Source organism: Physcomitrium patens, chromosome 9 (genome assembly GCF_059467195.1).
Source record: "Physcomitrium patens ecotype Gransden chromosome 9, ASM5946719v1, whole genome shotgun sequence".
NCBI lineage: Eukaryota > Viridiplantae > Streptophyta > Bryopsida > Funariales > Funariaceae > Physcomitrium > Physcomitrium patens.
In genome coordinates this window covers 1,295,460-1,417,551 of record NC_143418.1, presented here as the reverse complement: position 1 = coordinate 1,417,551, position 122,092 = coordinate 1,295,460, and the positions used below count along the sequence as shown (strand labels likewise).

Genomic DNA, 122,092 nt, shown 5'->3' with positions numbered 1-122,092 from the left:
GCAACATTTTGAAAAGCATTGAATAAGATACAGTTCATCTAATAAGTCATCAAAAAATATAAAACCAGTGGCTCATTGTTGAATTAGGATAATGAAATCATCAAAACTTCTTAGACAAATCATGTCTAATCCATCATAAATTGTTGTGGGTATGTATGAACTGAATAAAATGTAACACAAAGTGTACAAGGACCTAACTTATTTGTGCAATAGTATTCTTACAATACTACATAATTAATTCTCTGTTTGTTTGTTTGAATAATTTAAAAATTAATCATAAATAATTGCCCCCAATATAATCTTACTTGTTGCATACCATGTTGTAAGTTATCAAAAACTGTAAAACTGGTGGCTCATTGTTGTTTTTCCTTAAACATGGCTCACAATACCAAATCAACAAAAAAGAACCTTAAAATGATATCTTTAAATGAGATTTGTGACACCTTGTATGAAAGTAACTCAAAACAATATAATTATAGTAAAGTGTCATATGTTTAGAAAGAAATAGTTTCCTTATAACTTTGTATAATTTAGCAAATAAATATTTCAATAGCTATTGAGCACATAGATGATAAGATACCTACTTAGTGTATTTCGAGTTTTGTAATTTAGTCCAATTAGGAAGCTACCACAATTTCCTTTCACTTGAACTTATTTTAATTTAATTCCAATTGTCTTCTCCAAAATCCACCCTACCAAGTTCTTTACATATTTTGCAATTATGTATATAGATCAAATTCACAAATTGAAAATTTAAAAGCATCTTTTCATTTTTGAAGGATTAGAAAGATTTTAATATGTTTGGCACTAAACATATATATATATATATATAGACTATTCATTTTAATAAAAAAATTAATTTATAAAATAAATGTATAATCAAAAAATATTTTGATTTTTATGAATTATGTATCATTGCAGTAAAAAACTATAATAATACAAACATAATAATATATATTATAGTTTTTGTCAAAATAAAATATTTATTATAAGTCAATATTCATGTTTATTTTTTTTGTTATTTTTATTTATATTTATTTTTTAATTTGTAGAACTTAAGAATACATCTTATCTACACATCTTTGCTAAACATGTATTTCTACCTATTCCAAATCTTATTTAGTGCCTTAATCTATGTTAAATCTTTTGTTTGCAAGTAACATAACTTAATAAAGATTTCAAGTATACACCAAACTAGGATCTAAATCTTTTTCTTTCATCATGCATTTAAAATAAAATAAAATAATTTAAAAACTCAATAACTATTTCAATATAAATTTTGTTCACTTAACGAATAAAAGAACAATTTTAAAGTTAATACCTTTATTAGTGATTTTAAACTTAACATAGTTTTTGTACAAAATACTCTATTAGCACATTTGTTGCCATAGAGGCCTTCATAATATTATGAATTCCTTAAAAACTTCTTAAATCCTATTTTGTTACATACAAAATGTGTAGCTTCTCTTTATACTTTTTAAATTATTTGTCACAATGTTTTAGACCAAGTAACATCAATGATACATTTGATGTTAGTATATAATTTTCATTATTTAAAATATCATATTTTATTTTTATTTTAAAATATATATATATATATATATATATATATATATAAAAATGCATGTATCAATTAAGTCTATTTTAATATTAATTCTAACATTTTGAGTTACTCCTCATTCTTTGAGTGATTTCTTAAGATAATGAAGTTATCTTCTTTAAAAAAAAGCAAAAAATTATAATTTATTAGTCGAGTTTGACAAAAAAGAGTATATTCTTATTTCTCTTAAAGACTTTATTAAAAAAATAGTTAATATATTACTATCATAACTTTTTTAGTATTTATATAAATTATTTATTACTCAAAATCAATAGGAAGATTGTAGTTTTTACTATTCAATATTCATTTAAAATATCAAATTATGAGAATATAGATAATTAACTATCTTGTCTTATATTTAAATTTTGATTATATTCTAAAGTTATTGTTTAAAGAAATACTTCAATTAGAAGAAAAATATTATTTAATGCATATAATTGTAAGTTTTACTGGTATATACAGTATCTTATTACCACTTGCTATAAATTACATATAATATAGTAGAATTAAATATGTTTATCCTAAAATGATTTATTGCAAGTGAAGAGATAATGTTTTTGTTAAAAAGACAAGCCATTAATTTTAAGATTTTTCATATATATATATATATATATATAAGATATTAATTTTAGTAAAATCTATTAATTAATGTATAGCTTCTTATGCAAATCTTTATAAAAGGTTTTTTTGTGCCAATTTAAATCTATTTTTATATAAATATTAAAACTCAATGTTGTATAAGAATATTTTTAAAATTTCTATATTTATATGTTTTATATAAAAGTCATCAAAGTTCTTTAATTTAAAAAATATGTATTATTTGCTCACAAAATATAGTGAATTTTTCATAATTTTAGATATAATTTATACAACTTATATTTAAGTCTTGTTAATTTTTAAAGATATTGTTTGTTGGTAGTCTATTAGTTGTTGTGGAATATGTCTTTGGAAATAATCAAATTTGAATCTATATACCTTGACATCTTAAAATTGTTTTTAGATATTTTCAATTATAACACTATGTTCAATTAGACTAGTTATTACTTTGATGTCTATGTTAAGCTTTAATATTCCATTTATTCATTCTTATTCTTTTAGAATTATTTTTATATTGATAATAATTATTTAATTATTGACTTTGTTTTTGAAGTGCTTCAAATTCAAAAACATGTTTTGAATTTGTAACACATGTAAGCAATAAGTACAATTTACATTTATTGTACTTATTGCTTACATGTGTTATTACCTTGTGTTATTACCAGGTAGCTGTATTTTAAAATTCCTTTGAAGTTTGATTCATTCCAATTTGGATTTATGGTTTGTATTATTTGATTTTTAAATCTTAATCATTTATTCTGTATTTTACATTAAAATAGTTTATTGATTGAAGCAAATATATGTATGTATGTATATATATATATATATATATATATAAATAAAATAAAAATATTTTTATAAGAAATAAATATTCATAATTTATATTTTGGTACTTATTTTCTTTATTTACAGGTATATATATACAAGATAGTGCTAATGCCACCACAATTTTTGCTACACCCACCACAATCCAAGTAATATTTTTGCTACTTCTATCACAAATAGTATCTAGCTATTTATCTATCTATCTATCTATCTATCTAATCAAAAATTATAATAATTAAAAATATTAAAAATCTAAAAAATATGTAGAATGGGTGGCAAGTTTTAATGGCAATAAGAAAAACCTAAGTGGCAGTAGAAATATCCTCTCTCTCTCTCTCTCTCTCTCTCTCTCTATATATATATATATATATATATATATAATAAAAATCACCAAAAACAATGGTGGCTATAAGCAATATGATTGCAATGTTTATTTCAATAAAAAATAAACATATTTAGAAAGGCACAAATATATTTTTAATATAATAAGAAACAAAGAAAATAATAATTATTGGTTTTAGAAAGAAATTATGAAGAATATATATATATATATATATATACAATTCTATAATTATATGAATAAATAAAATTAAAATTATTTTTTAATTTTTTTTACTAATAATATTTTTTAAAAAATTACAAAAAATATTAATATAAAAATATATATTTTTATTCTAAAGAGACCATAAAAACTTAGTTGGATAAATAAAGTTTAAATTTAAAAATAGATATTATAAATTCTAGAATATTTTAATGAATTAAAATGGTTCTTAATTACAAAATTATGTTATATAATATTTTTAGTAGTTTTAAATCATTTTATAAAATGATGACATAGTGATATAAAAAAATATAGGATTAGTTACAATTATAAAACATTAGGAGGTCATTTATGAAAGACAAAGATCCTTGCAAAAAAATATTAAAATTATTAAACCTTCAACAAAAATAGAATTTTTATTTTATTTTATAAGTAGATTAGCCACTTGCATTACACAAATGGATTTGCAAGAGAGATTTTTAATAAACCAAAATTATGTATTTTGATAGATATTAACTTTGTAACATCACATATGAAGGTTGGTAGTATTAATAAAATATAATGTTTTTTTTAATATGTATAGTAGCAAGTAAACTTTTAAAATAGATATGTTCCATATGTAAGTTATTAAATTACAAACAAGAAGCTGATTGTATTAAAAACATATATATATATATATATATATATATATATATATATAAGACTTTATATAAAATAAATTAAAATAATAATAAAGATTAATATGCCAAATACTTCTAAAAGTATTAAAAAAATCATAAAAATATTATAATTTATTTCTAAAAAAAACTTGTTTAATATGCAAAAATTTGATGAAGAAAAAAATATAAATTGCAATCACACATTTAAAAGGTCATTTACTTAAATAATAAATTAAATATATACACACAAATAAATAAATATATATATATATATAGGAGAATGTTAAATGGACCCATACTTTTACTAAATACACCTACCTTTAATAAAGAATATGGTAATTATTATGAATGTGGTAGTTATTATTGGTTACTAACCCAATAATAGAGAAATAAATGTAATAATCATTATTTATTAGATTTTTTAGACAAATTTTTATATCTAATTTGTAAATAAAAATTATCCAATAGATTGCAATTTGTAGAATTAATTCAATGATATAAAGTTAAGTCCTTTTCCTATTGCCTTTTTACAAAAAAATAAATTCTGCTTATTAATGTTAAACCATTACCTAAAAAGGATCCTTGTATAACAAAGGAAGTGCTTTGTAACGGAAAGGTCTTGGATTCAAATCTTGGTGTGGACAACAATTATTCATAACTTTTTATTACCACATTAAAGATTTAGAAATTTTACTTAAACAACTTCCTTGCTTCAATTTCTCTTATTATCTTTAGACTATAAGTTTTTAAATTCTGCAAGAAGGGAATTTATTTTTAAATTTTAATCTATCTAAATTTCTTATTCTGGTGAATATTAAATTTACATATTCATTATTTTTAATGTCCAAGATAGAAGTGAATTCTTAGAAGCTTTCTATTGTCTCTTCAATAATTCAATACTAATTTATAGAAGCTAAGAAACTACCTCATTTACATTATTATTTAGAAACACAAAAACATCAAACTTCCAAATCTTTAATTTAATCTATTCCAACAGTACCACCATCTAGTATTTTAAAATGTATGTATTCATTGATATTAGTTAAAATGACATGATATTATATAATATTAATGTTCAACATTGTGGTTCATATGCATATTGGAATTAAATCAATTCCACTAAGGATTTTCTACTTCACACACTAATGTTTTGGACATCATTCTCTATCTTCAACAACAAATCACACCATTCAATAATCATCTGCATACTGTCCAGAAAACGGCAAATTCAAGCACGCATGCTTATCCACACATTGTCCACCTAAACTTCAGCTATTTGTATACCACTAATATAACATTTCCATCCCAATCTGTGATCTCGCCAAACATGAGCAATGCCTATTAACGATGGAATACAACATCAAATTATTGTCTATTTAGTTTTAGTCTACGAACAGTGGAGTATCAAGTATACTATCATTCAACCTTAGAACATCCAGTCGTAGCATCCGTCTCCGGACACTGCAGAACCTGAAGATAAACTTGATAAAAATTCATGCAAGAGTCGACCCGGTTAGTTTATTAATTTATCCGGTGGTGGATAAGGGTATCAAAGTTGATGAATCTTCCACGGAGACGAGGATATTCTAGATATGCAAAACTGCAACTCACCTTGATCTACATGTGAGGCGGCCTGCATAATGTCGAAGGCCCGGCCAAACCAAAAGGAATAATTAGTCAAAGCACCGATGACGAGCATCCGAACAATCGCCGACGCACATCTGATCCATCCACCAACCTCGCATACGTATCGATCAGATCGATCGGGTTGATCGATCAGAACGTTATTTCCCAAACTTCGACCGTGGGGCTCTTTGAGTCTGTGCACGACGTTGTTTCTGGAGCTAGATGATTGAGTTGATTGCAGCGAGTTTTCTAGTGAATTGTGTGTGTGCGCGGTGTATTGGGAGGTGATCGGTTTTGGTTGCAGCGATGGTTCAGGGTCAGGACGATTATGAAGACTACGACGCCGTTCCGTACAAGGGAGGTTACGACCAGGAAGCGGCTTACGGCTCCTTGAGGACGGCCGATGAGGAGTGTGGGTACCAGAGGACGGAGTTCGGGGAAAGAGACGACGAGCGGGAGGGAGGATATGGCAATGAGAGATGTCCGTATGGGAAAGTGCCGGGACCATCTGTGTATGGAGGTGTTCCTACCCTTGGAGGTGTTTATGGTGGTGGGCGCGACCGCACTCGACCGAGCTCCGACGGAGCGCGGCCAGATGAAGGCATTCAGGCGAACTGTGGACCTTGGAGGCCTGCTTATGGTGAAGAGGAGGGATCGGGCCATACTAATCCATCTTACGATGAGCAGGAGGAGGAATACCGCAAGTCGAGGCCCAGTCACAGAAAAGAAGAGACGACTTACCAGCAGTCGGCATATCAGAGGTCATCTTACGGAGAGGAATCAGGTTACCGCAACCCAACACCAGTCTACTGGGAAGAGGGGTTGGGATATATGAGGTCAGGTTACGGGGAAGAAGAATTCGATTACCGCAAACCAAGGCCTGCCTATGGTGAAGAGGAGTCGGAGTACCGTCACTCGCAGTACAGGAAGGAAGAGGCGACCGCGGAGGTGGGCTATGGCGGATATGGCCGTCGCCAGCAGTATGGTGAGGAGAGCGGCCATGGTGGTCGTTACAGGTATGACGATGCTGGTGAGTCCGCCCGGTATGCCGGTGGCAGTCGCTACACGGAGCTGCAACCTGCTGAAGAGGACACCTCCAGGAGGTTTTGGTGGTGATTGCTGCTTGCGGGTGGTAAAGCGAGGGACTCGGCGCTGTCTCCGAATGTAGTTTTTACCATGTGGGGACGTTAAGATGGCACTGTGTGTTGGTCTGTCACCTCCATGATGAGGATGGGAAGGACTGGTCTAGTGCAATAAGCATGGAGTCATAGTGACATGACTGCGGTTAGGCTTTGTTTGGGTTTGTGAATTTTCGATAAATAGTGCTTTCCCTATGATCGAATTACGTACTCTTATCGCTGGACATAAATTTTGTCGAGCAGTTCCTGTCATGCAATCAATCTGTTTCACGACTTGGTTGTCTGGAGCTTAATGCAATCGCCATGTTTCGCTCGGGAAGAGTCTGCCTGACTGCGTGCAAGACCTTCAGTGAGGTCTGGTTATAGGTGCAAATTTTGAGAATGATCTTAGGTATGGACTTCAACTACGCCGTGGACATGGTGTCTGTTCTTTAGCAGCTATGCTCTGACTCGGTATGGCTTCGACATGAGTCGATTTTGGAACAATTTCGTTTTGCCCTTTCCATGACTGAATTGCAAGGATATGCTCCATCTCAACTTCTGAACCCACGTCCAGTCTCAATTGCCAGTATGCGAATCCAAATAATCTTAATTTAGGAAAATTCCTTTCGGAACGAGCTTTAGCTGAGCGAGAATGGTCAATGTTTCTTGACGACCACTCAGATTGGTATAAGAGCTGCACTTTATTCTCTACCGTTGTGCAGCTTTTTGACTGGTACACCGTTACTTGTCCTCTCTCGTGGATTCCGTGTAAGTGGACAAGGTTTCTTTAATGTCCTCAACTGTCTTCATTTAGCTGCTAATGTATTTGAATTAAGCTAATGTATGATCTGTCTTTCCTCCCAATGTAGCTTCTCGATTCACGTTTTCAACATGAATGGAAGACTCTGGCAGAATTCTATTGCCGGGCTTCGCTTCTAACCACATTCGAATTCATGTTGTGAACAAATTCTGGCTCTCAGTCGTTATAGCCAAGGAATATATTTTAAAAATAAATTCCTTAGTTGATCCCTCATTTAGTTTCTGCACTGTCGAAGTTGATACTGGTGAAACGCTTGAATTCGCAAGCTTTAAGCTGCTGCTCGTTGACAATGTGGCCAAAAACTGTGGGTCTTTTAAGGCTTCTCAACTGTGGACTACAATCCTTTTTACAAATTTTTGGCATCAAAATTAACCTGATGCAGACAATTCTGTGTAAAATAAATCTAGAATCAGAAGTGAAGGATAGAAATTTATTGAAAACTAGTATCTATCATATGTTTATATGTTTCTAAAAACTTGAGTTTGTTTTCTAAGATCACACAAATATTGTTTTGTAGAAGATTGCAAGTATTTGAGTGTTTATATTTTGATGTAATTGTACAAATATATGTATGTATATATATATACAAATGTATTTTTAATGATTACACATATATCTTATGTTTTCCAAATGTTATCATAACCAACACTATTCATAGTTATTACTAGGAGACAGCAGCAATGGGAGGAGATTGGTAAGAGGAAAGATTTGTAATAACTAAAGGATTCACAATCTTCATTGCAACCACTTTTGCAAAGCACAAGAAAGGAAAGCAATGTCAGGTGGAAGGAAACCCCCACCGACCATGTTGACCACACATTCCTTTGAAGTTTTGGTGAAACTTCAACGTCGGTAGATCTAAACTTGATTGTACAGCAATCAGACCAGCTATACCTTCCAGTAGAAATGTCGTCTCCTCAAAAAACTATATTTTTTTCATCTTGAAATTGAAGTCTATATTTATATACTCAAATCCGTGGTTCATAAACATGTCACAAAGTAAACAAACAGAGTAATTTTCGTTATTGAGAAATTAAACAGTTTCACATTAGTGATGAAACTAAGCGGTGATTGTAGAAACGGACATCATGGATCTGGCATGGATGAAGCAGCAGGGGAGAACGACACCAAACTTCCACAGCGTAGCTCACAGAGCGGATTTCGATGCAATAACAGTGTGGAAAGTGCCAGAAAAACACAGAACATGGGAAAAGCATAGGCCTCAGGATAGAGCTGTACATGCCTACCCAAAGTGCATGTGAATTGCTTTTACTACTCCGGATCAACAAAAAAGATACTAAGAATATTACCTTTAACTTGCAGGAGGTTACATTCCTCTCCATCCGAAACTAAGCCAGGACCTGGATTCAGAGACTTAGCTTGTCAACTAACAGTAGCTATGACTTCAAAACTCTCTGCGATGATCTTTGCTTCACTTTCTAGAAGATGATAACTATGCCTCTTACTAACTAACAGGTTATACTGAACACCCTGGGTTAATCTAAGATCCTCTATAAACGATAACATCTTACGAAGTTATTAAAACACCTGCAAAAGAGTAATACTCTCAAAAGAGCGGCAGCCGTTTCAATCTCTTCGCGGTTCTAGAGGATGGATTGAACTGGTTCACCTGTTTCCGATCAATGCAGTAGATTTCTGTGAAGAGTGTGTGGACCTTATGATCTAGACGATAGAGGGCGCTTGAGGGAATGGACACCCAATTATGCAGAAGCGCTCGGTCTTCGGCCTCCAGACTCTCGAACTTGTTTTTGTTGTGTTTGCACTCGTTCACGAAGAAGCGACCGAAATAGTTCGAGAGCTTGATGGCTGAGTCGGAGCGGACGATCTTCCACAGGGGGTTCCACTCCCAGGGAGCTTTCTCCGGGTGCCACTGGGTCGCGTACAATGGCAAGTCCTTGCCCTCCACAGTGGACACGAACGGTTTGCCGTTGCGGTCGAGGTCGACAGACAGCACCTTCATGTGCTTGCTGAGCTCCGTGTTGTTCACGAACGCGTCCGGGTGGATGCCCAGTTCATGGTTGTTGAATGCCAACCGCCCTAAGGGTGAGGCTACCTCCGTGAAAAGCTCGTCGCTCATGCTCCGGAACAGGCGACTACCCCAGGCGGGATCGGTGAAGCCCAAGTTGATGGCGTAGTTCTCTGCGTCGAATTTTTCCACGATAACCGACTTCTCGTCTCGCGCTATCAACTGCAGCAACCGCTCGAAGCCCAGACAGGTGCCCCATAGCGGGTAATAGTTTCTCTGACGATTCTCCCGCAAGACATACTTCAAAATGTACTCCGTCGTCTTTCTGCAAAAATAAATAAATTAAGAGATCCCATCATTAAACCTCGAATCTAAACCTCGATTCAGGAATGAGCATTGTCATCATGGCTTAACTATCTGCAAGTCTGCAAGGGAAACCGGTTCCAGTATCAGGCACTTGAGAGACTAACAAGTATCTGGAGCCGTTAGTTGATCCGGTGTGCGGATTGAAGTCGACATTTCCACCGGTCCAGAACACCCCGTTCACGCGGCTCAAGATGTAGTCGAGCTCCTCCGGACTGGAGTCGTAGAAGATGGGCACCACGCGAGCGCCACCAGCTTGCACCCAGCGCGCGTTGGAGGTGGCGATCACTTGGGTACCATACTGTAAGCACCTCGGTTCCGGCAAGGTCAGCACTCCGATCACAGGGTGGTACGTCTTCATATCCGGAGGTCTGTAATACGCTGATTCCACTTGCCAAGCACACAGTGCCAGCATTGACACCAATAACATGCTCATCGCCATCATGGTACCAATCCGTTGCTCCATCAGTTGCTGAAGTAGCGAAATCTCAAAAGCTTGAAGAATACTCGTCCGATCCCATTCAAAACCAAGTCACTACGTCAAAAACTATATCCTCTACCTGAGTTTTCCGCTCCTTTGAGTCGCTGGGTAGGTGTTGATTTGCGAAGGATGCAGATACACCCTCCTTTGGAATGACGAAGAAGAAATACATCTGCAGGCGAAATTGCAGCTGCATGAACTACTTGCTCTTCTTTGGGCAGTTCCGCTTCTTAATGCCCACTTCCGAGTTCTACCTGCGACGGTTCTCCCCTTCTCCTACATCGCAGGAAATTCCACGTCAACGCAAAGGGCACAAAAATATCTTGAAGAATAATCACTTTGCCAGGGTCCACCGGCAGAATGATGCAAAAGATGATGTGCAGGTTCTCAACTCTTCTCAGTAGTGTGCCGTGATTGAAGCCATTGTCTTATCCGAACACTTCGATGGTACTGTGCCAGCATTTTCGTTAGCCTTCCGAGTCATTCAACCGGCAAAATATTTGCACGGTTCACATTGTTTCCGAAGTGACGAGCTTCACAATATTGTTCTCGTGTGACGATTACCTGCACTCATGTGAGTGTAGCCAGGTTATTCTATTTTTATTTAATGTGTCGAACTGTTCTTCGAGTAGCGGTGAGTGTTTGAATTCTGATCGAAGGCTCAGACTCAAATTTATAATCAAATCTGATGAGTCACCAACTCTGGTAACTGATAAGGTGGAGTTGGCCACTTGGCAGTGGGTTTGATCGGGTTCCAGGTTTTGAGCTGGTTGATGGTGGAGAATGGCCGTGTTAAATACAAGTCCCAATGCCATGCGCAGCAAGTCCCAATTTTGTATTTAGACTGAGACCCGCTGAATCAAGGGTCTCAAATTGAAGCAGAGCGAGCACTGTATTTGGTCACAAGTTGACGCAGCTCCGTACCAACGGTGAATCTTCGGCCAGAGCACGTATTACAATGTTGGCCGAAGGCATGGGACACATTACTAAATTTACTGAAGGCGCGAAATATATTACTATGTTGACTGAAAGTTTATGGCAACCACAGCTCTATCTACCTTAATATTCATTTTGCAGTATTCAGTCTTGGTGGATTCATCGCAGAAGTTAAAAATACCAGCACCAGTAAACTGCAGTCGTTGCTGGACAATTCTCAAATGAGAACATTTAGATGTACAATTAGGGGAGATATTCGTGTAAGACCCAAAGCGTCATAAGAAATACTACTTTCAAATGCAATGTGTCTAATATTAGAAACCTGTTATGGCATATTTTGATGGGTTACTATGACTTCTTGTAACATCGGGCCCCAACTGATGCCCAGTAATATTCTCAACCTAGGAAAAGTGAGTGGGCAATAAGTGAATGAGCCCATATCTGGGTTGCTGCACTCTGACAACTGTCCTCATATTAAGATGGTCACTGTCACTGCAACTACACATCAGATTTGATTGAAGCATAACCCCCCATTCCAAGGCACCTCGGCCATGCAATCAGACACAATTACAACAATCCTTGCTTTCTTTGGTATCCCTACGGATAACTCATGAGCTGTTCCAACAGATGATGTATGTCTCTTTCCACAAGGTACAATCGAGTTTTCAATCCAAGGATTGAATATTTTGGGGAACATATGGGTTGAAGAACAAAACGATAATACGATAAACATATCTCTTTGATATTAAAAAACACTAATTATATAAACAATTTCAGAAACAATTTAAAAACCAGCAACAAGATAAGACCATTCTGTGAGAAGAAATGAAAAGGAAAATAAATAAACGAATAAATGCAAATAAAATAGACAATTATACGGTTTTTCTCATCCAAGTTAAAATTTCTTAGCACATGACTTCCTAACACAATCCACATGAACAAGATTTAACCTTCTCACCAACCATACTATTGCAGTTCTTTAAATATGTCTGTAATTACTTGTTCCATGTTAGGCAAGACGAGGTGTTAGTCCATCCATGCAAGTAATAATACTACTCTTTCCAGTATTAACCATTTTCAGAAGAAGCCTGTTGTAAAGAGCTACATTCTTTTAGTTTGAACATTAGGCAGCTAATCCCAAACTTTTCACACCATCTAATGACAAAATATTCAAAATCTGTTTCACAGTGGCGCACAGAGTAACGCGAGATGGATACTACAGGAACAATTCCTTTCACGTGAAGGACTACGAATACGGTTAATACTTACTACTCCCAGATTTATTCTCTGATATATTCTCTTCCCTGCCGATATATCTTCAAAGCACATTACGATTAAGTTGTGTATTCAGCATTAATTTTGACGTAGTCGTAGCTAAGATCACAACCCCATGCTTGGCTTTGTCCAGGGCCATGTCCTACAACATCCAATTGTGCAAACCTGTCAGTACATTATACACAAGAAAGTGGAGCTTAAGCACAAAGATGATCTAAAAAATAGGTAAAGCCTTACCAATACATATGTTGATGGAAACAGTTCCATGCACTTCTCCAGCTTTTTTTAGGTATGCGCTTGCTCCATTGCTGCAAAAGAAGCCATATGAGATTTCAAGGACAGCTTTGCGATAAACATTATATCAGCTGGATTAAAAATACAATCATCTCATCTATCTCGCAAAATCTTTTTCTCATCCATCGCACATGCGCAGTAGGACTTCAAGAGAGTGAACCAACCTGTCGAACTCTAATGGCTGGCCTTTCTCCATCAAATGAAAGTCCCCAAGATAGATTTGAAGGCAGAGAGGGTCGAATGGAACTCCAGCATACCCTGTGGCACAGGCTATGCGGCCCCAGTTGGGGTCTCGCCCATATATTGCAGCCTATACAGACCCCACAGTATGCTTATGTCAAAAAATCTCGTAAGAATAGTAAGTAGAAAGCTTGCACGGATGGATTAATATGAGCGTGACATAACCGTTGCAATTGACTAATCAATCAAAGAGAGGAAAGATTCTTCCATATTGTAAATTAATTACTCAGAAGTGGAAACCAAGCAGTCAATGTCAGTTACTATCTCTTCTTGACAACTCGCAACACAATAAATTAAAATTAAGTGCACAGCCTGAGGATTTTAAGCTTTTACCATACTCCTACATCAGGTTCAATTTCAATTATATCTTTGATGTAGGAGTATGGCAACAGATTCAATTTCAATTATAATTTATTTTAGTATCAAGTTTAAAGCGTAATCGTGTCCATGGTTATGTCTCGGATAATCAATCACGCTGCAGTTTGTAAAAGAGCGTAACCCACTGTGTTATGAACTCACCTTCGTTAAGGAGGAGGCGGCAACAGAGCGAGCCACCGTTGCGGCTGCAGCTTCATCCGATGCGCCTGTTACAGTCACCTGCGTTTATGACCACGTTTACACTTGATATTACAAAAAATTGTCGTAGGTAGAATTAGTCGTAAAATATTAACAGCTACAATATATAAGATTAATTGGAGATAGGTTTCTGATGGACAAATGTGAAGAAAATTATCATCACCATAAAAACCGCTGACGAGAGTCGTCTGAATACCGAGGAAGCCTCACCTCGACTAAACACGTCGCCCCCTCACCGTCAGAGGCAATTGACTTAGCTAGACCTTGCAAGACCTGCATGAAGGGGAAGAACCGATCAGGGGCCTTGTATTTGTCCTATTAAATCTCTGAGGAAGAGCTAACACTACGAAGAGTGGACGACCAACTTTGAAGAGATGTTAAATACTGCTGAAAACCAGTTGCAAGCTATGACCAGCTCCATATGTCCATGGTAGACTCACTGCATCAAGAGCTGCCTGCAGCTGACGAGCTTCTTCACTGTTGATATCTGAGATCTTGGGACCTCCAGCTGCACCACTTGCCAAGGCTAGTAAGGTATCATTTGTGCTACTATCACCATCAACCTGAAATAACTCTCACCACTGTCAGATTACCTGAGAAAAATTGTTTCTACTCAGTTCACACTGAATGATCAAGTCATAGTAGCAGCAGACCAGAACATCTCATAAAAGCTAACAGAAAAACGGTAAGCCAACTGAAAGCCGGATCTATGCAGATCTAGGAAACTCCTCTGAAGGTCTTAATCATGTAAAAACATACGATGACTAAATGCCAAGCTAACCACGCAGCACCCACTAATTAGAGTCTGAACTACAACACAGCCCTTCATGACATAATTTTAAAGAACTATAGTACCGTAATCTGGTTGAAGCTTCTATTTACTGCTGTAATAACCATTGGCCTCCATACCTCCGCCGTAACATCTACATCACAAGTCACAACCTGCTCACAGCCACAGCATTAGTGATAGTAGTGAACATTAAAACGAGAGTAGTAAATGAGAAGTATTGGAAACAGGCTGATAACACTGTATACATTCATAGAGTTAAGTCGTTGTCGGATGTACTCCGAGCATGGTCGCCATGTTTGGATGAATCATGCCAGATCCTTTCGCTATGCCACCTAGTCTCACTGTTGTTCCCCCTATCTTCAAACAATAACGATACATTTAATTATGGTTCAGCCCAACCCCAAAGATCAGTGTCCATAAGTCACTCTGGAAGTTCTTTTATAATAGCAAACCCAACCTGAACGGTAGCTCAAAGACTAGCCAGGCAACTACTTACAGGTGCTTTTGTGATTCTCATCTGTCTAATAATTATAATGCCCTGCGACAATGACTAATCGCTACCACAATGAGGAATACTTGAAATGAAAAAATCACAACAGATATACCTTCGTTTCAATTGCAACACTCTTGCTGACAAGATCAGTAGTTGTGATGGCTACGGCTGCGGCATCAGCCCTGCAAAGAAATTCCCATCAATATCCACATAGGCCATACATACATACCCAAGTGATTCTAGCGTCTGAAGAAACCACCATGACACAAGCCCATGTCCATCTTTGAAGGCTTGAATTTTCAATTTGTCATCCTCCAGCAGCTTTCGACCTCAGCACCATTGTCAGATATCTCAAAGATAGAGAAATTATAGTTATCCTCAAACTGATTGAGAAGAAGTGGCACGTCACAAACTATATACAACCTTGTTTAGGAAAGCGTATCAAGAACAGAAAATATCAACAACCAACTTTTCTTTAGCCAATAATGACAAAAGGGATTCTTCTGAACTCACGATGCAACACTTGCAGATAAAGACCCCACCAACTTCGGCACGGCTTCAATTAAAGCATCCTGTGTAAGAGTCATACGAAAAGGTATCAGAAATTATAAACTAGAGCAGGAAGCTGCCAAACATAGATTACGGACAGGTGCAAAAGTTCAAGTTTGCTACCAAAAAGATGACAATTTCCAACAACTCTCTTAGCTTATGTCCCAACCAGGACAATTGCACACCTTCTTTATGCGGCGACCGATGACTCCAGTTGATTCGATGAGAACGGCTCCTTCTGGCACGCCGCAATGCTGCACGCGCCACATTGATAAGGGTAAGTGAGCATGCCTCAGGTTGGTTTTGAGGGTAGAATTTCTCCATCTATAAAACAATAACTTGTGACAATCTGGGTAAGTCTTCAATCAAGAAGTCGAACAATCCAGTAATACAGAATCAAGGCCATGACCGGTAGTATACTACAACTTTCGCCCTGAATGTGGACAAGAACTTACTTTAGCAACAGCAGCGACACATTCCAATGTATCCTGATAACCAGCATCTCCCTGCATTGCTTCTCCCATCCATAAAATATTAATCCATTCCCAAATATCCATTCAATGAAAACATCATGCACCTGGCTTTAGAGCCACAAGAGGTGTGCATCACATATATGCAAAAGCGTTCTCACACTTATATTGTACAGAATAGGACTAGTGAAACATGGGGTAAAAAGAAAACCAAACTTCTCACCGTTGCAGCATTGGCTTGGCCTGCATTGATCAAAATCGCTCGGGCCTGTGGTTCACAACAAATTTACATATGTACGCATTAATTGCGAAGGGGATGGGTTGTACATGGAAGAGTAGTAACAACAACAAACCTCTTGGATTACGAGATGAATGGTTGTACACTTACTGTGGATGAATCTGCCAAAGTTTTTTTGCAGTAGATTACAGGCGCTGCAGCCACCACGTTCTTCGTAAAAGTTCCTGGAAACGCACGTCTAAATAAGTAGAATTCTGCATCACTAATCTTCTAAGTACACACCGAAGTAGCTTACTTGGAAATAAATACACCTAATAGTCTATAATACGATAAACTCAACCCAACAGACGCACAAAGATCCACACAAAAGACTCACCAGCGGAGACAGCATCCGTGTCGCAAACGATCAAAGCCAGGTCAGGTTTTTTCCCAGCCGCTCGTAACTGCGCATACATACCAGCTGCTCGAAAACCCTTTGCAGCTGTTACTCCTCCAGGGATCTAAGCAATCCAACATGTTCACAAAGGTCAACCAGACCTCATCTATGTATGGACATCATGCGGAGAACTGAAGAGTGAGATGGTTACATTCCATTTTATTCTCTGCAACAGGGAACACCCAGTGCCAGCACTTGTGCAGAAGAGAATCATACCTGTTCCCACGGACCCTTCGATAGAACAATAGGTGATGCAGGGATAAATTTCCCGGGCGCCACTGCGTCTGCGTCTACGTTTACATCTGTGTCTGTTGTAGTGGATGCTCGAACTGCAAAAACATTGCCCTCCTGTACGAAAGAAGGTTTTCTTACACGAATGATCAGAACCAGGAAAAGTAGAGGGCGGAACGGAAAACGCAATGGATAAAGAAACGAAACATCTTCTCCCTGAAAGAAAATGAATTGGGCCTAACTATTCAAAAGGAGAAGCAATCCTATCCACAACAAACGTAATAGAAACCGAACATCCTCGGAGTAATTACCTTCAACCTCTTCAGTCCATGTCCAGGTTGGAGACTCTTCAAGGCATTAGGAAGAACTTGAAGCTGCGGGCATATTATCTGCGTCCTTCGAGGAACAACACTACAGCTGCTTCTGGGCAGCGAGTTCGCTTGAGCTGCGGATTGCTCAATTGCTACAGATTACCAAAAGGTTCCGTTACACCGCATTGCACAATCGTACAACATTATTGACATCTCAACTATAGGCTAAAATGCACTTCACCCTAGGCAAATGTTCGACACATATTGCCAACCCCCACATTCACACACAACTGCACAGTCTTCCAACACCTCTCCAGCTCATAACACACAAACGCAATCTATACCCAAACCACTGACTCTTTATGTTCGAAATCAAGCTCCAAGCATCGACAGTGATACATGATGCTCATTTCACTCGAGCGGGGACCACCACTAGTGATCCAAGCTCGGCCAAGCACACAAGACAAACCATACAGAGAAACCAAACCCGGAATTCAGTACTCCGAAAGGTTGAATTTTGAAGGGGACCCAATAAACTGTACACATACCCAGATACAGGGAATCGGTCCGAAGACACAGACGACACGAGGATACCATCGCCATGGCGGATCCGCTGCTCGATAACCTGCTTCCCCTGATGGCTCTGCAACACACCGACTGAAAGCCACTTCAAGGGTTTAGGGCTTTGGCGAAAGGTCCTGTTCACACTCGGCCTCCTCGACGAAGTTCCACTGGGTTGCGGTGCGAATGTGGGACACGGTAGGAATTCTATTATACCACAAGTTGCTCACAAGTTGCGCTTAAGTCTTGTTATAAAATACTTTTGAAGAGGCAAAATTGATGTTTACATATGATTGGAAGGTGGGCTTGATGAAAAAATAAATCATCTAGATTTGTATTTGAATTACATAAATTTAAATCAATGAGAGTTTTTGGAATGGATGATTTAACACATGTGTTTATTAGTTTTTGCTATTTGGTGAATTGCAATATCTTTAAGTGTTTTTTTTTTTTTTTTTTTTTAATATGTGAGGTACACTCTCATCTCAAGTGAATATAAGCTACAAATTCTACATTAAATATCTTGCTGGATAGTTGATAAATATAACTTGTTGTTAGTAATTTGTAAACAAATAATACTACATAAATGATATATTACAATATAGCATACAAAACTTAGGAGAAAAAAAATTATAGAAGATTATATGGCATGAAAAAAATGTTTTAAGATATTTGATAAAATATTATTACTGCCTCTAATATATGAAGTATTAAATAGATTAAATAAACTTGTTTAAATAAAAAGAAATAACTTCAAATTATCTAATTCATGATAATATATAACATAAAATAAAATAAAATTTTAATTTGTTTCAACATGATTGAAAATTGTAAGCTAGTTAGATTTTTAAAATATAATCATAATTCATAAGATGTTACTAACTATGAAAAAAATAATAATCATGATCATTCAAAATTTTGTAGAAACTATTTTATTATAAAAATTATTTTAATATTTCAAAATAATTTTAGATTTTAGAAAACTAAAATAATAAAAATATTATTATATTATTAAAAAAGAATAATTTATTTTTAGTAAGACAATTAATTCTATGTAAAAAAAAACCATTGAGAAATAGTAGGAAAGACAAATTAAATTAAAACAAAATTCACTAGCCATTGCTTCAATCTATGTGAAGAAGAGATTGAAATTCATGAGGTACTACAAGGCTTAAGAAAAACATGAATAAGGTTTGGAGTGATTATTGTGGTACATTTATATTTAAGTAGAAAAAAGACTAAAAATGATTATTAAAATAAATAATAAATTCTCCACACAAGTTGATAAATTAACATTACATTACAAATTTTGTTACCAAATCTTATATAAGGTTTTTTGAAGTAAATATTTAATATCCTTAAAAGCATCAATAGACTTTAGAAAAATTCAACAAAATAGATTTGAAATTTTGAGATTAATTTTATATATAAATATGAGATTAAAACATATTTTTCTTGCATTATTGATTGTTTTAAAAATTTGGCTAGAATTTCATATTTTCTTATTATAACCATTACATAAATTAAATGTTAAATTTAATATATAAATAAATATACATGTATATATATATATATATTTATATATATATGTACATTGATAGAAATACATTATCTTTTAATTAAGTTTGTTTTAGAATTATATACATTATTACCAATAAATATATTATAAATAATTAATATTTTAACAATAAACATATCAATTGTTAATCAACTTTTTAGTTCTCAATATTTTATACTACTCTAAAAAATAAATTAACTCTTAAATATAAAATTTTAATTATAAAATTGATTTTCTCTTAAAAATATAAAAAAAACAAACAAATATAGTTAAAATTAAAATTGTGAGAAAATAAAGAGGAAGTATATTATTAAGATAGAAGTTCTATGAAGCAAATACAAAAGAGTTTTCTATCTTACTATCAAGAATTTAAGAGAACAAATGCTTAAAATGAACCTCTACTTTGACTCTTTATATAATACAAGTCTATGGTCTAACCATGTAGACTTTCTAGTGTAAACACATAAACAACTAGCTTACTCAACAATGTCGAATTAACATGTGGACACTTGTTTTGTTAGGGCATATGATGGTTTCATAGGCTAGTGCAGCTAAATGATATTACCATCAACAAATAGTAGCTACAACTTGTCAATCAACAAAGCAGTGCCAACAACCTATTCTACTTTATGTCTAATACGAGTTATACACTCTATTAACACTCCGACTTAATGACATATTAGGCTAATTCAATTTGATGATGCCTATCATCTCCTTAAATTTACAATATTTCTCACAAGTTAGACCTTTGATCAAAACATCCGCAACCATATCTTGAATCCCATAAAAAACTAAGTTGATGTTGTTATTGTCAATCTTCTCACAAACAAAGTGATGCTGAATTTCAACATATTTAGTACAAGCATGGAATGTAAGATTCCTTGAAAGAGAAATGCAACTTTGATTATCATTGAAAATACTCAAATAACCATCTTATGAAAATCCAATGTCTTTAAAAAAACCTTTGAAGGTAAATTGCCTCCTTTGTAGCATGAGTAGTTGCCATATACTTTACTTTGGTAGTAGATTATATGACTATTGGTTATTTCTTGCTATTCCAACTAATTGCACCACTAACCAATAAGAATGCATAACTAATGGTTGAACGCCATGTATCAATATCTCCTATATAGTCTACATGACAATAATCAACTACTTGCAAACTTAAAGATTATCATATTAAAGCACATGATCTGATGTGCATTGAAGATATCCCAAAATGTATTTCATTGCTATCCAATGTTGAGGGCCAAGATTTGTCATGTATTGCCTAATTACTCCCACTAAATATGAAATCTTGACTAGAGTGCCTATCATTGCATAAACTAAATTATCCATTGCATTTTGGTATAGAATTTCTTTCATTGCTTCAACTTCCTCATGAATCTAATGTTTCATGTCTCTTGACAATTTACTATTAGAATCCAAAGGTGTAGCTAAATTTTTACAATCGTTCATGCTAAACCTTTCAAGGATATTTTTCAAATATTTTTGCTAATTGATGTAGATTTTATAAATCTTTTGGTTCTTTATAATCTGCACACCCAAAATATAGTGGATTTCTTCCAAATCCTTCATTTCAAATCTCTCACCCAAGTTTTTCTTTATTTCTAAGAAAAGTTCCTTCTTATTAGACACAAGCATCAAGTCATCTACATAGAATGCAATGATGATGAAAAATCCATTCGTTGTCTATAACACATAAATGTTAGAATCAGCATGGTTTCTTTTCAAACTTTGTGAGGCAAAATAATCATCTATCTTTTTGTACCATGCTTTAGAAGATTATTTGAGTCCATAGAGAGTTTTAGAAAGTTTATATACCAATCATTCTTCACTCTCTAATATATAGCCTTTTAATTGATCCATATATATTTTCTCTTCAAGATTTTTATTCAAGAATATTGTCTTCACATCTATTTGATGAAATTCTAAATTTTAAATAGTAGCAAGTACAAGAAGTATATAAATTGAGGTCATTTTTGCCACTAGAGCAAAAGTTTCATTATAATCAATATCTTCTTTTTATACATAACCTTTTGCAATGAATCTTGTCTTGTAGAGCTCCATTGAACCATTTCCATTATATTTGATCTTGAAAAACTATTTGCAACGAATTTATTTTTTATTTTTTAATAATAGTATCAAAGACCAAGTTCTATTGTTAATGAGACTCCGATACTCTGAATCCATTGCTTTTTTTTACTTCCAAGTATTATCCCTTTTTATAGCCTTAGTAATAGTAGGTGGTTCTTTATTGCTCTTGTGAAAAGCATGTGCCATATATGCTAAAGATATGAATGACTTGGAAGGAATCCAAGCGAATATTGATTCATTAGTTACTTGTTGTGCCAAAAATCAAGCTCTTGCATATGTCATTACAGGTTAAGGTGGAGGTGGAGGTAGGATTGGAGGTGGGATTAGAGGTGGATTTAAAGCTGTATGTTGTTGTCCAAGTGCTCGGGCTTATATTTGAATATCTCAAATAGAAGATGAAGATTTAATAGTTGGTTGTTGGTGACCTTTACTAATGTCCAAATCTCCCATTGTATCTTCAATGTCACTTTTTAAATGTAATGAAGATTCCATAGGCTCAATTTTAATCCTTATTTCTTGATATTTATCAATAGAAACCTCCAAAGTCCCTTTTATTTTCTTAGAATCTTCACACTCAACAAACTTAACATGAAAATTCTTAATTATGGAGCTATTTTTAACATCATACAAATAATAGCACTTAGTATCTTCAACATAGCCTAGAAATATACATTTTGTACTTTTGGAGTCAAATTTTATGTGTTTTTCATCTAGAACATATGCATGGATATTACATCCAAAGATATGAAAGTATTGTATTAAAGATTTTATACTTGATTATGTATTTTTCCTTCCACAATTATAGTAGGAGCTCAATTAAGGACATATGTTGTAATATTAAGGGTTTCTATCCACCATGCATTTGAAAGTTGTTTATGTTATAACAGACACCTCACATTTTCAAATAATGTGTGATTCTTGTTTATAAAACTATTTGAAGGCCTTGGATGTATACTGTCTACCGTTCTTACTACGTAATTTTTGAATCTCCAAGTCCATTTGTTTCTCAACTAGAGCCTTAAAAATCCTAAAGTTATCCAAGACTTCAAACTTTTGTTTTATAAAATATACAAAAGTTTTTCATAAAAAATCATCAATAAACGTAACAAAATATTTTTCTCTTCCATGACATGTTCTCCTCATAGGACCATTTACGTCAAAATGTATCAATTCAAAGAGTTTTGTTGTATAAATACCACCTTATATTGGAAAAGCACCACAATGTTCTTTTCTATAAACTCATTCTTTACAAAATTCTAACTTTTTGTCTTTGCCAAATGAGTGTCCATATCACCTACTTGTAGTTTCTTGAAGCCCAAAATGCCAAGATGACTATTTTATTGATTCTAGAGAGTAGCCTTGTTCAAAGTCTGTTTTGTCTCAATAAAAAGAAAAATCTTTTTATTTTTGGCTAAAGACCGCAATAGCTTGTACAAGCTACTATGTCAAATACCTTTGGTGGTTGTATTGTCTCATTTCATGAAATATATATCAGCATTAAAATTGAATTTGTAACCTTGATCTATCAGTTTGCTAATAGGAAGCAAATTCTTAGTAAATCCTTTAACATGCAAGTTAACATGTACATCTTTGCAAACATTTTTTGAAAATTGGAAAGACATCTTACCCTTCTCTTTGATGGCAAGTGCAATATTATTGCCTAAATAGATTTTAGGACCTTATCGTAGGTTATTATAACTTGAAAATCAACTTTGATTTCCTATCATATGCTGAGAAGTACCAAAATTAATGTACCATTCTTTGTCACTCATAGTAACAAATAATGTAGCTACAAAGATATATTCACTATCTTTTCAATCTTTCTTGTCAAATATATTAGCCTACTCTTTTTAAAAAGTCTTTCTTAATTTCTAGTCCTTCTCTTTGATCAGACACTTTTTCTCATAGTGATCTTTATTGCCAAAATATCTACATTTGACATCCTTCTTATAATCATGTGAAGACCCTATATGAGTATGAGTATGAGAAGGGAATTTAGATTTTCTTTCTATAACCAATGTTGCCTCAGAGGTTGATTCCAAATTCTTGTTACAAGACTCTTGTTGTAATAATTGAGCTCTAACAATTTATAATGTTAGTTCTCTTAGAGGTTTTCTTTCTAGTGTCACCAATAATTTTCGATATGATTTTGGAAGGTTCTCCAATAATGCCATTAAAAAGTATCTATCAGAAACTTTTTCACCAATAGAAGAAAGTTGCTCAGTCATTTTCCATAGTTTGCCTATATGCATGACAATATTGTCACCTTCACTCATTTGTATGGTATAGAATTAGAAAATCAATTATAATAGGCTCAAAGTATTTTTTACCTCATATATTGCTTCCAGATCTTGCCATGCTGCTTGTGCACTTTTTATCTTATTTGTAGTCAAAAATTCTATACTTGTAAGACGTAAGCAAATTATAGATAATATACTTTAGTCTATATCCTTCCATTTTTCTAAATCTTCTAGATCTATGGATGATCCAATAGGTTTTTTGTATTTTCTATACACAACCTTCTAGAAATCCTTGTTAATGAAAACAAACTGGATTTTTTCCTTTCACAAGTGTCAATTGTTTCCATCAAATTTCTCTATAATACATTATTTCATTGCCATCTTATAAGAAATACATCCTAAATAAAAGAAATTGGAGAAATAGATATAAAAATAGAAAGTAAAAAGAAATATGATCTAAATAAGATTTTATACTTACTTATAGATTTATTGAATATTAATAAAAAATCTTAAAGAATTCCCAAAAAATTCTAAAATATTTTAAAAATATGTGAAATTATATCATTAGGATTTTAAAAACAATTCAACTCAAAATGCCAAAAATTGCAATTTCTAGAGCTTTTTATGTGAAACTATGTCCAAAAATTTGAAAAATAAATAAAAATCAAATCAAATCAAATCAAATTGACACTTGCTAGATTTCCTTAGACTGTGTTGGCTCTGCTCTTACTATTGAATTTTGTTGCTACTGTTGAGTGTTTTCACTACTAGTGGACTCCATTGTTGATCTAATCAGATTTGCAATTGCAAGCTCTAGCACCTATTGCTTGTAGCATTGAAATTTGAAAATGAACTTTCTCCTTCAAAATTAATGCTTCATTTCTTCAATTATGAGCTACTAAAAATATAAGTGGCTTGAATTCTAGGCTCACTAGAAATTCATCTCCTCTCAAACTAATGAAAAAAATAAAATCTCCTCACAATTGATCAAAAAATTAAGTCATGCAAAATATTCTCAATTGATTCAGTCAAATCCATCAAGGGATAAATTTAGAATATCAAAGCTCAGATACCATGTGAGAAAAGAAAGAAGTATATTGTCAATGTTAGGAACATAGTCCTTTGAACTTTCTAGAGACAAGTTTCTAAAACCTTCTAGAAGCAAGTCTCTAAAACCTTCTAGAAGCTTCCTAGTTGATGGAAGTTGCTTAAGAAGCTTCCTAGTTGATAGAAGATGTTAGGGACATAGTCCTTAGAACCTTCTAGAGACAAGTTTCTAAAACCTTCTAGAAGCAAGTCTCTGAGACCTTCTAGAAGCTTTCTAGTTGGTGGAAGTTACTTGAGAAGTTTTCTAAATAAGAGTATATATTGGAATCAAGGTTGAAGAGTTCTTCAGTCTCGACAACACATTTCTTGGAGCTCTAGCTCACCTCTCTGGTATTGTTCTTGTATTCATCTGATTAATCTAGTTCTTGCCAGTTCTTCTTGAACTTCTTGTTAGATCTCGAGCCTGTATTTTTGTGACAGTGATAACTTTTGTATCCGTTATCATGTTGTGGTTCGGCTACTATATGAAAATAATGTAATTATGTACTTAATATATAATTTATTAAGTAACATGGTGAGAGCCATGTTAGTAGATTTTAATTGGTTGTAGAATATAATTTGATTATTACTTTGAGAAGAAGTTATTTAAAAAGATTACTATAGAATTTGTATAACTTTAATTTCCTTTTGATAGTGGCTTTTAAGATTGGTTTTGGTTGATAGTAACTTCTAAATATTAAGAGTCACCTTTGTTAGACATTGGTGACATTTGAAAACTTATTTTGGTTTTTTTATTTGATGTTTAGAGCATAAATTATATAAATCTTATAAGAAAAAGGATTGAAGAAGGATTTTGGTAGCAAAGGGAGTAATTAGGGCACTAATATAGATGAATGGAGATGAAAAATAAAAATTTCCATTCCTATTGGTCAAAAATCATGACCAATGGGCTTTCGGGAGGCTGCTCCAATCCATATTAGGGATTAGGATTAGTTTCTCGACTCATTTGAACTTTGAAGGCTAGGCTCAAAAGGTTTAGGTTTTTGGTTAAGGTTTTGGTGCAAGATTTGTGTCATTTGGGGTTAATATGAAGAAGTTATAGGCGCTCAAAGTTAAGGTATTAGTTTTGGACCTACTGTCACTCTTTTGGGCATAACGCATGCGTATAGATGGTAATTGAAGATTGGTGACCGCGAATGGAGAGAACACTTTTGCAGCTATATTTTTCATATACTGCTTACTAGATCCTAAGTTGGAATGAAGGAGTTATTGGATTTTGAAGTCAACACATGCAATCTAAGGGTAGTAAGTAAACCGATTTACTAGTGTTTGTCTCTTGAGCTATATCTTGAGTAATTTGACAAGGTTTTGGCTCAAAATTTCAAAGAATGTATAATTTCATGTTAATAAACTTCGTGCATAAGCTTTATGATATTTGGAGTTCGGATTTTTGAGATATAAGGAAAATAGTTTTTCGGGCGCTTGTAAATTAGGGTTTGGAGTGTCTGATAGGATTTCTTAGATGCCAAAAGATCGGCAATGAATTTGTAGTCGGTTTTTTTTGTGATAAAAGTTAAGGATAAATTAAACCTATTTTGTAAATTTGAAACAAACTGAACAGTTAGATCAATAGTTATGATTTTTTCAAGTTCAAGGTGAGAATACCCTTCGCGGGAAAAATATGTTTTAAAGGGATTTTGTTATATTTGGAGTTTTATACAAAAATAAAGGAGTTTTGGAAGCTAAGAAAAGAATCATATAAAGGTTTAAGGTAAACTCTCTACAGCTAGATACCCAGTGTATTTCCAGATAGCAAATCATGCCATATAAAACCGTAATAGTTTGTCGAGACTGAACTCACCTCAGATATCAGAGCTAGTTTCTTCCTCGTTAGAGTGTGGATTATCCCTCTGCTTGAAGGTGTACTAGCATTTTAGAGGTTGTGGATTACCCTCCTCTAAACTGATACTTCTTTTGTTACAATATTGGAGTCTTATTCTTCTTGGAGAGAGTGGATTACTCCTTTTTTTGAAGCTCTTAAGGCGTTTTAGAGATTGCGGAGTACCCTCCTCTAAACCAATATTGTCTTCTTGTAGAGTCATTTCTATCCTTCTCTTAGAATGGCTGGAGGCCAAGACATTAGTATGACAGAAAGCTCAAACTCCAAGTTGGATGCTATCATGAATGTCCTCGCTATGTTATCGCAAAGAACTGCAAAGATTGAAGGAGCCGTGGCAAGGCTTCATAATGATGGAGTATCTGGGATGGCACAATCTAGGTTGCACCAGCCTCAAACTTCTGCACTTGGAGAAGCAACTTTGCCTCAAGTTCAACAAGCACCACTGGTTCTATAATATAAGGAGCCCTGAGTTAGCCTTTTGAACAAGTTTAATGGTACGCGTTCCAAGTTTCGAGGATTTGTCAATCAAATCAGGTTGATAACAGTTTTACAGCCCGAACGCTATCCAACGAAGGAATCACGTGTTGGGCTTATTCGACCCTTACTTACAAGGCAAGCTCTATCATAGTTTACTCTTTTGTTTGAGAAACAATCGTCCATACTAAACAACTTTGAAACCTTTTTAGAGGTGTTTGCGGAAGCATTTGGTGAACACGACAAGGTTCGATGGGCTACAACAAAGATCCAGTCTTTACGACAAGGGATGCGCTCTACATTAGTCTATGCATCGAATTTTAGGCAATTAGCATGCAACATCAATTGGGATGAAGAAGCATTGATGAATCAATTCTATTGGGATTTAAGGGACGATGTGAAGGATTTGTTCTTAACTCTTCCTGATCCGCGAATGCTCAACGAAGCTATTAGCCAAGCTATGAAGTGCGATAACTACCTATTCCAACGTCACTAAGACCAATGCTCAAGATAACATACGATTCGCCACTCCCCAACTATGTCGGCAAGCAGCATGAATTCACATTCAGAGGTAGAAGACATGTAAATTGATGTGGTACGTGTCAAATCTCTTACTCTAAAAGAAAAAAAGTGGCGTATGGAGGAAGGCCTATGCTTATATTGTGGTGAAGAAGGCCACAAACTTGGAAACTGCCCCAAGAAGCAAAATCAATGCATTGTCAGGACTAGGGGCATGTTTGTTCAGGAAAAGAAGGATGCCCAGCTATAATAGGAACCGTGCGGCTGGACATTGAAATATCGCAACAACAACTAGGTTCCTTTCTTTCTGCTCAACCTGTCCTTTGTTTTACAATCCTTTTGCTTATTGGCCCTCAAAAACTGAGATCCTTAGAATTATTAGATTTAGGAGCATCTGCTTGTTTCTCAGAGAAAGAATTTGCAAAATGGCATAAGATCCCTTTAGTACAAAAATCCAAACCTGTTCACATTGAGGTCATAGATAGACGACCTTTATTGTCTGGTAGTGCCACCCATGAATCAAAACCTATAGAAGTGATGTTTAAGGGCCATAGTAGTCATATTATTTTCAATATTATTAGAATCCCATCAAATCCTATTATTCTTGGTCTTTCTTGGTTGGAAAAGCATAACCCATCTATAGATTGGAGGTTGTAGAAGATGACCTTTTCTACAAAACCATCCAAGAGCAAGCCTAGTAGAAAATCTCGAATAGAGAAATCTTTATTCATTGGAGCAAGAGCATTTGTAAGATCGTCCAAGGAAGGTACACCGTTTGTCATTTATGCGGCTCCAACTACCGGAGAGAAGATCTCGACAACAAGTATACCTGAGCAATATAAGGATTTTAAAGACATGTTTCAAAAGAAGAATGTCGACATGCTACCAGAACATCAACCATATGATTGTGCCATAGACTTGCATGAAGGAGCACAACCGCCTTTTGGCCCAATCTACAATCTATCGGAGATGGAGTTGAGAGAGTTGCGAAAGTACATCGACAAGAATCTAGCCAAGAACTTCATCCATCATTCAAAATCGTCAGCTAGGGCACCCATCTTATTTGTGAAGAAGAAAGATGGCTCGTTGTGGATGTGCGTGGACTATCGAGGCGTCAACAAGATAACAAAGAAGAATCGTTACCCATTACTCTTGATTTCTGGTCTCTTAGAACAACTTGGACATGCAAGGAGCTTTACAAAAATTGATCTAAGGTGAACTTATAACCTCATACGAATCAAGGAAGGAGATGAGTGGAAGACAACGTTCCGTACAAGGTATGGCCATTTTGAATATAATGTCATGCTCTTTGGTCTTACCAATGCTCCAACGGTCTTCCAACATATGATGAATGACATTTTTTGGGAGCACCTTGATGATTTTGTTGTCATCTATTTGGATGATATTTTGATATTCTCAAAAAACGAGGAAGAGCATGAAAAGCACGTTCGTTTGGTCTTGAAAAAACTATACGAGCGAGGACTATATGCCAAATTGGAGAAGTGTTTATTTCACCAAATGGAGATGGAATTTTTGGGGTTCGTTGCGACTATGGAAGGCTTGAAGATGGACCCCAAGAAGGTGGAAGCAATCATGTCCTGGGAGGTTCCAAAGACAGTTAGAGACTAACAATGCTTTCTTGGTTTTGCTAACTTCTATTGGATCTTCATCAAGAATTACTCTCAAGTTGCTGCTCTTCTCACTAGCTTGACATGCAAGGATAAGCTAGAATAGGGACCTCTAGTGGAGAAGGCATTTTAAGACCTGAAAACGGCATTTACTACGGCTCCAATCTTAGTACATCCAGACTTTATAAAGGCCTTCTATGTAGAAACTGATGCTTCGGATTTTGCTTTGGTAGCTGTACTTTCACAAATGGGAGAAGACAAGAAGCTCCATCCGATTGCATTCTATTCTCGAAAGTTCTCTACTGTTGAAATCAATTATGAGATCCACGATAAGGAACTTCTTACTATAGTTGATTCTTTCCAAGAATGGCGTCACTTTCTTGAAGGAGTTGCACATCCAATGACCATATACATGAATCATAAGAATTTGGAGTATTTCATGTCGGCTCGAGTTCTAAATCGACGTTAAGCTTGGTGGAGTATGTTGCTATCTAGGTTCGATTTTGTTATCACTTATCGACCTGGAAAGCAACAAGGACTATTTGATGCCTTATCAAGGAGATCGTACCTTGTACCAAAGGCTACAGAAGCAGCATTTGATCAACAATGTACGACGTTGTTGAAGCTAGAGCAATTTCAGCTTTGCGTTACTATTGTGCTAATTGATACTGACTTCTTGAACCAGGTACGTGTCGTGACCATTGAAGATTTAGTAGCCACTGATATCAAGCAGCGTACCAATGACGACAAGTTCAAGGTGGAGGGAGATCTTTTATACTTTGAGGAGCAATTGTATATTCCAAAAGAACCAACACGACTCCGAGTTCTTCAATCTCGCCACAATTTTCCAACTGTGGGACATTTTGGATTCAACAAGACCTTGGAGCTTATTTCTCAAGATTTCTGGTGGCCCCAAATGTGGAAGGATGTGAAAGATTTTGTCCTCTCCTGCGACATTTGTTCAAGATCCAAGAATCCTTAGCATCGCCTTTATGGACTTCTACAGTCATTGTCGATTCCACGTCGACCATGGTCTTCAATTTCCATGGACTTTATCACGGACCTGCCATCATGAAACTCATTTGACAACATCTTTGTCGTGGTAGATCAGCTTACAAAGATGGTGCACTTTGTCTCTTATAAGTAGACATCGTCTGGTGAAGTCACAGCAAGGCTCTTTCTCGATAATGTGTATCGATATCATGGACTACCAGATGATATCGTATCAGATCGAGGAACCCAGTTCGTATCAAAGTTTTGGAGATCTCTCTTTGAGATACTGAAGGTGGATATGAAGCTTTCTTCGGCTTTTCATCCTCAAACTGATGGCCAAACGGAATGGGTGAACCAAATCTTGGAACAGTACTTATGATGCAGCATCAACTATCAATAAGACAATTGGATCGCATATCTAGTGCTAGCCAAGTTTGCATATAACAACACCCTCCATGCATAGACTCAATACACACCACTCTTTTTCAACTATGGATATCATCCGAAGCTTGATTTATTGAGTCCGTCAACATATAACAATCCAACAGCTGAAGGATTTGAGAAGCAACTATCAGAGCTTTAAACTACGTTGAAGCTTCAATTACAATCCGCTCAAGAATCCTACAAGGCATCTACAGATAGATTTCGGAATCAAGTACCTACTTTCAAAATTGGAGATAAAGCATGGCTTCTTCGATAGAATATCAAGACCAAGCGACCATGTGATAAGTTAGACTATCGAAGATTGAGACCATTTATCATCCAAAAGTAAATCAATCCAGTGGCGTACTGTCTGGAATTATTGACTTCTATGAAGGTACATCCAGTCTTTCATGTTTCTTTGTTGGAGCCTTATCAAGAGTCGTCTTTTCTTGGAAGAGTGCAATGTCCGCCATCTAATATTGAAATCGAGAACCACGAGGAATACGAGGTCGAAAAGGTGCTGGATTCATGGCGAAGGTGGGACAAGTTGGAGTATCTTGTTCATTGGTGCGACTACGAAATTAATGAGCGAATGTGGAAACCAGCTGAAAATTTCGCCAATGCGCCATAAAAGGTACATGATTTTCATCAACAACATCCTCATAAACCTAAGCCAGTTCGACAATAGCTTCTTTCTCAAGCTTGTTCACCCAAGAATATAAGAAAGGATAAGAGCACCACCAAAACTCGTAGTTGATGTAGTTATTTTCTCGAAGATAAAGTAGAATTTTTTCAATAGCCATAGTTTGGTCTTCTGCTATGGATAGTTAAGAGATAGATACTATGTCAGTCAGATTATCTCAATCGACTAGCTCATGAAGGCGACTCTAAGATGAAGAACCGCCTACACTATGACCACGATGGAGGATATCGAGTAACCGATCACTGGTGATTGTATTTGAGTTTGAGCCTACTTATGATGGTCAGCCAGAAGGCATGTTTGTAGGACAATTTCTTAATGAAGACACGAAGGTTCATGCTTGGTCACAAGTCGAAGGCATAGGCCACTATCGTTGGCTTCAAGGGCCGATGAACCACTTACCTCATGAACAACAGTTGGAATTCATAGCAGACGTTATGCGACAGATCTTCATTTTCTTGGGTTAGTACTGATTAACAACAACATTGCTTCTCAGAGACATCGAAACTAAAGGAGGGGGTGATGTTAGAGACATAGTCCTTAGAACCTTCTACTGACAAGTTTCTAGAACCTTCTAAAAGTAAGTGTCTAGAACCTTCTAGAAGCTTCTTAGTTGATGGAAGTTATTTGAGAAGCTTCCTAGTTGATAGAAGATATTAGGGACATAGTCCTTAGAACCTTCTAGAGATAAGTTTCTAAAACCTTCTAGAAGCAAGTCTCTGGAATCTTCTAGAAGCTTTCTAGTTGGTGGAAGTTACTTGAGAAGTTTTCTAAATAGGAGTATATATTGGAATCGAGGCTGAAGAGTTCTTCAGTCTCGACAACACATTTCTTGGAGCTCTAGCTTACCTCTCTGGTGTTGTTCATGTATTCATCTGATTAATCTAGTTCTTGTGAGTTTTTCTTGAACTTCTTGTTAGATCTCGAGCCTGTATTTCTATGACCGTCACAATTTCTGTGTCCGTGACAGTTAAGATATAAGTTCTATAAAGCAAATACAAGATACCTTACTATCAAAGATTCAAGAGAGCAAATGCTTAAAATAAACCTCTACTTCAATTCCTTGCATAATACAAGTCCATGGTCTAACCACATGGACTTTCTAGTGTGAACACACAAACAATTAGCTTAGTCAACAATGTCCAATTAACTTCTGGACACTCATCATGTTAGGTTGTATGATGACTTAATAGGCTATGATGGCTAAATGATATTATTACCAACAAATAGAAGCTACAACTTATCAATGGACAAAATAATGTCAACCACCCATTTTACTTTATTTCTATTAACAAAAATCAAGCACAAAATTTATTTAGAAGAAAAGAAAAAATCATTGTCTTACTTACTCTATCATTTGTGTTAATAAAATTAGGATATATTTATTCTTATTTCTTATTTATAACATATCAACTAGAACTTTTGCACTAACCAAAACATTTCATCTGATTAACATGTATTGCACTAACCAAAACATTTCATCTCATTAACATGTCTGTTTATTTTATGTGATCAATTTCAAAGCTGCCCCTACCAACTTGTTTCTCAAAAGTTTTATTCAAGTCTACCTACTTGAGAATGTTGAGAGTGAGTACGCATCTATTGTAATCGCACCTCCATGAGGTATTCAACACAAAAACGTCAAAAACAAAATTGTCAATCTCTTCCAAGATGACCTTAAAAACATCGTTCGCCATAATGTTTGGAAATAGGATATCTACTGGCGATAGGATTCAAGGCGAGTGACTGTTAGAATCTCACACATGCAAGGTCGATTGCACCCTCATAAACCCCAAGCCCTGTGAAACACCCTTGCGATGGGATTACCTCCCACCACTAAGCACACCAAAAAACCACCACTTCGCAAGCAGAACCAACGCCAACTCCGACCGATTATTAAAATGGGACACGCCCTTGCCCAACCTCTGACCAAAACGGCTGAATTCCAACCCGACTCCGCGAAAAATGAGCATCAAAACAGCCTCCACAAAGCGAAACAGCCTGACATCTCATATACACCCATGTCACCACTCCTGGGCACTGAAATACTCCAACAGTCCCCAGGCGACGATCAAGCGAGCGGGGGCTGAGCAGGATTGAGGCCCAGCAGAAAAACCACTACCTCCACCACAAGGGCAACAATGAACAGATGATGAAAACGCCAAATGTGAATTAAGGATGTAAGTGAAGGAAAAGAACAAAAGGCACCACCATCAGCCACATGAATTACAGGATACGAATACACAAGCGTCGGTCTGACTAGCGTAGTGATCAGCAATCCGAGGTGCAACAGAGAAGTCGTGCTGGTTAACTCCAATGTCAAGGAAATATACGCGCTGCACGCCTTTCTTCAGTTCCAGATTGGTTGCAATCCATACCCCACCCGGAGAATGATCCAACTTGTGCAACATCAGTGGCCTCGCTCACTCCCCCTCTCTCACGAATGATTCATCTCGATTTCTTTCATATACTTCACGAGCTTCTGACCAGTCTCCCACTCGCCCTCGTCGGGGTTAAATTGTAGGTCCCATCTCCAGAAACCCATCTCCCGAATCACATTACCTGCGTTTTGGATCGTAACCCATTTATTGAACTTTAACGATTTCGGGATTGGCTTGTGGGCCCGCGCTCGTCCGCGGACAAGAATGCCGCACGGTCTCTCTCTCACTGGCCATGTAAGATTTCTTCCTCCATTCACATGCAGATTCGGGTTTCGAGCTTCTCGTTTAATGCGCTGGAATTGGCCAATAATTTAACGCCACGTGTAGACCTACCAGGTGGCACACTTATTGCTGTGCCGCCGATTTAGTGAGGGCAATCCGTGTCTATATCCGCGACGATGTATCATGCCGCGGGTGGTCCTATCTCCGTGACGAATGTAGTTAATAACGTGTTAGATTTCCTTCGCTTCTTCATAAGAACTTTAAAGAACTTTAAAGTTGATTTCACTCAGTCGTGATGACATACGTTGATAGAACCCCACAATAATTAATTCAATTGTGGGTACTTGATACGTTTAATTTGAAAGGCTGTTAGTGTGGACACTTTCTTATTAGAAAGTCATATGGGTTTTCTATGGTGAATGAGTTGATTATATTAACTTCAAAATCTTCACCTTAACCAAAATATCTTTCTGATAACAATGACTAACATGAGCTTTATCATCTGATTTAGAATCATAAGATTTTGATGCATTTAAATAGGATTTTATACCATTCCATTTAAAAGAAAAAAAATATTTTTCTTTTCTTTTACTTCTTTTTGTATTGTAAAATAGTAATGATGTGATTTTAAAACCTATATTTAAATTTTGTATAGGTTGAAGAAGGTGGGGTGGTAAAGGAGAAAAGAGAATAATTAAGAATATTATGTTGTAAATTATATGACTTTACCACCTCTAGAAAGAATGAAAGCAACCAAAAACGAGCTAAAACAAGTTGAAGTTGCAAACAAGAGAAAATAAGCTTCAAATAAGTTTTCTTGTTGAACAAGAAAGTCATAATTTCTTGCAATTAAAACTAGAAGAATAGCATTCTGTAAATTATGAAATAAAACTACTAAATTTTATTTTTTTTAATTACAATTATTGACATTTTATTATGCAATACAAGTGTAGATGCAAATATGTAGATGCCAACTACTAAAAAAAGGTTGGGTAAAGAAACCAAGACTTAAAATTTTATGTATTCTACAAAAGATCAAATAAATGAAAATCAAATGAAATTTTTTGCATCAAAAATAATGAGCCAAATGGAATTAAAGATTACAAGATAATACAAGCAGATAAAAATATTATTTATAAGCAGTGAGTGGGAATTTCAATAAGATACTTGTATCAACTTCCAAATTCATAACTTTTCAGAGAAGTATTTGCAACATAAACAACTAAAGATCTATAAATATACGAGTTTGATGCTTTTATAAGAATTATTTTGAAAACACCTATATAATCTAATTTCTGAATATAGTAAATGATAAAAATAGTTGAAATATTTATTACATAGTTTTAAAATCTTAAAAAATATAAGATGCCAACATATCTCTAATTTTTTTGTTAGTAATAGATATATATATATATATATATATAGAGAGAGAGAGAGAGATACAAATTATTATTAGTTTGTGAAGTAAATTAATGTAACTTTATTGAATTATTTATATTTATATAAATAATAAGATTATTTTAGGAGTAAAATAATGGATGTACTATGGCTCACATATAGATTACTAACTTTAAAAGTAGATGTGCAAGAGATCCAAAAAAATACTTAATTATCATAAAAAAAAAAAAAAAAAAAAAAATGTGAAAGTTTTTTCATTTAAACCTAAACTGCAAAGAAGTGTTTTTATAAAGAATATGTTATATATGTAACTAAGAATATAAAGGTTGATATTTCATTTCTAGTACATATTGTAAGTCAACACATGTGAAGAACCTATCATATATGTTAAACAATGGTGATGAGAATCATTAGATATTCTACAGCATACTAGAATCTTAAACTTGCTTCAAAGGCAAAAACATAGGTATGCATAGATTTTATAATGCAAGTTGGATTTTGTCATGCAAATTATCAAAAACATACAATAAATTATGCAACTATGAATAAAATGACAATTGCAAATTTGTAAGGGAAAACTAATAAATATATATTTAATTAAAGATGTGGTGTATATTAATAATAATAATAATAGTAAATAAATTAATAAATAAAACCAGTGTACTATGGAAATTATTACGTAATATAGGATATTGGATACATTAAGTACAGATCCATTTCTTTTGCAAAATTCCAAAATATTACTTTAGAAGTAGTATGTTTATACTCAATATTATCTTATTTAGAAGAAGATTAAAGATAAAGTGAGACATATGTAAGTAATATATTATATTTTGTGTCTTTACAAAGACCAATGTAAAATAATGTATTGTATTCTAAGAAAAACTTTGCAATTGAAAGCCTTTTTTTAATTATAAAATAAAGACATAAAAATATAAAATGATAAATTAATTTGTAGCTTAATAACTACATAGAATTGTACTCAATTAGATTCATTGTTCCAAAGTATAGCTTAAATTTGTAATATCTAAAACCAATATTATAGTAGTAAGTTATATTATTATATTATGTTATCTGTATGGATAAGATACATCTAAAAACATATATAAATAAACTAAAAATTTAATTATATTGATAAGAAGTCAAATCCCACTTCAATTTTTTGTTATGCATTAAATTTCATAAAGTTTATCAATATTATATATTGTTTATATGTTTTTGCTTCAACATGGTCAATTTTACATGTCAAAATTATACATGTATATATAGCTTAATCAAATAAATTTAATGAGTTAATCTGTTTAATTATTCAATTAAAAACTAATAGTGATATTTGTGAGTAATCATGTGCTTTGAGATTTTTTGAAAAAATGAATATAACCCTTAAAGAGGTTTACTTGCAGAATAGAGCTTATCTCATGGCACATTAAGACTCAAACTAAATTTAAATCTCATAGTGAGCTTTTTCTTTGGATATTTTTTTTAATCTGGTTCCAAATCACCCATTTGAGATTTTGATGCAAGCAAATTCTTCACAACTCAATTGGAAAATAGAAACAAGGTAATACTGCACAGTCAAAGAATATTGCTAAACCTTGCAGAATCCACTTTGTGGTTTTTGAAGTATAGATGTCTCCATTTTTTTTAAACATGTTTATGAAAGACTAACTATTACCTTCTGTAGAAGAATACATTTTCTGTGAACCGAAATGCAAATATAGATATATTAAAACCATGTTTAGAGAAAAATGTAACAAAAGAAACCGATTATTCATGAGGTCCAAATCAGTTCCACAAACAGAAAAAGAGGATGGTGTGTATTATTTCAAAATTGCAAATCACAAAGTGGGTTTTTATTCTAGTTGAGTATTTTTTAAATGCATTAAGAATCCTAAGTATTACGTTATACTAAGTTGAACTGAAACAATGGTTTGGTTTTCGAATAGCTGGGAAAATGAATTTTGCTCAAGAAGTTGCTAACCAATTATAATTGAAAAGAGGCTTGGATGAAAGACAAAGTAAAAGATTCTTTTTCTACAATAAAATCTCAATAATGTTGAAGTAAGGCCAATGTTACTAAAATGTACAGAAAAGGTGCAAGAAGACTTATTCTTCCATTTGTTATTTATTTAAACTAAAATAATCAAAATTCGTAGAAATAACTTTGAGTAAAGGCACTTTCTTTGTCATGTCAATTCTATTGAGTTGCAAAAGTGCGAGCATAATCTTAAATTAAGGTGTGGATTGTGACACTTGCAAAACAAGGTTTTAAGCACTTACATGATGTAGCAGTCAATGTTCTATTCATAGATCTAGCACCTTTGAAAAATACTGTGGGAATTTAAAACAAAAAAAGAGTATTGACATCATGTTCAAGCTCGACAAAAATATTGACTCTTTGACTTGTTATGTGTATGAATTTTTCCTTGATAAAATTACTGTGCAGCAAAACAAGGGCTATGGACATGAAAACTTAGTTTTTCTACAGGAAAAATATATGTTTGAAATCATAATTCTAATCCATACTTTCTTATTTAACAACTGCTTCTTTTTCTTTCTTTCTTTTCATTTCAGACTGCTGTTATAGTAATGACAATTGTAGAATAAATTTATGTGTATTTAAACCCTTTCACAGTCTGCTAGAATTGTGCATTCAAGAATCATAGAGCAATAGGCCATGCAAATATAGTATGGAGATATAACATTGTTCATGCTACAATTAAATGTACAATGGGTTTTACTACACTTCTGAAGAGAAGTAAAATATCATCATCTGTGATGAGAAGTATCAAATTTGCAAAAATTTCAGTTGCTGAAATGAGATGCATTTCTTGAGTTTTAAGAGTTTTAAGTTATGGGAAAGAAAAGAAAAGAAAAGAAAACTTTGAAATAATTCAATTGAAATTTTCAAAAACACATATTCAAGTTTGAAACCACATGGAAAAATGAGCAAGGACTATGATGTTGTAGTGCAAGCAACCATAAGAGCTTACCATCAACCATTATTAGTGCAACTAAATGTCATAAATATTATTTTAAAAAAGAGCCAAAGTCTTCTTCTTCTTCTTCTTCTTTTAAAAAAATGTTTCATACTTGTTTTTTGAGATCATAAATCATAACAATAATGTTTTGAGAGTGTTCTTGAAAACAAATCTATATTATTTGTGGCTATTGTGTAAGTAAAGTTATGCGCTTATTGAGACACATTGATCTGATCAATTCACAAATATCATTGAATCATATTTACAAGCTGATGGCCAACTTTTAAATATTCATTTGTTACCAAAGACATTCATCACATTGCCAACGAGTTTATATTTTTTGGTAGAAATCACAGTTTACACAACGAGTTACTAAATTTAAACACTACCTTGACTTGCAAGTTTGCAAAAATATTCTAGATTTTCATGCAGATCTTTGCTGTAACCTATCAAAAATGAAAAAAATGAAAAAAAGATTAAATTAATTTAAATTAAATTGTGATAAGTTGAGTCATGGTGGACCATTATGCTCCCATCAAAGTCACATAGTTTTACATTTAGTCAAATCAAAAACATAACAATTGTGTGGTATTTTAAAATGGCATTGAGGTGATATAGGATGCATTGAGAAATCCAAATATATACATATTACATAAAGATTTATTTATGCTCCTCTAATAATGTTGTTAACATCAAATTTCATGCAATATATATATATATATATATATATATATAAATTCAGAATAAAATTATGTATTGCTTATAATTTTTTAAAATAAGTCAAAGATAACTTTTTGAGATGTACATAATAATAGAAAGGGATAATTATACTAAAGGAAGATTTTACCATTCAAATTATAAAAAGTCCCAATAACATGTATGCATGTGATAAGCAACATTTATTGCATGTTGCATTGTATAAATGTCATAAAGAAACCCTTATCTCCTTCAAGATATACAACAAAAATATCATGATTTTTATAAGCTAATTAATTAAAAAAAATTACAAATATTTAGAGGTTAATCTAATTTTTCTAAAACTAAAATATTATTGCAAAATCTTCAGTTTTTTTTCATCATTTATAAAAAACCTAAAGAAAAAATAAACATGCAATAACAATATTTATACACCTATGTTACTCAACAAGATACAAATAATTAAGATTTTTTTCCAACTTATATTAAAAAAAGAAATGTATATAAAATCAGTTATTTAAATACGATTAATATATTATATATTATTGCAAAAAACAATTCACCAATTATATATATGTATATATAGAAAGGGTAATATTGAATTAACTCAAATAAATCTTAAATTGACCCCTCTTTGCTCTTATCATCTTGTATTATGTCATATATTCATATATGATTCCTCAATTTTGCATCTTTGGAATTGTTTTCCTCATTCACAAATGTTGGCAATTAGTTGAGGGCTTTGTGGATATTTCAACTCATTTTGGGGGTAGAATATTACAACTCCAATGCTTTGATGTAAAGTTAGCTTCAAAACTTATTTAATAAACACTGAAAGTAATTTTATTACAATCTAAGGGTGATCTTCTTTGGATTGATGAGGAATATATGACATGGTCCATTATGATAAGAACGAAGGTAGGTCAATTTCAGACATATGTGGGTTGATTTAGTATTCTTCTATATGAATGTCATTGAAACACTTTTATTATAGATAATCATTAGATATGAAATTGCTATTTTCAATAATACCAAATCCAACACTAAATTTACTACAAGTTTTTCAAAAAGTAATTTTCAGAAAGCCATTTCATAAAGTAATATATCTTAAATTTTAAATGTTTCAAAGCTTGACTTAAACTTGATAATCTACAATTAATTGAGATGGTTGATGAATTTTGACAAACCCCCAAAAAACTTACAAGCTGAATTTTATCCTTATAAAATACAACTTTGAGACTGTGCATTTTGTTGGATCAGTTAATATGAGTATTAACAATTTTCTTCACACTGTAAAATAAAATCAATAAATTTCAATAGAAGCTAGACGGCCCATGGAACATAATAATAAAAGTAAAAATCTAGATTGTTAAGATGCATTGTTTAGTTTACATCAGTATTATAATATTTATGTTCTAATAAGCCGAAAAATTTCAAAAATATAATTTAATATGTCTTGGTCCACTTTCTATTGATTTTAAGTAAAGAATCTTTTTTTTTTGTAAGAATCATCTTAAGAAGTAAAACACACTCCTAATATACTATCAATACTTTTGTTGCATATATCTAAAATCAATTTTCTTTATAAAAATTTATAGTGTAAATTCAACTCTTTCTTATTCTTTTATTCACATTGTTAACAGGTAAATTTGGAACACAAATTCAAAATAAAACTTTCTTACTAAAATTATAATATTTTACTTGTATTTCATATTAAGATTAACTGAATATTAACTTAGTAATTAACATTTAACAAAATGGTTATTTGAACTCATAAGTTCATCTGCTTTTACTCATAACAATGAATGTGAAGAACATTGTTGCTAATTTTTATATATTGATATAAATAAAAATATATCAATTTATGAAAAAAAAAAAAAAAAAACTGCTTGAACTGTATATATATATATATATATATATCCATATTATTCTTTAAAAAGGCTTACACTGTTTTTTTTGGTTTTTTACTTACAAAAAATTAGTATTCACTTATTTGGCTGGAGGTTCATAAATTGAATAGAACAGCAAACAATTTGATTTGGAATGATTTTACAACACAATATATATATTTAGGGACAAATGTAAACATCAAACTTGGCTAAAATAATTCAGTAATCTGTGCTTTGGTTTTAGTAGACCATCTAACATCCATCAACTTTTAGATTTTTAAACACAATGTGAGAACTTTCATAATGTTATTGATATTTGTACCTTCTGGGACAATACAATAAAGTAATGTTGTTGTTTAAAAAACATTTTAGAACGTTTGTACCCTTTCTAGAAAATAAATTGGTTGTTTGATGTGACATAAATTTGAATTGTTCTATTAAACATACAAAATGTCTCATGTGATTTTATATTTATAATATGGTATTAATTGTCGAAATTAATAAATTAATACATCAATCAATCCGTGTTATTATTAAAGAAAAGTAGCATCTTCTCTATGAAACACTCTAATATGTTACAGACAACAGGGAAATTTGCTTTGTTACCATAAAAGAACAACCTTTAATCTAGTTTTGTTACTTTTTCAGGATAATACTACAGAAAGATATCATTTTATACTTCAAGACACATATAATTAAAAGTTACATATTAAATGTAAAAAAACAGTCAAATTAAGATAAAATAAAATATTTGAAATAGTTATGCAAAAAGATTAAATGGCTGCAAATGACACAAGGCAAATAAAACTAAAAGATAAATTAATCAGATTCAATATGGCTTCAATATTGTCCCTACTTATACTTTTTACTTTTAACGTTACAAGCTTTTTGTTTAAATTTATATTGATGTTTTTATCTGATGACTCATCATAATAATAATAATAATTTTTAACAACAAGCAAAGAAACAGAAACAAAAGCTACAACAACAAGTTGTTTGTTCTTTATTCTCAAAATACCCATTGCTTTTTTTTTTTCTTTTTTTTTCTTTTTTTTTCAAAAATCCGTATTTTTACATTTTTTTATTCCAAAAACCGAAAATTTATAGTTGCATAGAAAATTAAACCCTTTCCGAAATATAAATTTATAGTAAAACTGTCAACATCTCCTCTACTTTAATTTTTACTTTTAGTATTACAAAATGGCATCTAAAATGATTTGTAGTCATGGAAAGCTTGTCACATAATTTCTAAATTGTTTGTTCCCAATAACTACAACCACTCTCAATCCCATTAATTTCTATCACATCATATATATATATACATACACTGAACTTCATTAAAGTTTTATTGCATAGGGGTGCACCGAATTCGACACCTTACATCGCACTCACTTCGCCACACACAGCGTCGTCCGTTGTGATTCTCATTCTCCTAGTTCATGTCCCTGGAGTGAATGAATGCAAAGGGGGAGGGAGGGGTTCCAGATTGGCACACTAAATAATTTTATATTACTAAAGTCCGAAATCATTGAACAAACACACAATGTGGAACACATGGGTTCGAAGACTAATTTGGCAGGAATTAGCAACAGCATGTCGGTACGTCGAAGCGAAGGGGCGGGAGGGCCTCGGGGAGGGGGAGAGGGGCCTGTGCTGGATGGCTGGAGCGGGGCACCTGGATGATGAAAGTTCTCTCCAACGAGGGGCCGGTAACGAAGGGGGCTGGCCCGGTAGAAGTCGTCGTCGTCGTCGTCTTCCTCGGCATCAGCCCTATGAACTTTCCACTCACTCGAGCAACAAGGACGAACATCCACAGCAACAACCTCGGCAGGCAGGCAAGCAGGGCAGCTATGGCGTCCATCCATGGGAAGCTGTAGCGTTACGACACCGTTCCTGCGCGCATCCCTACGTTGTTGTTGTCACGCCTCTCGTGCCTGGCTTGGACTTGTTCGCGTCGTCTTCCTTGCGCCTCTGCGCCTGCCTGCTTTTTGTATCGTTATTCATATATATATATATGTAATTTTAAAATTTGTTTTTGTTTCGGTCCTTCGTGCTAGTTTCATTCGGCTGGATTGGAGGAGACAGGGCCTGTGTGTGAGTTGGAGGGAGGATTGATGAGGAATGCATGTGCGGGAGAGGTGATCGAGATTGGAGAGGGGATTTTATGGTGCGAGAGTGGTTTGTTGTGAGGTTTCGGAGTTGGCAGATTGGGAGGAGTGTTTTGAGAACGTGAGGGAGTCAGCGTTGCGGGGTTGTACGATGCGGAGGTTGGACGGATTGATGCCTTGGTGGAATTTTACATGAGGTCGCGTTCGGAATTTCGCGGGGGTTGGAGTGAGAAAGGGGAAGTTTGAAGCAGGTATGTCGAGTGAGTCTGGCAAAGGTGCCCGGTTGTACTAGCGGAGGGTCCGTTTTTGACATTGGAGGTTATTCTGGCTTCTTTACTTGTACTCCACTGGGCATTGCGTGCAGGAGAATGAAGTTTATAGGCGCCCTTTTTATTATTATTATTATTATTATTTTTTTTTTTTGACTTGGCAAATCTTGTAACGCTCTGAGGGATTTGGACCTAGAAATGGGGGCTTTTTTTGAATGCAATTTGGCTTGTGGATGCCTAGGTTATCATTTTGCTAGATCCAGTTTCTAGAGATGCAACGATGTTGCTTTGTAACCACAGCAATTTGAATTGCGGAGTTCTTGTAGTTTGGATTTTCAGCATTTAGGGTAGCAGCGTCGCAGATCTCGACTTCTTGTCTACGCAGCTCATGGTCGAGTTTGCTTTTTGCAGATAGGGCACAAGGGCATAGTGTGACCTTCAGTTGAAGCGATGGGCTCCGTGAAGCCTTCTGTTCGACATCGGGGCGCTGGAGTGCAGTCAAATGTGTCTCAATCGGTTGGAAGCAACGGTTCTGCCCCTGGAGCCCCCGTTAGCAATGGTTACGTCAATCACTTGCGCAGTGAATTGTCTGTGTTCGAGAAAGAGGAGTTTGACGCTCAGGCTTATGTGCAATCTAAGTGTCAATCTATGAGTGAAAAGGTTTGCTCTCATTCCTACAACCATAGTGCTAGATAGCTTGAAAATTACTGCAATGGTGTGACAGAGCTTTTTTGATGTCTTGTGTGGATCCTGACTTTACGATGTTGGAGTGAGAGCCCTGTGCTGCTGTATCTAATGGTGACAGTGGATCCACTGTTTTCTTTGAAATATACTAAATATTCTTTCAATTGCGGCTGCTAATACTTTCCTCTTCTTTCTTCTCTCCTGTTTCACAGGGCATCCGGAAATTGTGCGATGATTTGCTTGATTTGAAGAAGTCGTCTGCGGAAGAAATGCGCAAGAGCGTGTACGCTAATTATGCAGCGTTTATAAGGTGCACTATCTCTTCTCAATACTCCCTTTGTATGGCATTCATTAGGTGCGTAGAGAATGTAGACCACGATTTTTAAGTTTGAATTGCAGTTCGTCTAATTTACAAGGTCCTGCAGGTGAAGCCTCATGCTCCAGTTGGACTGTCCTGTCAGAGATACTTAGAATCCAATGACCTGACAGCATCCGTTGTCGTCAAACGAGTCAAAATTTATGATTTCAGAATTATGATTTTATGATACGTAGTACTCCACTGAAATAAAGAGGTACTTTGGTCAAGAGGTCATAGAACTAAGTTACTGCTGTGCTTTATGCATTCCTCAGCCATTGATAAGACATGCTGGAACATTTGGAATGTTTGGAATAGCTTCAAGCGTTCTTAAAGTTGTGTTCTTCCAGCATTATCACAAGAGCTCTTGTGACTTTGAGTCTCATACAATCTGACTATTCAAAGTGCTTCTGATGAATAATTACACCCATTTGGCATACAGACTTATCTCTTAGTTACGTGTCAGTTGTCAAGTTGAATGTTTCTATATCAAAGCGCTTACATCGATAGTGAATGCTGCGTTGAAATAACCCATTTTATATTCACCTCAGCCTCAGAGTGTCGATTTCAGATTGTCGATTATCTGTCTCCTCACTCTGTTCCGGTATGTGCCAGAACCTCTCGTGAGATTTCAGATCTGGAGGGCGAGCTAGTTGCCATGAGAAATCTTTTGAATTCCCAGGCAGCACTTGTTCGTGGCTTGGCAGAGAGTGTTACTTCCAAAACTTCAAACGACTCATCTGGTACAGTCGCAAAAGAAAAAGATCTGCCTCAGCATGAACCAGAACCTTCGCAGTTAGAAAGACGTGCCCAGGATATCCCAGATATTCTCGATGTTCTACTAGCTGAGAGGAAAGTAAACCAAGCTCTACAGATCTTAGAAGAAGGAGACATGCTAGTTTCAGAGGGCTTTCAGCCAACTGGCTACGAAGGTGGGATAAGCACTGTTGCAGCTTCCAAGTTGCAGGCGGCGTTGTCTGAGAGAAGAGCCAGATTAGCCGAGCAACTTGCAGAAGCCATTCAACAACCTTTCTTTAGAGGTTCAGAGTTGCGTTCTGCTATAGGTGCTTTAGACAAATTAGGTGATGGAACACGAGCACACACTCTTTTGTTGCATTCTCATCACAAGAGGCTTCAGCATAATGTTAGAGGACTTCGTCCTAGTGGGACATCTTATGGTGGGGCTTATACCGCTGCGCTCTCCCAGCTAGTTTTTTCTGGAATCGCTCAGGTATGATCTCTTTCTTAGATTTGACGTTTTCTATTCAATTGCATTTGTATTTCTCTAGTTTGCAGCGTGTTTATGGACAAATGACCGATGTACGATACTCTTGCTGTGTGTCTATTCTGTTCATATTGATTTGCATGAAATTGATATAGACTTGGTTGATAACGTGATAAACACCAATGATTATCGGAGAGTTTCTGAAGTGAACTTGTGCTGTTGTCAACGCTTTGCTGTTTTGAAGGCTTCAAGAGATTCGGTGGCAGTATTTGGAGAAGAACCTGCATATGCTTCAGAGCTAGTGTTGTGGGCTCGTTCAGAAACTGAGCTCTTTGCCTCTTTAGTAAAACGGCATGTCCTGTCCTCCTCGGCTGCTGCTGGAGGTCTACGAGCTGCTGCTGAATGTGTACAGATTGCTCTAGGTCACTGCCAGTTACTGGAGGACCAAGGATTGGCTCTTTGTCCAGTCCTCTCCAAACTCGTGAGACCAAGTGTAGAGCAAGCTTTGGAAGCCAACTTGACTAGGATTGAAGAGAGTGTTGCTGCATTGGCAGCAGCTGATGATTGGGTGCTTAGTCATCCAGGTGCGATGTTGCGCGGCTCATATGGAATGAGGTCCTCTTATGGCACAGGACATGGGTCGTACTTAAAGTTGTCCAGCAGTGCGCATCGTTTCAACTTTATGGTGCAGGTTAGTTTAACCAGCTTGATCTATTGAAATATTGTACATGGTAGAGTTTCGTGGCCACTTCTGTTATTGATAAATGCTGTAATTTAATATTTTTTGGTATATTATTTGATGATTTCATTTACTCAATGCTGGCTTTTTGTCTAGCTGTGTCATAATGAAACAAAAAAAGTGTATTGTTGCGCTTGGTAGTATAAATTTTGTAAACTCCGAATTGATGGGTTTGACTATTTGTCTTCTTCAGACTGAATATGTGAGTTCCGTTTTGCACAGGATTTTTTGGAGGATGTTGCGCCCTTAATCAGCATGCAGCTTGGAGGTCCTACCCTAGATGGTCTCTCTATGCTTTTTGACTCCTATGTTGACATGCTAATGAAGGCTGTGCCCAGTCCCGGTGAGGACGAGGAAGGTGGAGCAGAGAATGGAGGTGATCGGAAGGTGGGAATGTTAGTTGCTTACACGAAAATAATGCTCAATTGGTTGATTCTGACAGAGTTCCACACACACACACACATATATATATATATATATATATATATATCATTTTCGCGTATCCAAGTTTGATCTGTTGCAAGTGTCATGTACAATTATGCGGATGGGAGCATTGTATAAGATGAGCGTAATTGATTGGGAGTCTTCCCAGGAGATGATCTTGGATATAATCCTGAAAAGCTAACTTAGAATATTATTGAAGATGATTATGAGATGCCATGTCATATCATTAGATGCGAACAGTTCTGGCTGTTTTTGTTCATTTGCTGTGTGTTTGTTGGTTGTTTCTATTGATTTTTATGTATGTCATATAAGATTCATTAATAGTTGGTAGGTTAGTCTGTTTTGTTTTGTTTTGGTGCATTTTCCAGTGTACTTGCTTCTTTTTCAAAATCTGGTTGACTGTTGCAGGTGCGACCGGCGGCAACAGAGAGTCAACAATTGGCACTTCTCGGAAATGCCTCTGCGCTTGCTGATGAGCTTCTACCTCGGGCTGCGTCGAAGTTGGTTCCAGGTGGTATGCAGACTGTTCTGAGCAGAGACGACTTGCGGTCAGCACCTCGTCGAGGACGTGATCGAGATCAAGGTAATATCAGTGATCTTGTTCAGTAATCGCTTGTAATCCCTACTATGTTTGTCCAAATATGCACTGGCCTAAATAATCGCGGTATTTTACTAAGTATATCTTTACAATTTGTATTGTAGAAAGAAATCAATTCGGAACTACTGCAAATCGCTTACCTGAGCTCAAGGATTGGCGACGAAGGCTGCAGCGAGGAGTCGACAGGCTTAGAGATCATCTTTGTAGACAGCATGTTCTTGAGTTGATATACTTCTCTGACGAACCTGACTCTCAGCTTAGCCCAGAGACCTACTTGAATCTTGACAATGATGGCGGAAACCCCAACTGGCACCAGGAGCCAATGCCATCTCCTATCTTTCGGGCAAGTTCTGTTGCCTTCGTGGTTTTCTCCGTGTTGCATGTTTCTTTCTTCTCGTCTGTTTTCATTCGCTGGTAGCATGAACCCAGCGGGCTTCTCTTTCGATACTCTTGTCGGTTCTGATTGCTGCTGAATTTTTTCATGCTATTCGGCCTCTCTGTATCTTACATATAAAATGTGTGGACTTTGCAGGCTTTGTTTCACAAATTGACCTCAATCCAGCACACAGCTGCGGACTTGCTTTCAGGAAGGGAAAGAGTGGTTGTTGTGCTGCTCATGCGACTTACTGAAACCTTAGTAATCTGTCTATCAGAAGATCAGGACTTTTGGGATGCCATTGAAGATGGAGAAATTAGTCTAGGTCCAATTGGTTTGCAACAAGTAAGATTTTACATATTTCCTTTCGTGAGATGCTTGAAGTGAGTTATTTATATGTCACCGTCTATTTTTACTTATTTGTCGCTTACTCTTGCATGAGTAACGGCACATGCGAAACTATTCAAATGTTAAGTTTCTTTTTTCGATGGATCGCAACCTCTGTTAGTGCTGGCAGGAACTGGAATTTGGAGTTTGATGTAGGGTGGGGTTTAAAGAGTTAGTGAAGACGGTCAATAAACAGTTAGTGGATTATTTGTGCAGCTCTAGCTTATCGGATATGAGCATTTCTGGTGCATTGATTGTAACACTACTACTTCTTTGTGGGTCCAGTTTGTTCTGGATATGCAGTTTGTCATTCAGGTTGCGATAAATGGTCGATTTTCATCAAGACATATGCGCCAGGTGGTTAATGATGTCACAGCGCGAGCTGTTACTGCTTTTGCAGCGACAGGAGGTGATCCTCACAGGTCAGCTCCGACATCATTTTTTTGGGTTATGTGTCTATTATGCTTGATTCTGTTCGTTTACAAGCAGTTAATGGTCGACAATGCTGCTGTATTTGTTATGAAGAATAGTGTACTTCACTGCGTCGGTTCTAGCGCTGAAAATTGTAACCAAGCTTCTGGAGGTTAGTGCTTGGTTTTGTGAGCGGAATGAACAACAGTGAAAATTGTATGGAGCGTTGAAACCCCAGCCGTGAAACCCACCAATGTTTCTGCGTTTTCTGAATCTTTTCACTGATGCTTAACTTGCTTGCATACAGTGTGTTGCAAGAAGATGAGTGGTTTTTAAATGCAGCACAAGAAGCAGTTCGGGTGCTTCTGGAAGATTGGAATACACAAGTGGGCAGTCCAACTGCATCAATATCTGCACAATCAGTGTCATCCTTTCGTTCGCATGGAAGTGAATGATTTGCATGTGAGCTCAGTGGGTTGCTCATATATCAGAGACATTATGGAACTGGCCATGGAAGTGAAAAGCATGTCTTGATGCTTACTAGCAAGGATCGGTGGATAAGCTCAAGTCAGAAAGGCATATGGTGGTATTGGGGTTAAGAAGGGTGTGCAATCATTTGACATGATTGTTTGCATACATCATCACTAGGTGCGGAGATGTTGATAACACCCGTAAACCAAGTGGTTCTTTTTCATGAAAGCTGGCGGGTGTTGCGTGGATAATGAGTCGAATTGAGACAGCTTATGCATCATTGGCATCTAGCTGATGCAGTGAGATATTTACTCTTTTTTTTTTTCTTTTTTTTCTTTTTTCCAGGATAGTCTTCACTAGAATAATGTGATAGCAGTAGAAATATGTGAAGCGCTTGGCACGTAGCACTGTGTGCACAGGTTAGTTCCGATGCACCTTGGTGTCCTAAAGCGTGGGATGGGCATTAGATGTTCTTACATCTCAATCCAAATTGGCCCGATTTCCACGGAGGAGTCACACAACCGGTATACCACCCAATCGCTTCACTTTCTCTTCGTTTGTAATTTTATTTGCAGTCGTTCTGTGAATCAGAATTTAGACTATTCAACTTGAATACTACGTCGAAGTTTACAGGTTCCGAAAGTGTTTTCTGCAGAGTTTGGGACTGAAACATCACCTTAGGTATCTGACTTGCCTCTTCCTGTATTTCGGTCAACAGAGCACTGGAGACGTAAGCAGCGAGCTATCTAAGTGCTTATCCGCGACGGTTTTTAGGATGTGGCAAGGTTGTTTGGAGCCTGTATTAATCTCTTAGATATAGGCACTAGTCATTGACGTTTTGATTTAACGACTCCCTTCACTTGGGTTGTTTGTGCCACTGCATTTTGTGAGGTTTTCCGCTTCTCGCTACATTATTTTTTATAATCATCATCATCATCAGTGGACTGTGAAGTGGTCTGATTCATAATTTGAAATAAAAGTGGGCTGTTGTGGCTAGATCAATATGAATGAGTAGGCTTGTAGGTGGTGCTGGTTGTTGCTTCTAAAGCAAAGAACTGTCGAAGTCAAGTTGCATGTACATTTCCCTTGTACGAGGATGTGGTCACGTCTTGTCACGGCTATCGGTGAAGCGGATTTAGCACTCGTGAGCATCTTATTTGACATGGTGTCATGAATAATAGTTTGAATTGTCACTGTAAATGTCCGCGGATATGATACACGTCTGTTTTGGTGTAGCGTCAAGCTTAGCTTCTTCTACACCTCAAGGGAAGGATTTTTTCCTTTCTTTGACTTCGTGAATAACAATCCATTTCGGAGGATGCAACGATTGTTCGCCTTCTTCCCTTCACACCGTCCTGCCGGAGCACCTCGTGTTGGTGGGATCGCCATTCGAGACACCCATGCCCAGAATTAGTTCTACGAACTCGATCGAAGTTACAGACTCACCAGTGAGCGAAGCCTCGCCACCTTCAAGATTCTGGACCTCTTTCAATTCGCCATCTGCAGGAATAATGTAGCAGGCCTCAAAAGTCAGCACATCTATCTGAATTACTTCTCCACTGGCGATTCTTTGCTGGGCACGGTCTCAAATGGCCTTCACCTACGGCGACGCCACATTTCGCAAGGCGTCCATGATTTTATCGGCTTTGTACTCCTTTACAAACCCAACGGTGGTGCTGATTACAATCACTCCTCCTACATCGTAGATTTTACGTAGAACGACACCACTGTGGCGATTGTTAGCACGGCCGTCAGGTCGTCGGCCACTTGCTCAAGCAAAAGTTTCCATGGATTCACTGTCCCCTGACCCTTGTGCTCGTTGCGACCACACTGTGAAAGCAATCTCTCAGGTTCGGCATTCGAGAGCCCCAACTCCGAAGTGCTGTCTAGAACCTCGCTTACTTCCGTGAAAGACTTGCTATCACTTGCGCATGGTATGTTGCAGGATACCTCCATCAACTCTCTCGGATGTCGATCATCTACTGTAATTCCACAATTCTCAGTCTGAGAGTCCTCCATCTCGGAGGCAGAAGCCTGCTGCAGACTGTCAAGTTCTTTCATTGTGGTCGAAGTGCCCTTATGTTGAGGGCACAAGCGTCTTATGTTTCAGAAATATTTCGTGCGTTGAAATTTCCTCAAAAGATGTGAATTGAGAAATGGTAAGTCGTCATGCACTTATTCAAATATAATTTCTGAAGTTTTAATTTAATTTATTTTCTCTAAACGTCAATTGTGGGTAATTGCCCAAAACGCACGTTGGTAGGTCCCAACCGCGTACTTTGGATTTTGATGAGAATGACATAGAGCAAGGAATTAGGAAGGTACACCGCGCTGCGAGCATATGGGCCTGGAATCCAGAGTCAACGCCGTAAGGGCGGTGCAAAGTCTACGGCGGGTGTGGGGGTGCTGCGATTGTAGCTTAATCGAGTTTAGGAATTCCTCTGAAAGTGGGTCGGTGACTGCTTCGTAAATATGCCGTGGCGCTTAGAGCTTCCACAACAGTACGTCAGTTTCCTGGAACTGCATCCCGGACATCGTCCTCTCTGGGCCTGGTCCGACAGCCAAGAAGTGCTCAGTTTTCCCTACAGTGATCGCATTACTTGAAAATAAGCTAAAATTATAACATCCTGTTGCCAATTGCACACTTGCAGTTCTAATCCTGTTGTAACTGGCAAACTTTACATTGTTAATTAAGTGTGAGAATCTGATTACATTAAAAAAAAATCGCTTTTCAAACTGCAACCTTGATAGTGAAACTGCATCATTCTTGTGAGAATACTTTTCTGTGAGCCAGGTCAAATCTCTAACCCTATATAATTCCTTGTCACAATAATTTATTATACTTATAAATTGACAAAAGTTCCATATTGCAAAAACCTCCCTGTGAGGGTCAAAAGAAGGGAGTGATGGCCATGAATTCAGCAGGAATGCCTGACTGACTCCTTTTCTGACCTCTCAAGTTCCAACTCAGAGGTAGTTACCTATCTACATTGAGCTGAGCTACGCTGCTTCACCCAAGTGCCCAATCAAAGTATTACATTCACTTGCATGGTTTTGAACTTTGCTGCTCACCTGCACCAGAGACTCTTCATCTCTTATTATCACCCTTGATCAAAGCACTGAAGTTATTTCATTCATTTAACCTGAGTATTCGTAATGAAAAATCTAAGTGCATTACTAGAAATTCCGACATCTCCATAACTGAAACCTTGAAGCATTGGAGTTCTTTTTGTTCATTATGCTATTTAGTAGGCTCTGAATAGTGCTCGGCCAATAAAACATTTGCATGTTGCACATTCATGTCACCTATTTGTTATATTTTTTATAAGCTGAAAAAAATCAGCGGCGGGTTTTGTAAACTCAGAAGAGACCGATACCAATCCCCCCCCCCCCCCCCCCCCCCCCCCCGTAATCTATTCCCGATTCCTGTCTCCTACTTTTGGCTCTCAACCAATGGTAGGAGATTTGCGCCGCACTACGTATTTGCTGCTCACCTGCACCAGAGACTCTTCATCTCTTATTATCACCCTTGATCAAAGGACTGAAGTTATTTCATTCATTTAACCTGAGTATTTGTAATGAAATACCCAGACATCTCCACCAGTGAAACCTATAAGCATTGAAGTTCTTTTATTCATTCGAACAAAGTATTTGCAGTGAAACACCTAAGTGAATTGCATTTCCGTGACACTTCCTTAGCAAACACTTAGAGAAATCACTTAAATAATAACAAAATATAAGGTCCTTGCTTTAGGGTTTAGGGAAAGTGTATTGGACTACTGTTACGGTCAGAATGCCAAACGATCTGATTGTTGACACTAGAACGGGGTCGCGCCGTTTCAGGCAGCACCACATGTGGCAGTATAATGGGTTGCCAACATGCACATAGAGACGCGATAGAACGGGGAATCACAACAAACACAAAAAAAAAAAAAAAAACAAAAAACAAAAAAATTCAAGCGCAGTCGCACTGACGAACTACAGCCTCCCCTGCGCCGCAAAAGGTGCTTGGACTAAATATATAGATGTAAAGAATATATATAGATATATGAAAATTCCCGACAGCTTCAATGGCAGCCAGCTCACTTGTGAGATGCGGAACTGGAAGTACAGGAATAAGTTCTGCCCATCCACTAAAACTCAAAAAGCCAACCAACTGAGCAATACTTGCAATAGGGTTTTGGTCATTGCAATTGGATCCCTTTGGTGAAGTCTTCCAAGCAATATTGTAGTATTTGCAATAGGGTTTTGGTCGTTGCAATTAGATCCTTCGGTAAAGCCTTCCAAGCGATACTTTAGTATTTGCAATAGGATTTCAGTCATTGCAATTGGATCCTTTTGGTGAAGCCTTCCAAGCAATATTGTAGTATTTGCAATAGGGTTTGGTCATTGCAATTGGATCCCTTTGGTGAAGCCTTCCAAGCAATACTTTAGTATTTGCAATAGGATTTTGGTCATTGCAATTGGATCCCTTCGGTAAAACCATCCAATCAATACTATAGTATTTGCAATAGGGTTTTGGTCATTACAATTGGATCTCTTTGGTGAAGCCTTCTAAGCAATACTTTAGTATTTGCAATAGGATTTTGGTCATTGCATTTGAATCCCTTTGGTGAAACCTTCCAAGCAATACTTAAGTATTTACAATAGGATTTTGGTCATTGCAATTGGATCCCTTTGGTGAAACCTTTTAAGCAATATTGTAGTATTTGCAATAGAGTTTTGGTCACTCTAATTGGATCTCTTTGGTGAAGCCTTCTAAGCAATACTTTAGTATTTACAATAGGATTTTGGTCATTGCAATTGGATCCTTTTGGTGAAACGTTCCAAGCAATACTTTAGTATTTGCAATAGGATTTTGGTCATTGCAGTTGGATCCCTTTGGTGAAGCCTTCTAAGCAATATTGTAGTATTTGCAATAGGGTTTTGATCATTGCAATTGAATCCCTTTGGTGAAGCTTTCTAAGCAATACTGTAGTATTTGCAATAGGATTTCAGTCATTTCAATTGGATCTCTTTGGTGAAACCTTCCAAGCAATACTATATTATTTGCAATAGGGTTTTGGTCATTGGAATTGGATTCCTTTGGTGAAGCCTTCCAAGCAATACTATAGTATTTGCAATAGGGTTTTTGTCATTGCAATTAGATCTCTTTGACAAAGGATGGAAGGAAGAAATGGATTATTATACTATGGAGTACTTTGGAGGTTGGTAGGATAATAAGACAAAGGTCTTGAGGACCTTATAAAACCCCCTTTATACCATTTCTAAGCCTTGATGAGGCTAAAAATTTCAATCACATAATTAAGTTATTTTAAAGATAGATCTTAATCTTTCAATTTTATATTTTTTTAATTATCATTATACCTTCTCAAAGAATCCAATTTATTTTATTTTTTCATCAAAAGATTAAAGAATTATCTATAGTATTGTTTATTTGATTAATAATTATTATTTACATTTATTGAGTTAAAACTTAGTAAAATACTTACTCTCTGTTTTAAATGTGTATTTATTTATTTATAGTCTTTTAATCGTTTTCATTGTTTTTTTTGAAAATTATGCTTCTTAACTACAGTGCTTGAAGTGCCCAATCAAAGTATCACATTCGCTTGCATGGTTTTGAACTTTGCTGCTCACCTGCACCAGAGACTCTTCATCTCTTATTATCACCCTTGATCAAAGCACTGAAGTTATTTCATTCATTTAACCTGAGTATTCGTAATGAAAAATCTAAGTGCATTACTAGAAATTCCGACATCTCCATAACTGAAACCTTGAAGCATTGGAGTTCTTTTTGTTCATTATGCTATTTAGTAGGCTCTGAATAGTGCTCGGCCAATAAAACATTTGCATGTTGCACATTCATGTCACCTATTTGTTATATTTTTTATAAGCTGAAAAAAATCAGCGGCGGGTTTCGTAAACTCAGAAGAGACCGAACGGATCAGAAAGGTGCAACATTGCTAACCTTGCACATAAATCTTTCCCAAGTTCTTTCCCAGCAGACTTGAAATTTCACTTGAAATTTTGTCTCCTTCGAGGCAGCCGTTATCAGTATCACCATCAGCCAGCTTTCTTGTGTGGTTCAATGAGTCTGTTAGTCGCCTCTCCTTACCCTAGTGTCTAACAATTTGGTTGGGACTTGATTGTAGATTAGTAGGAGAACACTGAACTTGATGAGTTTGGAATCTGTAAGTGGCTCTAACAATGGGCGACTTATCTCCAAAAAGAAAACTTTGGACGACTTACCTCCAGAAAAGATTTCACTCTCAGTCCCGCATTTATTGATATAGGAGGAAAATTTGTCGCTTGATTGGGTTCGATATGAAGAATGAGTATTGGCGCACGTCAATTCCGATTAAACTTAGTACTCAAACTCCAAATTATGACGTTTTGATGAAATCAGTGGTTGCGGGTCATCATAGTCTCATCTGTTTGAACATGGACGAGATGGTGTATATCTTCAACCCTATGACAGGAGGAGCAAAACTACTGCCTCCTTTGAACCATCCGCGCCACCCTATTGTCTTATCACTACAGGTAACCACGCCCGGCAGAGCAGATTTTCGAGTGATTGCAGTTGGGAGTGCTGTAGGTGGAACAGCGTACCTTTCCAGAAAAACAGAGGTGTTCTGCTCAGTCAAAGAACAATGGAAAGTTGTTGGGGATGTACCGGGTGAGGATTTTATCATAATCGAACACCAGACTGGAGTCTGCTGCGAGAAGCAAAACTTATTGTTGTGCACAGGATTCATGGAAGTCAGAAGGAAAGGAATTCTGGCTTTTGACTTGGGAAAAAATGAGTGGCGACCAGACTCGTGTTGCCCAATTTCCAGGTCGCGTTTTATGAATTCTGCCGTGACAACTAACTTCCGCATTGCCCAGCTTGTAAAGAGCGACGACGGCGTGATCTACCTTTTCTCCGAGCAAGCGACTGGCTCAGTTGTCACCCAGTGCATTGAAAGACTTGACTTTAGGATCGGAGGAACACACACAAGGACCAGGGCACTTACACGGTTCAGACCAAAAACTCGAGGTTTGTTATTATATCCAGATTACACGTGTTTACCATTGGAGGAAAACAAACTGTGCATCTTCAACACAGTCGGGCTAACTGGAGATGTGTATGACATGAGCAAAAAGGCAGTCGGCATTACTTTGAATCCTTACCGACACCTCCTCCACTCGGTAACAAAGCTGTTTTGAATTGTTTAAAACCTATAGGTAATTTCCAGCCAAGTTTTAGGGTTAGTCTGTCGAATCTCAAGTAAAGGGCTGTTGAAAATCAATATATACAAAAAAAAAAAAAAAAAAAAAAAAAAAAACTTAAACATAGGGTGTCATTGATGCCACCTTAATTTGCCACTTGCCTCCATGACTTTTACTAATGCTACCACACTATCCTAAACTTGAGTTATTTGTTGGGTTTGTAGGGCGTGTGTCACATTAAGCGTTAAAGTTACTAGCTGTTCAAAAGCAGCTGGTAATTTCTAACATGCTGCTTCTAATGGGAACAATTTTCCTTCTTGTAATGCATCTAGACACAGCTAGAAAATTCTTCCTCTAGACATCTCTCCGATTGTCTTGAGAGTGTGGACTAGAACGTTTGTGATGAGGAGGATTCCCCGCACCTTGTCTGTGAATTGCATTCCGGACAGCTTCGATGGCAGCCAGCTCATTCTCTGCTGTCATTTCGTCTATGTTTATTTCTCATCTTACCGATTGATCACAAGTGACTGTATGAGAAAGAAACTTGAGTGGAAAGTATCGTGATATTAATTTTTGTCTCTTTGCTTTTACTTTTTGAAACCTGCATCTGGAGTAAATGAGCTTAAGGAATTCCTATACTGGTTCGGGATCCATAAAATTATGTTTTAGGACTACAGCTTATAAAGACATCCCACAATAGCCTCCAGCTTTTTCTTGACCCGATAGTGAGCACAGTTACTGGGGCTGGATCTACAAGCTGCTCAAATGATGAAAAGAGCCTGCTCAGTATCAAACACTAAGGAACTACCATACTTGGAACAAATTGGAGTTGATCCCCTCATAACCCATCAAGGAGTCAACAGCTAGTTGTAAACAGAGCAACATAGTGTATCAGATGAATGTGACAGTATTCATCTCTGATGGTGTTTTCAAGTTTTCAGATAGCTATCCATAGACAAGGCAAAAAGAAACCTGTGATGAGAAATTTAGTCTGTTGTTAGGGCTGGTCTCTTGCATGTTCTGCCCGGAATCCAGAGGGGGTTGACCCTATGATGGATGGTATGTTTCTGGAGAACTACATAACTCAAAAAAACACAATTAGTCCATTGTGTAGTCGAGTGTCTCATAATCTCCTTTTTGTTATTCAGGGGTCCCCTCCCTTCCCTCGAGGGTAGGTGAGGGAAGAGGAGAGAGGCCAGCGAAGAGTGCCGAAGAAGAGATTTGAGGGCCCCACAGTGTCGCGAGAGACCCAAGAAAACTCGCCAAATCGGCCGACTCAGCGGTATTTCCGGTTTAGTTACTTGCAATTGGGCCCCTTCGGCGACGGAAGGAAGGAAGGAAGGGGAGGGCTGCACCGACGAGGGGGGGTCGTGCACTTTCATGTTCTTCGATTGTGATCGAAATGTCTCTTAGCCACAAGGCACACAGCGGCGAGCACGTTTTTTTAGGTAGAAAAGGAGTTTCTGATTTTTTGTCCGCAAGGCATGTCCCGGATGTGAGCTGGTATGTCCACAATCTCCCGTTGTACTGGAAGAATAAAACAAACATGGCACAAGTTCTAGACATCTAATGGAATGCCTATTGATTCTCATCCCTGTCTCCGCCACGTCCTGGTGTGGGAATCAGTGAAGCCCGCCGGCAACTTTAACACGTGCTGAATCAAAAAGTTTTGATGGTATTGATGAGGGAGTTTCCTTCATGTCTTCGGTGCGCGTCACTCTCCGTTGTTGAAGATTTTAACTTTTTCACCCTCTTGTATCTCTCTACTTACATGCTTCCGTGAAAGTTGTTGTGATATCATATACTCTGTTGAACAACCCGCTGATTTTTTACTAAAGGTACTTCATAACCATTTGAAGACATGTTCATGATTACATAAAATGCGTCAAGTAGTTCCACAAAGGATCCCGTCATGCATCACTGTATTCTACAAATGAATAAATCATTGTTGCTCAGATATTAGAAAATTTGATTCTGCTGTTGGTTCGTCCACACTAGCATCAATTATAAAATAATTCATATAGATTATTCATTCATTTAGCACATCAGTGTTTGAAAAGACATCTAACAAGTCTACCATGAAGTCTATTTTTTATTTTATTTTTTTATCGAATTTTGAACTGTGATACTGTTGGAATGAAAATGGTTCTTGACACATTTTGCAAAACAGCCGTACTTCTGTATAGGAAGACCTGACGAGGATGCCTATCAGTTTCGTAATCCTTTTACAAAAGTCCAGAAGCATCATGAAAATGACTGCACTGTATTCGCCACATTTTCCTGGCGGTTCGAATCAGCTTATCGACAATGCATCATGTACTATGAAATGCGTAATTTACCTTTAACTATTATCATGTATCTGCTAATATTTCCCCTTCATATTCATATTGTGCTATGCACTCTACTGTTCAACATTAAAACTACGATCGCCAAGTGTCTTGATCACAGGCATTGAGAAACAGATTCGGTGGTCTCAGAACGATTTCAATGTCCAATGCTCCATCTCGTTAAATAAAATGTAGACATGTTAAGTTCGGACAACCTAATTACAGTGCTTCGATACCCAGCTGAGCTGTTGAAGTATAACCACCGAGTTCATGAGCCTCGCGCTGCACCCACAAAATAACACAGTTAACCCAAGGACGACATAGATGAGAACACTAAAAGGGAAAGGTAAAAATTCTAGAGTCAATTAATTTGTCTTCCATTAGCATGTCCTAGTATCCATGTTCGTAAGGGCTAACTGTGCACAGTAATAACAGCTAAACAAGCTAAAGTTGACAAGCGTCATGGCAACAGCCTGTGCTCACAGAAAATTTGAAATCAAACAGGGAACCTCTTGGAATCAAGCTGAGCAGCTTACAGGTGGAACAGAAAAAGAAAAAGAAAAAAAAACGCGAGATGATGATGTGGTATTTGGCTCCCATTAAGGCACGACCATTCCGAGCAATTCAAAACCTGCACAAAATAGTAACGGAAATTAGCCTAATCTTTCTAAAGCTGGCTGGATCTAGAAGAAGCACTTGCTCACTGACAGACTAAATCGAGCCCTACCTCTAGCCTGCCCTGAATTATAGAAACGCATAAAAAAATGAGACTTTCTGAGAAAAGACGATCAACGCCCCATAACACGGAGTGAGCAGCTCACCTTTCCGTAGAGTCTTGAAGTTGGGAAGCAAGGGTTAAGTAATAGGGGTGAGGGCATCGCAAAAGCCTGGGTTGAGTCTCGCAGTTATCAGTGCTCCATGCTACGAAGTAAGAATGTCCATGGAGGAGGCACCAGCTGGTTTTATACAAGCCTTTGACCTAAGTACAGTTCTCAAATAATGTCATCCTCTCAATTTAAGGATGTGAAAGAATCAGGGGCAATGCTAGCTGCAACTCTAAAATCTCGTTCTTCTCAATTTTGAAAGACTCTAGGGTTCTGAGACAGTGGGCTGCTAAGACACTGATCCACTCAATCAGTTTAAGCTCCCTACTGAGACCAACTGTGCCACTACCACACTAACCACCATGAATAAGATGTACCAGCTGATCAAGCACTTTCCCCAAAAGCGTGTCAGCTGGAATTTTGAGGACGACACAACAATTAGGGTCCCCAGCAAGTTCAAGGTAAGAAATCCAAAAGCAACTAAAATTCCTGGGTGGTGATCTAGTTGATATCCTACTGGAAATTCTTTAGCAGTTCGTAAGCATAAGGCTGACCCTAGTCCTACCAGCATGTTGAACATGGGACCTGCAAAGCAACCCGCCACCGCCATTGCCGGTTGGCCGACTCTAGCAACCGCAACATCAGCCACGAGGTCACCAATGGAGTTACCCCAGGCAAGCACCGTCAAGCCTAGTAGTGCTGGTGACACCCCAAGAATAATACCCAGTGTCACTAGACATCCAAGGAGCTCTCCAGCTATGACAGATATCCAGAAGACACTCATAATGAAGGCGACAGTCACTACAACGAATTGACCAGAAGTAGGAGGACGTTTGACAGCTAAATAATATGCGGCCCCCATGAAAGATCCTTGCAGCAAAATGAGGAGCCAAATGGGTAATCGCAGGGATGGAGATAGAAAAACAATATGGCGATTAAGGGAGATAAACGAGGTGAACATGTAGAGTATGAGCAGAGGGCACAACACAACGTTGGCCGTTCCATAGTTCCTACTCCATTTCGCTGGCTCAATTTCAGGAATTGTAGATTTTAGCAAAGCTGTTGTAGGCGTGTGTAACAGCATTATCACCTGACAGGAACAAAACAAAACAGGAAAAGGAAAAAAAAACTTTAAGGACTGTCATTAACGCCCACAGGCGGTGAATTGATCATACGCATGAAGGTTGACGTATACTTGAGATATGCTGTTCATGAAGGGTCACAAATCAAACATTCTCCTCATAGTTAAAGGCATGGATGTCTAAGCATTACAAAACTGTTTTCAGTGGCACTTCCGTCTTTCATGGTGCTCCAGGAAAGCAAAGAAAAAGCTCGATTTTTGTACAATCCAATCCGAAATGAATATATAAATTTCAATAAGCATTTAAATCATTCAAATCACTAGAAGATCGATGCAAATTGTAAGAAGTCATGCCAAAAATAGACATAATAACTATACCTCTTCTGTTTTGAGTATTTCGGCGAACCTCCCTGCAGGGCCAAAGAGTTGGTCCCAGCACTTCTCTTCTGGTTCAGCTTGCATTTTCACAGGCTCCCCAATTTTGAAGGATGAGATATCTACCACCACGTCAACTTCGTCAGGAGTATCGTCCATGCCGGGCACTTTCGAAGAATCATTCGACTCCTTCAGGCTCGCATTTTTCTTCAGAACCCTCTCGGGGTCCATATCAGTCGCACCTTCAAGTACCTCATCTATCTTTGAAACAGACTCTACCTCTTGCTTGTCGGTGCAAAGTACAACAACCACAAAGACTACGTAGAAGGAAACCATCCCCACGGCTTGCCAAAACACAATCTCCCCTTTCAGATAGATGATAAAGAGAAGACAAACTGCACCAAAGTAGAACGTCAAGTCTCGGACGAATGGCATTGGCCGGACAGAGAAAGGTGCGGCTGCTAACGCCACTGATCCCACCACAAAGGCGGACACAAAAGTTCCTGCGCTCAGAATGGCACCGAATCCAATCCTTGAGTTGCCACCTCCAATTGCGGCCAGGGAGGCAAATATGTCGGGCGCTCCATTACCAAGGGCTAGTAATGTCACTCCGCCCATACTTGGTGTCATCCCAAGCATCTCCACCAAACGTCGAACCACAGGAGAAAAATAATTCTCAGCTGTTTCCGCTAAGATATAGAAGGCAAGAACGAGTACTGTGACCAACACGGGAACTGAAATCCATTTCACTCCTCCCATCTGACAGTAATGGAGGACGAGATAGTTCACCATGCTTTGCCCACTCTCCTCCGCGCAATACATACGTGCCATTTCACATTGTAAAAGAGGGGATTCCTTTTCGACATTAACACATTGCCTGCACACACCTTTCCAGGTCAGCAAAATCATTCACGGAAGGGGCTCACATATGGTGGTCGAACCCCCAAATTCCAAGATTCCTGTTTGTGAACACCACATCCATATCACAGCTTTTACAACATAAACAAGAATCACCGAAAGCAATAATTCAGACTCCATTTGAGACCACATTCCACAACGCCAGATGCTCTTCAATATAGCCCAAGCCGAATCCTAGCATGCAAAAACAATAGAATCCATGGGTACTACAACGACAGGATCCGGAATCACCGTGAGACTCACAGCTCCATCCAAGACAACAAACATTCTACAAGAAACAAATCCTCTCAGCTCCAGACCCCTCGCAGTGCTTGCATTCTACATGGCTACTTGATCACACTGCGGGAAAACGTTTCATCAGGACCAGTCTCCCGCATACAACCCCGAAGCCCTACTGCGATCCTGAAACCATCCAAGAAAACCTAAAAAAGAAGAAAATCCAGTACAGCAGAACAAAGCACACCACCCCACCTGCCTGTGCCGTTCCGGGCCACTTCAGCCTCCTCTCCCACAACTTCCAGCAACTCCCTGTGCCGGTTCCCATCCCACTCATTCAGCCCTTGAATCCACCAAGAATAAACCGACACAAGAGCGAAGAAGAGCACAATGCCGATCCCCTTGACCATGAAGCGAAGCGCCAGAGGCGATGACCGTGCCGTCGCACCCATGATGCTCCCTCTCGCACCCAAAATGGCAGAGGAGCATATTAAGATGGCGAGGTCCTCAACTTGCTCACAGAATGCACATCCTCCGCTCCGAGGCCAACCCAACTGAGTTCTTCACAACAGCACTCGCTACATCAAAGACAATACCGGATTCGCATGCACAGACCGAGTTGGGGAATGGGTCCGGTCCAGGGTCCGGCTCGTACATGATTGCTTCTTTCCGTTTTCGAATATTCGATCCTTGCTGTCTTTCTACCTGGCGAGGAGCCGATTGTCGGTGCTTAAGGCCGTGAGCTGTGGGAACCCACAAATGCTGGGCGAATCCGGGAGCTCTGAAGTGATTTTTTCGTGACAAAAAAGTAAAACCCTAAAAGTTTTATAGATTGTCAGTGCTATTTTATCGTTGGGGTTTTAGGACCAAAAAGTAACTACGCGCTACGATTATCCCGTAACTTGGATGTTCTGTTGCAAATGAGCTTTTTATTCGCAGTGATTAGTGCACAGTAACAAATTAATTGTTGGAATTTACGCCATTGATGGTGCAATGGCATGAGTGCGCAGCTGGCAACAGTTTCAGTAGAACCGATTCATTTTTCAACAGGAATGTTATTTGAGGAAGTAACCGTTGGCTTGTGGTCCCTGAACATTAAGTTGAGCAACTGCCCTTGATTTGTATCCTTCGTGAAATGGGAGGAGAAATGTCTCACTCTATTCCGAAACAAAGAACTGATGGCTTCTATCGCATCTCGATGACAGCAGTCAATGTATCATAAAAGCAGTCTTTCATTTCAGGTACGAAAAGGTCCCGGCGAGATTTGAACTCGCGTTACTGGATTCAGAGTCCAATGTCCTGACCGCTAGACTACGGGACCACCGCATATCCAAATTCGGTCGGGAAATACTATCTATATGCAAAATCTAGCAATTTTAAGAAACGTACACCTGTTCATTTTGAACAATAAATTGGCCTTATTTGCAATCGATTCCATCACTATCAGCAGAATTGCAAATTGTGATTAGAAAGATTGAATGAAAAAGCTTTCAAATTGAAGATAAGCACACTTCAAATTCCATGAATGACGAAAAATGTAAAACAAATTGTCTGCAGTTCAATGTAACAGGCCTCTCTCCGAATGGTCTCGTACAACACTTCGCATCCTAGCAAAATTATTCAGGTATTAACACATCCATATTACTTCTCACGTTAAGATCACAAAGAATGAAATGCAAGAGTCTCAATCTGGAACCCTCAATTGTTAGTTCCTTGAATTCATTTCCCTTCGATACACTTGTTTAGTAATTCTAAACTAAAGACAAGTATAGTAACAATCTTGTACAACTCTATCAACATTTTTCACAAATTGTGTTATATTTTCTTCCTTCCTCTTTACAAAGTTGTAATTTTTCATAAATATGGCACTATATCATTGTCAACTATTTTCTAAAAACTTCCTCCCAACAAATTTTTTCTTGTTTGATGTTCTTTATTGGTTTGGCTTTGGCTTGATGTTGCATTTTGTTTGTAATTGGATTTATAAGAAAAATTTTGAAAGTAGTAATTTTAATAAAAAATTTAGAGAATGATTTGCAAAATTGTATCTTAATAACAAAATAAAATTTTTAATTGGCATAACCTATTATTTTAGCATTTTTGATATTATATAAGATATTAATAATAGATGTACAAAAACTTTTATATATTAATTATTTGTATTGCTTTCAATTTAGTTTTAAAAATATATATATTTTTTAATATAAACATGTAAAAAAATATTTTTACTCACAATTATCTATAATAGAATCTATGGCGATAAATATTACATTTTGAGGCTATAAAATATAAATTTTATAAGTCATATCATACTAAATTTAACAAAATTCTATCTTTTATTTCATACCATCAAAAAAAATATTTATTTTGATTTTTATTTTTTATTTTTTATACGTCCAAAATCATACATATTTACAAAATAATATATATTCATATTTTCTAATACAAAAAACTAAAGTTTTAAAAAATGGATTACTAAAGATGAATTAAAAACTAAAAAACTAAAACATAAAATCAAAAATATTATTACTACTTAAAATTATTCACATCTATGAATTTTAAGAAAATATTATAAATAATAAACCACTAATAATTCTATTTTTTTTTCTTTTGACAATATCAAAAATAAATGAAATTAAATAAATAAAAATTGTGTTGCCAAAATACATTTGACCAATGATTAAACTTGATATTTTATCTTGATATATGCAACAAATACCTATATTACTTAAGTAAATAGAAATTAGTAGAAGTTAGTCAAATATGTTAGGTAGATAATATCTTTTATAAAAAAATTTGAAAAAATTGGTATTGATTTGATTTTTAGATTCAAATAGATATGACACATGGCAATTGAAACTTGTGCCTCAAGTTTCTCATTCTTAGAAATTTCCATTAGAAGCAACCTACAATTTAATGCTTGGACTACAAGTCTCATGGTTCTTATAGAGCTTTTACAAGGTCTTCTTGGTAGCTAGTACACATAAAGATAAGAGTGAAGCCATTCTTTGTTGTTTCAATTCTTTTTTTTTGTATTCTAATTTTAATTTATAACTCTCCAACTTCTTTGTATTTTGTAATAGCCAATTTAATTATATATTAACTTACATCAATGTCTTTTCCTCTTACTTTCTTTCTCCTTTAATAATACTTAAGCGTATTATTTCTTGAATTTCATTGATATTCACATTCTTAATAATATCTTACAAAAGTTGTTTTTAGAAGATATAAAGGTTTAAAAATTTTAAATTCTTGTATATATATAAAATAAATATATATATATATATATATAATTTTAGTATTTAAAAAAAATTAATTATGAGAAGATTTGCTTAGCATATTTTTTTTAATGATATAATATGTTTGCATGTATAATTTTTGAGATGAGATACTAAAATAGCTTAAAAGTAAGTTTTAGAAATTTAAGAAATTATTGAAATTTATAATAATCTACTCAAAAATAATAAAAATATTGTAAAGGAGATTTTTTATTTTAATGAAATCAAAAAAATATATTGATCAATAAAAAAAACTAGACTAAAATTGCATTAAAAATTACAATAAATATTTGTCAAAATCCTTCTTCTTTTTCTTTTATATGCACTAGAAATTAGTAAATTCTAAAAAAATATATTAATGTCAATTGAATCTTCTTTTTTATTAATTCAATGATGTGATCATCTAGCTTTTATTCTTCTACCATGTTCTTTCATTTACTAATTTTTTATATAAAATAAAAGATATAAATAATATTTTTTCTTATAACAATTTTTATGTAGCTAAATTAAAATCTCTACGTATAATAAGAAATAAGAAATAATAAATCATATATTAATTATTTAAGAATATTTATTATTTTTTAATTATGATATGTTTTATTTTATTTTTTGAGTTTCAATTTTTTATTCTAACTTTTAATCTAAGTTTTAATCAAAAAATATTAAAAATTATAATTAAAAAAATATTTATTTAATTAAAAGACACACATAAATACATAATAAATCTAAACAAAACTATATATATTATTTATTTATTTTTAAAAATAATGCATTATATTTTTATTATTTTATATTTAAAAATATGTAAAAATTGGATATATTGTAAGAATTCATAGTGTGATGATTAATATTATTAAATAAACTATATGTAATGCTTAGTAGAATTTTTAATTTTTAATTAATTTTATAACTAAATTTTATACAATTTTATTTATTTATAAATTTTTAACTTCTTTGATAAGATTTTTAAAAGAATTTAATTTAATTTGAACATAAATAAAATATAAATAATGATTAAATTATTAATTATCAAATTAAATATTTTATTTAATTCAAAAAATCATATATATATTCATATACACATAAGTTTAATGATGTTTTTAGTTTACAAAAAAGTCTTAGATATAATTAAGATAATAAATTCAGGATTTTATCAATGCAGCATTGTAAAATTGTTCAATTCATAATCTATCATAGACATACATATTTATCTAGATTAAAGGAGTTAGATAGATATGAGTAGAAGTAAGTAAATTTGATATGCAATAGCTTCTTATTCAATAGCTTATATCTTATGCAATAGCTTCTTAAAAGCTTCATAGATAAGAATTTGACTTTATATTAGTGTGTAGTGAATTGATAGATTAAAAACTTTGCCAACAAGTTAGCCCCTTATGGTACAAATTGGATATGTGGCTCACATATACAAAACTTGTCTTATAAGTTAGACATGTGTCAAAATTTATATAGAACGTTGCCACATAGTTCTTAATTAAATAATATATAAAAAAGCAAGAATGAGGTATTTTTCACTCTTGTTAATTCTTTTTTTTATTTTATTTTCAATCTAGTTTTAAAATTTTCTAGTTTCTAATCTTTATTATTAGCCATTCCAATTTTTTCTTGAATATACTTACTTTTCTATTTCTTTTTTTGTCATCTCTCTTTAATATATGTCTTACTTGTTTATTTATATACTTTGAATTCTTGTCCTTAACACATCCATCCTAAAATGTGGTCTAGTTTTTGCCTAATGGATCAATTAAAGTAGTTACTTTTAAACTAAAAAGATCCTCGGGCTTCATAGAAGAACATTTATTGGAAAAATACTCCTTGCAATTTATTTTTAAAAAAGATTGATTGTTTGTACTTAGAGTTGCACATTTGGTGGGAGTTGCAATTTGAAAGGAAGAGATGATATTCGCTTATGTGTTAAAAAGAACAAAGCAATAAACTAAGTGTAGGGAAGTAAATTACATTGGCAACATCTGCCAAACATCTTAGTAAGAAGAGAGAGATATTAGGAACTAATTATAGAGGCATATTATAAAAATAAAGAGAGTAACCATTGATTTTAAGGGAGGAGGGGTGCCAAAAGGTCATTAAAGGGTATCAATTTAACAACTCCGAAGTGTTTTGTTAACAATATCATTAATCTCTTTTTCTAAAAAATATGTTTTCTTTGTAATTTTTTGGCTCAATTAAACAAGATTATATGCCAATATTAAATCCAAAAGCTATCAATTAAATTAAATATGCATATTTTTAAATTTTGATTCATACTCTCATTTACGATTTTTCATAGTGAAAATGTGTATGATTTTTAAGTCTAGTTTTCCATTAATCATCTATTTCCATTATTTATTTTATTTTATTTTATTATAATTATGTTTGGTTATATGTACAAAGATAGAAATGAAAGCAATATAGTGGGGTCCAACCTCACATGGTTCGAGGTTTCTGTCAGCCACAAGTCTCCTCAAGTTGAACTAATTTTGGTTTGTATTGTTGTACCCATAATAAGTCATCAAATTTATACTCTCACTATACAAGTAAAAGTAATCTTACTCAATAGCTTGAAATGAGTCTGCAACTGGAAGTTAGAATTTGCAAAAGCTAAAAATCAATTTTTCTAAAGAATATACGAGGTGGTTTGAAATCCAAAGCATTCCATGTTGTGCATCAAGAAATTGGGACATGATGCTGGAAATAAAAGTCACAGTTATAGGAAGCACTTGGACAACTGGAAGCCTTGATCAACTTTCTTCGTAGTTGCATTAAGCATCTAAAAGTAGACTGTGTATGGAAACGGTTACTATGGCAGGTCCTTTCATACATGTGATCGTGCAAAGTGGTTTTAAGCCCAAATGTTTAAAGATGTGGAGACTAGATCAGGAGTTTGGCATGTATAGTTCATCTCAAAAAACTGATATTTGTGACGTCGGTTGTTATCATTATATGTAATTTAATGTTTTGAAATGCATCCATTGCAGTGGTGCTCAAGGGTATGTGCTAAGGCACAAAAACCTTGCACTTGTTTTCTTTTCTCTTGAATGTTTATTTTTCAGCCTGTTCTACCCTGTTTGTCCATGGTGCAATTCAACTCACAAGATATATCTGCAATGCCACTGGCAAGGGAGTTTTGATGCCATTGTATGCAAGTCGTCAGCACACACGACATTTTACGCTAATGTTGCCCACGCTTTGGTTTTTCAGGACATTTTTTCTCAAGAGCTTTATATTTTTATCAGCAGCAGCTTAAACAGTTCTCATTCTGTGCAAAAACCTCTTGCTCAAAGGCATCCTAACAAATCTATTGCCATCCCCTTATTTTCACACCTTTGTACACATCAGTTAACATACATAGGGTTGGAGCCCCAATAGTTTGAGAAGTGCATCACAGCTCAAGTTTTGGCAACAATGCTGTGAGCAGGTTGATGATGTTCGTTTCTGTTAGATATATGAAATCCAATCCTGCAGTCTTTTGACGTAAAATAGACTAAGGAAATGGTGGAGTCAGTATTGGGTTGGGTTGGACTGTAGACAAGGATGCGTAACTAGATTAGGATGACGAGGTCAGTATCACTTTCTCTCTGGTTCACAAGTATTCTAAACTTCAGACCTTTGTGAAATGTGTGCAACAGTCGGCTATGAACAAGAATGCACAAGACTCGTGAATGTGTGGTACAGTACAAAACTTGCAAGGAACTAATTACTTTTCGCCTTTCTTAAGTACCTTGTCTAATAGGACTTAGCTATTCAGTATGCAATATATGTTTTTAATATTCTCGTAGCACACTGTAATTGAATCTTTTCCTCTGTACTTGCGGTATGCAACAGTAGTGGTCTGTGAGGAAGATTCTACAATTAAGGACGAGTAGTCATGAGAAGGCAAAGTTTTTATACAGTCTATTTACAGGCAGGATTATCGTTAAGTCTAAGGAAACAGATAGACACTTTCTTTTTGAGGAATTAAGGCTCAACGAAATTCAAGCCCAAAATTTTAAGATGTAGGGTGTGCGAAGGGATTTGTATGTTTCCTTTCTGCACTCATGACTTTCCATTTTTCACTTGAATCCCGGAAGCACGAGGTTGTAGCATTACCGGCTGATGTGAAAATATCACATGCTCGATACACTAAATCAGAATTAGGGACCCAAACAATCCAACTCTCCCGACACGATTTCTCATGGCTGATTCTCTTTGCTTGCTTGAAGGAGCAACATCCGGTTTTCAACTTCTTTGAGTCTGAGAAGTAAAGCTTGAATGACTGACTCCTTACGCATGATGCTGAAAGGGCACAAATGCTAAGTATCAACTATGACCATTATTAACAGAACCACCTCTTCGACTCCAAAGGGTGTTACTGCAAAGGAACGTCAAAATAAACTCACCACCACTTGCACGACCAAACCCTCCTCGGCGTCACTCTGCTACACTTCGGTACCAGTGATGAACTTGCTCCAGAAGCAACTCAAGGGATTCCGTTCGAGGCACACATATGTGGCATTATGTGTTGTTTAACATTTAATACAAAATTCCTTGGCGTTGGCTTGCTAGCATTAGATCCTAACCATCAATGACGGTGCAAAGTCTAGCCGGCGTGTTCAAATTCGATCTCTGAAACGAACCTTGAAGGCAAAGAGCGCTCGCCTCTAAACGACCTGAATCATATTGGCCTGTTCAAAAACATCCTCCGAGTAAATCGTGAATTCTGCTTTACGGCTCTTCATGGATTTCGATGCGCGAGTAGGTGAATGTGTGACAGATGCGTGACTGAGTACTCAAAATTAAGATGGCGCAAGGTCAGGGTGCTTACCCTGCAGCCCGGTGCAAGGTAGTATACCTCGTGCGTCACGGACAGGCTACCCACAACAAAGCCCGCCTTGAGTCTCCCAACGACTCCGTCTACGAATCCGAAGCCTATTTCGACGCACCCCTGACCGAGCTCGGTTGGAGGCAAGCGCAACAAGTTCGCGAGCACATCTGCAACACTGGCTCCATCCAGCCGCAGCTCGTCGTCACCTCTCCCCTTTCCCGTTGCATCCAGACTGCCGTTGGCATCTTTGGCAGTGGAAACTCCCTCGGCCCAGGCGAGTCGAACTCCAACGCCTTAATGCAAAACAGCGTCGCCTCTCATGGGCTGGGAATCTCCAGCCTAGGCTGCCCCAGGTTCGTCGCAGTCGAGTGGTGCAGGGAGCGCATGGGCCAGCACCCATGCGACCGACGACGCACCATCTGCAAGCTGCAGGATCAGTACCCCGCTGTGGATTTTTCAGAGATCGTCCACGACGTAGACGTCCATTACAAGCCCACCCAGCGAGAAACGGAGGAGGAGGTCCGGTATCGAGCTCAGGTGTTCACCAACTGGTTGATGAATCTGTCAGAGACTCGGATTGCCGTTGTTGCGCACAGTGGATTCATTTGGGAGTTCACGCGCTTGTTCGGAGATGATCTGTCCGAGACTGTGAAGAGTGAGCTGCAATTAGGGTATGCGAATTGCGAGCTGCGGGCAATCATGCTGGTGGATAAGCTCGGACTTGCCCAAGCCATCTTCCCCGCTGACTTCCCCGGGTGTTCGGCGAAGTACTTCCCGGGCCAGTAAGCTCGGTTAAGGTAATTGAACGCTGTGATTAATCTGATTTGGGAGGACGTATGGAGTGGTAGCAGTTGGCGTTACTGCTGTGAGGACGACTGTGAAGGTAGTTGATTCAGTGAGTTCATTAGTACTGTATGTTGTGATTTCGAGAGGATTTAGGTGTACAGAATATAAAGTAGACCAGGGGTCTGCACCTTGCTTTCGTGGGAAACAAGATGTGTTTGAGAAACAAACCGGTGATTAACGTAATTAAGGTGGTCGTTTTGAGTAATCAAGTCCCGAGTTCCTGCTGTCAGGATTGATTAGCTAGCTAAATTTACGAGAAAGGAATCTAAATGAGATGATTTGAGTGGGCGTTATCCAAGTGTGCGGAGGCAATTGATGATGGTGATGGTGATTGCTTCATTGGACTAATCGATACCAAATCTTGTGGTTTTTGAGGAAATAAAGGTGTAGTACTGCACACACTGCTAGCAAGCAGGGCGGGATGCTGTGCAATTCTGCACCTTTCTTCCATAGGCGATAACCTGAATGGACTTATTGATAAACATATTTTGCGCAGGACATTTCTCCATGATTAGCGTTGCCGTTTCTGCCGCGGATATCCATTGGTGAAGGTGGCGATGGGGATGAAACTAACTGGATTTAACAGCAGCGAATCCTTTGGTTTCGAATCGATTATGGTGCGGTGCATGTGTGAGGAGGACATGGTCTGTACAGCTGAGCTTGGCGCATCGGGGAGAGTGTGTTGGGTCACAGGTTTGACATGGTAGGAAGTTACTATGTTCATATGGGTGATTTGAGAGACAGCAACGGGTTTGATTGGGTCGAGTTTTCCAATCTGACCTGGAGCTAGCTGGACAACTGGATGAATTCGAAAGTGCTGATGATTGCTACGTTGCTGGCTCCGCTGAATCTGCAATGTGAACTCAGAGCTCGAATGATGACGACACTTCATTGAAGGTTTATCAAGTTTGAAATAACTGCGCTGGATTCTTTTGTTATTGTTTTTGCAATCAATTGTGGGAATACCTTCGAAACCAGCAATAAGTATTAGGAAGTAACTTGAAACTAAGGAGCAGAGCAGTGGGAAGTTCTGCTACCACCTTCTGCACAAGTCCAAAGTGGTGGAATGTGGTCATTTCTTCTTAATTGTTAGAATGTTTTGGCATCTTCTTGTTTTTCTTCTTCTTCTTCTACTTCTTAACTCTTTTCGGAAAACTCAGAGTCTGTCCTGAGGAACATGGCTGTGTGTAAGAGAGAGAGAGAGAGAGAGAGAGCAAGAGAGGGAGAGATTAGAGAGGGAGAGATGTTTTGAGTGTCCTCCTGCATGTCAATTCAGTCAGAAGTTGAAGGATGTTGATGGCAATACCTCTACCACAGGACTACTTGTAATAGTCCATACAAGTTGTCAGCAGCTCTTGTCCCTTGTCTTCCCCCACTTTGACTCCTCTCCATTCCATTTAATACTTGTTTTGTCTTAGGCTCAGCTGATCAAACAATAACCCCCCAGCCCTCCCCCCCATGGACATCTTACCCTGAATTTCATTCTTAAAAAACGAGAATAATGAAGAGCATTTGGGACAACGTGCAGTGACAAAATTACTAAGCTTGTGACTGGATTGTCAAATGCTGTAAAATCAATGAAGTCAAGCCTTCTATTTTGCAGCAGGGTTTTCTTTTCTTTCCTCTTTCCACTTTTCTCTTTTCTCTGTTTTTGGGATGGTATAGACTGATTTTGACAGGATGGAGCAGGATAATGGACAAGCTACTAACAATGGTACATGTACCAATCAATATATCTAGCTGGATTTCTTTAAAAGACTGTTGTGAACTTCAAATTATGTTGAGGGAGGATCAAGGAAGACTGTTCTTGTAGAGGGAAAAAAATACACACAAAATGAAACACAAAAATAAAATCCTTCTGAGTTATTACCATGCGAGAATCACATGCTTTGAGATACAACACAAGGGGCTCTACAAATCATTAGATGCCATCCATCACAAATGCATAGTTTTGAACTAAATGATGATGCTGCCTCACAGTGCCATACAACTCCCCAACACAAATGAATACCCTAATTCTGAAGGCTCCAGCAATGAAGAAAAGTGATGACATGAAACACTTATATCTAGATCTACAATATGAATCTGGTCCTAAGGGACATGTCAAACAATTCATAATAACAATGTAATGAGATGAGATCAAACTGGGTGCATGGAGGGGGGGGGGCTACTCTTTTTCTTTTTCTTTTTCTCTTTTTCTTTTTGATGAGCCAATGCCTCAAATTGGAAGTGGATGGATGAGGTAATGGTGTTGGCCATGATGAGGGTAACACATTCATCCCTTCTAGGAGCTGGATGGATAAAATTGGCAAGCTTCACAGTAGGACCATGTTATGGGAGAAGGACTATGATGTAGAATGCTGTGGGACTAGGACCCTCATCAGCCTCCTTTGGATTTGTATGAGGGCTAGTTCAAAGCACTTGGCTACAAAACACCACCTCTTCTTCTTCCCCTTTCACTGAAACTGTCACACCCTGCCTGAGGCCCTCTGTGCACCATTGCAGCTAAAGGTTCAATACTCCAAATGATGTGATGTTGCACTCCTTTACTCACAAGAGCATGTCAAAGGTGAGAATCCTCGCATTTGCAAGTGGACAAAATAACACACATTTTTCCAAAATTGAAATTTGGTGTGAAGCTCTAGGATCTTACACCATGTTGGTTATCATAAGCATGGTAAACATGAACTTATGCTTTGGGTTTGTTAGTAATACAATCAAACAAAAATACTGTGTTTGTACGGTTTGCAGTGGTTGTCACCAACTATCTATTTATACTTCAGACAGAGGCTCATTCACTGCTTCATGTACCTATGCCCTAACAGCATGCATGCATTGTGAACAAAATCAGGTTGAAAGTACTGATTTGGTGATAATGTGGGTTGTTCCACATGGGTTTGTGGCTAACATACTATTAGTCTACATGAGCAATTTTTTCTTTTACTCTCTTAGAAAATTCTGGTCAAAAGTTATTGGATAACATGTTGTAAAACCATAATACAGTAGAATAAATATATATATATATATATATATATACTTTGTTTATTTTGAATATCATTGTTGAGGTTGTCAAATTTTCTTTGTATGATTTTTTGTGGAATGAATCTATATTCAAGAACAATAGCAAAAACCCAAAATGAAATGAAATGAAGTCTCAATTCACATCTGGTTTTGAAAGTTACAATCAGCATATGCTAATAATTTATTGCTTATATTGCTTAATTAAATGGAAATTTAAAATGTGTATCTATTACCTTTGTTGTTTTTTTCAGGTCAAAGGGTATCTTATTGTTGTGATCTTATTATATTTTCTGACCATCAGAACACATACTTTAATTTTGATCACTCATATAAGTATGTGTGATGAAATGTATGTACTTTTATTATTATCACTGTGATACATATATATATATATATATATATGTATATAATTTTATGTGTGTAAGGTTAAATAATTTGTAGTATAGAGCACTATTTGAATCAAATACACCAAAACATTTGACATTGCAAAAATATATTAAGGTCATGGTTATGTTTGGACATTGGTGAAAAGTATTAAAATATAACTGACATTTTCAAACATGATTAAAAACAAGAATCAATTGCCAATTTTCTATTGCTACATCTTTAAAGTCATCATGTTAAAATGATAATTTTTTAAAAATGAAATGAAGATAGTTTTACTCTACTGAATGAATTACAATTAGTGTCATTCATTGGTCACATGGAACATTGCAAAGGCCGTCATCACTAATCAAACAACCATTTTTTTATTACCATTTTAAGACTGATTATAATATGCATGAGATCATATTATCATCAATTGAAATAATTTGCTTAACAATAATATATGGCACACACTTCAAGTAATAAATTATGTCTCAAATCATATCATGAAAAAGATGCCATTCCACACAATATTTTGTTTATCTGCAATATACATATATAAATATTTGTATGTGTAGAGAGTTGTTAATGCTACATCCCCAATTGACATTGTTACACCTTACATGACTTCCACATAACTTAAGTTGATTAAAAAGTGCACTTCTATGGCAGCCAAATATTTAATCCCAATATTGACCCAAACATAGATTATATATATATATATATATATATATGTGTGTGTGTGTGTGTTTTTGGTATGTTAATAAAAAAATGTAAAATTTTGAATTAAATAGTTTTTAAATAAAAACAAACAAAAAACAAACAGCTTGTGACTTGTTATTTCATAAAATATTCATTGTCTCCCTCTTAACCACCACCATTTCTTAAAGCAAAGTATGGAAAAAATACAGAAAAGAAAGAGGCACATTATTAGCTAGTTGGCTATGAGATGGTCTTGTGGGGTGTAGCAATATCACTTCCAGATATAGCATTACCAATTCTCTATACATGTTTTTTTTTTTATTTAAATTCAATGGTTCTCAACCTTCGTTCACACAAAAATGAACACAACTTTATGGTAGATACTCTTTTACTGAGGTCTCTGTATTTTGAGAATGCCAAGCCCTCTTTTAGTTTTCTTTTTTGTCACAAATGCATCAAGCCCCCCAAAAAAGTTTAATAAGTCTGTGCCATGTGATTAATGTTAGGCAAGTCTCACATGGTTTTCAACCTAAACCAAAAATTTGAATCTTGGGAACCAGGATCCCACAGCTGGCTCATTGGAAAAGTAAAAGTTGGTCCAGCAGACGGAACTGACTTGTGGGGGTGAGGTGGAGCACACAGCCATGGCAGCAGCTGCATCAGGACAATTTTGAATTCATGAGTTTCTTTACTGTTGAGCAGAGTCCCTGTCTTGGGGAGAGAGAGAGAGAGAGAGAGAGAGTGAGTGAGAGAGGTAGGACGCAGTACTATCTTAGCCCTGGTAAAGCCACTCAAGGCCCTGCTAGAATGCCAGCTCTGAGCCAGCTACACAAACCCCATAAGAAAAAAAGAATATTCATATATATATATATATATATATAAAAGTCAATGTATGAATGAATGATTGAATATGACTCTTCCTCAGCATGCTTTTCAAAGTGGTTCAAACTCTTTCACTGGCCGCTCAACAAAACAAAGGGGATCCCATGCTCTGGGATCCAACCTTTTCAAACAGCCCCTTGAATCCATTAGAAAAAAATTAAAAAATTAAAACGAAAAATAAAACATACATGCCCAACTAGTTCTTTGAAATGCGGACCTCCCTCCAGACAATGACAGCCAGGATCCAACATACTTTCCAGTTACCAAGGCCAGGGAGTAATGGCTCAAACCCCCTATCTCTGTGTGTGTGTGTGTGTGGCGATGAAGAAGAAGAAGAAGCAGAAGGGACTTGGGTGCCAGTGCCTCCGGGAGCTACTCCCAAGGCGAAGTGAGAAACACAGAGAGAGAGAGAGAGAGAGAGCTAGAGAAAGATTAAAAAATGTTGGAGGCAGGGTTGAGTTAGAGATGGTATGAATGGTGGGAGACAGACGAGGGCAGTGAGCAATGAGCCTGGATTGGGGAAGTTTCATATCTCCTCCAAAGGCTGGGAGATGCCCTGACCCCTCAGCCCCCAACTACTACTCTTCAAGGCCATGGTGAGACAGACAGACAGACAGATACAGGCAGGCAGGCAGACCCACAGTTACCCACTGTAGAAATGGGTAACTGGAGTGCACATTATTATTTCACGCTACCTGCCCCTGTAAGTACCCTCAATCTCCCCCCCCCCCCCCCCCCTTTTTCCTTTCCTTCCCTTTATCCTCATCCCTTCCCTTCCTTGCTTGCTTCTGCCAGCTTGGTGGCCAACCTTTGGTTTTGGTGTTATCCATGCCCTATGAGCTCCAGCTGGGTTGTGTTGCTCCATGCTGGGTAACCCAGTGAGATGAATGAGGACAAGGATGACGAGAATGCTCTCATCTATGGAGCCTGCTCCATGTGGGTCTCTTCCTGGTGGGAAAGAAACTAAGGCTTTTCCATATCTGGAAATTGCTCCCAATGGAGGCTTTCTTGTAAAGCCTGATTCTCTACCCTGTGCTGGCCTGCAATCAACAGAGTACTGTGGTGTGACCTGGAACCCTGTTCCACCACAATTGCCACATTGCCAATTAGTTTGAGGCTTTGGAAAGAATATTTTCAGTGACTCTTATAAAAAATTCTGAGAAAAAAGCCCCATGAAGTGCTTGATAGCTTGTTCTCACCCGAAAGAGGAAATGAAAAATGGATGTTAAAAGAACTCAAAATCATGTAATTTGGACTGACATTAAACCTTATGAACGTATTAGAAAACTAATCACCCACATTCTTCCTTGTGCATGCAAATTTTGCATTCTTTCCCACTGTCTTTTTCTAATCTGTGATAACCTTTCTGACATGAACAAACATTATTAATAGCTTCACTGTGAAACATATAATATAGAAGAATTGCATGGTAAGACTCTTGTTCATGTAACATTCTGTTGTTGTTAAAGCCACATTCTCAGTATAATTTATTTGCAATATCATGTGAAAATGGAGTGTTAAAAAGTCTGCTTGGAAAGAGTATGTTTGCTACATGTTACAGAGGAGGTGGAGAAGAGCAGTTCATCATCCATCCACTATGGGGGGCTGTGATGAAGGCTCTACTGCTTGATTGTGCAGGAAACCATGCAGGATTGTCCACACTGATTTTCTTTGCTGAGGTTTTTCTGCAGATCCTGATAGTAACAGTACCACCACCACCACCACTGCTCTCCAAATTTTCTATTTTCTTTCTGATCACTAAACTTCATGAAGAGCTTGACAATGCTTGGTTTCACTGCAACCCACCTCAATCCCCAGCCATTATCAAGTCCACAGGCTTTACATGCATGCACGAATATAAATATATAGGTTTAAAAACTAGCATCATTTTAGTATCATTGTTTGAAAGCAAGATGGGGGAAGGGGGGGGGGTATTGAAGTAAGAGTTTGCAAGTTGTGGGATGGAGGAATATGGGCTGATTCCAATCTCCACATACATGCATAGCTAGCTATTGGCCCTCTCATGCTGGAGTCTGTTGGAATGATGGCTTCTCTCACCTCAAGACTAAGAGTGGCAAAAGAAAGGAAGAGAGGGAAAGAAAAAGAAACACAACAACAGCAGCAGAAGCAGCAACAATAACATCAATTAGAGAGTATAAGATTTTTTCAGAACTATATCAAGACCATCTCCCAAGCACTGACTGCATTGTGGGCAAAGCTAAAGCTGCTGGGCCTGAATGCTTGCAAGGGCACACTCAGTCACTCTTCTTCCTCCTGAAGGAGGGAGTAGCAGAAGGTTGAAGACCTACCTCGGTTGTGTGTCCTTTTTTTTTTTTTTTTTTTTTTTTTGTTTGTTTGTTTGTTTTCTGTTTTCGGGGTAAGCTTCGGCTTCTCCATGACAAGCAAGCCGAATTTCCATCATCAGTATCCTTCTGACTGGAATGCCTGAATGCTGTCTGCCGCAGCGCAGCTCCAGAGCTCAGCTGTAGCTCTCCATCGCCAGTTTCCATCATTCAAGTTGTAGCAAGCGCAGGTCGTGGTTTATTCCAGCTCAATCGCACGGGTCTGCCACTGCTCTGGGTGCAAACTGCAAGTGCTGGCAATCAAAGTTTCTTTATGTGCAAACCCAGTTTGTGGGAACGGCAATTAAGAGTCGCTCAGTGCCTCTTCGAGAGGGTAGGTCAGAGAGGAAGTGTCCGCGTTGGGGTTGCTTGTGACGGTGAGTTGCAACGACCGTGACACACATCTGGAGTTTGTTTCCCAAGAATTAGTCGAGTGTCTTCTCTTCTTCTTCCTTCTCCTCCGTCTCCTCCTCCTCCTGCTGCTGCTGCCATGAATGTTGTATAAGATGCAGTTATCCATGCCTTTTGAGGTTAGAGGGGATTGATTTGACGGTCATTTGTGTAAGGACTCGGATCCCTTCTTTGGTTCTTGTCTTGATTGGGGAGGGTTGGAATGTGTGGAGTGTGGACCGTGGTAGTGATGAATTGTTTCGGAGTTAATCAGTTAGGGTCGGATGCGGACTTGTGACGATGGGGTGAGGGAGTATAAAGAGATGATGCTTTAGACGGTGCTCACTCACCTTGGGATCTGTCGAATTGGTTTCCTTATGCAGAGAGGAGCTAGCTGGTCCTCGGTCAAATCTGAGGCTCCTTGCAATAGTGGACTATCGGCTTTCTTTCAGATCTCCAGTCTTGAAGGCTACAGGTTGGGTAGCATTGTGCCAGAATTTGGTTTTCGGCATTGTTTACTCAGTTGAGGAGCTGCTGCTGCATTGGTTTCCCCTGATGCACAAGGTATGTGCGTGTCTCCGCGATTTTCCGTGGTCTGTTTGCGGTTTTCACAATGTGGTCATGGAGCTTGTGTCAGAGATAGTTTAAGTTGCACTGACAGGTATATGCTGGTGTCAAAATTCTTCGAGTTCTTTCCAACACTTCTGTCGTTGGGGCAGATACACGGAATCCTTGAAAACAAATTGATATTCGGTAGCTGGAGGTGCGAACGATCCCTTCACAGATACTGCATTCTAACGAATTCTTCCGTTTGGTCTTGACAGACGGGTACAGGTAATTCTGTGAGATAATTGGCTCAACCTCTCCGGTGCAGGAGCCGTTCAAATTGGAGGAATACTTGAAGCATACTTTGGCATTGCGACTTGTAAAGTATTTGAAAGAAATTGGCAAGGTAATCTGGTTGGTCATCTGGACCCCATGGCGAGCTATGGCAATCACCGATTCTGGATATCCGCAATCCTCTTTGCATCGATGTCGGTCTGTGTACTGTCCCGAGTAGCCTCTTCAGGAAATGACAAGAGCGCCTCTGCCGCCAGCTCAAGTCCCTCGACCGTTTACCGCCCATTTAGGCCATGGCCAAACGCTGTCAATATCGCTGAATCAAAAGTGCTCGTGAAGGATCCAGTTGTCAACATGCAGTACCACATGGGCCCTGTACTCACCTCAGCGATTCACGTCTACATCATTTGGTATGGCAGGTGGAAAAACTCTCAAAAGAGTATAATCCGCGACTTCCTGGCCTCCGTCTCCGCGCCCGCGCCAGTTACCGGACCATCGGTGCAGCAATGGTGGTCCACAGTGCAAACCTACACCGATCAAACGGGTGCCAACATTAGCGCATCGATCATGGTAGCCGGCGAGCACGAAGACCGCAATTACTCTCACGGGAAGGTCCTTTCGCGTCTAAGCGTGCAAGAGGTCATCCGCAGTGCACTCGCAGAAAACAACGGAACACTCCCAGTGAATACGAAGGGCGGGCTTTACATGGTCCTCACGGGGGAAGATGTGATGATGCAAGATTATTGTCGAGCTGTGTGTGGATTTCACTACTTCACATTCCCTGCGAAGGTCGGCTACACGCTCCCTTACGCGTGGATTGGGAATTCTGGCAAGTCATGTCCGGAGGTGTGTGCTTTCCCGTTTGCCATCCCCGAGTTCATGGGCGAATCGTTCGCTCCACTGAAGAGCCCTAACAACGATATCGGCGTCGATGGCATGGTGAGCGTTATTGGCCACGAGCTCGCAGAGATCTCCAGCAACCCGCTGATCAATGCATGGTACGCAGGTGAGGATCCGTCTGCTCCGTTCGAGATTGCAGATCTCTGCGAGGGGATGTATGGACATGGTGCGGGAGGTGGGTACCCTGGCGATGTACCTGTGTCCAAATTCGGCGCGAGCTACAATGTTCATGGCGTGCGAGGCCGGAAATTTTTGGTGCAATGGCTGTGGAATGCCGACATGAATTCCTGTCAAGGTCCTGTTTGAAGACACTGCAAGAAGAATGCCACGGCAATTCATTCCCTACGAGATTAGTCGCTGAGTTTCACATAAAATCTCCAATGCTGATCCCGAATCTTCCCGATTCTTCCGGAGTAACCACAGGTCAGTGCCGCGCGATCAAACGTGACCTTGCACTCGGGAGTCTATCCCGAGTGTTAAATTGTTTTGAGCCATGTAGGAGCTTCAGAATCAAGAGTCTTACGATTTGCTGCATTGGAACAATTCGTTCCCCAGCAATCTACTCAGTAGTTGTGCTTCCAATCAATGCAGAGAATCTAACGGGACACACACGTTTTTTTTTCTTTCCCCCGTTTTGAGCATTTTCCTGTTTAACTATCTGCCAAGGAAAGTCAAGCAAACCCCTGTTTGTGGTGATGGTTCAATACATCTCCTTTCAAAGCTTGAACTTGTTCTAGTTCAAGCTTGCCTTACCGTAGTGATTTTGTGCCTCCACCCTATTAGAAGAATGCCGTGCAAATCTCTTGAAAATCGCAGTTTGGGGTGATCCAGTTTGCCGCCATTTCCCGGTGCCCACTTCCATGATATGCATGAATTAAAGGTATTTCACCACTAGTGGATGTTTCTATGTTGCATTTCTTTGAGTCTGGAAACAGTGCCGCTGTAAGTGAAACTACTTATCCTTTGAGGATCATGTGCTTGCAATCCTTGGTGAGGCATCCCTTATATGAAATGGAGTAAATTTGTCTTCCAATTTTTTCCTGTCAGATTTCTCCATTGAAGAGTATTTCCAATAAGCAACGAAGATTGTCTAGAGAGTGAGAAGCTATAGGAGTCGCTTACCACTATCTGTGTTCTTCTGCAAAGCTTCAAAATTGGTCTAAAGCTTGTGGGCAAATGGGGAAAATTGCTATCACATTATGAGCTCATTAAATTTTGATGTGAAGCTGTTTACATTGCTGTGCGACACTCTCGCTGTTTACTTCCATATTCACCATATCTGCGATCACTGTACAAAGCTTCATCGCTGGTTTGTTGCATTGCCTGCATTATTTTTGAAACTAGCGTTGTTGCAGCAAACGAAGTCTTGGGCTAAATTGTCTGTGGTGTATTGCCATTGTGGTGGAAGGTCTTGTAATAAATACAACTGTAACAAGCAGTATTGGTGGAATAAGAACAAAGAGAATTGCTTCATGAATGGGAACTTGTTTGAATTGAGACTCTAAACTCATGACCATAAGCGCTATGGAGAGTGTACCTAAAATCTCTATAATGTATATGAAAGTATTAGCTCCTGCAAACACGCAGTATTTATCTGAATAAATCAATGACCAAAGTTAATATTCAATAATCATACAGACGTTAGTTTAAAATTCTACGTTTTGTATACCTCACACGTTTTTATTTTGTAATTTCCAAATGTATATTCGTACAGTACTGAAAATTCCTTTCTGTATTATTAATATTAATACTGCATTTTCTATTCTGATTATAAATAATGAAAAAAATTCTAATAACACACACATTTATGCATGTATCAATGCATGGTTAAATGAATAAAGAAATTCAAGAATTAAGTGCTGTAAAGTACAACTTGTCTTAAAAATTCCAATCTAAAGTTTTAAATAAATATTTGCTAAATGTCTTTATTACTATCAACTTATATTTTTAAAGAAATTTATGTATACAAATTATTTTTGCATTATTCATTGGTTTTTTTTTTTTTTAAAAAAAAAAACAAAGTTCATGTTTTGTAAATTTTTACTTTTAAGCTATAAAAGTTTTTACCATTTTCGGTTTATTAAAGTTCTTTTTATTTTTACTATAATACTTTACAACAACTCTATTTTTTATTTTATTTTATTTTATAAAAGATTTCATTTGACTAAGGTAGTGAAATATAAATAAGATAGAAAATTAAGCTATATCATACTTTTGCCAACACAACTTTAAAATTCATCTATAATATTTTGTGGTTCTCAGTTTCTGTATTATTTCTTTTATTAATCAAGTTCTAATTGTTAATAGTTGTGCATTTTTTTTGTAAGATTCTACATAATTATCATTTTTATAAGTTTGTCTTTATTATAGAAGAACTTATTCTTTGAATTAAAGAAGTTGATTAATCTATTTCTTGAAATTTTCATAATGTCTAAGAAATTGTAGATTATATTCTATCAAATTGATATTATTATTTTTTGAAAAATTTAAATTATGAAAATTAGAAAACCAAGATTTGTAATTAGAAACAAGATTCAATATAATTTAAATCATATTTTTGCAACTTAAAAATTATAGCCGTAATGGATTAGTTATTACATGTTTTTTTAAATTATAAATAAGAAATAAATAAATATGCATTTAATAAAATAGTTGGAAGAAATTTTAATTATCTAAAAGAAGAAGTAAATTAAAAAAAAAATCATAGCAAGTCTTTTAAATATTTCCATAGTTAAAAAAATATATTTAAAGATTTATAAGTTTAAATGATTTACAGAATAAAATAAAACGTGTATCTTTATACAAAAAAATAATATTATCTTATGTCCTTTTTTTATAATTACATTGGCATCATTATCTTAGAAAAAAGAGAAAAAAGAGAAAACAAAAAAAAAAAAAACAAAACAAAAAAACATATCTATCATATTAGACAACTTGGATATAACACAAAGAAGCCTTTTGAATGGTTGTGAAGAAAGGAATGTGGGGAACTTGGAGAACATGGAATCTTAGGAACATGGGAACAAAGGAATGTGGGAATATGAAAACTAGAGAACCAAAGAAATAGGGACTACATAACTAGAAAATATGGTAATAAGGAAGTGTGGACGAAGAAAAGAAAAGATGAATGTGTGAGATTGTAGTGCCTAATGGCACAAATTCCAACTAGTATTTATATATATATATATATATATATATATATATACACATTTTTTTGTTAATTAATATTATTGGTTGTAATTTTTTTTTTAATTATAAACGTTTATTAATCATCAAAGATGATGCATTAAAAGCAAGATGGAAATTATTCTTGCTTGGGCCATAAATAATCTCCAAATTGCTTCTATCATGGCGGCCATGGCGGCCATGGCGGCTTACCAGCCACAAAAACTTTATAAATTACTTCTTAAAATTATTATTATAAAAATCAATTAATTATTAGAAATTAAAATTTATTAACTATACACCATAGAACAAAGTTAATTTTTAAAATTTAGGTTAAATATTGGAAGTTATTAGTTTTTAGGAGATTAATTAATAATATAAATACTATATATATATATATATATATATTCTTATTTATATTATTAATGATCATTTTTATAAATTTCATAAGATATAAAGGAATTTAGAAAAGCTTTTGTAACCATATTTATAATTATAATAAAATAAAATAATGTATGTAATAAGACTTAAATTTAAATTTCTTACTATTTCTCTATTTTCAATAACTTATAAGTACTTTTTACTAAAATATTAAAAATTCTATTAAATGATTGTGATTTAAAAAATAAATAACATAATACATTTAATGCTTAGAATGCTAATAATTGATATTTTGAAGAATTTATTATATAAGAAAATTTTTAATAACTAAATATTTAGATAACATACTAATTGTTTAATTATTGATATCAATTTAAAGGATATTTAATTAATGATGTTTTAAATAGAAAATAATTAATTTTTTATTGATTTTTTTATATATATCATATTTGTAATAATATATTCTAGAACCATATTGTAAGAACAAATACCATAAAAAGTAAAATTTTACATAAATTTTGGAGTTTTATGTGTATCCACGAAATATTCTATAAATAGACATTAATATATGCAGGTGAATAAAATTCTATTAATCACATAAATGAATGTTGCCAACAAAATTTCTTTTTGTTTCTTTGCTTACTTAAAAAAAATTGCATACATTGGCAGGGTTAAAGTGTTAAATTTCTTATTGAAATTTTGAGGCTTGGTTTCAACAACGAAGCCAATTTCTTGCCTTAAACACATGATACAAATTCATCTTGAAATATGATGCAAAAAAGAAGTTGCCTACTTTTCCATTACCCTCAAAATATATATATATATATATATATATATATACATACATATTAATTAATTAAAGATGAATATACATGAAATAAGTTTTTGAGGAGACCACTTGCAGTAGTTTCTTTTCTTATAATGAGCACAGTTTTCTCCATCTATATTTTATGGTTTAATTTGAAAGATATCGATTATTATTATTATAATCATTGTAGCACTCAGAAAGTTTGTGTTTGGATTTCAGCAAACCAAGCAAATCCGGACTACCATGATCAACAAAACCAAGCAATCTAAATTCCTTGTTGCTGAAAACGGATCACTTTCTAAAAATTTAAATGAACATTACTCTTGAAGCAGGAATCTGTGAAGCCAGAATTCAGTATCTTCAACCATTCTACGCTTCTTATTTACTTTGGTGAATTGATAAGCATCTCATGCAATTGGGTGCAGGGAACGTGACCTTCAATATCTCAGTTTTTTGCAACAAACCTTGTGAAACCAGTTCTCACCGAGGTGAAATAGCAAGTTCTGGGGTGTATCCAAAACTTTTGATACTTTTGGGCCATGCCGGAGTTGGTTGGTGCATTGCACTTTCTCGTCTTTCAGGTTCTCATTTGCAGCTGCAAGGATTTCACATGGTCCTTTTAGTGTTCTATGCAACCACTCTGACACGCAAGTTTTGACGCTTGTTAGGTCCACCAAGTTGTCGATTGTTACACTCTCAACCTTGAATAGCTGCAGAGCAGAAAGCAAAAAGCCACCTGCAGAGGAGTTTCATTTGAATGTGAAAATTTTGGTGCTTTGCTTTTGAGAGGTAATATTAATTTTGTGTTGTGCAAGCTGTAGAGTTAAGGACTTACATTTGGTTTTGTAGAAAATTGGTGAAAGGATATGTTAAATTCTTTACTTCAAGGCTCTTATCGTGGAATCGCTTGGTGATGAAGGCCACAATGTCACCTGAGATGGTGTTAATGATAGTTAGTCCACCTTGATGGATATTGTCTTTGATACCTCACCCATACTCTCTAGCTGTAGTATATATTTTCAAGTGTCCTACCAATAAATTCTTTTTTGTTTGAATTAATATATATATGTATGTATGGATGTCAATGCTTCTTGGATATTATATTGATGTCTATGTTTTTCAAATATGGTATCAAAGCAACATTGCAAAATTCAAATTTCTTAGAATACTTCCTTTGTATACATAGTGTAGAGACCTATAACATCACTACTTACAAAACTCTTACATCAACTTATTAGAATTTGTTAGAAATAATTCTTTTTTTCTTAAATACTCTATGTATTCTTTCAAAGTTAACTACCACCATATCAAGAGATAACCTAGTCTTAAAAGAAGTCAAGCTAACTAATTCATCTAACTTCCATTTATAGAATTATATGATAACTTGCATTACAAAACAAAAAAAAACTACAATAGATACTTTTAGGATAAGCCTTGGACTTGAAGCTAGAGAAATTCTATGATGATAGCACAAAGCGACTTATATATATCATGACCATATCTATTAAACTAAGCCTTCTATCATAACTTAATAATTTTTGGGAACCAAAATCCATGTAGAACTCCTTGTGTAGATTGTTTGAAGTAGTCAATGATAGTTATAAATTTAAACTTAAAAATTTACTAACTCTCATTTTATTTTTCAAAAGCTTGAAAATAAAAGTCTATTTTTTCTAGTTCAAACATACTTTAGCCTACTTATCAATAATTGGAGTCAAGATAGATGACTTTGATCTCATGCAAATTGTAATAAAATCTCTACTTGACAGTTTTGAACATTGGTTGTAAAATTACATATGCTCAATGACTTTTCTAACTCTAAATCAACTACAAGCTCAATTAATGTTTAAAGAGTAGAAGATAATCCAAAACCAAAGGCAAGAGATTTATTTTAATATAAACTACTAACACCAATGCTTTATACTTTTGAAGCAATCAAGATTGTCAATCAAATAGATAGTCAAATCAATACAAACATCTAAACTTCTGGCTTTATGTCCAAAGAAATCAAGGCCACATGACTTGATTTCAAGGTTCAAATATTAGATATGATAACCAAACCATTAAATATTTTTATTGTAGATATTACAACCATTTCAAAGAGATATGCCATGAACAACTTACAGATATTTGTAAACTTGAATCTAATAGACAAGTTAGATTTGATTTATATCTTTTAGCCAATGTTGCTCAAGAAGATTAGAACTGATTTGTATTTAACACTTGTATAGTTACCAAAATTATAGAATTACCAGACAAATAGAAATTATGAGATGTTTAAAGCCACCATTTCTTTTTTAGATGTAAATAGCACTGATTTAGGATAGTATATGGATTTAGATACAATTTAGCATATTTTTGATAATCATAATAACTTCTTTATTTTAGATAAATGTAGCAATAATGTTAATATAGTTGGTAGATAAAGCCACATCATTTCTAAATAAGAGACTATCAATTTTAGATTACCATTCAAAAAAATAGAAAATATCTTTGATATTTTATATGAATATGACCTCAAAAAAAAACTTACTCTTAATTGGCTCTTTCATTGACAAAGGTATAATAGCATATTTTAATGAACACAAATATATTTTGTATAACAAAAATAATAAGAAAATCATAGTCATGGTATATAAAATAAATAAAACATATTGTATCAAGTAATAGCTCCTAATTTGGATGTTACATTAAGACTTGTATTTGTTGAGATAGACATAATCAAGCTTTGGCATTTTTTATTGGAGCACATTAACTTTGATTGCCTACTTAAACTTACAGCTAAAAGTATGACAATTAGCATAACTTACATATCCATCTACAAACAAGTTTTTACAAGATGTCAAGCCAAAAAAAAAGTGAGAGAAATTTTTTTGTATCAAAGTATATCCTGAGCAACTAAACTTCTTAAGCTGCTACATATGGACTTATGTGGATCCATGTTTGTTACCTCTCTAGGCAAGTTAGAGTATTTTTTTTTTTATTATAGATGACTATAATTGTTTCATATAGATAAGTTTTCTCCAAGAAAAATTAGCTATATTCCATCACTTCAAAACTTTTAAACTAATGATCAAATTGCAACTAAATAAGAAAATTCAAACAACTAGATGCAACCACAATGATGAATTTTTATCCAATAAATTTATCTAATTATATAAGTTTGCTAAAATATAATGTCAACTCATAAATTCAAGCACTCCAAAGCAAAGCGGGATTATAGAAAAAACCAATTGCAAACTTCTAACAATTTATAAATTTTTTTAGTTTGAAAAATGAACTTGTTTCTTAATCAACATTGTTTATATCAAATAGAGGCCAATTACAACATGCTCTATATTATTAATAATAAAGAGATTATAATACTAATTTTTTATGTCAATGATTTATAATTCACTAGCTTAAATCTCAGATGCATCATCCGGCTTAAAAAATGGCTCATGTGAAGATTTGAAATGACAAATTTTAAAAATGTGGCTCTATATCTAGGCAATGAGTTCATTTGATTTTAGAATAAGATTTTCTTGACACAAAAATCATACATTTTATAGATTTTGCACAAATTTAATATGATAGAATGTAATCTTGTATTACTATATATAGCCAAAGATCTAAAATTAGGAGCAAAAGATGATTCCTTGAGCATAAATGCTAAGCAATATGAGCATCTTATTGACATGCTAATATACCTTATAAACACTAAATCTAAACTATTCTTTGTAATTGGAATATTGAGCCGTTTCATGCATAATCTTGAAATTCCACATTTAGAAGCTACTATCATATTCTTAGATGCATTAAAGGTGCCCTAGACTTTGGCATCTTTTATGAAAAACATGTTAGTTCTATAATAATAGAATACATTGATTCAAACTGAGAATAGTGTTGAGTAGATAAAAAATCAATCATGGATTGGATCTTGAAGTTAATAAGAGATTTAATATTGTCATTGTCTAAAAAATAAGAGACTTGATATTGTCATTTTCTAAAAAACAAGAAACCATAGCTATTTCTTCTATTGATGTGAAAACAAAGATACTAGTAGAAGAAATTTGTCAAGCTATAGGGCTTTATACCTTGTCAACCAAAATCCATGGCTTTGCATAAGATCTTATTGCAATATTTTGTGATAATCAAAGTATCCTAAAAAAAATCAAAATCTTCTTTATTAAAAATAACTCAAATACATAGAATTATGATTGCACTTTATATATATATATATATATATATATATATTAAAATAATAGATATTTTTTTATATTTAAACTCATGATTAAATTGTCAACCTTATCACAAAGCCATTGAAAAAATAAGGGTTATCAAACTCAGGGATGACCTCAAAATAAAAATAAAAAACTAAATCTATTAATATAAAACTAAGATTTCTACAAGTAGTGCCTCGATTCTTTCATATTCTTAAATCTACAAAAATCTGTATTGCTATATTTGCTAAATTCTTTCTGGTAATCAATCCAACTAATATAAATTCTTAGCTTGAATCTGCCTTTCATGGCATCATATATTTCAACATCTATTGTATGCATCTATGAACTATCCCTAATTCCTACTTGATTTCTTGACATAAGTCTTCAAACTTCAAATTTTCCTAATTGAAATCCTTAAAATTTACCTACTTCATAATTGCGGCTTGTAATCAATCATTGTTTAATAGAAGTTATTGCCTGAATTAATATACCTAACAATAAATCCAATGCTCGATGAAGAATAGTTAAGAGCAAAGCGAGAATAAAAAACTCCAACTACAAGTGAAATAATATCTTATAAACCTTAGTTAGTTATCTAGTTCACAACAATATTCCAACTGTCACAAGCGACATTTTGGTAATTCCACACAAAGCTTGTAATATATCCATGGCTAGTATCTTTGTACTCTATGATTTTTGCTTCTTTGTTCTCTTTTAATATACTAGTATTAGTTTCAATATCTTATTGTAGGCAGTATTAACAATAATTTGTCTACCTTAATGGATATTGACTTTGATATCTTATCCATATTCTTTGAATATAGTATATATTCTTAAGTGTCCTATTAATAAATCCTCTTTTATTTAGATTTTTTATATATATATATATGTGTGTGTGTATCAATGGTTCTTGGATATTATATTGATATCTATGTTTCTCTAATAGATGTCATATTTAGATCCATGAGTGAATGTTAGGAAATTCTTATTTAAAAACTTTTGGTAGTAATTATGCTTTTGACCTACCTTCAACTTGTAAAAACAATCAAATGTAGAAATATAAATCTAAAAGTAGAACATGAGCTTGCTAAGTTAGGATGTATCATGTGTACCTCTTTCTATGTATTCTAAGAGAAGTGATAAAGAAAAATGTTTAATATATGTCAAATACCTGAAATACCTTTGTAGATGAGCAAAACCACAAAATACACTTCATATTTATCTTTGATATTCCATTAGCAATAGCCACAAATAGGGATTGATGACTCAATACTTCTTCAACTTGCTTCTCATGCATAATATGGATCTCAAATATTAGACGAGAATAAACACCAAACTTAAGATTAGAAAGTAAGTATATATATACTATGAATGCACACATGGAAATTGTTATAAGTACTATGTATTTTGGCAAATCACATCCTAAAAAATTCAAATCAAACTTTGCATGTATTAATATGCTGAAGAAGCTTCATAAGAGAAACATAATGATGCGTAGTGGTGTTGTAAAGGGATCATTGAGGGATATCATGAGCTTCTTCACATTTTCTTTGTTTTCATGGAAGACCATCTGATAGCGCCATAACCACATTAGAGTTCATCAAATCTTAAGGTTTTGCTTATAAACCTACAAAATAACCAGACATTCGATACTAGCATTGGCAGCATTGCAAACTATGAGGGCAACAGACTGTTACCCTTGCAAAGGTCTTTACAGGGCTCTCCAGGACAAGTCACCATGATCATCATTCTCTCTGTACAGGACGAGATCATGACAATGTGAAGCTAAGCAGTAAAGCAATCACAATTCATTCACAAAACTCCTTTGCTTCAAGTGGAAAATAATCTAACTGCTGATTTGTCATGGTAGGAGAATAATTGAATTCCTATGTTTCTAAATGGAAACTGTGAGGTTAGCATTGCTGTGACAACTTCCAAAGAATTGTCACAGCTTAGCTTATCTCCGAAACTCGGGAATTAAAGGTTTCTTGAGCTCTAGACTCAAGGTCCGGGTGGTTGTGCTTTGTATGTTAAGCCAAGAGATTGCCGTGGGGGTCATCGTCCCCTGCAGCGCCGAACCTGAAGTACATCGCAACCCTTTTCATTGTGCAGATTGTTCTCACATCCAACCCCTACGTTTCTTCACAAAGCTTCAAATGGGATTGTTTGATCGTTGCCACCGTACAACCATACTGAACGACCTTGTTCAGGATGTTCTCACCACAAGAGCATGTCCTGCAGTTGCGATGCCTTCAACAAACAACATGAGAGATGGTTCCATTCAGAACCAAGCCCCTTTCTGTCAGATCTACACGAACAGTGTCTGCAATTCACCTTCAAAACTCTACTAATAATTCGCTTCCACAATCTAGCATCAAAGAAAGATATTCGTAGATACAAGCTACAAGCTCTCACTGCAGAATTACCTAGATTTGTGGGTGCAAGAGAAACCCTAATGTTTGTAAAAGTGATCGTTGCACGGCAACAAATGGCTCCCCTTGCCTCATCGAGCATCATTTTTCGATATTCTTCACGCTTGTGCATCAATGCAATTGTTGCACCTAGGTAGCGAAGACATGATAACTATACATGTCTTCGCGTTGCTCTGAGTTCGCTTGTTGCTCAGAGGATGTGGGTGATTTTTACAATTCAATATGCGAGTCAAACTAAGCGGAGGTCCAGCATTTTTGCAATGGGCCATACTTGACAGCTGACTCATCTTCCATTTTCCTGTTGTTTCGCTTGAATGTGCATGTGGTCTGTTAGAGGTTTGGGTTGTTTTGGCCTCATCTTTAAGGTAGAGCATCAAAACTGTAGGACTTGAAACACCCAGCTATGGTTTTAGATGCTTTGAAGTGCAGGCAAGAGAGATGTGAACCCTTCCGGGATCTAGTAAGTCCTGATCTAAGAGCCTCGAAAGGGTTGCAACAATTATGATATGTATGACTTTTGGTGGTTTTGATCTGTTGAGAAGATGGGTTGCTGTCTGTACTGTGTGCGTTGTGAAAGGCTATGAGGATATCGTCATCGCTATAACTTCGTAAGGAGCTGTTCTATGACAATTGTTTTGGCTGCCCTGATCAATCGTATTGTGCTATGGAAAACTAGAGGTTCAGATAAAGTAACTAAATTGCATCAGCCCTAAGGAAAACAATCCCACAAGGCCCATCTTGATTGTTGCCAAATTCTTGTGCAAAATACTCCGGCCAGATTCCTGGGAGGAGATAAAATCCACAACTAGTAGTATGCCATCACTCGCCTTCTGCGGCAAGATGAAGATGAAATAAATAGTTTCTTAGTTGTTACATTTGCCCACATGGTATTGAAAAATATACAAAAAATGCAAGCAATTAATGGCAAAGTCTTCACCTAATACACGAAGCATGCCCTGCAATGCACGGTGTGGAGGTTAAGTGTGTAGTTTGTCATTGTTGAGTGGAAGATGATCGGTTGCCTCTTACAATGCATATTGTGAGGACGCCTTGTCAAATTCTTCCACAAATGTAACAATATTTCACGAATATCCACTTGTTGAGAGTAGAGAACTTAGTGATATTTTTGCAAATATTTGTATGAAAAGAATCTGAAAACAATGAGGTATAAATCACCTTTTAAGAATGCAGGAAGGGATGGGAAGTAAGGCCCAATAATTTTATATATTAAAAGAATAATTGTTTTATAATGTCTAACCATAATAACTAGAAAATCTATTGGCATTTGTTTGAAGCATAAATGTACATAGAATGTACATTTTTCCCAAATACTATTACATCAACAAAAGTGTGATTTCTTTTGTATGATTGTACTTCTTTTTTAGAATTATGAAATAATTAGATTATCAAAATGCTAATCATAGTTAAATAAGTATTAAAAAGAAATGTGCTTTTTAGCTACCCTTGCAAGTTATTGTACCAAAAACATATGATAATTAAAACAACCAAGTCAACAATCACATTTCAATGTTACTATAATATAGTTAAGAATCGTATGTAAAAATAATCATGTATAATTCTTGACTATAACACATGTTAAAATTGTAATTCATATTTTTTCACTTAATTATGATTCAGATTGTACAAAATCATTTCAAAGAACATTCTTAATAAGATTCTCAAGACAAGTCTTAAATATACTTCTAATAGAAAAACAAAAACAATAAGTTTTAGGATCATATAACATTCGATTAGAATTTATGCAATCTTTAGTTTTTGACTTCTTTTATTTAATAATGATTAATTGGTACTAGTCTATACATTTAGCAAAATTTATCAAAATATATTGTTTGAAGGAGTCAATTTGTAAAAAAAAAAAAAAAAAAAAAAAAAAGAAGAAGAAGAAAAAAAGATGCCCCTTCTTTTGTTAACCATTACAAAATTTAAGAAGCCTCATTTCTACCTTGTTCTTTTATTTCTTGTATATCAAGCTACTAGTTTTATTCTTAAAGTAATACATTTATTTCTAAAAACCATCTAATTTTATCACTATTTTTTTAAAAGTATTAAATTGGTAGAAATCTTAAATATATTGATATATATATATATATATGAAAACCAAAATTATTTTTGTAGTTTATCTTAAATAAATTAATAATATGTTAAAAATTTTATAGTAATAATAATAATTATTATTATAATAGTAATAATAATAATTATTATTATAATAGTAATAATAAATACTTTTTCTAATATTTTAATTTTTTTCTTCCAAGGTCATAAATAATACATTGGAATTAACTATACATATAGATTTGTCTAAGTAGTCAAGTGAGGCATTATTTAAATATTAATTGTACTAGTTGTACAAAAAAAAGTAGAAACTGTATTATATAGATGTTATACTAATCTTTCTTTATTGAAAGCTAAAATATGATGTTTACGTTAAGTAATATAAAAGCTTTGTCAATCCAAGTAATACACATCTAATGTGCAAATTCTATAAGATATTATACAACCTTAAATAAGTCTTAAAACTTTGATATAAAAAATTAATCTTGTTTCTATGTTTAACAAGTTATAATTAAGATAAAGAAAATTATAATTTATACTTGGTGAAAAATTCACAACAAAATGTTCTTATTACTTTTGCAACTATGACAAAAAAGACACTACTTTGGCAACATCTACTTTTCATGGTGCATTGAAGTCTCACTTACTAGCAAATTAAAGATAAACAGACAATAATAATTACACAAGAAGTAAGTCATATGCAAAGTTAAAAATACTACTTAACACAAAATAGAGAAAAAGAAAAAACAAAACTCTACAATCTCCAGACAAGCTACACTTTTTTAGAAACTAAGAAATAAATAAAACCTAAAAACAAACTTAAGAACCCCATAGCAAGGAGTGTAGAAGCAAGTCATTCACCCCAACTCAACCATTGATTAGCATTATTAATTACAATCAAGAAGATCCTATAATTCTTAATTGTAACAATCAACAAGATTCTATAACTCAAAAGAAATGATGTATTTAATACTAATATTCTACCAAGTCATCATCTTGTGTAAAAAATAATTGTTATTTGTCCTTAATGTTACATTGGTTGATTTTTCATTAGAAGGATTTAAGTAGAAAAAAATTCTTAAAATTCGTTTGGATTGAAATTTCCCAATAATTTTGATAGCATATATGATAAACCTTTCTTCAGATTTGTAATGAGTATATGCGGCAATGTCCTTCATACAGAACATGAAGGACAGTTCTATTCAGAATCAAGCCCCCCTCTGCCAGATCTGCAGAAACGGTGTCTCTGTTCATACTTCTATAAACCAGCAGCGAAGCGAAAAACGAAAACCCTAATGTTTGTGGACAAGGATCGAAAAGTGCACGTTGTGCAGCAACAAATAGCTCCTCCTGCTCCTCGTCTAAGTATCCGTCTGTCCTCTTCCTGCCTGTGTATCCGCTCTCGTGATTTCAAGTCTATTGTATCATTATGTGGTTTCATGGGTTTACTTTAAGTTATCATGTTTCCGCGTAGCTGTGAGTTCGTTTGTTGATCAGAGGATGTGGGTGAATTTTACGATATGATGTGCAAGTCAAACTCAGCGGAGGTCCAGCATTCTTGCGATGGGCCACACCTGACAGCTGACACATCTTCCATTTTCCTGCTGTTTCCCTTGATTGTGCATTTGGTCTGTTCGAGGTTGTGGTTGTTTTGGCCTCATCTTTAAGGCAGAGCATCAGAACGGCAGGACTTGAAACACCCGGCTATGGTTTTAGATGCTTTGAGGTGCAGGCAAGAGAGATGTGAACCCCTCCGGGATCTAGCGAGTCCTGAGCTAAGAGCCTCGAAAGGGTTGCGACAGTTATGATATGTATGACGAAGGTGGTTTTCATTAGTCGAGGAGATGGGTTGGTGTCTGTACTGTATGCGTTGCGAAATCTATGAGGATATCTATTTTTCCCGAATATGAGGCATGACGCTGCTGAGATGTGATAACGAATTCTGAGCCATCTGAAGCAGTTTCTCATGTGAGGTCTCGCAGTAAATCTTGCTCGTAGAAATGTTTGCAGAAACGAACTTACTAGATGGAACTCGATGTTGGCGCATAGTGGAATTCTTTCCACAACGAGCCCCTATCTCCTGATGGACTCCATCCGTAAGCTTAAAACCGCATTGGGACCAAATCGTGCATCAGGTAACGACCGATCTGATTAATTCGTACACTGGATATCGACATAACATGTAACTGCAGTTTACTGTTGCTGGAACGGTGGTTTGACATGTCCATACAAATAAGAAGCGAATGCCCATTCGAAATTATTCAGGCGCAAAAAAATTTACGTGTTTATAACGCGTATGAGTAAATTTGCGATGAGCAGGGTAACGCGATTTAAACACGTATGATTTACTTAAATTTACATCGCGTTATAAACACGTATGATTTCTTAAATTGGGTCATCAGACTTTTCCTCTCCAGCAGCTCATTTCTATCTTCTTGCTGTCGACAAATGAAAGTAAGGTACCTACTTGAGTCCTATTTTCATGATTAGTTCAGTCTGCCACTATACTCGACAGATCAGTGACACATTGTCAAACGTAGTGACAAACCTAGGTTCTTTCAAGTATCTAACAGCACCTGGGAGGGCAACCTTCGAAAGCCATCATGTAACACTGCTTCGTTACTATCCTCGACAGAACAGTTTCGTCCTTAAATATTAAGGTAATGCTTCTGGAAAGCTCAATAAGCGCAGCGTCTATGAATCCCTCCCGAGCAGATAAATGAATTCTAATTTACTGAAAACGGTGCTGCAATTTCCTCCATGTGCACGATGATACGTGTGGTATGTTTGTCTCATTCTCTCTTCTGATGCATCTCTCATTGCGACAAAATTTGCTAGCTGCTTACCTATCATTTCCCAAGCAGACTGCACGATGGGACAAGTTACCACGAAGTGGTTCTCTAAGGCCATAGCTAAACGCATTGTCCTGCTCAATGACAGGTTCAGCACTGTGTTGCCGGACTGAACCTTTATTTGAGCAGCCCCGGACTTTCTCATCGCCGCCACACACATACCTAAGTGAGCCCATGTCCTCCACCGCAACTCAGACCTTGTTGCAGCACGAGGTCAGTTTCATCATCAGGTCTCTTTCCGGATGCTAAATTTTGCCGAAACAAGGTAAGGAACAGTTCAGTGGCATACTGATTCAATGAAGCATGCCTAGCGTTGCAACGTGCTCAACACCGAGGCCTAATTCCTTGGTGACTACAACATCCACCTCTAGCAGCTATCCATCCCACACTTGCCTTCGCTACATGTGAATATACCATACAATGTCCCTCCGGTTAAGCTTAACACAAATTCTAGTGTCAAAAGCTGCAAACAAGCGTGGCGCTAGTGCAATCCAATTCACGGGACTCCGGTGATAGGAGCCCCGGTGATAGGGCCCTGACTTAGTGTATGAAATGGTGGATGATGGATGGATGTATATTGCATCACTATTTCTGCAGGCAATGCCTCCAATGAATAGAGGTTGCCTTTGTTGAGTGGAAGATGTTGCTTTCTGTGACAATAAACTTAACTACGTTTTTTTCTTCATGAGAATGTAATCTCTAAGTTTCACTCAAAACATAATGTCATGTTACGAATATCTATATATTAGGATAGATAAAAAGAATACTATTTGTGCTTATATAAGTTTTTGCAATTTAATTTAATTTTTTTAAATTGAGTATTTGAATGTGAGTTGAACATTTTAATCGAATTTCTAAAATATATAAGTAAAATAATATGAAAATAGTTAACAAGTCAAAATATTTATATTGACCATTATCTGACACATAATTGTCATTGTCTATCAAATCATTATATTATTTAATAATAGAAAGTTGGAGATGAGGGGAAGAAATTAAAAAACACTATATAATGAAGTATCAAGAATAGTAAAGTTCTGAGAATGTCAAACATAAAAAATATAACATTGTTGTTATTCTTGCTCTAAAAAAATGACTAAGATATTTTTTAGATTATTCGTAAATTAAAAAATATGCTTGAAATAAATGTTTGTTCTAAAAAATATGTAGTATATAAAATATGATTTAAAAAGATAAGATAAAAATAACAAATAGTAATCTATTTAGTTTTGTATATATATATATATATATATGATGTTTTTTGCATTGGAAAATAAGAAGATTTTTAAAATTTAAAACAAATCCTCTTGTATCTTTTAGCTACTCTTACAGAATATGATAACAAATAAAAGTATATTATATAAAGATGTATTTTGAAACATTCTTTTATTTATTTTAAAGCACTAATAAATTTAACACTCTATTTTATTTATTTTATCTTATATGAATCAAACAAGTTAGAAATCAACTTATTTTTATTGCTGCCCAACAGTATTAAATTTATAGACCACGTAATTGTAATAAATAGAGTTATTCAAACAATTATCGATTTCGTCTGATTAAGGATATTTGATCTAAACTTTTTCACTAAATTTAAATTTTAAAAGTCCAAAAATATTTAAAATCAAAATTTCAATAAGCTACTTTATAATAATTGTAAAAAATAATTTAATAAAATTAATATGTTACAAGAAGAAGTAAAATTAAATTGAAATTAGTTCAATCTTTAATTCATTATCTTTTTAAATCAACAATATTTTGTATAGAATCTTGCTTAGTTTGTTTAAAGGTATATAAGTCCTTTGCACATTTTTTAAATTATGAAATAAGACTATCTCATTATAAACAAAAACATCTTATATATATATATAATAATTTTACAAATAATTTAATTTATTTTTTCAATTCAATATTTTTTAATCATACAAAACCTCCATCAATTACTGAAAATGTTATAAAAAAATATAAAACTATTTATCTTAACATTGAAGAAATAATAATAGAAATATTTTTTAAATTTCTACTTACTTTAAAATTTTAAACTTACTTTAAAATTTATTGTAAATGAAAGATGTCAAATCAATAAAATATACATAGTTTTAGATTTTTGAATTTTACTAAAATATCTTGAAATCATTTCTATATTAGTTTTTTTTAAAAAAAAATTAAGGATATTATGATATTGTAACAAAAGTTGAACTTACAAAAAAACTTAAAATCTATATTCTTGATTCTAAAAATATTATATATGTAATTAATTAAATAAGAATTCTTAAAAATTTACAAATACTATCATTAGTTTCATAGAAGTATATAGCTTTTTTGATGGTGTTTTGTTATTTTATAGTATATTCAAGAATTAAGATTATTGAATAACATGTTAAAGAATGTTATAATAATAAGTTTGATTTAAAATTAAGACAATCTAGAAAAAAAGAAGAAGATTATAATAGTAGAAGGATTATAAATCTTGATTATTTTATATTAATAGATATTAAATAAAAATTAAAAAGATCATAAAAAAGTATGTATATATATATATATATATATATATATATGTATTTGATTTCATGTTGGATTCTTTGAGAAGTCAAAAGAAATTGTAATACAAAAGCAAAAAGATAAAGATTAGTTCTTAAATAGGATATGATAAAGAATTGATAGAGAACATTAATATGATTAATTATAATGTTAAATTTAATATTAAAGTAGATGAAGTCAAGGTTATTCTCTAGAAAAAATAAGCCAAACTTTTAAATATTAAAAATAGAACATAATTCAAGATTGTAGAAATTTGAACACTTTGGCCATGTTAATTTAAGAATCTAATAATTCTACACTTTGTAGAACTACAAGGAATGTTTTAAGTTCATAATTTTATGCAAATTGAAAGTTTATTAGCCTTTGGATAAAGTTTCATATATAGATTGGATAAATATTTTTAATTATAACTATTTTAAAATGTAATATGTTTCATTTTTATTTTATATAGAATAAAAGTATTGTAATTTATAATTAGATTAAGTTGTGTAGATCAAAAGGAATTAGTAAATCTATTTAATAGAGTTGGTAAATGTAATCTATAAAACTAATTAAAAAAAAAGTATAAACTATAATGATTTTGTCTCATTCTTAATTTGTCAATCTAAACATATTTTGGATATGCTTTCAAATAATATTAATAGATTATAAGAGTTTTTTTTTGGTTTGTTCCAAAATCTTGGTAACCTACATTGAAAGATCTAATTTTATTTAAACTAAGTATAGCTTTTTTAAAAAACATAGAGCTTTATGAAAATGCTTAAAGTTGACATTTATAAGCTTGCATAGACAATTTAGTGGTGATGTTATAACAAAAACATACAAAAAAATATTGAAAAAAAATATGATGGATGTAAGAGATTCTACTAATTGAAAAAAATTCTAATTAAAAAATAAAAAGATTAGATTTAAGATAGATTCTAATATAAGAGAAATAATTCATAGTCTTCTTATTCTTGCTAATTTGATGCAAAATATAGTCTATGTAACATCCAAATTCTAATAATGTAATACATTCTAATGTTTAGCTCTAATAATACCATATAAGATGCTATGTATAATATTTTTTATAGATTTCTTTGGTAAGTAGATTACAATAGAAAAAAAAGAAAAAAAGATAAACAATTCTTATTAAAAAAATATGCTAAGAAATAAAAGATAAACAAAAGAAACAAGAGCAAAGAGAACACAATAAGAGTAACTTAAAGTGAGAGATACATTAGACTTTACACAATCCTAGCTAAGCCAACTACATTAATAATGTGATAAGAGATTAATGGAATTAATTGATGGCACAATACAGATGGTTAGAGGCATTAACATTTAACAAGAAAAAATAATAGATGCAATTCTTAGTTTTTGTTCTTTTTATAAAACAAGTTAGAAGTAGAAAAATAAAAGTTAAGTCAAGATGAAGGTATATTACAAAATAAAGAAACAAATATAATGATAAAGTAAGTGAGATCAAATAACATTAATGGTTTTTTTAAAAACAAAAATAAATTTTGTGTGTGTACATTAAAAAAGAGTTGACATGAGTATAGCAATAAGAAGTGGCTAAGTAGAAAGAAAACAAACTTTCCAAATTAGTTTCCAAAAAGGAGAACAGGTACAAGAATTGCACATTTAGCAATAAATATGATTGGAGCTAGCTTAGATAGGAGACATGAGCTCAAAGATTGATAATAACATTAACTCAAAATGAATGCAAAGTAGCATAGGAAAGAAAGTGGCATTTATTCTGCAGATTTAGTAAATAACTAATTACAATATTTTGCAAGAATTTCTAAGAGTAAACATCAAAGGTGAAGCATTTTTTGCAATTCAATCAGTTGAAATAAGTACTAAAAATTATTAATTTTTACCTAAATAAAACAAGTACTAAGATTAAATAAATTCATTGAATAAACACCAAATTTAAGTAAAATTGATTTTTTCCAATTTATCCATAGTAGATTCTTGAATTCTTCTCTATCCACCTGCAAAATATTTTTATTAATTTTTTTTTTTGGTGATTACCATTTATTCCATTAAAAAAGAAAAAGAAAATAAAAATAAAACAAAATAAAAACAGAGAGAGAGAAGAAAGAAGAGGTTTCAATCTCTAATGTCTTGGGATTGCAAAATATTTACAAAAAAATTCTTCAATTTTTTGAATTGTGAGGATTAAAGTATACTTAAAAACAAGATTAGAATTAAGATCTGCTAGAACTATGATTTTTATAGAATTGTTTTAGGAGAAAAAACAAAATTTTCAAAAAATTATCAAGATAAAAATTTGCTTACGATTTGGTAGGATTAGAATATTATTAAGATTCTCTGAAACAAAAATTTACTTAAGATTATTTTGAATCAAGGTTTGCTGGAATGAAATACTGTGATATCCTTGACAAACATTGTAAGATTCCATTCAGAACCAAGTCCTCTTCTGATGCATCTGCTATTCACTAGCCAATTCTAATAATAACACGCTTCCATGATCTAGCAGCAAATTGCATAGATAGGAGCTACTAGCTCATAAAAAGAAAATAACCTAGATTTGGTGGCAAAAGAGAAACCCTAATTTTTGTGAAGAAGCGCCGCTGAATGCTCTTTGCGCAGCAACAAATAGCTCCTCTTGCCATTCAGCACTGTCTCAGACTGTCTTATTCTTGTGTGTCAATGGTAGTGTGCTAACCTTCTTATTTGAGGATTTTTAGTTCGTGAGTTTAGGGGCCTGTGTATCAACTTATCATGTTTCCGCGTAGCTGTGAGTTCGTTTGTTGATCAGAGGATGTGGGTGATTTTTACGATATGATATGCAAGTCAAACTCAGCGGAGGTCCAGCATTCTTGCGATGGGCCACACCTGACAGCTGACACATCTTCCATTTTCCTGCTGTTTCCCTTGATTGTGCATTTGGTCTGTTCGAGGTTGTGGTTGTTTTGGCCTCATCTTTAAGGCAGAGCATCAGAACGGCAGGACTTGAAACACCCGGCTATGGTTTTAGATGCTTTGAGGTGCAGGCAAGAGAGATGTGAACCCCTCCGGGATCTAGCGAGTCCTGAGCTAAGAGCCTCGAAAGGGTTGCGACAGTTATGATATGTATGACGAAGGTGGTTTTGGTTTGTTGTGGAGATGGGCTACTGTCTGTATTGTGTTTTATGAAAGGCTATGAGAGTATCCCTACTTTCTGAATGCCAGATTATACCCTCGGTGGATCTGTATGTATATATCTAAAGCTTCCGAACTATTAAAAAGAGAACCCTCGTTGGCAACTAGAACATATATGTTTTTGAAATTTGATTCAGGTAATTGCACACGTTTTAATCATAAATAAACTCCAAAAACTTGCCCAAGTGACCAACGACCTCAAGCATATTTTAAGGTTGAAATTGTTGTGGTCAAACATCCCATAACATGGTAACATTCTTGGAAAGGGCAAAGTGAATTTCAACAGAAAGTACCGATGTCGGCAACCAGAAAAATTGCCGTTTTATGTGTATGCCACCGCAAAGGTATAGGTCTCATATCTGCCTCCTCGAGTTATCCATGGATATGTCATCGCAAGACAGCATCCATTTCGTAGTTCTTCCTGTACATCGAATTCACAGTAATTCCTACAAATTCTCTCAACATTTTCCTTAAACTTTCTTCTGTAGAGAAGACCGTCAGGTTCCATCATTTCTCCTCCATCAAGGAAGCACTCCAACCAAAATGACTTGTCCATGAATCCATGAAGGAAATTTGGACACTTGATTGCTTCAGCTTCAATTTTGTAAATGTGCGTTGGTTGAGAAACTGTCATTCTAGGCCTCTCCCTACTTCGATGCAGAAGGGTTTTCCTTGATATCAACCTCACGAAGCTCCGATTGCAAGCCAGTGCCCTTAAGCCAAGGGTTAGCAAGAGGGTGGATACCCATCGAAGGCCCTGTCATGTGCTTTCGACTCTCTGCGTGTTTCTGAAAACTAACACCAAACTTGTCCTCTACACCTGCAGCATCGATAGATACCATCGTCAAACATGGAGCTTTTTCTTCGGTGACACACATACAGAACTGGGGTTGAAAGATGGTGAAAACCAACTACATTGTTGCACCATTCTGGCGCTAAGTTCTTACGCAGCGGAATTCTGCAGAAATTTCAAATTGATTCCCTACAATAGGCTAAGCTTGCGAAAATCACTGGAGAGCTAAGTGCGAGATGCTGCTTACTTTTCGCAAGGTTGGGATTCAGTTGTCCATCCTCAGTGAAGGCCATCATCAACTGCGGAAGACCCAGGGGGAGGGTATCGCCACGGTCGTACTGCCAGAAGTGAAACACCTTCCCGTATGTTTTCGCAACCTGGCACATCCCAGGCCATAATAAGTACTTTGAATCGTATACTCATCCTTCAGAGATTCTCGACCTTAAGCAGGAATAATGGAGTTTGGACTCCTTAAAAAGATCACAAACAAAAACTGGTAATTACCTCCTCGAGCTCCTTATGTTCAGCTGCTTGAGGCACTCCTGGCATGAAGAGAATACCTCCTTTCACCTCATACTCATGAGTATGCCAAAACTTCTTTTCCTCATCGGGCAAACCTTGGAATAGCTTCTCAGAAACGATGTACTCCACCCCAATAAGACGAGCGTTTTTTTCGGGACTGTCGTATATCAAGCATTGCCTCATATCCTGATTGTAGTGGGTGCAGTAATGATGCGCCTCCACTTGCCGTTTCATGTCATGTGCATAAAAATGGAATCTGTTTGCATAGTGAACAAGTTGTTCAAGTCCAGAGCTCATAAACTATCCGTCACAATTACCATGCTCTTCCAAATGCGATATATTATAATTCCACACCTTAATTATTATTAGAATTCTCATTGATTGTAGGTGTTGCACAAAAACAATCGCTCCAAATCGCATCCAGCACTTCATGTCAAGAATATCAATCAACGAGAAACAGAGCGATAACATGAATAGTACACTACGGATTTGTGAAGTGCCTATGAATAAAGATAAGTGTCAAATTCAACAGTAAAGGTCTACAGCAGGGTTTTCAAGGATCTGATTTTTACGCGCAGAGATGAGCATGGATCTTATTGATAGGTTTCAAGCTCTGCAAAAGTTTTGCTCCCTGCCCCAACAAGCTGGTAATTACATTGGTGCCTTTACCAGGTAGGTCCTCAGGAGTGGACGCGGGTCCTTTACCAACAGCACCTGCCATTGCTCAACACCTAGCCCAACCAAAAAGCAACCTCTCAATGTTGATCTCTTTGCATGTCGTTCACTGGCACATCGATGGGTTTCTTATTCATCTTAATTTATTCCAAACCCGACAACTCATCACAAATCCTACTCTTCGCATTGGGTAAAGACCATGCACACCCCTTGAAACGTAACCTGCCCCAAGAGCATTAGCATCCAATTTCTAGCAAAGAAAACTCCCGAGCATACAAGACACTCACAAGATCCAGCTTAACTAGGCAAGAAATGACCAAATTACGACCTCAAACCTAATCCATCTGGTGAGACTCGTCCAAGCAATACAAGTCCACTAATTGACGGCCAATCGACCACACACGTCACAACCCAAAGCTGCAAAGATGAACACAGCAACTCTCACTGAATTAAGCAATGCACGCACTTACTTACTTGTCACAGACGAGGTGCAAAGACTGAACAGAGTTCCCAACAACCTCCTGCGAAACCAACACGCTCTGTCTCCGAAGCAAGAGCTGGGTAAGGTTGGGGAAGGGAGGGAGACGAAGTAAGATATGCTTGGATATGCAGTGCACATCCAACAGCAGATTAGTATAATACATCGTAAGAGCGAGGCCTTGAAGAGGAGGACTTGTGCATGACAAAGCAGGCCCTGTTGATGCCGCCAAGTGGTGCCCCATTCACTCTAATCTGCATCTGCCACCTCTCACCACAGCCTCTTCTGTTCAACAACTCACTCTTTTATGCATCCCTTTCTTCTCCTTCATCATCATCTGCTTCTTCTTCTTCTTTTTTGTGGGTCCCAAGCAAGTCCTCGTGCCTGCCATGGCTGCGACCACCCACAAGCAGCCCACGCATGGGTTGCGCACTTCTGCCTGGTGGAACTTGCATCACCAGAACTGGGTTTCTGTTACAGCAATTGGGTTTTCCTTGTTTGTTTGATTGTAGAAATGAGGTGAGTTTCTGTCTAGGATTGAAAGAGAAAAAAATAAAATAAAAAATGGAACAGGCATCTGATGTGTCTTTCCTTGAGGGAGAGCGTCAAAGGAGCAAGTAATGTTTTGAAAGACAAAAAATGGGTTGCTGATACCTGGCTTAGCTTCTAGCGTTCTGTTTTGCTTGTCATTCCAAATTACTAGTAAATTACATCTTCATTGATTATGCATTATAGATTATCCATTGCTTATTTTAAAATAGTTTTATTATATTTTTTTGAATATTTTGGATTAAAATTTATTTTCAATAAATATATATATATATATATATATACACACATACACACATAGGGTATTTGCTAATGCCACCACAATTTTTGCTACCAACACCACAAATTAAATTATCTTATATATTTTAAATATGATTCTATAAATTAAATGTATATAATTTTAATTTAAAATTAATACACATTAGATGTAATGGATTGAGTTTATTTTTTCAGAATAGATTGATCTAATTCATTGATAATTTGAATATTTTAAGTTTATTAATAATTATTATGTGAATTATTGTCATTTTAAAATTTTAACTAAACCCAATAAATTAATCAATAAATTGGTTAACTATGTCTTTGAATCAAATATTGTATCAAACATTCACTAATATTTTATCAAGAATATCTGGTTAATTTGATAAAATATTAAAGATTTTTAATCTACATAAAGAGGTTTATTATTTAGAATCTAAATAGTATATATACAATTTATTTGAATATGATGAGCATCATTATCAAGAATATATGGTTAATTTAATAAAATAATAAAGATTTTTAATCTACATGAAGAGGTTTATTATTTAGAATATAAATAGTATATATATAATTTATTTGATTATGATGAGCATCATTGAACAATATATGTTTATAAATTATGAAGTTTTGAAAGATTATACAATGTATGACAGTAGAGACTTTAGATTTATATATATATAAAATATATATATATATATATATATATATATATATTTTAAACTCCTTTACGGTTTTATTGCAAATAATGATTCTAGTACATTATATTTTTATGATAATAATAATAAAATACTTTCATTAAATTTTCTATTAAAGTGTTCTTGCATCAACAAGAAAATAATAAAGTGTGATGCACAATCATGTCATTATTAGAATTATGAAAAAAAAAAACCTATGATCTATGTCATTAAATATAGTATAAAACAAATAGCATTTATAAAAGAGGAGTAACAAAACTGTTAAAACAAGGCATAATGTTCTTGATCGGAAAGACATATTATTACAGTCTCTGCACAAAATAAATGTTAACAAAAATATTATATTAACAGAACTGTGTTGATTAACATTAGATCCTGAATAACAAACATACATGCACACATTAGAAACTGTTAAGAGGTTTTTTTGAAAATTTTCTCAATTCATTAAAACAGTGTGAACACATTAAAATAACAGATATCAACAAATAATCAAGAAAATTCAGTTTTTGCACAAAATATACAATGATAACATTCTAAAACAATATATTATGTTAAAACTTTTTGTGAAATTTATGTCAAAATTTATTTCTGAAAATTAAATATCATATGCACGTCATAATAAATTGTATTTTTAATATTATAAAATATTCAAAGTAATAGTTGGATAATATTGCAAGAAAAGTAATAAACTGAATGCAATTGTAGACACTAGGCAATATTTTTATTTTTGTGAGGATGTTAATTAGAATTGACATGTAAATTCATAGTTATTTTTACAAATTTACAATCATTGCAATGTTGAAATGAAAGCTTTGAGAGAGGATTGGTGAAGGGCACTGGGTGTGTGGAATAGAATCTCAAAGGAAGGTGGTATACTACAAGGGCTGGATCCTTAGTACTTCATATTGTTAGTGTGCAAGACTGCACAAAATGCTTCCCAGTTTGAGCAGGAACACCAATTAATGTGTTGGAAGGAATACAATTGAATTAATACAGATCTAGATCTGTAATAGTCTTAGTTTAGTTTAGAAACTAGCAAGCAAATCAATTTGAAGCATATTAAGTTAGTGTTGGCACAATCCAGATCTAAACCACATTGGTATTTGATAAACTGCACGAAGAGATAGATTAGTATTGGTGCAAGTCACAAGCCTCCTCATACTATAGACATCCTAAACCAACGCATGTATTATATCAAATAGAAAAAGTAGGCACAACATTAAGATTGATATTAACACAAATTCCAACATCCAATTGATGTGAGCTTTTAGATCCAATAAAACTAAGAATAGATAATATATTATTTTGAAATAAGTCCAATTACTTAATCAAATTCAAAGCAAACAATATGTTTTTTTACATGCAAGCCTCAATTCCTAATCAAACTCAAAGAAAGCAATTAATCATGTAAGACTAATATTTATAAAATGGATTTATTAATTGCATTATAATATAATTCAATATCAATCTATTACTCTTATTTCAATTCTATATTTTAAGCAAACTTGAAATCACTACAAACAAGTACACTAATGTATCTCTTAGAAATGCATATTTACCTATATTCTATTGATGGTGTCTAAACTACACTATAGTGTTCTTTTTAAGACAGCACAATTAATATCCCACCTACTAGTTCATTCTTGTGGACTTATTTTTTGAAAGCTATCAATTAAACCATTCACAACACTAACTTGACTAAAAACTACAACAAAATTATAAGAGAACTAATAACAATAAACATGATACAACATGAAAAAGAAGAAGGTGCATCTAACATGAACAAACAACTTTTTAAAGATAATATTGTTGTATTATAATACAAATATTAACTAAACAAGAAAAAGAAGGATTATATTAAAGAAGAACTTAATTAAAAATATCATAGCATATTACTTTAAAAATATAGATAATAGTTAAGGAAGTAAAAAATTTAATAAGTACTAATGCTATGTTTTGCAAAATAGACTTCTACTTATTTTATATAGCCATAAGTAAGACAAAATAAATTAGATTAAAAAAATAAATGATATGTACATCTTGAAGATAAAGTTAAGAATAATGTACATCTTGTAGCAAAAATTTCTTTAAAAACATAGAAATTGATACTCAAAGAAGATTGATTATATATCCAGGTTGAAAAATTTAATAAAACCAAGCACATACGGTGGTTTCAAGGTTTTTTTGCAGATTTAAGAGCAAGGTTAGAAAGCACACTTTAGAGGGGTTGTTTTAGCATTGGTTTTAAGTGATTTAGATGGATATTAAGTTTTTGAGAGCTTTTCAAAATAAAATATGTTTCAAATGATTTTTTTTGAATTTTAAAAAATAAAAAGTGACTTATATATAAAGAATTTATAAATATTATGACAAATATATAGATGGAATTTTATGGATTTATAAATGTATTTTTTCTTAAATATGTTTTAAAAATCTAAAATCAATCAAATAATTACATTGAAGGATATAGCTATTTGATTGGATTAGGATCTTGGATCTTTAAATTTTAAAATTAGAATTGTATAGAAATGTAACATTGAGCACTCTATTGATACCAACATATAAGCCCTACATGAAAAAATTAAAGATAAGAACATTTTTTAAATCTACTACACTAACAATTTTTTTAAAGATGATACATATAATAGTTCTTCAAATCTGAAAATACTGAATGGCTTATTATACAAGAAGTTTATGTTATGGATATCTAACAAGAAGATTTTAGAAAATTATTAGAATATTTTAATAAAAGGTTTTAAAAATATTTCAATAAAATATTCTAAAATATTTCAATAAAATATTCTAAAATATTTCAATAAAATATTATAAAATATTCTTAAAATATTTTAGATGTTTCTAAAAGATTTTAAAAATATTCTAATAGGCTCTAGAAAGTTCTAAGAGGATTAAAGAAATTATTTAAGAAAGATCCTAAGATTGTTTATCTCAAAGCAACATGGAAACTTCTAAAGAAGCTTCTTAATACATAATATATATTTAAGTCAAGGCTAAGAGGATTCTTAATCTTGACAACACATCTTTTGGAGTTCTAATTCACCTTTCTTGATATTAATCATGTATTCATTTAATTTAATCAAGTCCATATTAGCTTTCTTGTTGTAACTCTTTTATTCATCTTCTTGTTTGATCTTTTAAATAATTTATTCATAACAATTTATCAAGATTGACCTCTTATTAATATAAGAGATTGATCCTTTTAAATAGAGAGTGGATTATTTCTCTTTTTGAAGATATTTGAGCACTTTAGAGGTTGCAGATTATCTTTTTCTAAATTAGAGTTATTTAAAAACTCTTTTTTTATCTTTTAGGATGGTTTGAGATAAAGATGGTAGTATGGTTGAGTCTATTGAATTGAAATTAGATTGTAATGGGACATTTATATTGCTAATGCATAAAAATAGGTAGTTGAAGTTATTTTCAGAAAGTTTTTAGAAGTTTCTAGAATTGATGCTAGATTAGTGATCCATGTAGGATTCATCATAGAATATTCTAAAAGGATTTAAGCTGGTTATCTAGGAGGATCTTACCTCTAAAACCTTCTAGAAGAAATGATTATCTTTATAGAATCTACTATTAGAAATATTTTAAAAAGTTTCAAGATAGTTAAACAAATTATAAATAGAAGTGGCTAAGGCTATTTGGGCATTTGATCAAATATGGCCTCATTTTCTTTTTTGTAATTAAATTTAGTTTGTATTTTTTTGTTTTATTTTATTTTTTATTTTTTATTTTTATTTTTATTTTTTCTCTGTTATGAATTTCATTGTTTTATTTTGTTAAGTTTTGTTTAGTTTTATTCTAGAGTATTCTATCCTATGTTATGATTGAATTTATGTTGTTGTAGATTGGAAAGGTTTTATATCTTAGATAGAGTTTAGTTCCATTTCATTGATATCAGAGCGAGTATTAGTTTGTTTTTTTGGTAGTATATTAACAACTATTGTTTAATTAGAGGTCGGTTGCTATGGTTACATTAAATACTATTTTGAGGTTATCATGAGCTATTTTTAAGAAGTGAGCTGGAAAGAAAGAAGGTATTATGATAGCAAAGTCTTGCAAAGAAATTGCAGCATGAAAGATATGGTAGAGCCATTCCAAATGGAGGCTCAAATATAACACTTATTAGATCAAATAGCTACTTTGTAAGGGCAAATAGAAGTCTCTAAGACAACATCCTTTAGAATCAAATTGAGCAAGTCTAATACATATTTTAAAACTTCAAGGCAAGATGATGTATGTCAATGGCTCTTCAACATGCAATAATATCTCCAACTATTTGTAGTAAACACTACTAAAAGAATTATGTATGTAGTCAACTATTTGAGAGGTGCAGTAGCCATTTAATGGTGACATCAAGCTCAAAGTGAGTTTTGTCATTGGAAGGAGACTAAAACAATACTTAGTAGTAAATTTCAGTCCATCAATTCGGAAAAGTTAGTAGACAATTAATTAGCTAATCTTATATAATTGAAATTAATTCAAGTTTATGTCTTTCAATTTAAGTCTCTATATTTCTAAATTGACAATATTTTAGATTTAGAGATGATGGATTGATTTATATGAGAGTTGAAACTTATAATTCATTAAAAGGTAGAATTAAAAGATCTACAAACATTTGAAGAGGTAGTTAAGATTGTAGAAAAGATCAATGCTATAGATTTTAGAAACCGTGGAGCACAACCTATAGTATGGAGTCTTATGCCACTATTTAGTTCTATGGTACAATAATCAATGCTCATGTAGATTGATGCCTTACAAAGACCATTGAAACCACAAAGATGATAAATATTGGCACAGAAGGGATTGTATTTCTATTATTGAGAGCTATGTCATCAAATTAGAGATTTTCTAAAATGTCAAAATTTAGGCACCAACAAATCAAGGAACATTTACAAGCTTGAGGTTCACTAAGTCAATAAAGAAGTAGAGCAAGAAAATGGGGCTTCTCAATAAAAGTACCAAAGGCTAGTATTGAGGATAGTTGTTGTTTCTTAGAGACAAATGGTATGGCCTCAAATAACTATCAAAAGGATTGACTAGTGTGTCTAATGGGTCGACTAAAAAAACAACCATATTGAGTTCTTGTAGATTGTGGCTCTATAAAAAATTACATCTTGATTGGAATTACTGACCAACTTAGGATTAAATCCAAAGTGATAAAAAGAGAGAGTATGTATCTAGTAGATGACTAAAAAAACATATTGAATAAAACATGTGAAGAAGAAATCTTGAGGTTGAGTGACACCTATGCTTTAAGGAAGTAATTCAAGGTAACAAAGCTTAGATACAATATTATCCTTGTTATGCCATCGCTCGACGTAGAAAATAAGCAAGTTAATTGGCTAGCAAGGATGATTTTCTTTAAAGATGGTGGACATAAGGTAATTTTTTGTGCCTCTACATTGAGTTCAGTACGAAAATAATCTACTACTAAAATCTTATTTGTAGAGTCAACTTTTATGAAGAAGCAAATAGAATATAAGCAACAGGTATATCAATGGTTTGAAATCAAGCCTCAATGGTAGAAAAGACAACCAAAAGAACAAAACATATAGAACAACTCATACATGAATATTGAGATTTCTTTCTAATGAACTTATCTAGTGGCATTCAACTTGATTGAGGTGCCTTCTTCTAAATAGAACCATTGCTTGGATCTAAATTAGTAAGTTGGCCAATTTATTATCTAGCATTAAATAAATTTGAAGAGGTATGAAAGACATTGGACAAACTCTTGGAAAATGGTTTTATTTAAAAAAATGTATTACTATATAGAACACTTGTATTATTTGCATTCAAAAAAGATGGTGGACTTTAGCTTTGTATTGACTATTAATGCCTCAATAAGCAAACTATCAAGAATACATATCTATTTCCATATATAGATGATCTTCCTGATCAACTTCAAAGTATAACCATCTTTAGCAAATTAAACCTTTGGAGTGGCTTTTGAAAAATACCTATTACAAAAGTAGATATAAAAAAGATGGCATTTTGTACATACTATAGATATTTTAAATGGCTTATTTTACCTTTTGGCATTACCAATGTTCCAACCTCCTTCATGGATTACAAAAACAAATTATTTCAAGATGTTTTGGATAAATATGTAATTTTCTTTATTGATCATATTTTAGTCTATAATTAAATCGCTACAGAGTATGAACAACAACTATAGGAAGTATAGCACTAACTATAAGATAATTACTTCTATTACAAGTAATCAAAGTGTAAATTTTGAAAGTCAAAGATCTCCTTTTTGAAGCATGTAATGTCCTTCTAAGGCATGCACATAAATCAAGATAAAAAAAAAGTTGTGAAAGATTGGCCAACCTTTAAGACGCTCATTGTTAGGCCTTGCTAGATATTATTTCTATTTTCTTCGGTGATTAATACACATTGTTGTCTTATTGATATGCTTATTAGAGAAAGATGTCTCATTTGAATTGAAACTAAAGCATCAAAGTACCTTCAATAAGTTGAAGGATGCATTCACTATTGCTTCAATAGTGCAATTGTATAAATCCAATCTTTCTTATACACTTGATATTGATGCTTCTTGCTTTATTATTGGTGCGGCCTTTCAATAAGACTTTGGTAAGGACCTTCAATTTGTGGTATATGAATCACAGAAGCGTAGAAGGATAAAGCATAATTAATCTATACATGATGGAGAATAACTAGCAATTATACATGCCACAAAGGTATAGCGATACTATCTATTGGAGAAGCGAATGATTGTTCAGACTTACTATCAATCCCTACTACACAATTTGTATCTAAAAAAAATTTAAATCACAACATTATCATTAAAAAGAATAATTATAGTTCTTTGACATTCAAATTGAATATAAATAAGGATAAGAATACACTATGCTGGACGCCTTATTGCAGAGATTAGACTTAAAGCTCAAACTAAAGAATTATATAGAAGTCGCTATTATTACTAGTATCATTTCAAATCTAAGCAAAGAAGCAAAAAAGAAGGAAGTTATGCATAGAGATATTTGTTTTAAGATGATTATTGATTGATTGAAGATGTACAATATGCAATATAAAAATTATTATCTTAGTGATGGCTTAGTCTATTTTAAAAAGAAAATTTATGTATCTAATGATCCTATACTCTAGATGCACATACTTTAAGAGAGACATGACATTCCAATATCTAAATATACAAGATTTGAAAAGTTTCTAGAATAGATTTCAAGGACATGATTTTGGATAGGTTTAAAACGTGATATTCAAGCTTTTTTATACTCCTACAAATCATGCCAACGTAAAAAAGCTTACAATATAGCATCTTTTAGATTATTATACCTAATTCTATTATTTATAGTACAAAAAAAGTAAGTAATTATGGATCTCATTACATATTTATTATAGATGCCTCAAAATTACACTGCAATTATTTTCTTTGTGGATCAATTTTTGAAGCAACTTCACTTAGTTGTAGTATGCTCTAATATTGAAGCCTTAATACTTGCAGTGGTCTTCTTTGATACTGACTTTTGTTACCATGGATTACTTCATATTATTATTTTAGATTAAAATCTGCATATCATGGGAAGTTTCTAGCAAGCCTTATTCAAGCTATTTGGCATACAACTTACTATGTCTACAGCCTTCTATCTTTAAATAAATAAAAAAATGGAGCATACAAATTAAACCTTGAAAAATATGCTATGATATTATATGATAATATAACTATATAGTAAAAAAAAAAAAATGGATGTTATTATAAAAGAGCCTAATAGAAAGATGTAGTAAAAAAAATAAAGATAAATGATAGAAAGATAGTAGAAGATTTAGTCTTAATATTACCTTTTGTAGAAGGAACTTCTATATACTATGTAGAGTCATAAATGAGCAAAACCAAAGTAAATGAAATAAGAAATTAATATAATCATATTTAAAAGAAAATTAATAATAAGTTAAAGCAAAAATTATCTCAAATTACCAAAAATTGATACTTAGAGAGGACCAGTTGTCAATTAGGATTAAAATTAGATTCTAAGGCACAAAACTATATCTATATAGAAATATTGGCATTAGAAATTCAATATTTAGATTCGAGTAGAAGGCTATCCAACACCCAATTGGATTATCTTGCATTTTTTTCAATTAGTAATTATAATTAATTTCATCTTTCTTATGCTTCTTTTTAACTAAGATATTAAAATATGTACAAATTTTGAATTGATATCAATGATTCAATCATTAATTGTTGAGGTTTCAAACTACTATAATATTTGTTAAGAATTTATTTAAAATTTAGAATTTGATTAGGATTTGTTTAGGATTTAATTTAGGATTTTTTTTTTAAGGTTTAGGATTTATTAAGGTATTATTAGGATTTGACCTAAGGTTTCATTAAGTTTCAATCAGGATTTCAATTAGGATTTTACTGAATATTTGATTAAGATTTATTAAAATTTTAGTTAAGACAGAATTAAGATTTTATTAGGATTTATTTTAGATTTTAATTTTTAATATTTATTTAGGATTTTTTATTATTTTTAATTTTTATTTATAATTATTATTTAAGATTTTTATTATTTTTTAAAATATTAACTTTTATATTTCTTTAAGATTTCTTATTATTTTCTTTGACATTAATTTAGGGCTTCTTTGTGTTTCTTTTATATCTTCTTTTGAATTTATGTCTAATTAGTCAAAGTTTGATTAGAATTATTAATTTTTACTTAAATTTTATTTGAGATTCTATTAGATTTAATAGAATTGTTACTGTATTTTTACTTACCTTCTACAGTAAGGTGTGTGGTACATTTGAAAGCAAGAATACACATAATAATTCAACAAGCATTTGAAGCAGTTCACCATAATGATTGAAATGAATATTTGACATCCTTGGAATTTGCTTACAATGATAGTATTTAAGAAAATATCAATCATTCATCATTCTTCTTTAAAGTTAATTAGCATTCAATTATGCTAGTAACTCTTGATTATTTCATCGATACCAACAACTCAATTGTGAGTCACCAAATTGACCTACTTGAATATTTAGTATAAAAAGTACACTTATTGTACTTAAAATCACAAATTTGGTGAGTTAGTAGTAGAATATTTAAGAAAAAATAGAAAATAGATTACTCATAGCAAATATATAGCCTAAAGTAGAATTCAATAAGACAAATTCTAATGTTAAATAGATTTTTTTGTAGTTAAAATTAGATGATGGCCAAGAGAAGTAGCCCTCATTGTCAAAAAAAAAGAAAAAAAGTCTATTTTATTAATAATTTTTAATATACATATCTATGTTATTAAATATGATATTTTAAAATATATGTATATATATATATATATATATGTATATATATATATATATATATATATATATATATGTATATATATATATATATATATATATATATATATATATGTATATATATATATATATAAATAAAATAAAATAAAAATATCAAAAGAATATAAATAAGAATAGAAAATAGAAGAAAAAAAAGAAAGAAAAAAGAAGAAGAAAAAGAATATATATATATATATATATATATATATATATATAAGATGATAAAAAAAGGTGAGAGGTTGCTTCTACATAGTGACAACTTTTTCATCAATAGGAATCCAAGGCGCCTTGGATTCATTTTTTTTTTTTTTTATTTAGTTTTTTTTTTAGGTTTTTTTTGGATTTTTTTTGGAACTCCATGCACTCCAAAACTATTCATCTTTCTTTCCTTTGCATTGTAGAAGGGCTATGGTGTAGTATTTTTAGATCTTGATTTTTCTATTTTTTTATTTTTTTTCAATTTTCTCTTTTGGTGAAGAATAGGAGTTAGTAGCTAAGTTAATGCAATTAGTTGTTGTTGTTTAATCCATGGTTTCATTTGATTGTTTGTTATAGCTCTATAGTGCAGTCTTTCATTTTGTGACACAATTGTAAAAATACAAAGTACCATAGCTTGAAGAGTTGGGCTATGGATTGTTTTCCTGATCTTAATTGTAACTGAAGAGCAAAGTTATGGATGCGACAAGGATTTGTGCAACATTGTGGTGATTATAGACAAATTAATCAAGTGGCTAGAGCTATTGCGCATTGTCAACATTGGCATTGCAAGGGAGAAGTGCCACAACTCTATGCCCTTCTTCTTGCTGCAGTACAGCAAGTAAGTATTTCTTTTTTCTTATTGTTGTAGTTCTTTTTTTCTATGACATATTGTGAGAAGAAAGGATATGTTCATATTATACTAGAGTTGCAGCATTTTCTCTTAATTAATATAAAATTAGTTGCATGCCCAAAGTTGGTTTTTTTTTGCAAAGTATAGATAGAAACATATTGTACTTTATTGATGGCAAATAGGTTGCAGATTTATTGATTGAAGTATCAACATTCTTTTTTATTTTTTGGCTTCTTTCTACAAATGTTCTCAGTGCCTTTCCTTTTTTACTTATAATTAAAAGATTAACCAACATTCAAAGGACTAACAATGTTGCAATAGTGGTCATTGTTGATCTTGGTCTTTTATTGTCATATGGTTGCACCACCTTAGTTTTGCAATAATGAGTGGTTGTGAAGTAATCTACATTAGAAGCTTTTTACATTATTAGTTGGTTGTCATGTTGTGAGAAGTCAATCTAGATTGAGACTTGTAGTTAAACAAGAGTTGTTTGGAAAGAAAAAATTAAAGAAAAAAAATTGAATCTCTTAAATTGAATGCAGTGAAAATCACTCTTGGCAATGGTCTAATAGCTTCTAGGTTATCATCATCTTTATATTCTTATTTTTGCAGCTATAAAGTAATCATTATATAGAATTGGTACCACTTATTACTTAGAGGCGCTTGCTTATTGTGTGGTTGGTTGAAAAATGCTAGTTAAAAGGTTGTAGTCTTTTTCCTTCTATTGTTGCAATGGTACGTTGTTGTATTACATGGCGTTTGGCTTGAGAATGTATCAGACATGTGGTTGTAGAAGATAAAAGAAAAATTACAACAACAAGTCTTAAAAATTCTAATAAATTTTCAATTAAATTATAATTATAGATTAGCAAATGCAATCAAACATTGATCAAATTCAATTAAAATTTCAAAGGAACTATATAAGAAATATAAAGAATTCCTAAAGACCTTTTAAAAAAATCATAAAGAAATAACATAGAAATTCAAAAATATATTGAAATAGAAATCTTAATAAAATATTAAAATGTAAATCTTAATTAAATCCTTATCAAAAACTAATAAAATCCTATTCAAATCCTATTCAAATCCTATTCAAATCCTATTCAAATCATAACCAAATCCTAATCAAATCCTAAACAAATTCTAACCATATCCTAAATAAATCCTAAATAAATTCTAATCAAATCTAAAATAAATTCTAAATAAATCTTAATCAAATACTAAATAAATCCTAAATAAATCTTAGTTAAATCTTAAATAAATCCTAATCAATTCCTAAATAAATCCTAAATAAATCTTAGTCAAACCTTAAATAAATCCTAATCAATTCCTAAATAAATCTTAAATAAATTCTAGTCAAATCCTAAATAAATCCTAATCAATCCTTAAATAAAATCCAAAATTTTAATCCTAACTCTAACCAAATCATAATCCTATTCAAATCTTAAATCAATTCAAAACCTTTATCCTAACCTTAATCAAATCCTAATCAATCCAAAGTAATTTCTATAGCAGATTTAAACTTCAATAACTAATGAATGAACCATTGATTTTAACTCAAATTTTACACACATCAAGCACAACTAGAAATACAATCAATTACTACAAAGGTATTAATTGCTATAGCCATGGCCATCATTATAGATGAATTGATCTAAAGTCAAATTCTTAGATTGATGCTATCAAATTTTAGTATTTTTTTTTTGATATTTTTCATGGATCTTGATGTTATAAGAAAGTATCCACTTAAGAAGTGCTATACAATCCTCTTACAAAGTTGATAAGAAAAAGTAAATTATACTTACTATTGAAGTATTTAGAATTATAATTAAGTTGATGCAATTATTAGAAATTGATTAACAAGATCATAGAATTGGCTTATTAGGTGGCTAAAATATCCAATTGAATTGTTCAAGAGTTGAATGCAAGGATAGATTTAATCCTCTCAATATTGTCAATGATTGTAGCAAAAGATCAAAATATCTCAACAAAATATAGGAGCTCTTAATTGACGTTCCTATAATCACCACTATTGTACAAGATCAATGGCAAGACCTTATGAGAAAGAAAGCTACAAAAAATTGCCCTACAAAAAAAGACTCTTTTTCAAAATCTAGGGTTAGTAGCATATTGCAAGATGATTTAAGATTCTGAGGGAGATTTTAGATTGAAAAAAACAAAACATTCAATTAAGGTGTGATTGAATTAGATTAATTTGGATGAAAAAATTAAAGTAAATGAATTTTTTTAAAAATTAGATGAAATATATTTAGATGAATTATTGTATTTAGATGAATTATTATTCAAAGATGAAAAATTATAGATGGATAAATTTTAATCAAATATAAATTAAATTAAAATAATTATATATTTAATTTAAAATTAAAATTAAAATTAAAAAAAAATCTCATTTTCTTAAGTTTTTTTATTATATAAAATTATAAAAAAACTATTATTATAAAAATAAATTATTATTAGAAATTTACTTGATTACATGGATGATTTAAGAAATTTAAAGGATATATTGATTAATGTTTAAAGATTTTTATTATTTAATTCACTTATTATGAACTAAGGTTTTAAAATTTCTAATCTTTCTATTATTTAATTTACTTGTTATAAACTAAAATCAACTTCCAACTAGTGGAGGTTTATTTTAGTTCACTCCAACAACAAAAAAATTCATACACTGACTTACAACATCCTTGCAAGAGGCAGAACACCACCTTCTTATTACACAAAATTGACAAAAGTAATATGCAGATAATCACTAGTAATATAAGACCTTCTGAGAGGGTGATCAAGTATTATTATCTAATGCCAACTTTTGACTTGCTACATTAATTCAAGTTTGTAAGCTTACACCTTGATAGCTTGAATCTTTTCACATTTCTATAAAGATTTTTGATGTTGCACACTGCCTTTAGCTTTTGGTACATATTTGGATCTATTTGATCTTTCATGTTTTGTAACTCAAAGAATTTCATAATAAATTGATGTACTTCTTGGATCAATATGAACCACCACTACTACCACTAGTTGTGATTAATGACTAACAAAAATATAAAGCGGATAGTATTTTGGAGGACCATTGTCAACAAGACAAGCTTCCTTAGAATAACATGAGGTCTTTTATCACAAGTAAGTTACAAGAAGGTAAAATATTGTTCTAAATGAAATCAAATATAAAAAGAAATCCAAAGGCTAGGTACAATTTATAAATTAATTTCTTTCTTGTATTAGAAGGCATCCAATTCTTAATTCTAATCTCAAATTTAAACTTCTTTTTACTAAAATATCTATATTTAATTTATTATTAATTCAATCTAGGTAAAATTTAGCTCATTGAGAATAAAATTTAAAAAAATCCAATAAATGGCATAGAAAATTCCAAACCAGTAATAAAATTTGTTGCTTGAAAATTTCAGCAATTCCCTTTCCACAAATTTGCTTATATCTCCCACTTCATAGCTCCATTTCTTACGTGCTATAGCTTATTGGAAATTTCACTATAAAATCTAGCTTCTCTATAAATATCAATATAAAAAAATAAAAACACAAGTGGCATAGAAATATCTAAATCAATGTTGAATCTCCCCTCTTAAAAATTCCATCAACCCTTTTCTTACAAATTTGATTGGATCTCTTTCTTTTTAATTCCATTTCTTACATGCTATAGCTTGTTAAAAAGTTCACAATAAAATCTAGATTTTCTTTAAATATCAACATAAAAAGATGAAAAATATAATAAATGGCATAAAAAACTCCGAATCAATGTTAAATCTCTTATCCTAAAAACTACAACAAAAAAAAATCTTACTAAATTCCAAAATCTATGTTCTAACCTTCTTCTAATACTCGCCTTAAACCACTACATAGTTAGATATCTATCTTAAAAGATAATATCCTCAAGTTCAAATATTCCAACATCAATTGTAATAGCATATAGTCAATAATTGTGCTATGAGTAGTTCTATCTATCCATAAAGTGAATGACAAAAGCCTGAATTACAACCTTCTTTGACTCCTACATGTCTTCATTAAAACTTGAATGATTGGAAGATGCCCCTTTTCACTCTTACCATTGGCTTTAAGGTTGTAAGAAGTGGTCAATTTCAATTGCATTCCATATCTTGTGAAGAAATCATATCCCTCTGCTATATTAAGCTCATCTTTCTCTGTTTTCATTCTTTCAATGCTTTTATAGTAACATATAATATCTTCCAAAATAAATTGACACACTACCTCTATAGAATTTGACTTCAATGGCTTCTTTTCTACATAATTGGAGAATTCTTTTCTTGCCAAAACTAAATACTTCATGTTCCAAAGCTCCATTCGTATTGCAACCAAATCAATCACCCAGTGAAAATAAATGGTAAGTGGATAGGTAGGGCATAAACTATCTTTATACCTCACCTTTGATTGCAATTGGTATAATTTACAGGAGCTTACAAATTCCTCTATATCTTTATATAAGCCTTTTTGTCAGTAGTGTTGTCATATTATATGAATCCTTGCTTGAAAATGCACCAAGCATCAAGCTGTGGAAGGTAGAAGGAGTATTGAAACAACAAAATTTTAATTCTAATAGAATTCTAAATAAATCCAATTAAACCTTAATAATGTTAATCAAGCTTTAATCAATTCAAAAAAAATTCAAAGAAATTACAAAAAAAACATGAAAAAATCCTAAAGAAATTCAAATGAAGTTTTAAAATAAAATCTAAAATATATCTTCAATCATCTCCAACCAAATCTTATTTTAATCCTTGTTAAAATCTTAATATGCCTTACTTCAATCCTAAGTCAAATCCTAACTAAATCCTAACAAAATCCTAACTAAATCCTAAATTGTAACCAATTCTTAAATCCTAAAATAAATCCTAATCAAATTGACTTAACTTTGAGATAATTTAGAACCTCAATATCTATCAATTATATCATTAATCTTGCTTAAGATTTTATAGACCTTTTAACAACTAATTTGACAATAAGCACACAAAATTTGAAGACGATCAAACTTACCAAATAGAAGATCAATCCTAAGTTCCACTTAGATGTTGGCCAACCTCCTACTTCAATTTGAATATTAAAATTCTAGTGCCAATATCTCCCTCTTGAATTGTTGAATTGCCTCTAAAATACACTCAATTGTGAAAAATCAAGTCTAGTCTCTATATAAATATTTTTTACTTCAATCCAATTAACAAATTACTAAAGATCTTAAAAATACTTATTGACCCTCAAATTCCAATTTCTGAGACTTCAACCTACAAAAAACTTTATACACTTTGATCTAATTATTTGATTGACCTTAAAAACTTTACACATACTAAAAACTAGAATACCAACACACTACCCAAAATTCATTTATATATACAGCACCAAATTCAAAAAACCTTTAATTTTGTAAACATAATTTTATTTTTTAAATTTTAATCTAACCAAGAATATTACTAACTTTGAAAATCTCTCAAAAACTGAATATTAACTTGATAGACATGAAACCAATGCTCAAAAATCTCTTTGCTAGTTTACTTTCAAATCCTACTATTCAATCTACCAAAGAAATCCAAAATCACTATAGGTATGTAGTTTTGTACTTTGGCATCTGATTTTGATCTAGATTGAAAATCGGTCCTCTTTGGGTATTAATATTTGATAATTTGAGGTAATTTTTGCTTGAACCTATT

General features: G+C 34.3%; 9 protein-coding genes, 2 long non-coding RNA genes and 1 other non-coding gene across 24 annotated transcripts; 4 read left to right on the top strand and 8 right to left on the bottom strand.

The window, feature by feature from the left end:
• Window positions 1-8,994: 8,994 nt before the first annotated feature.
• On the bottom strand, window positions 8,995-10,934 carry LOC112287009 (uncharacterized). Its single transcript, XM_024529586.3, has 2 exons — window positions 10,247-10,934; window positions 8,995-10,101 (listed from the first exon to the last, which is right to left on the bottom strand). Exons 1-2 carry the CDS (start codon window positions 10,603-10,605, stop codon window positions 9,357-9,359), a joined length of 1,104 nt encoding a protein of 367 aa, XP_024385354.1. The 5' UTR covers window positions 10,606-10,934; the 3' UTR covers window positions 8,995-9,356.
• Window positions 10,935-12,594: 1,660 nt separating this feature from the next.
• LOC112287008 (arginine biosynthesis bifunctional protein ArgJ, chloroplastic) lies at window positions 12,595-18,086 on the bottom strand. Of its 2 annotated transcripts, none has more exons than XM_024529584.3 (18): window positions 18,008-18,086; window positions 17,460-17,611; window positions 17,134-17,265; window positions 16,858-16,981; window positions 16,632-16,705; window positions 16,467-16,511; window positions 16,229-16,279; window positions 15,959-16,027; window positions 15,738-15,796; window positions 15,337-15,406; window positions 15,008-15,088; window positions 14,797-14,883; window positions 14,382-14,504; window positions 14,152-14,214; window positions 13,885-13,962; window positions 13,290-13,435; window positions 13,069-13,139; window positions 12,595-12,973 (listed from the first exon to the last, which is right to left on the bottom strand). In XM_024529584.3, the coding sequence occupies exons 1-18, from the start codon at window positions 18,060-18,062 to the stop codon at window positions 12,891-12,893; spliced, it is 1,563 nt and encodes a 520-aa protein (XP_024385352.1). In that variant the 5' UTR covers window positions 18,063-18,086; the 3' UTR covers window positions 12,595-12,890. The 2 variants fall into 2 exon arrangements, with proteins under 2 accessions (XP_024385352.1, XP_024385353.1); XM_024529585.3 differs by having other exon boundaries at window positions 17,460-17,593.
• A 19,641-nt stretch (window positions 18,087-37,727) lies between these two features.
• Window positions 37,728-41,599, bottom strand: LOC141045801 (uncharacterized). Its single transcript, XR_016504646.1, has 2 exons — window positions 38,654-41,599; window positions 37,728-38,433 (listed from the first exon to the last, which is right to left on the bottom strand). It is a non-coding gene; the product is annotated as an uncharacterized LOC141045801 (long non-coding RNA).
• Window positions 41,600-43,044: 1,445 nt separating this feature from the next.
• LOC112286801 (exocyst complex component EXO84B) lies at window positions 43,045-50,295 on the top strand. 2 transcript variants are annotated; one of them, XM_090252858.1, is made up of 11 exons: window positions 43,045-43,585; window positions 44,015-44,263; window positions 44,500-44,597; window positions 45,258-45,873; window positions 46,112-46,558; window positions 46,829-46,993; window positions 47,459-47,633; window positions 47,753-47,991; window positions 48,181-48,369; window positions 48,697-48,833; window positions 49,130-50,295. In XM_090252858.1, the coding sequence occupies exons 2-11, from the start codon at window positions 44,054-44,056 to the stop codon at window positions 49,275-49,277; spliced, it is 2,424 nt and encodes an 807-aa protein (XP_090108984.1). In that variant the 5' UTR covers window positions 43,045-43,585; window positions 44,015-44,053; the 3' UTR covers window positions 49,278-50,295. The 2 variants fall into 2 exon arrangements, with proteins under 2 accessions (XP_090108984.1, XP_073392367.2); XM_073536266.2 differs by lacking the exons at window positions 48,181-48,369; window positions 48,697-48,833; window positions 49,130-50,295 and having other exon boundaries at window positions 43,045-43,652; window positions 47,753-48,081.
• On the bottom strand, window positions 49,821-53,112 carry LOC141045777 (sodium/potassium exporting P-type ATPase 1-like). Of its 7 annotated transcripts, none has more exons than XM_073536270.2 (3): window positions 52,275-53,112; window positions 52,006-52,076; window positions 49,821-51,842 (listed from the first exon to the last, which is right to left on the bottom strand). In XM_073536270.2, exon 3 carries the CDS (start codon window positions 51,352-51,354, stop codon window positions 50,989-50,991), a length of 366 nt encoding a protein of 121 aa, XP_073392371.1. In that variant the 5' UTR covers window positions 51,355-51,842; window positions 52,006-52,076; window positions 52,275-53,112; the 3' UTR covers window positions 49,821-50,988. The 7 variants fall into 7 exon arrangements, with proteins under 7 accessions (XP_073392371.1, XP_073392372.1, XP_073392375.1 ...); XM_073536271.2 differs by having other exon boundaries at window positions 52,006-52,049; XM_073536274.2 differs by having other exon boundaries at window positions 52,006-52,029.
• A 68-nt stretch (window positions 53,113-53,180) lies between these two features.
• LOC141045776 (uncharacterized) lies at window positions 53,181-58,882 on the top strand. The gene is made up of 5 exons (XM_090252860.1): window positions 53,181-53,412; window positions 54,284-55,248; window positions 55,449-56,484; window positions 56,730-56,779; window positions 57,654-58,882. The coding sequence occupies exons 3-4, from the start codon at window positions 55,621-55,623 to the stop codon at window positions 56,751-56,753; spliced, it is 888 nt and encodes a 295-aa protein (XP_090108986.1). The 5' UTR covers window positions 53,181-53,412; window positions 54,284-55,248; window positions 55,449-55,620; the 3' UTR covers window positions 56,754-56,779; window positions 57,654-58,882.
• On the bottom strand, window positions 58,580-63,046 carry LOC112287112 (cation/calcium exchanger 5). 2 transcript variants are annotated; one of them, XM_024529813.3, is made up of 6 exons: window positions 62,502-63,046; window positions 61,116-61,989; window positions 60,222-60,746; window positions 59,654-59,811; window positions 59,369-59,463; window positions 58,580-59,114 (listed from the first exon to the last, which is right to left on the bottom strand). In XM_024529813.3, the coding sequence occupies exons 1-5, from the start codon at window positions 62,696-62,698 to the stop codon at window positions 59,457-59,459; spliced, it is 1,761 nt and encodes a 586-aa protein (XP_024385581.1). In that variant the 5' UTR covers window positions 62,699-63,046; the 3' UTR covers window positions 58,580-59,114; window positions 59,369-59,456. The 2 variants fall into 2 exon arrangements, with proteins under 2 accessions (XP_024385581.1, XP_090108985.1); XM_090252859.1 differs by having other exon boundaries at window positions 59,654-60,746.
• A 449-nt stretch (window positions 63,047-63,495) lies between these two features.
• Window positions 63,496-63,567, bottom strand: TRNAQ-CUG (transfer RNA glutamine (anticodon CUG)). Its single transcript has one exon. It is a non-coding gene; the product is annotated as a tRNA-Gln (tRNA).
• Window positions 63,568-68,234: 4,667 nt separating this feature from the next.
• Window positions 68,235-70,058, bottom strand: LOC141045754 (uncharacterized). Its single transcript, XR_012218136.1, has 2 exons — window positions 69,919-70,058; window positions 68,235-69,814 (listed from the first exon to the last, which is right to left on the bottom strand). It is a non-coding gene; the product is annotated as an uncharacterized LOC141045754 (long non-coding RNA).
• Window positions 69,810-72,791, top strand: LOC112286830 (phosphoglycerate mutase-like protein). The gene is made up of 2 exons (XM_024529141.3): window positions 69,810-71,140; window positions 71,686-72,791. Exon 1 carries the CDS (start codon window positions 70,320-70,322, stop codon window positions 71,127-71,129), a length of 810 nt encoding a protein of 269 aa, XP_024384909.1. The 5' UTR covers window positions 69,810-70,319; the 3' UTR covers window positions 71,130-71,140; window positions 71,686-72,791.
• A 5,522-nt stretch (window positions 72,792-78,313) lies between these two features.
• Window positions 78,314-81,546, top strand: LOC112286234 (protein EXORDIUM-like 7). 3 transcript variants are annotated; one of them, XM_024527936.3, is made up of 4 exons: window positions 78,314-78,456; window positions 78,631-78,879; window positions 79,276-79,456; window positions 79,717-81,546. In XM_024527936.3, the coding sequence occupies exon 4, from the start codon at window positions 79,871-79,873 to the stop codon at window positions 80,936-80,938; it is 1,068 nt and encodes a 355-aa protein (XP_024383704.1). In that variant the 5' UTR covers window positions 78,314-78,456; window positions 78,631-78,879; window positions 79,276-79,456; window positions 79,717-79,870; the 3' UTR covers window positions 80,939-81,546. The 3 variants fall into 3 exon arrangements, with proteins under 3 accessions (XP_024383704.1, XP_090108983.1, XP_024383703.1); XM_090252857.1 differs by having other exon boundaries at window positions 78,324-78,456; window positions 78,626-78,879; XM_024527935.3 differs by lacking the exon at window positions 78,314-78,456 and having other exon boundaries at window positions 78,805-79,063.
• Window positions 81,547-102,497: 20,951 nt separating this feature from the next.
• Window positions 102,498-105,004, bottom strand: LOC112286429 (oil body-associated protein 1A). 2 transcript variants are annotated; one of them, XM_024528301.3, is made up of 5 exons: window positions 104,707-105,004; window positions 104,130-104,288; window positions 103,540-103,813; window positions 103,283-103,412; window positions 102,498-103,062 (listed from the first exon to the last, which is right to left on the bottom strand). In XM_024528301.3, the coding sequence occupies exons 2-5, from the start codon at window positions 104,276-104,278 to the stop codon at window positions 102,890-102,892; spliced, it is 726 nt and encodes a 241-aa protein (XP_024384069.1). In that variant the 5' UTR covers window positions 104,279-104,288; window positions 104,707-105,004; the 3' UTR covers window positions 102,498-102,889. The 2 variants fall into 2 exon arrangements, with proteins under 2 accessions (XP_024384069.1, XP_024384071.1); XM_024528303.3 differs by having other exon boundaries at window positions 104,703-104,975.
• Between the last annotated feature and the right edge of the window lie 17,088 nt (window positions 105,005-122,092).

Bases quoted from the DNA above. Each gene is read 5' to 3' on its own strand.
- LOC112287009 (XM_024529586.3), bottom strand. From the start codon at position 10,605: ATGGAGCAACGGATTGGTACCATGATGGCGATGAGCATGTTATTGGTG. The intron at 10,102-10,246 runs GTTAGTCTCTCA...TTATTTTTGCAG, and splicing joins ACTAACGGCTCCAGATACTT to AAAGACGACGGAGTACATTT.
- LOC112287008 (XM_024529584.3), bottom strand. From the start codon at position 18,062: ATGGCGATGGTATCCTCGTGTCGTCTGTGTCTTCGGACCGATTCCCTG. The intron at 14,505-14,796 runs GTACTATAGTTC...GAGTTATTTCAG, and splicing joins GAAGCTTCAACCAGATTACG to GTTGATGGTGATAGTAGCAC. The intron at 13,963-14,151 runs GTGAGGCTTCCT...TCATAAACGCAG, and splicing joins GGGCGACGTGTTTAGTCGAG to GTGACTGTAACAGGCGCATC.
- LOC112286801 (XM_090252858.1), top strand. From the start codon at position 44,054: ATGGGCTCCGTGAAGCCTTCTGTTCGACATCGGGGCGCTGGAGTGCAG. The intron at 44,598-45,257 runs GTGCACTATCTC...GGTATGTGCCAG, and splicing joins AATTATGCAGCGTTTATAAG to AACCTCTCGTGAGATTTCAG. The intron at 46,559-46,828 runs GTTAGTTTAACC...CGTTTTGCACAG, and splicing joins GTTTCAACTTTATGGTGCAG to GATTTTTTGGAGGATGTTGC.
- LOC141045777 (XM_073536269.2), bottom strand. From the start codon at position 51,354: ATGAAAGAACTTGACAGTCTGCAGCAGGCTTCTGCCTCCGAGATGGAG.
- LOC141045776 (XM_090252860.1), top strand. From the start codon at position 55,621: ATGAAGAATGAGTATTGGCGCACGTCAATTCCGATTAAACTTAGTACT. The intron at 56,485-56,729 runs GTAACAAAGCTG...TTGGGTTTGTAG, and splicing joins ACCGACACCTCCTCCACTCG to GGCGTGTGTCACATTAAGCG.
- LOC112287112 (XM_090252859.1), bottom strand. From the start codon at position 62,698: ATGGGTGCGACGGCACGGTCATCGCCTCTGGCGCTTCGCTTCATGGTC. The intron at 61,990-62,501 runs GTGGGGTGGTGT...AGGTGTGTGCAG, and splicing joins GCCCGGAACGGCACAGGCAG to GCAATGTGTTAATGTCGAAA. The intron at 60,747-61,115 runs GTATAGTTATTA...TGTTCCTGTCAG, and splicing joins AAATACTCAAAACAGAAGAG to GTGATAATGCTGTTACACAC.
- LOC112286830 (XM_024529141.3), top strand. From the start codon at position 70,320: ATGGCGCAAGGTCAGGGTGCTTACCCTGCAGCCCGGTGCAAGGTAGTA.
- LOC112286234 (XM_024527936.3), top strand. From the start codon at position 79,871: ATGGCGAGCTATGGCAATCACCGATTCTGGATATCCGCAATCCTCTTT.
- LOC112286429 (XM_024528301.3), bottom strand. From the start codon at position 104,278: ATGGCAGGTGCTGTTGGTAAAGGACCCGCGTCCACTCCTGAGGACCTA. The intron at 103,814-104,129 runs GTAAAAATCAGA...CTATGCAAACAG, and splicing joins ATCCATGCTCATCTCTGCGC to ATTCCATTTTTATGCACATG. The intron at 103,063-103,282 runs GTAAGCAGCATC...TCGATGCTGCAG, and splicing joins GAATCCCAACCTTGCGAAAA to GTGTAGAGGACAAGTTTGGT.